This window comes from Thalassophryne amazonica, chromosome 10 (assembly GCF_902500255.1).
Source record: "Thalassophryne amazonica chromosome 10, fThaAma1.1, whole genome shotgun sequence".
Lineage (NCBI taxonomy): Eukaryota > Metazoa > Chordata > Actinopteri > Batrachoidiformes > Batrachoididae > Thalassophryne > Thalassophryne amazonica.
The window spans coordinates 62,229,287-62,351,001 of NC_047112.1; the positions used below are offsets into that span (position 1 = coordinate 62,229,287).

Here is a 121,715-nt window from a genome sequence, read left to right on the forward strand (position 1 = left end):
ATATTCATCAAACTGAACGGATCACCAGAACAAGCAAAAGTCATGGCAATAAGGAACATCGAGGAGCTGGACAAATATGAACAATAGTGTTTCTTAAAGCGAGGATCTGGACAGATATGACCAATAAGGTATGAGGACACAAACACATCACAACACCATGACACAGACCAGAGGAACCTATTCATCTACTACCTATTCATCTACATCTGGAGACAAGAAGGATATAACTCAAAGGATTGCTGATCATGGAAAAGTAGAACTGAGAACATTTAAATACACAGACCACAATGTACTGGACTTGGAGCACGATATAGACCCGGACAATAATTTCTTCTCAAATATCAATGACAGTTGTTGCTATTATACAGATGAACAGTTTAATCGGATCATTAAAACGGATAACAAATTATCAATAATCCATTTCAACAGCAGAAGTCTATATGCAAACTTTAACAACATTAAAGAATATTTAAGTCAGTTTAAAAAAATATTTAACATAATTGCTATATCAGAAACATGGATCAATGAAGATAAAGGAATGGATTTTGAACTGGATGGATATGAATTTAATTGTGTAAACAGAAAAAATAAGAGTGGAGGAGGAGTGGCTGTGTATGTGGATAAGAACATGGATTATAAAATAGTAGACAATATGACAACTGTGATTGATAACTTATTAGAATGTATAACTATTGAAATATGTGAAGAAAAAAGCAAAAATGTATTAGTCAGCTGTATATATAGAGCACCAGGATCTAGTATTGAAACATTCACTGACTGTATGGGAAAAATGTTCTCAAAAACTAATCAAAAAACTGTGTTCATTTGTGGTGACTTAAATATTGATCTGCTCAATCCAAATAAGCATAAAATAACAGATGAATTTATCAGTATAATGTACAGTATGAGTTTATATCCAAAAATCACCAGGCCAAGCAGAATTACATCCCATAGTGCCACCTTAATTGATAATATATTCAGCAATGATATTGAGAATAACACTGAGTGGATTATTAATCAATGACATTAGTGATCATCTACCAGTTTTCATCGTTTATAATAGAAACCATCGGCGGAATCAGCCAGAGGAGAAAATAAAATACAGGCGAGTGCGGACAGAGGAAAACATGAACACACTAAAGAAGGATTTACAGGAGCAAAACTGGGAAAAGGTATACAGTGAAAGTGATGTTGATAGTGCATATGAAACTTTTTTACAAATATTTACATCATTATATGATAAAAATTGTCCAATTAAACAAGACTACAGAAAACAAAAAATCCAAGCTCGACCATGGATGACGAAAGGGTTACGAAATGCATGTAATAAGAAAAATACACTGTATAGAGAATTCATAAAACTAAAGACTAAAGAGGCAGAAAATAGATATAAGAAATACAAAAATAGATTAACTAATATTATACGGGTATGTAGGAAGGAATATTATAGTAACATATTATATAATAACAAAAACAATATTAAAGGAATATGGGATATATTAAATAGCATTATCAAAAATGGTAATAAAAAACAGAGTTACCCTCAGTATTTCATTGATAATAATGTCAAGAAGGAAAATAAGGATGAGGTAGTCAACGGTTTTAATAATTTTTTTGTAAATATTGGACCAAGCTTGGCAGAAAAAATTCCCGATTCCCAACCTGAGGATTGGGATAATAATCTCATAGAAAGAAATCCCTGTTCAATGTTCCTCACAGCAGTGGATGGAAATGAAATTATAGACATTGTGAATAATTGTAAATATAAAACATCTACCGATTTAAATGAAATTGATATGGTGGTGGTAAAACAGGTCATTGAATGGATTGTAGAACCATTAACATACATCTGTAACTTATCATTTCAAACCGGTAAATTTCCCAATCAAATGAAAATAGCTAAGGTTGTGCCGCTGTATAAGACTGGGGATAGACACCACTTCACAAATTATAGACCTGTTTCTTTGCTTCCACAATTTTCCAAATTATTAGAAAAGTTATTCAATAATAGATTAGACAAATTCATAAATAAACATAAATTACTTACTGATAGTCAATATGGATTCAGAGCACATAGTTCAACATCACTTGCATTAATAGAATCAGTTGAGGAGATTACAAACGCCATAGACCACAAATTACATTCAGTTGGAATATTTATAGACCTTAAAAAGGCTTTTGATACAATCAATCATGACATATTAATCAGTAAACTTGAACAGTATGGGATTAGGGGGTTGGTGTTGCACTGGGTGAGAAGCTACTTAAGTAACAGAAAACAGTTTGTGAAGTTGGGGGAATATACATCATCATGCTTGGACAATGCTTGTGGCGTCCCACAGGGGTCAGTATTGGGTCCAAAACTGTTTCTAATTTATATAAATGATATTGTCAATGTTTCCAAAATATTAAAATTAGTATTATTTGCAGATGACACAAGCATTTTTTGTTCAGGGGGGGATTTGCAGGAGTTATTGAGGAGGATCAGTATAGAAATGGGAAAATTGAAAATATGGTTTGACAGAAATAAATTATCATTAAACTTAAGTAAAACAAAATACATGTTATTTGGCTATTGTAATACAGACATACAGGTTCAGTTACAAGTCGAGGGGGTAGATATTGAAAGGGTACATGAAAATAAGTTTCTGGGGGTGATAATAGATGATAAGATAAACTGGAAGACTCATATAAAACATATACAAAGTAAACTGTCAAGAAGCATTTCAGTTCTAAACAAAGCGAAACATATTCTGGACCACAACTCACTCCGCATTCTTTACTGCTCACTGGTTTTACCATATTTACAGTACTGTGCAGAGGTATGGGGTAATACTTATAAAGGTACAACACAATCACTATCAGTAATGCAGAAAAGAGCTATAAGAATTATTCATAATACTGGCTATAGAGATCATACAAATCCACTATTTTTACAATCCAAATTATTAAAATTCACAGACTTGGTTCATTTTCAAACAGTACAAATTGTGTATAAAGCAATAAACAATTTACTTCCAGCAAATATTAAAAATATGTTTTTTAACAGATCAGGGGATTACAGTCTGAGGGGAAAATTTAATTTAAAGCATCAGTGGGCACGAACAACATTAAAAGGTTTCTGTATTTCTGTCTGTGGGGTGAGGATGTGGAACAGATTGGGAGTGGGGCTCAAGCAATGTCCAAGCATGAACCAGTTCAAACAGCGGTACAAAAATATGTTTTTTTCTGGGTATAGGGAGGAGGAAGGGTAATGAGGGTTAGGGTGTTTTTGTTGTTTGCTTCGGCTTGTAAATATATAGTATTTTGTATGTAAGTAGGTATGTGTAGGTGTATATTTATGTTTGTGTATATATACGTGTATATATGTATATGTGTATATATGTGTATGTTGATGTGTATATGTATGTGTGTGTATATATATGTATATATATATATATTGATATCGGTTTAGGTGTGTAGGAATTTATGTGTATATGTGGCAAAGGGTATTACTGGTTGTGGGGAAGAAGGGGTAGGGATAAATAAGCTGATGCTTCACCCTACCCCTTTTCGGACATGTTGGGTACACAGTAGGAACTTTTTTGTTGTTGTCTTTACTGATCTATCTTGTAATTGTTGTTGTATCAAATGTTCGAAATAAACAGTTTTCATTCATTCATTCATTCATTCATTCATTCATTCAAGTTCGTGTTGGACTTTAGCGGCAGTGGAACACCAAAATGTACAACCCCAATTCCAGTGAAGTTGGGACGTTGTGTAAAATGTAAATAAAAACAGAATACAATGATTTGCAAATCCTCTTCAACCTATCTTCAATTAAATACACCACAAAGACAAGATATTTAATGTTCAAACTGATAAACTTTATTGTTTTTGTACAAATATTTGCTCATTTTGAAATGGATGCCTGCAACACGTTTCAAAAAAGCTGGGACAGTGGTATGTTTGTATGTACCTTTGTAGGTGGAATTCTTTCCCATTCTTGCTTGATGTATGACTTCAGTTGTTCAACAGTCCGGGGTCTCTGTTGTCGTATTTTGCGCTTCATAATGCACCACACATTTTCAATGGGCGACAGGTCTGGACTGCAGGCAGGCCAGTCTAGTACCCGCACTCTTTTACTACGAAGCCATGCTGTTGTAACGTGCAGAATGTGGCTAGGCATTGTCTTGCTGAATTAAGCAGGGACATCCCTGAAAAAGACGTTGCTTGGATGGCAGCATGTGTTGCTCCAAAACCTGGATGTACCTTTCAGCATTAATGGTGCCATCACAGAAGTGTAAGCTGCCCATGCCATGGGCACTAACACACCCCCATACCATCACAGATGCTGGCTTTTGAACTTTGCGCTGGTAACAATCCGGATGGTCTTTTTCCTCTTTTGTCCAGAGGACACAACGTCCATCATTTCCAAAAACAATTTGAAATGTGGACTCATCAGACCACAGCACACTTTTCCAGTTTGCATCTGTCCATTTCAAATGAGCTCGGGCCCAGAGAAGGCTGTGGCGTTTCTGGATGATGTTGATGTATGGCTTTCGCTTTGCATAGTAGAGTTTTAACTTGTAGATGTAGTGACGAACTGTGTTAACTGCCCATGGTTTTCTGAAGTCTTCCTGAGCCCACGTGGTAAGATCCTTTGCACAATGATGTCAGTTTTTAATGCAGTGCCACCTGAGGGATCGAAGGTCACGGGCATTCTATGTTCATTTTCGGCCTTGCCCCTTATGTGTAGAAAGTTCTCCAGATTCTCTGAATCTTCTGATTATGGACTGGAGATAATCCCCAAATTCCTTGAAAATGTTGAGAAATATTGTTCTTAAACTGTTAGAATATTTTTTTCATGCAGTTGTTCACAAAGTGGTGATCCTTGCCCCATGTTTGCTTGTGAACGGCTGAGCCTTTTGGGGCTTCTTTTATACCCAATCATGACACTCACCTTTTTCCAATTAACCTGTTCACCTGTGGAATGTTCCAAACAGGTGTTCTTTGAGCATTCATCAACTTTCCCAGTCTTTTGCTGCCCGTCCCAGCTTTTTTGAAATGTGTTGCAGGCACCCATTTCAAATGAGCAAATATTTGCAAAAAAAACAAAAAGTTTATCAGTTTGAACATTAAATATCTTGGATTGTGGTGTATTCAATTGAATATAGGTTGAAGAGGACTTGCAAATCATTGTATTCTGTTTTTATTTACATTTCACACAACGTTCCAACATCTTTGGAATTAGGTTGTATTTCAGAAGATGGTCTTGCAGTTTAAGAGCATGATTTCTTAAACCCACTCATTATCTAAGGCACGATCTCCCAATTTGAGGTCCGGGGGCCGTGTTTGGCCCGCTCTCAATTTGATTTGGCTTGACACATTGCCCAGTATGACATTTACAGGAAAGGAGTTATTATGCCCTAATAGTAGTCTTGTAAGGCTTGCTGCAGTTCTGTATCTGATCACAGTTTAACATGTAGCAATTGTGGGGTGCTGTGAAATTTCTGTGATGGTCAGCCATATTTTTTTGGCGGGGTGGGAGGGTGAACACTGCCATCTAGAGGCCTCAGTGAAAGTTGGGCATGTTTTCCAATCAGTACATGAAGAACATTCTGCAAGGTCTGTCTGGGGGCATTTTGTGATGTGTAAACACAGCATCAGGACTGATTTGTTACAGTTTTCTTTTGTCAGTTAAGTAAAAATTTTCTCTTTTCTTTACAAAGGTGGACAATACAGTTGATTTCTGCATAATTTTCCAAAGCCCTCCGCATGCATGTTCTGTTGGGAAAGTGTCTTTCCTTTGAATTATGTTATGCAAAAAGAAAGATGGATTTAATTTTTATTATCTCTGACTACTGCAAGGGGATTACAGAGAAGTGTTTGTTATATTGGAATTTAATTGTAGATTTCAAGTGTTAATTTTGTACAAAATACATTTTATGTACAAAGCAATACTCTGACTGTTGCCTTCCTACAATTGTGCTTTAATAGTAAAGTGCTGGTTCTTACTCTTCCCGCTCACAAGATTAATTTTGCTTTCTGTTCCATATGCCCATACCGGACTGGGTACGAGGGCTTTTGTCCACTCCACACCTTTCACTTGGAATAAATTGCAAGAGAAGTAGAAATTAACAGTGTTAATGTCACTGAGCGATCTTAAATCCACATTGAGAAGACTTTAGGCCAACTCCATAAAATGCACTTGTTTTTCGATTCTTTACCCAATTTTCCCTGTTGTCTTTATAACTACCCCCACTGAAAGTATGCCTTTTCTGCACTAAAAGGTTGTGAAACCTCCTGATTTGCTGTTCCTTACTTTTTAAATGCTCAGACATTTGAAAAGGATATGCTCGCTAAAGGACTACATTTCTCAGTGACCCCTAAACATATACCGACAGTAGATTACATCACTGCAGTAGAGTCAGCCATTAAACATAACAGTCTGTCAGAGTTAGAAGCTGGGGACCTCCGACTAAGAGTCACAGCAGTGCTGAACAGTGCTAATCCTCCTCCATCCAACATCACAGGAGAAGAACAGAAAGCTTTGTCAGCACTGCAGAAGGACCAAAGCATCCTCATCCTGCCAGCGGATAAAGGCAGATGCACGGTGGTCCTGAACACATCGGACTACGATGCCAAGATCAACAACTTGCTCAGTAACTCCAATACATACGAGCAGCTGAAGAGAGACCCCACAAGCAGCTATAAGAAGAAAATCATCATCTACTTCCAAAACCTGGAGAAAAAGGGACTCATCGACAGGCAGGCGCACTACAGACTGTACACTGGGGACGCCACTCCATGTATGTATGGGCTGCCCAAAATCCACAAATAGGACGTGCCACTCGGGCCTATTGTATGTAGCACAGATTCCATCACTTACAATTTGGCCAAGCACCTCAAGTGGATTCTGGCTCCTCTAGTGGGTAACTCAGACCACCATGTGGAGAACACACAACATTTTGTGAACAAGATCAAGGACCTTCAGCTGGAGACAGATGAAAATATGGTGTCATTTGATGTGACATCGTTGTTCACCTGCATCCCCACTGCTGAGGCCATCTCAGCTGTGAGGCAGAGACTGCTGGAGCATGCGTCTCTACTTGAAAGAACCAAACTTACACCAGCCCACATCTGCCAAATCTTGGAGATCTGTCTTAACACCACGTACTTTCAGTTTAGGGGGAATTACTACAGGTAGATCCATGGTTGTGTGATGGGGTCTCTGGTATCCCCCATTGTGGCCAATATGTACATGGAGCTAGTGAAGAAGAGAGCCTTGGCATCCTTCACGGGCATCTCTCCCAGTCACTGGTTCAGATAGGTCTATGACACATGGGTTAAAATCAAGCAACAGGAAGTGGAGGCCTTTACAGAACACATCAACTCGGTGGACTCCAATATAAAGTTTACACATGAGGATGCCAGAAACAACCATTTAGCCTTCTTGGACTGTGATGTTACAATTGGAGAGAACAGGCAGCTCCAGACAGGGGTTTACAGAAAACCCACTCACACTGACCAATATCTGCTCTTTGGCTCAAACCACCCCCTTGAACACAAGCTCACGGTGATCAGGACTCTTCAACACAGAGCCCCACAGGTGCCCACTGTTGTGTGTCGCCCTGGTATCTGCTCCTCTGCTCGCTCGCTCTCTCTTCCAGGTGGCATTCCTTGTGGAGCTGATGAGCACACCTGCCTACAATCAACCTGCCTCCATAAAAACCCTGGTCCAACAGCTCATCGGCGCCAGAAACTCAGTGTTCATGACCTGGTACCTGGCCTCTATTTCTGAATAGAAGCTTACTGTTTGCGTTCCGTCGCAGTTATTTCTGGACTCTGTTTTGCTATCTGCTGGTCTTTGACACCTATACTATTTTTGGTTCTGAGCAATTGTAAACTGCCACCCTCATACAGTTTCTTCTCCTCTGTAGTGACACCGCTCTCCGTCAGCTCCACTGAGGGCCACCTGGACCACAGACCACGCACAACTCCACACCTTGGAACTCCACCTGCACACCGGATCCACTTGGGCTGCGACCACCGGTTTCCACCGCAACGCGGGCCGGGTCTCCACTCTGCTAACCTCCAAAGCAGTATTCACCATTCACACAGCATTTGTTCTTGTACCATCCTTGTACAATAAATCTGGTTTTCTTTATCCATTCAGCCTCCCTGCATTGAAGTCTAACCCTGGTATTTGGGGATCAAATCCATAACACCCACAGCTACAGACGGAAGGGCTAAAGAACAACAATATGTCCGGAAAGCCCTCACAGTATGTGGGTACCCATGATGGCCCCTGGATAAAGTGCAGAAGTCCCAAAGAACAAAGAGACCAGACAGACAGGAGACAGAGCCAGGAAGAAGTGGAGTGTCTCTCCCTTATTTAGCAGGAGTAGGGGAGAAACTACAGAGGAGCTTCAGACAGCACAAAATCTCAGTTTACTTTAAACCTGTTAACACCTTGAGACAGAAATTAGTTCACCCAAAGGACAGGATCCCAAGTTACAAACAGAGCAATGTAGTGTATTCTATCAGCTGTCAGGAAAACTACATAGGCGAGACTAAGCAGTCGTTACACAAAAGGCTATACCAGCACAGCAGAGAGGGTGTCGGTGGACCTCAGCCTGTAGCTCATCTCCACCTTGAAGACACTAACCACACGTTTGAGGACAAGGGAGTTCAAATCTCAGCCAGAGAAAAGAAATGGTTTGAGACAGGAGTGAAGGAGACATTGTATGTGAAACAGCTGAAACCCAGCCTTAACCGGGGAGGGGGACCGAGACACACATTGTCCCACGTTTACAATGGGGTACTCAGGTCTAAGCAGTTTCGGTCTTTTGTTCAACGTAATGAGTCATTCACTTCATCAGGAGAGCCGTCAGTCCCATTGTTAGGAGGGAGCTAACTAGAGCAAAAAAGGTGCTAATTAGAGCAATTGTTTAGTCACTAGCCAATCGCAGTCTGCCTCTCAGTAGGAGGGGTCTGGTTAGGTTTAAAACTCCAGCTTTTGTTTCTTCTGTTATTCTTCTCTACAAAAGTCAAGACAGAAGTCAGACTACCAGAGCAAGAATTTTTCCTGAGGAAGCTTCTGGGATTTGAAGCAAAACGTCCTCGCGTCAAGGAACCCAGTCCAGTCGAAGATTCAAGCTTCCCTACTACGGAAACCACCCGGACAACTGAGAGCCTTCACAGAAACACTGTTCACCTGTGGAATGTTCCAAACGTGTTCTTTGACCATTCATCAACTTTCCCAGTCTTTTGTTGCCCCTGTCCCAACTTTTCTGAAATGTGTTGCAGGCTTCCATTTCAAAATGAGCAAATATTTGCACAAAAACAAATAAGTCTATCAGTCTGAACATTAAATATCTTGTCTTTGTGGCGTATTCAATTGAATATAGGTTGAAGAGGATTTACAAATCATTGTATTCTGTTTTTATTTACATTTCACACAACGTCCCACCTTCATTGGAATTGGGGTTGTAAGTCCCTTTTCTGTTTATAAATTAATAAAATACCAAATGACAAGGATCTGTTTTTGCCATTATATAAAACAAATAATGAATGCTTTTACATTCTTTCAATGGAAGGAATATTTAATTCAGTGAAAGCTGGAACATACCATTCAACTCGGCTTCGCCTTGTTGAAATATTTGTACCACTGAACTCAAACATTCATTATTTGTATAACATCTCATTTCTGACCAAATGCCAGGTGAAATAAATCAAGTGGAACAGGTTATTCTCATCACAAATAATATTCCAATAGGGAGAAGGATTAAAGGACAAACCAACAAACCAACTTTGTGCTACAATTTTAGCTTCATTTCACTCCCCAGCTGTTCATTTCAAATGTGATTTTTACATTACGGTTGAGTGCCTAAAAAGGATCACAACTGAGTTCAGTTTACACACTTACACAATGTACACAGATGTTCACGCGCTTTGATTTTCTCAATAACCTGACAAAACTGAATTCTCCAGGTTATAAAATATCATTACTCAGGTTCCAACTGGCTACTCTAACATCCATCTTTTTTAAGTGTTTTAAATTGAAGAGAACAAAGTAAATGTTCCTCCTAACCACGTTAAAATGTAGGTAATAAAAAATATGAATTAAAAGACAAAGGAAAGTGTTGCCCTGGGTATACTCTATAACTACAATCTCAAATTTAGCACTCCCAAAACATCTCATTAGCTGAGATGACTGGTTTTCTTGGGCTTCTTAATTGCAAATCAAACCTCCCCCAAAGCAAACTACATCTTAAACAATAGCTCCACGAAGCCCCTCAAACACTCATGCATGCAGAAATGGCATGCTTTTTACTACAGAGATCTTTATGGCTGCATTAGCTTTAAGCAGGAAGCGCCATGAAATGGTTAGCATGGGAATCTTCAGCATTACATTAGACTGTAGTTTATGAAGTCAGCTTTGATTAGTTCATATTCAGTGAACAAAGCAGGATTCAGGTGTCAAGAACTTTATGGTTTTACAGGATTTCGAAATGCTCATGGAAACGTTCCAGATAAAGGATCTACATTTTAACCAAGAATGCACTCAGGTACTGGCCAATGAATAAGCTATTGTAATATGAAATATTGTATCCACTACACTTCAAGTAATAACGTGACGAGGATTAAAAATTAAGACTGAACATTCCTTGGCTGTAAAATGCAGTGAGTCAATAGATAAATTACCCATCTTCTCCAGTCTATTAAAACAATTACTCAAACAATAAATGCAATCATCTAACGAATTTCCAAATGAGCATACAGTCCAAAAAAAGAGCATACAATCCAACTGACTAAATTCAATGCACTGCTTGATCCAAAAACCAGGTTTAGCCAAGGTGTATGTAAAGCCATGTGCTTAACTGTAACTTACACCCCTGTCACACCTTGACACTTTAGCCACCGTATGACGACCATATTCAAAAACACTGACTTACGGTGGCTAATATGTTATGGGTAAGTTTTGTGTATGTTAAGAGCATGTTGAAGCGTGCAGATATACCTTGTAATACAGCGAGCACTTAGAAAAATTTTTGTGCATCCTGAAATTTTTCAACACGTCAGCATATGACTTCTTTAGCCCTTCCGTCTGCCCACAACTGCAGACGGAAGGACTAAAGAACAACAACTTGTCCGGAAAGCCCTCACAGTATGTGGGTACCCACAATGGTCCCTGGACAAAGTGCAGAAGTCCCAGAGAACAAAGAGACCAGATAGACAGGAGACGGAGACAAGAAGAAGAGGAGTGTCTCTCCCTTATTTAGCAGGAGTAGGGGAAAAACTAGAGGATCTTCAGACAGCACAAAATCCCAGTTTACTTTAAACCGGTTAACACTTTGAGACAGAAATTAGTTCACCCTAAGGACAGGATCCCTAGTTACAAACACAGCAATGTAGTGTATTCTATCAGATGTCAGGAAAACTGTAACGAACACTACATAGGTGAGACTAAGCAACCTTTACACAAAAGGCTATACCAGCACCGCAGAGAGGGTGCCAGTGGACCTCAGTCTGCAGTTCATCTCCACCTTAAAGACACTAACCACACATTTGAGGACAAGGAAGTTAAAATCTTAGCCAGAGAGAAGAAATGGTTTGAGAGAGGGGTCAAGGAGGCATTCTATGTGAAACAGTTGAAACCCAGCCTTAACTGCGGAGGGAGTCTGAGACACGCTTTGTCCCCTGTTTACAATGGGGTACTCAGGTCAAAGCAGTTTCAGTCTTTTGTTCATGGTAATGAGTCATTCACGTCATCAGGAGCATCGTCAAGGGAGCCATCAGAAGAGGCGTCCGTCCCATCATATATATATATATATATATATATATATATATATATATATATATATATATATAAAATTGATTAATCAAATACAAACAAAATCCTGAAATATATTTACACATAAAAATAAATAACAGTGGCTTATGTAAATTAAGTACAGTTGTATGCAAAAGTTTGGGTACGCCTGATAATTTTCATGATTTTTCTTCATAAATCATTGGTTGTCTGGATCAGAAATTTCAGTTAAATATATCGTATAGCAGACGAACACACTGATATTTGAGATGTGAAATGAAGTTTCTAGTATTGACAGAAAGTGTGCAATAATTATTTAAACAAAATTGAGCAGGTGCCTTTAATTTGGGCACCCTTGTTATTGATTTGAATACATTTAGCACTAATTATTGGAACACAAAATTGGTTTGGTAAGCTCACTGACCCTTGACCTCCTTACATAGATGAAGCCAATCATAAGAAAGGGTATTTATGGTGGCCATTTACAAATGTTTCCCCTCTTTGCATCTCTTCTAATGAGTGGCAACATGGGAGCCTCTAAACAACTCTCAAATGACCTGAAAACAAAGAATGTTCAACATCATGGTTTAGGGGAAGGATACAAAAAGCTATCTCAGAGATTTCAGCTGTCAGTTTCCACTGTGAGGAACATAGTGAGGAAATGGAAGACCGCAGGCACAGTACTAGATAAGGCCTGAAGTGGCAGGCCAAGAAATATCTCATAAGCTGAAGCAAAGAATGGTGAGAACAGTTAGTCAACCCACAGACCTGTTCCAAAGACCTACACCATAATCTTGCTGCAGACAGTGTGTCTGTGCATCGTTCAACTATACAGCACACTTTGCACAAAGAGATGCTGTATGATGCTGTAACACAGAGGAAGCCTTTTCTGTATACACGCCACAAACAGAGTCATTTGAGGTATGCTAAAGTACATTTGGACAAGCCAGCTTCATTTTCGAATAAGGTGCTGTGGACTGATGAAACTAAAATTGAGTTATTTGGACACAACAAGTGGCGGTATGCATGGCTGAAAAAGAACATAGCATGCCAAGAAAACACTTACTACCTACCTACAGTAAAATTTGGAGGTAGCTCCATCATGCTGTGGGGCTGTGTGGCCAGTGTAGGTACTGGGAATCTTGTTAAAGTTGAAGGTCACATGGATTCCAGTCAATATCAGCAGATTCTTGAGAACAATGTTTATGAATCAATGACAAAGTTGAAGTTGCGCCAGGGCTGGATTTTTCAACAAGACAATGACCCTAAACACTGCTCAAAATCTACTAAGGCATTCATGCAGAGGAACAAGTACAACATTCTGGAATGGCCATCTCAGTCCCGAGACCTGAATATTATTGAAAATCTGTGGTGTAATTTTAAGCGGGCTGTCCATGCTCGGAATCCAGCAAACCTGACTGAACTGGAGATGTTTTGTAAAGACGAATGGTCCAAAATACCTTCAACCAGAATCCAGACTCTCATTGGAAGCTACAAGAAGCATTTAGAGACTGTTATTTCTGCAAAAGGAGGCTCTACTAAATATTGATGTATTTTTTCTGTTGGGGTGCCCAAATTTAGGCACCTGCCTAATTTTGTTTAAAGAATTATTGCACACTTTCTGTAAATCCTATAAACTTCATTTCACTTCTCAAATATCACTGTTTGTGTGCTATATGATAATATTTAACTGAAATTGCTGATCCAAATAACCAATGATTTATAAAGGAAAATCATGGAAATCACCAGGGGTGCCCAAACTTTTACATACAACTGTATATAATAATAATAATAATAATAATAATAATAATAAAAAATATGGAGCAACCAAACAATTACAGCCCTGGGCCCCCACCTGGAGCCAGGCCTGGATGGAAGGCCTGTCAGCGAACACCTGGTGGCTGGGCTTGCCACAGAGCCCGGTTGGGCACAGCCCAAAAAGGCGACATGGACCTTCCATCTCCACCCTGTGGGCTCACCACCTGCAGGGGGAACCACTGGTGTGGGGTGCGCTGTAGGGGGAGGAACAGGAGCTTGTGCAGGAGGTAGAATACCAGTTAGCTCTGGTGAGCCTCGCCTCCATGCACAGCCTGGGCTGTGGAACCACTCTCCTTGATAAAGGTTGGACCTTATTCTTTTGTGGAGTTGCCCAGGGTGTGATGCACCGGGCGGGTGTGGGGATACTCACGAGCCCTCGGCTGAGCCCCGCTACGTTGGAGTTTACCCCGGTAGATGAAAGGGTCCCCTCCCTGCGCCTTGGGGTGGCTGAGGGGAAAACTCTGACTGTTTGTGCATATGCACCGAACAGCAGTTTGGAGTATTCGGCCTTCTTGGAGTCCCTAAATGGAGATCTGTACGGGGCTCCCATGAGCCTCCATTGTTCTGCTGCGGTACTTCAATGCACATGTAGGCAATAACAGACACACCTGAAGAGGCATAATTGGGAGGAATGACCTCCCCGATCTAAACCAGAATGGTTGTTTGTTATTGGACAAATGTGCTAGTCATGGACTGTCCATAACAAACACCATGTTCAAACATAAGGATGCTCATAAGTGTACATGGTACCAGAGATCAGATGATATGTATCATATGATCTGAGGCCGCATGTTCTGGACACTCAGGTGAAGTGAGGAACAGAGCCGACAACTGATCACCATCTAGTGGTGAGTTGCATCAGAGGGTAGGGCATGACTTTGGACAGACAAGGTAAGCCCAAACAGATAGTGCGGGTGAACTGGGAATGTCTGAAGGAGTCCACTGTCTGACAGTTCTTCAACTTACACCTCCGGCGGAGCTTTTCTAACATCCCTGTGGAGATTGGGGGCATTGTACCAGAATGGACAATGATCAAAGCATCCATTGCTGAAGCGGAGAGCTGTGGCCTGAAGGTTGTATGTGCCTCAAGGAGCAGCAACCCCCGAACACCGTGGTGGAAGGGAAACGCAGTCTTCCGACTGAGGAAGGAGTCCTTCCAGGATGTTACCTTTGAGGACTCCCGAGGCAGTTGAAAGGTACTGACAGGCCCGAAGGGCGGCAGCCTCTGCCGTGGGGGAGGCAAAGCAATGGGTGTGGGAGGAGTTCGGAGTAACCATGGAGAAGGACTTTTGGTCAGCACCAAGGTGCTTCAGGTGGGCCGTGAGGCACCTCAGGAGGGGAAAATGGGGAACCATCCAAGCTGTGTACAGTAAGAATGGGACTTTGTTGACCTCAACTGAGGATGTAATCTGGCACTGGAAGGAACACTATGAGGAACTCCTGCATCAGACTGGAGCACCCTCTGTAGTAGGGGCAGAACTGGACACTGATGGGGGATTATTATCAATTTCCATAGTGGAAGTCACTGAGGTAGTCAAACTCTGCAGTGGCAAAGCCCCGGGGGTTGATGAGATCCGTCCAGAAATGCTGAAGGCTCTGGGTGTGGAGGGACTGTCTTGGATGAGACACCTCTAAATCTCTAAATCTGAGGCCATGGTTCTCAGCCAGCAGGAAACCGATGGATTGCCTACTCCGTGCAGGGAATGCAGTCTTTCCCCAAGTAAAGGAGTTCAAGTAGCTCGGGGTTTTGTTCATGAATGAGGGGACAATGGAGTGCGAGATTGGCCGGAAAAATCGGCGCAGCAGGGGTGGTATTGCATTCGCTTTACCGTACCATTGTGACAAAAAGAGAGGTGAGCCAAAAGGTGAAGCTCTCGATCTACTGGTCAGTCTTCATTCCTACTCTCACCTATGGTCATGAGGGGTGGGTCATAACCATAAGAACTAGATTGTGGATACAAGCAGATGAACTGGGCTTCCTTAGAAGGGTTGCTGGTGTCTCCCTTAGAGATAGGCTGAGAAGCTCGGTCATCCGTGGGGAGCTGGGAGTACAGCCGCTACTTCTTTGCATTGAAAGGAGCCGGCTGAGGTGATTCTGGCATCTGGTAAGGATGCCCCTGGGCATGTCCCTAAGGAGGTGTTCCAGGTACTTCCATCTGGGAGGAGACCCCAGGGAAGGATTAGGTGGAGAGATTATATAGCGACACTGGTCTGGGAATGCCTCAGGATCCCCCAGTCAGAGGTGGTCAATGTGGCCTGGGAAGGGAAGTCTAGGGACCCCTGCTGGAGCTGTTGCCCCCACAACCCGATCCCCAATAAGCGGGTGAAGAAGAGATGAACAATTACAGGTCCAATTTTATGATAAAACAAGTTAATCTTGAGACATTATTGGAATCAATCATAGATAGAGCAAACATACCTGGCTGAGGAGCTGAATGGTTGTCGTGTTCTGTCATCACAGCTGAAACTACCAGGTCCTCCACTTTTCCTCACACAGGGGCTCCTCCACAGTAACGGCAGAGCGAACGTTATGGTCTGAGCTCTCACCTATTTCGTTCGGAGACTTTTGTCACTCGGGAATGAGTGAAAAGTTGTGGTACGGCTGTGTTTGTTTGTTGGAATTGCATAGCAGCACAGAGCAATGACACAGTGAAGTCGCTTCAGCCAATGTTGACAACTGACCAGAAGAGAGAATGCACAGCTAACTTTTATTTCCGCCTAAGAAACCCGGAAGCGTGAAAATCCCCAATTACTCAGCTTTGCCTCTGTGTGGAGAGAAGATGCCGCGCGACACCGTGTGCACGCTGGATGACATGCTCGTCAGTACTTAAGTGTTCCACCTGCCAAACAAAAGGGTTCTGCCTGCGGTGGAAATGCAAATCAAGCAAGCCTTAACCGTCCGACACGTACAATACCGCACAGTACCGACCCGAACTACTCAGTGGAAATGGGGCTGTCAGTATACGCTGGTTAAATCATCAAGGTGTGAGACCTGCATTAATTTATTCAACGTATGCCAGTGTTTTTACTACAGTTGGCATACACAGGCTACATCATCAAGGTGTGACAGGGACTTTACAGCTGGATGCCTCCCAGAGGCGCAATGGAAAGATACAAGTGGGTGCAGATTAAAGTTTAAGTGACATTTGATAAACCAAGAAGCTTGGAAGAAGAACTGGTACAGCAGGCAGGAATATGCACATTCCTACTGTTGTTTCAATGTTGAGCTGCTCTCTCGTTCTGTTAAGATACCATAATACAGACTCCGACTTCATGTTCTGTCATCACCTGTAAAACACAGCGACCCAGCAGACACGAATGAAACACCTTCATAGCATGATTACTCAAAAACCACTAAAGCAAGGGGGACTACACTCAGTGCTTATCTAGTTTGATGCTGCTTCTGTGCTGACACAGCATGTAAAAAAAAAAAAAAAAAAAAAAAAAAAAAAAAAAAAAAAGTGTTGTGGGAGGGGGGGTGCAGAAAGTCCAAATCAATTAAGAAGACCATTATTCCTCTGCGGGGTGATCATTTTTATCATGTAGTGTTGGTGTGATTTTATTTATTTTGCATTGTTCTCTGTAGGTAATAGATTTTTGATGGTGTGTTCACACCCAACGTATTTAGAGCAATTTTTTTTTTTAGCCCTGCATCATTACCTCCATTAGTTCAGTTCATATGACATAGTGAGACAAAAATCATTTAAATTGTGATGGTAGCAAATAACAGCAACAAGACTGCTGAAAATGCATGCCTCTTTTCTCTAGCAGGAGAAATACGATCCAGCTCATTAGCTGTGACTTTCTATGGAAGCAACCCCTGAAAGCAAAGAGCAATGTAAGGAGGAAAGCTGAGTGAAAGTTTAACTGAAGGCAAAATCAACTCTGGATGAGGTTAAGTGCATTTTATCCTGTAAAACAGGGTGGGCAATGAATGCAGGACCGACATTTGAAATGAGAAATTGCAATAAAGATCCAGTCATGGCTGGTCAAAGTAAAATGTTACCATCCATCAGTTACAATAAGTGTGTGAAAAAATTTCAACCCACTGAAAGATCAGGCTGCTCCTCACCTTTCAATGCCAAGCTCTTTATTGCAAGTCTGCTGAACTGAAACAACGACCTTCTTCTGAATGCTCTGTCGCAGCTTGAAGTAAAATTTATCTCTGTCTTTAGGGACAGGGCTGTAGAGGGGTAAAAAGAAAGATTTATTAAATTGATGTAAACCTACATATGCAAATAAAAAGCAAAAAAGCACAAAAGAGCGTCAACTCAACCTAGCATATGTGTAGTTCTAATTACATTTTCTATAACCTGCTGTTCATTTTTAAAGCAGACACTTTAATAGGCCATGCTGAAATATATATACAACCCCTGGCAAAAAGTATGGAATCACCGGCCTCGGAGGATGTTCATTCAGTTGTTTAATTTTGTAGAAAAAAAGCAGATCACAGACATGACACAAAACTAAAGTCATTTCAAATGGCAACTTTCTGGCTTTAAGAAACACTATAAGAAATAAAGAAAAACAGATTGTGGCAGTCAGTAACGGTTACTTTTTTAGACCAAGCAGAGGAAAAAAAATATGGAATCACTCAATTCTGAGGAAAAAATTATGGAATCACCCTGTAAATTTTCATCCCCAAAACTAACACCTGCATCATATCAGATCTGCTCATTAGTCTGCATCTAAAAAGGAGTGAACACACCTTGGAGAGCTGTTGCACCAAGTGGACTGACATGAATCATGGCTCCAACACGAGAGATGTCAATTGAAACAAAGGAGAGGATTATCAAACTCTTAAAAGAGAGTAAATCATCACGCAATGTTGCAAAAGATGTTGGTTGTTCACAGTCAGCTGTGTCTAAACTCTGGACCAAATACAAACAACATGGGAAGGTTGTTAAAGGCAAACATACTGGTAGACCAAGGAAGACATCAAAGCATCAAGACAGAAAACTTAAAGCAATATGTCTCAAAAATCGAAAAATGTACAACAAAACAAATGAGGAACAAATGGGAGGAAACTGGAGTCAACGTCTGTGACCGAACTGTAAGAAACCGCCTAAAGGAAATGTGATTTACATACAGAAAAGTTAAACGAAAGGCATCATTAACACCTAAACAGAAAAAAACAAGGTTACAATGGGCTAAGGAAAAGCAATTGTGGACTGTGGATGACTGAATGAAAGTCATATTCAGTGATGAATCTCGAATCTGCATTGGGCAAGGTGATGATGCTGGAACTTTTGTTTGGTGCCTTTCCAATAAGATTTATAAAGATGACTGCCTGAAGAGAACATGTAAATTTCCACAGTCATTGATGATATGGGGCTGCATGTCAGGTAAAGGCACTGGGGAGATGGCTGTCATTACATCATCAATAAATGCACAAGTTTATGTTGATATTTTGGACAATAGAAAGGATGTTTGGGGATGATGAAATCATTTTTCAAGATGATAATGCATCTTGCCATAGAGCAAAAACTGCAAAAACATTCCTTGCAAAAAGACACATAGGGTCAATGTCATGGCATAGGGTCAATGTCAATGAGCAGATCTGATTTGATGCAGGTGTTAATTTGGGGGATGAAAATTTACAGGGTGATTCCATAATTTTTTCCTCAGAATTGAGTGATTCCATATTTTTTTCCTCTGCTTGGTCTAAAAAAGTAACAGTTACTGACTGCCACAATCTTTTTTTCTTGATTTCTTATAGTGTTTCTTAAAGCCAGAAAGTTGCCATTTGAAATGACTTTAGTTTTGTATCATGTCTGTGATCTGCTTTTTTTCTACAAAATTAAACAACTGAATTAACATCCTCCGAGGCCGGTGATTCCATAATTTTTGCCAGGGGTTGTACTTTCCTGTCAAATTTAACTATGTTTATGATACATTTTATTTAAATTGACCACAGTAAATGCATTATAAATTCAACAAATCAAGTTTACCAGTTCACGAGTTAGGTGCTGTACCGTACAAGATGCCATGGGAAGAAAAATGCGGTGAACCACAACACTGTCCTTCATGTTTTCACTTCTTTAGTGATTGGGGATTCATGCTCTCTTACCTTTACTTTGTATAAGATTATGTAGAATTCTGCACTAGTATGCAGAAGCAACCACTGATTTTCTGTATTCTATAGTCTTGCAACCAATCTGCAAAATGTGAAAGGCAGCATAACTACGTCCATTTTGTGGTACCATATCAAAATGGCCGTGCAACATGGTAACCTCCATGAGGGGGCCCACTCCCATGGATATATGAGGGGCTCATTCTAAGCTTATGAAAATACATCAATTCATTGTTGCAAATAATTATAGACTAATGAACAAATGGTTATTAATGGTATATTCCATTTATGCTTATAAATGCCCTATCTACTGCAGCGTTCAGGGTAACAAATACTGCCCGGCTTGAGTACCTGTAGTTGCCCTTGCCATCGTCCTCTTTTATCTCAAGTGTAACAGTGAATGTATAAAGGTCGCTATCAGTAGGACTGGTCTGTGATGAGTCCCTGATGTCTGCCGGGCGTGAAGAACGCCGGAAAGCAGTAGAGAAACTGTACAGAATCCGACTGACCTGGATGAAAAAGTACAAGAAAAAGAAATGACATAACAGTCAATATTTACTGGATGAAGGCAACTATAATAAAACAGAGCTGCATAGCACAAATGAGAAAAGCAGAATAATGAATATATATGTGCTTGGTTTCAGTTCAGAAGGCTCCAGGTTCAAATCCCACCCCTGCCACATTTTTCCATGTAATGTGGAGATGCGTCAGGAAGGGCATCTGGCGTAAGACCTGTGCCTATTCAACATGCAGATCCACCTTGGATTTGCTGTGGCGACCCTGAGTGCAAACAAGGGAGAAACCGAAGGGGCTTACTATATATATATATATATATATATATACATACATATACATATATATATATATATATATATATATACATACATATATATACATATATATACACACACACACACACACACACACACACACACACACACACACAGTGTTCAGAATAATAGTAGTGCTATGTGACTAAAAAGATTAATCCAGGTTTTGAGTATATTTCTTGTTGTTACATGGGAAACAAGGTACCAGTAGATTCAGTAGAGTCTCACAAATCCAACAAGACCAAGCATTCATGATATGCACACTCTTAAGGCTATGAAATTGGGCTATTAGTAAAAAAAGAAAAGGGGGTGTTCACAATAATAGTAGCATCTGCTGCTGATGCTACAAACTCAAAACTATTATGTTCAAACTGCTTTTTTTTTTTTAGCAATCCTGTGAATCACTAAACTAGTATTTAGTTGTATAACTACAGTTTTTCATGATTTCTTCACATCTGCGAGGCATTAATTTTGTTGGTTTGGAACACCCATTTCAAGGGCATGTCCTCTTCAACATAAGGCAACATGACCTCTTCAAGTATTTTAACATATCCAAACTGATCCATGATACCTGGTATGCGATATATAGGCCCAACACCATAGTAGGAGAAACATGCCCATATAATGATGCTTGCACCACCATGCTTCACTGTCTTCACTGAACTGTGGCTTGAATTCAGTTTGGCGTCATCTCACAAACTGTCTGTGGCCCTTGGACCCAAAAAGATCATCATCAGTCCACAAAATATTCCTCCATTTCTCTTTAGGCCAGTTGATGTGTTCTTTGGCAAATTGTAACCTCTTCTGCACGTCTTTTATTTAACAGAGGGACTTTGTGGGGGATTCTTGCAAATAAATTAGCTTCACACAGGCGTCTGTCACAGCACTTACAGGTAACTCCAGACTGTCTTTGAGCATCCTGGAGCTGATCAATGGGTGAGCCTTTGCCATTCTGGTTATTCTTCTATCCATTTTGATGGTTTTCCATTTTCTTCCACGCATCTCTGTTTTTTTTTTGTCCATTTTAAAGCACTGGAGATCATTGTAGATGAACAACCTATAATTTTTTGCACCTGCGTATAAGTTTTCCCCTCTCCAATCAACTTTTTAATCAAACTTCGCTGTTCTTCTGAACAATGTCTTGAACGTCCCATTTTCCTCAGGCTTTCACAGAGAAAAGCATGTTCAACAGGTGCTGGCTTCATCCTTACATAGGGGACACCTGATTCACACCTGTTTGTTCCACAAAACTGATGAGCTCACTGACTGAGTGCCACACTACTATTATTGTGAACACCCCCTTTTCTACTTTTGTTTTTACTAATAGCCCAATTTCATAGCCTTAAGAGTGTGCATATCATGAATGCTTGGTCTATTTGGATTTGTGAGAATCTACTGGTACCTTGTTTCCCATGTAACAATAAGAAATATACTAAAAACCTGGATTAATCTTTTTAGTCACATTGCACTACTATTATTCTGAACACTACTATATATATATATATATATATATATATATATATATATATATATATATATATATATATATATATATATATATATATATATATATATATATATATATATATATATATATATATATATATATATATATGCGCAAACTGATTCTCAATGATCAGAAAGTCAGGATTAATGTAAAAAATACAATACAATTGGGTAAAGAAAATTAACAGAATTAGCAAAATCAGAATTAGTGACAGACTAGAGAGGAGGGGAAAAACATATCATTAAGGTCAAAACAGAACTGCATTACAGAGGCCCTGGATCTTTACCTTTATTAATTAACTTCTCTGAGATAAAGAACATCTTGCCCATTAAATCAATATTTACAAACTCATCTAATACATTTCTATCGTGAAACTCCTTACAAAGCTAACATACAGGAAACTCAAACTGAGCACAATGGTTCCATCTGCTGGCCGAAAAGTGACTGTACTTGTGGAGCTGCAGACTGAGCCACCTTTAACCTGTGGATTTAAACTCATGCCATAAAAAAGGAACTTTTTATTCCTTTCAATACAATTAAAGCATCTTATTTAACTGATTATCTATATGCTTAAAGTTGTGTTGGTCAGTCAAATTAAATGCCAGAATCCATGGAAAAACTGAAAACCTGCTCCCATTACTCCCTTTATGTTTGGGACCTCAAACAGTTGTTTAAAAGTGGGAATAAAGAACACAAATGTTTTGTTGCCTTAAAGCAATCATGTTTGGCTGTAAAGTCAAACTCACAGCCTCTTTGATGTGACAGGAGAAGACATGAATCTGAAAGTCCTCAGAGCTGCGGTAACTCTCAGTGAAGGAGAAACAGTCACTTTCCGCTGAGCCGTCCTTGCCACGAGCACAAAACAGCACCTTGTAGATGGGGAAGGAGGCAATCTCTGTACCTGTGGCCTGGTCCACGATCCTGGACACAGTTCACTTTTATTTATTTTTTTCTCCACAAAAAAAATACAATCTTCCAACATACTTATACAAATATGAACTCTTATTTTAATGATTGATTTTATTATCCAATTCATCAACTTTTTCTCCAGTCAATTTCTGATTGCAATTTTTCATTTCTAACCATGACACTGCTAACATAAAAGATAAAAATGGAAGATCTGCAAGTGTCTGAAACACTATTATACAAATCATCAATGGAATAAACATTCAATATCTAAAACAGACTTCATCATAAGAAAAGAGCAGAAGAAATATTTTCAGATAAAACAGGCAATACTTTAGATCATGAAGACAAAAGACATGTCTGCAAGATTTCTCTTAAAACAAGCAGCTCAGCAGGTGTTTAAAAGCTTAATCAGAACTAACTGGACTCTTTAGACAAGACCACTTACACCATTTTTTTCAGGAAGTGGCATTTTTGAGTAGAAGTTGGTAATAAACTCTCCTGAATCTTGGAAACATGGATACTAAGCTCCAATTTAAAATTTCTCATTGGAAAAACACTTAGAAATGTATCCCTAAATAGGCAAAATTTCATATCTTTGCTGATGATGTTGTCCAGCATGTGCAATGTGACCTTATATTGCTGCCTCAGTTTTGAATATTGTTTAATAATATTTCTACAAACCAAGTTTATTATGTTTAAGAAAAGCAAAAGTCACAAGACCTGATCGATGTTTGAATGATGGTACATAAAATGTGTGTTCTCTCAGCAACAAATATGCATATTGTTATTATGTGGATGTCGAATATTTGTCTTTAATTCTTATTTCAGTCTAATGGTCATTTGTTGGTTATGATTTTAAAAACATAATCTGGACATCAGAATACATGCACCACGTAGAAATGTTGAACGCTTTACTTAAAATTTGTCATTTATCTACCGTGCAGATTTCTTGTCCATTTTGAAGCTAAAAGTAAAAAAATGTTAGCTTGGTATCCTATTTTTCCATGAACTGGACCATTTGAACAAGTCAGAAACAATACTGATATACCTATACTCAAAAATGTCAGTTAACCTTTTATAAAGCCACTTTTCCTGAATTCTGTCTGGAGTACTTCAGGACATTCCAGCATAAGCACTGCCCGAAGATGGGAAGATGAACTCCGTGATCATACCGTTGATGATGCTGTGACTGCCGTAAACAGGCAAAAGTTGCATGCTACACACTGAGGTGACAGGTTGGAAGGAAAGCACTCATACTGTTGGCTCTATTGTCAGGTCGATAGTGTACAGCGACTACAATTTTTTGTACATCACCACAATTAAACAAGATGTGCTTGGAATGTTAGCTTTAATTCAACGGGCTTCACAAAACAACATTTTAACCGTTCAACCAGTCCCTCTGTTTTCAGAACCCATAAGTAGTTGGAAAAACTAGCCACTTTTACAGCCAGTGTCGTCTACTGCATCACTAGTCATACAACGTGATAGTGCAGTAGCACAAAGAAGAAATTTCTTTAAAAACATGAGATTTTCAATACAGTTTGTCAGAGGGCACATGGAAGATTTGAGCGCTGATTTAATCTGTTGCACTAACATGCTTCTTTGTTCCACATGATGATGTGACTGGCGTAAACAGGTAAAAGTTGCATGATGCAGTTTCTCCAGTCACATCCATAGAAGCCTGTAACTCAAGCCCATCTTGTTGAATAAACTGTCAAAGCACAGTTCTGAACAGATTCATTTTTGCTCTCCTACCCCCAAACCAGGTCCCCCCCACACACACACACACACACACACACACACACACACACACACACACACACACACACACACACACACACACACACACACACACACACACACACACACACACACACACACACACACACACACACACACAGAGAGAGAGAGAGTCCTCACCTGACGGAGCCATCTGGTCCACTGGGAACGTGCAGGGTGACGGGAATGGGAATTGCGCTCTCTGCCCGTAAGGTGGTCATGGCCTTCTGTGCCTCTCCCTCATTCCGAGGGGCTTTGACCCAGGTACAGCCCAGGTAAGACAGCTTGTTGAACTGGACACTATCCTCCTCCAGCACAGTGGGGCTGGACACTGCTGGAAACAATACATCTGTGTACAGACAAACAAGCTGTAACATATTCATACGTAGCCTGTATTTCCTAACATGTTAAACTGAAAACTACTAAATGCAATTGCTGGAATTTCTGTCTATATTCTTACATATGTTATGGGCCAGGAGTGGTGGCAAAGTGGTTAGGGCACTTGGCTTCAGTGCAGAAGGTGCCTGGTTCAAACCCCACCCCTGCCACAATCCTCCATGTAATGTGGAGTTGCGTCAGGGAGGGCAGTCGGCATAAAACTTGTGCCAATTCAACATGCAGATCCACCTCGGATTTGCTGTGGTGACCCGAGTGCAAACAAGGGAGCAGCTGAAGGGACTTACCTTTATTCTTACATTAGTGATATCAGACATCTGCAATCATCAGCTGACATTCTGAACATTCAACTTAGTTAAAACCAATCAAGTTGTTTTCTCTCAGAGGTCCACTAACATGTTCAAACATGCCAGGTGTGTGCTTCATCTCATCTGGACTACAATTATCCATAATTTCTGTCTCTTTAAAGCATGATACATATGATCACAAGGTGTAATGTGAGCAAAGTACAAACAAGTGTAGCTAACATCAGAGTGACAAAGAAAGAGAAAACACCAAGCTGCAAAGAAAGAACCAAAAAGAAAAACATAAGACAGAAAGAAACACTGGGTTCTTATCTTTGACCTCAAACTGACACAAACAGGAAGCAGAACAATGACTGCAGCAGCTACAGTTCCACCACTGAACAACTGAATCTACACCATGTGAACCATTTCCACTCACTCAGCATTAGTGCCAGAAAATATACACTACTGATAAGGAAAACGTGACATTAAGTAATTGCATGTCACTAATGTGTAGTATGAATATCTGCAAAACATCTGCATCAGCTGACCCAGCCATGAGATTTATTCTCAAAATTTCAATCTACTTTTTGATCTCCTTTAATTTCAGCAAATCAATGGCATGAAAAATATTTTTTCCAACTTTAACTTTTATTGCAAAACAAAGCTGTTTTTTGTCTCCACACACCAAGAGAACAGCGCATACCAGAACAGCCACACCTGTATTACACTGTACATGTATAAGTAATTATTCAGTGCTGTTGAAAAGCTTGGACACACCTTGATTAAACCTCAAGTGCTGGCCTAGTGAGTAAGAGATAAATGTGTACTGTCTGTGTGCCAGATGACACAGCCAGCTGCTTCTTTTGACAGTCAATAAAACGATTCAATGTAATGATGAAACCCATGCAAAGACTTCCACTATCTCTGCCGGACACAACCTGCCTACAGGTAGATGCTCAAGACGATCAATAAAGATCTGTAGTGCAGCCACAAGTACATGACCCCTCGCGAACTGAGGATGGGCTTCGTATTACAAAAAAATGAAGTTATTCAAATATAAATACCTTTAGGGGTCACTTTTGAAGAGCCTTTACACCCAAGGGCCTCATTTCTTAAATGACACTTAAAAATAGTGTAATCTCAGTGCTGATGCAGGCACACAGCAATAACAGCCTCCTATTACTCAGTGTTACAGTCAGTGGTACAGCAGGATGAGTTTAAAAAACATCTCTAGTTTTGGAGGTATAGGTAAACCTATAACAGAAAAATGAAAGTGACTGAGGCACTTTTGATTGAGATATAATACAAAATGTGCACCAAAGGGGCTTTTCAATATTAAATTCAAATGCCCACAAAATCCACAATCCGGATTACATCCAGATCAAACTTTGTCAGGTGATAGTGAGTGCCAGTCTACACCTGACGTTCAAACAGGAGAGTGATTGACGCACCTTTGATTAATATGTAAAGTAAAATATACATTAAAAGTATAGCATTCCGGAGTATTTCCCTTCCCTGTCGATTTACTGCTTGTGAACTAACAACTTAGGTGCAGCTTTTCCTGCCAACAGATTCTGCTCTTTTTCTCTCTGTCCAAGGCACTGATGATGTTACACAAGGCCACCACAGGGGGCTGGACTGGCTACGAGATGCCACAGCTGAAGCAGCATACTGCAGTATGCTTTTGGAATGTATTCTACCAGGAGGACAGGCCCACTGATGACGTGATGGATGGACGCTGGCCCTGCACCACAGGGGGCTGGATGACACCCTGCCTGTGGTGCAATTGTTTGCATGGTCATCTCAATAGCGCACTTTGTTTTTGATGTTACTCTGGTTATCTGTTTCTTCAGCTTTGTAAAAACCTTGTAACTGTTAGAATGGCCTAAGCAGTAGTCTGCTTGCGGTTTCTGCCTCAAGATCAGAGTTTTTCCTTACCACTGCTGACTGTGTGCTTGCTCTAGGGGTTGGTAAAGTCAGACCTTACTCGTGTGAAGCGATCTGAGGCAGCTTTGTTGTGATTTGGTGCTATATAAATGAAATAAACTGAATGAAATAAAATTAATTAAAAGGGGTCTCAAATATGAAAAAAAATGATCTTTTTTGATAGTTGTGAATTTTTTTTAAACTGAATGTTAAAGGACAGGGATCTTTCCAATTTTCCAAGCTTTTTCCCCGACTTTGACCTTTGATGTTGAAAATTGAAAGTTTTTGCATCCTCTGTAAGAATTTCAAGAGGATATATTAAAATTGTGGGTTACACGCTGTTCACAAACAGATAAACGAACAAACAGGAGTGAAAACATAGCCATTGCCCAACTCTGTTGGCAGGTTCTCCTGTTAGAGACAATAGTACAGATAAACCTCGTTAACTCACCCAAGTTGAGGTTCACAAAATCTGGCAGCAAGATATCTGAAGCCGTGAGTTAATAAGGTTGATCAAAATAAACTTATAATCAGCTTACTTTGCCATATTACAATAGTTTTGACAATTTGACGTGTGATTCCTTCCTGCATTGTGATGGTGACATGTGCCCGTCACGTGTGGCTATAATTTTCACACGTACCAGCAACAAACACGCCCACCACACATGTAAATTCCGGCCCAATCTGAACCAGCAGTAACGATCTGAAGCATCATATCCAAAAACTTTGAATCGTTCAGAATCTTCCGCAGAGAATCGTCCACCCTCATCGCTGACATGCAGCAGCAGGAGGAGGAAGAAGAAATCATCAACCAGAATCATCCCCACTGATGACCCCTCCTCCCAAAAACGGGTAAATCAAAACTGACTTCTAGACAGAAGTCTAAATTTTTGGGGTCCACAAATTGACTGCAATAAAGCCGAAATGTGACTTACGCAAGTTAACGAGGTTTAACTGTATTAATTTACAGAATCCAATAAATATCTGTGGCTTGAAGGTATGGAAAGCAAAAATTCTGAAAATATAACTATGTAATGCTTCAGTGTCCATACACAAATCTTGACTTTATTATGACTTAAAATGAACTGTAGACTGACACTGTTGGTGATGAACGACATTAGAAAATGTAATAATTTAACTTTGACTCAAGCTGTTTTTCTTTAAACCCTTTTCTTCAGCTGAAGTCCCTCACCCTGTTCAAAAGTGTTCAGACATCATAGGAGGAAACAATATACTTCTCCAGAAATGACAATATGATGTGTAATTTACACTTAAATCAATGTTACCATAGGTGGTACAGGGTTTGTGTATTGTGCACCAATTTTGTGGAACAGTGTACAAGCTGAAATTAAGCAGTCACGGTCCATTGTTAAATTCCACCCTCAAGTGCATTCGGTGTTTTGCAGTAGTGAATCTCGTGCCATTTCACGGCCCATGACTCACGCGAGATGTCAGTTTCAGCACAGTTCCAGTTCAGGACACAATGTAAACACACCTCCTGAAGTATAGACAAGAAGACAACATTGGGGCATGGCAGAAGTTCAACACAGGTGCTACACCTCTTTCTAGATAACCCTCTCAACTTGAGAGAACGTGTCATCATAATCGCTCGTGAACTCCCTGAATTGCCGCCATTCACATCCTCGCTTTATCATTGTTTACATGCGCTGTGAGACGCCGGAACTCTGCTGGCGCCGCGGTGCATTCTGGGAAGCACAGGGGGATTATGGGAAATGTTAAAACACCAAATAGTGTTGAAGTCAGTTATCATTAATTCTCCACTGATTTCTGAGAAAAACTATATAAATGTTGCCTGCAAGAGTTGCACTGACCACTTCTTTAATTTTTAGATATTTAAAATAGGGATGTCCCGATCAGGTTTTTTTTGGCCCCGATCTGATTCCGAGTCATCTGATTTTGAATATCTGCCAATACAGAGTCCCGATCCGATACTTTAAAAAACTGAATGAACAATGAACAAATGCTAAATATATAATAATTTCATTTTAATCAGCTTATTTTATTATTTATCACTTAAACAGTGCACTTCTCCTCGAGGTAGCCTGAACAATCAAGTAATAATCTACCAGACTTAAAAAATGTACAAATTTCCATGTTATTTTATTTGTCTAAAAATAAATGTCAAAGGTTCCTTACGTTAAACAAGAAATTATCTAATCTGAAATAAAAGGTGGTTTTAATTTACAGATGAAAGGTTTTTAAAGAACCATTTATTGATTTAGCTATTTTAATTACAAGTGTTCTAAACTTTTTAAAACAGTAATCAGAAATTTTGAGGTAACAAACAACAACAACAAAAAACATTTACAAGGATTTTTCTTCAGACACGTGGTTTCTGCACTGATCTGTGGTTCAAATCCCCACCTGACTGGAAAATCACTAAGGGCCCTTGGGTAAGGTCTTTAATCCTCTATTGCTCCCGGTGTGTAGTGAGCAGTGATGCCGGTAACGCGTTACTTAGTAACGCGTTACTCTAATCTGACCACTTTTTTTTTAGTAACGAGTAATCTAACGCGTTAATCTTTCCAAATCAGTAATCAGATTAAAGTTACTTCTCCAAGTCACTGTGCGTTACTATTATTTTTCATTGTGGGTCGATAGCAGCATTAAACTTGGTCCGTGGGCAGGAGGTCGGGGTTCGACTGAACTGCCCACTTTCAGTGAGCTGTGAGCTTTTCATCCGCGTGTTTTTTTGCAGCTGCTCGACTCGTCATCTCCTCTTAAAGCACGGTGATCAGCACACCTGCACTGAGCTTTACAAAGACATTTTTATACTTTTTTCCTCCTTTATTTAGAGCTGAGCTGAGCCGCTCCATATCTGCACGTTAAAACAGCTGATCCTCCGCGACGCGTCAACAACTAACACTATTTTCCACTCAAATGCACCTAAACTCTCTTTCTGAGGACCACATGATGTGAAAACACAGTAAAACTTTCTTACCTGTAAATCTGGTCACGTTTTCTGCATAAATAAATGTTATCCATTCTTTGTGCTCAAACGCCAAAGTAGGGGCGAATCCAGATGGAATGGGGGCGTGGGGGAGGGATGTGCCCCCCTCAACACCCCTAGATTAAAGGTCCAGTTTTGAAGCCTTTTTTTACTACAACTACTACTACTACTTAAAATAATATTAATTTCAACAAGTAAAATATTTAGAGAGAATTTAAATGTTAGAAAAATGCTAGAATGAATGTAATAGTTACATTTATAAACAATGTAGGTTCAAAATTGCAAGTTTTGCTGTTACAGTGCTGTCAACAGTTAAATATGAGGTCAAGAAAGAGGTCTTTATTTTACTTTTTATAAAACAAGTATTTATTTTCATTGAAGTCAAGAAAGGGTGACTATAAAGTAAGTTTTGGCAAAACAGGTATCACTGTCATGTTGAGGTGGCAGAGGGTTGTTGTCGGCAGCTGGGAAAAGTAACTAAAAAAGTAACTAGTAATCTAACTTAGTTACTTTTACAATTGAGTAATCAGTAAAGTAACTAAGTTACTTTTTCAAGGAGTAATCAGTAATTGGATTACTTTTTCAAAGTAACTGTGGCAACACTGGTAGTGAGTGCCTTGTATGGCAGCACACTGACATCGGGGTGAATGTGAGGCATAATTGTAAAGCACTTTGAGCATCTGATGCAGATAGAAAAGCGCTTTATAAATGCAGTCCATTTACCATTTGTACAGATCAGTGGTTTCTGCCACTAGTCTTCCGTGTTTTGGCTGACACGTCGTTCCTATTGGACAGTACGAAGCTACATCACAGCTCAGAGTGTCGAAAGTTACAAACTTACATTTGCATCTTGACAGTCCTCAGTGTGCCCCTCTGATGCTTGATCAGTGTTTAACAAGTTCAGAGCAGCGCAGTGAACGTGAATGAAGATGGAAGCTCTTTAAGACGCGTTCCTAAATGTGATGAGTGCGCACGTCGCTCATGCGCACACCATCTCTCGCTCCGTTTTGCAGACAAACGATCAGAGGACAATATGTTTTTTTTTCTTTTTGTTAATCAGATGACAGATCGTCATCCTGAGGACTTGGTCAGCACCGCGTGCTGCTGCGCACGGAGGGATGACTGAGCAAGAGTTTCGTTGGGAAAGTGTCCATCATCTTCTTGTCATTCCATCGAGGCGTCAGGCTGAGCGCGTAAACACACAAACAGCAGTTCTGCGAAAGAAACTTTGCACGCGTAACTCCCCCCACCTCTGTCCGGTTGAACTTATGTTTTTTCTTTTGTTCAATAAAAAAAAAAAAAAAAAAAAATTAGGTTGAACTTTGACCGCGTCAGGCTGCCGACAAGCGGCAATGCGCGCTCCCGTCAGAAGCGTCACGTCAAAAGCCGAGCTAAAGCGACGCTTCTGACGCCTCTAAAAAGCAACGCACGTCTCACACCTCTGACACTTCTGAAGCGTGAAAGGCCCATTAATCTACAATAATGAGCCTGAAATAGCGCTGATCAAAATAATGAGGATAAAATCTATATCGGATTCCTGATCGGGATGCAACGTCCGATTTCGATCAAGTCTGAAACCACGTGATCGGGCCCGATTTCCGATCACGTGATCGGATCGCGACATCCCTAGTTTAAAGTCACAATGTGCGGCTCATCCATCTGCTGACTTTTCTCAGTGGATTGTGAGTTAGAAGGGTTAAGGTTAGGGTTTGTTGTTTGCTGCACTGAATCCCACTTAAAGAGAATTTTCAGTTTTGCAAATGCCTTTTTTTTTTAATTAAAAAAAGACATTTACAAATACACATTTATTTGTAAAAACCAACACACACGTTACAGTAATTTGTGCATTGGTTTTTACAAATAAATAAACCAACCAACCAGTGATGAGTGGAGGCTCTTCTTTTTTGTCTTTTGGCTGTTCCCGTTAGGCGTCACCACAGCAGATCAACCGTTTCCATCTCACCCTGTCCTCTGTATCTTCTTCTGTCACACCAACCACCTGCATGTCCTCCCTGAGCACATCCATAAACCTCCTCTTTCTCCTCCTGCCTGGTGGCTCCATCCTCAGTATCCTTGTCCCTATATACCCTGGGTCCCTACTTTGCACATGTCCAAACCATCTCAATCTCACCTCTCTGAGTTTGTCTCTTTCTCTCCGATTGTTCTGTCTGAGTTATTCTCATTAGTTACTTCATCCAAACCATCAACATGTTTATTAGACCCCATTCCTACCAGGCTGCTCAAGGAAGCCCTACCATTATTTAATGCTTCGATCTTAAATATGATCAATCTATCTTTGTTAGTTGGCTATGTACCACAGGCTTTTAAGGTGGCAGTAATTAAACCATTACTTAAAAAGCCATCACTTGACCCAGCTATCTTAGCTAATTATAGGCCAATCTCCAACCTTCCTTTTCTCTCAAAAATTCTTGAAAGGGTAGTTGTAAAACAGCTAACTGATCATCTGCAGAGGAATGGTCTATTTGAAGAGTTTCAGTCAGGTTTTAGAATTCATCATAGTACAGAAACAGCATTAGTGAAGGTTACAAATGATCTTCTTATGGCCTCGGACAGTGGACTCATCTCTGTGCTTGTTCTGTTAGATCTCAGTGCTGCTTTTGATACTGTTGACCATAAAATTTTATTACAGAGATTAGAGCATGCCATAGGTATTAAAGGCACTGCGCTGCGGTGGTTTGAATCATATTTGTCTAATAGATTACAATTTGTTCATGTAAATGGGGAATCTTCTTCACAGACTAAAGTTAATTATGGAGTTCCACAAGCTTCTGTGCTAGGACCAATTTTATTCACTTTATACATGCTTCCCTTAGGCAGTATTATTAGACGGTATTGCTTAAATTTTCATTGTTACGCAGATGATACCCAGCTTTATCTATCCATGAAGCCAGAGGACACACACCAATTAGCTAAACTGCAGGATTGTCTTACAGACATAAAGACATGGATGACCTCTAATTTCCTGCTTTTAAACTCAGATAAAACTGAAGTTATTGTACTTGGCCCCACAAATCTTAGAAACATGGTGTCTAACCAGATCCTTACTCTGGATGGCATTACCCTGACCTCTAGTAATACTGTGAGAAATCTTGGAGTCATTTTTGATCAGGATATGTCATTCAAAGTGCATATTAAACAAATATGTAGGACTGCTTTTTTGCATTTACGCAATATCTCTAAAATCAGAAAGGTCTTGTCTCAGAGTGATGCTGAAAAACTAATTCATGCATTTATTTCCTCTAGGCTGGACTATTGTAATTCATTATTATCAGGTTGTCCTAAAAGTTCCCTAAAAAGCCTTCAGTTAATTCAAAATGCTGCAGCTAGAGTACTGACGGGGACTAGAAGGAGAGAGCATATCTCACCCATATTGGCCTCTCTTCATTGGCTTCCTGTTAATTCTAGAATAGAATTTAAAATTCTTCTTCTTACTTATAAGGTTTTGAATAATCAGGTCCCATCTTATCTTAGGGACCTCGTAGTACCATATTACCCCAATAGAGCGCTTCGCTCTCAGACTGCAGGCTTACTTGTAGTTCCTAGGGTTTGTAAGAGTAGAATGGGAGGCAGAGCCTTCAGCTTTCAGGCTCCTCTCCTGTGGAACCAGCTCCCAATTCAGATCAGGGAGACAGACACCCTCTCTACTTTTAAGATTAGGCTTAAAACTTTCCTTTTTGCTAAAGCTTATAGTTAGGGCTGGATCAGGTGACCCTGAACCATCCCTTAGTTATGCTGCTATAGACGTAGACTGCTGGGGGGTTCCCATGATGCACTGTTTCTTTTCTTTTTGCTCTGTATGCACCACTCTGCATTTAATCATTAGTGATCGATCTCTGCTCCCCTCCACAGCATGTCTTTTTCCTGGTTCTCTCCCTCAGCCCCAACCAGTCCCAGCAGAAGACTGCCCCTCCCTGAGCCTGGTTCTGCTGGAGGGTTTCTTCCTGTTAAAAGGGAGTTTTTCCTTCCCACTGTAGCCAAGTGCTTGCTCACAGGGGGTCGTTTTGACCGTTGGGGTTTTACATAATTATTGTATGGCCTTGCCTTACAATATAAAGCGCCTTGGGGCAACTGTTTGTTGTGATTTGGCGCTATATAAAAAAAATTGATTGATTGATTGAAACCATCCCACCTGAGCTGTCCCTCTGATATGTTCATTCCTAATCTTGTCCAATCTTGTCACTCCCAAAGAGAATCTCAACATCTTCAGCTCTGCCACCTCCAGCTCTGCCTCCTGTCTTTTTGTTAGTGCCACCGTCTCTAAGCCATACAACATAGCTGGTGTCACTACTGTCTTGTAAACTTCTTGTAAACCCCTTCACTCTTGCTGATATTCCTCAGTCACAAATCACTCCTGTCACCTTTCTCCACCCACTCCACCCTGCCTGCACTCTCTTCTTCACCTCTCTACCACACTCTACATTACTTTGAACAGTTGACCCCAAATATTTAAACTCATCTACTTTCACCACTTCTACTCCTTGTAACTGCACTATTCCACTGGGCTCCCTCCCATTCACACACATGTACTCAGTCTTGCTTCTACTGACTTTCATTCCCCTTCTCTCCAAAGCATATCTCCACTCTCCAGACTAGACTCAACTTGCTCTCTACTCTCATTACAGATCACAATGTCATGTGCAAACATCATAGTCCATGGAGACTCCTGTCTGATCTCATCCGTCAACCTGTCCATCACCACTGCAAACAAGAAAGGACTCAGAGCTGATCCTTGGTGTAATCCCACCTCCACCTGAATGGGTCTGTCATTCCGACTGTGCATCTCACCGCTGTCACACTATTCTTGTACATGTCCTGCACTACCCTAACATACTTCTCTCCCACTCCAGACTTCCTCATACAATACCACAGCTCTTCTCTTGGCACCCTATCATAAGCTTTTTCTAAGTCCACAAACACACAATGTAACTCTTTCTGGCCTTCTCTATACTTCAACAGTATTCTCAGAGCAAACATTGCATCGTAGTGCTCTTTCTTGGCATAAAACCATATTGCTGCTCACAGATCTTCACCTGTTTTCTAACCTTAGCTTCTACTACTCTTTCCCATAACTTCATGCTGTGACTGATCAGCTTTATGCCTCTGTAGTTACTTCAGCTCTGCACATCACCCTTGTTCTTGAAAATAGGAACCAGCACACTTCGTCTCCACTCCTCAGGCATCCTCTCACTTTCCTAGACATTTCTATGCCTCCACTGGAATGTCATCTGGACCAACTGCCTTTCCACTCTTCATCCTCTTCATAGCAGCTGTCATTTCTTCCTTACTAATCTGTTGTACTTCCTGATTTATTCTCACCACATCATCCAGCCTTTTCTCTCGCTCATTTTCTTTATTCATCAGCTCTTCAAAATATTCCCTCCACCTTCTCAGCACACACTCCTCACTTGTCAGCACATTACCATGTGCATCTTTTACCACCCTAACCTGCTGCACATCCTTTCCAGCTCTGTCCCTTTGTCTGGCCAATTGGTACAAGTCCTTTTCTCCTTCCTTACTATTCAACTTCTTGTACAGCTCACAATATGCCTTTTCTTTCACTTTTGCCACTTCTCTTTTCGCCTTACACCACATCTCCTTGTACTCCTGTCTACTTTCTTCATCTCTCCGACTATCCCAAAACTTTCGCCAACCTCTTTCTCCTTATGCTTTCCTGGACCTCTTCATTCCATCACCAAGTCTCCTTGTCTTCCTTCCACTGTCCAGTTGTCATACCCAGTACTGTCCTAGCTGTCTCCCTCACCACATCTGCAGTACTTTTCCAGTTGTCCAAAATTGCTTCCCCTCCACCCAGTGCTTCTCTCACCTGCTCACTAAATTTCACACAGCAGTCTTCCTCCTTCAGCTTCCACCATCTGATCCTTTGTTGAGCTCTCACTCTCTTCTTCTTCTTTACCTCTAAAGTCATCCTACAAACAACCATCCTATGCTGTCTAACGACACTCTCTCCTGCCACCACCTTACAGTCTGTGATTTCTTTTAGCTTGCATCTCCTATAAAGAATGGAGTCCACCTGTGTGCACCTTCCTTCACTCTTATGTTACGCTGTGCTCCTCCCTTTTCCAAAGTAGGTATTCACCACAGCCATTTCCATCCATTTTGAAAAATCAACTACCATCTGTCCTTCGCCATTCCTATCCTTGATACCATATCTACCCATTACTTCCTCATCACCTCTGTTCCCTTCACCAACATGCCCACTGACGTCCGCTCCTATCACCACTCTTTCATGCATGGGCACACTCTCCACCACCTCATCTAACACTCCAGAAGTCTTCTTTCTCCTTCATCTCACAACCTACCTGTGGGGCATATGCACTGATAATATTCATCATCACCCCTTCAATTTCCAACTTCACACTCATCACCCTGTCAGACACTCGCTTGACCTCCAACACACATTTAACATACTCTTTCTTTAAAATGAACCCAACACCATTTCTCTTCCTGTCTTCACCATGGTACAACAACTTGTACCCACCGCCAATGCTCCTGCTCTTACTTCCCTTCCACTTGGTCTCTTGCACACACAATGTCTACCTTTCTCCTCTCCATCATATCAGCCAGCTCCCTCCCTTTACCAGTCATACTACCAACATTCAAAGTCCCCACTCTCATTTCCACCCTTCTAGTTTTTCCACCCTTCTAGTTTTCTTCTTCTCCCGCTGTTTGTGTAAACGTTAACAAAAAGTTTTGTTAGCAAAGCTAACAAAAAAGTTAGCTTTGCTAATTAGTGGAACTATGCCCACCACTGGTTTTTTGAGGTAAAATATATTTATCTCAGTATATATGAAGTTGGGCAGCATGGTGGCTTAGTGGTTAGCACTGTTACCTCACAGCAAGAAGGTCATGGGTACGATTCCCACCTGTGGCCTTTCTGCATTCTCCCCATGTTTGCGTGGGTTTTCTCCGGGTGCTCCGGCTTCCTCCCACATCCAAAGACATGCCGGTTAGGTGGACTGGAAACTTTAAATTGTTTGTAGGTGTGCGTGCAGGTGTGACTGTTTGTTTATATGTGGCCCTGAGGCAGACTGGCGTCCTGCCCAGGGTGTACCCTGCCTCACGCTCTATGACTGCTGCGATAGACTCCAGCCACCCACGACCCTTAAGAGGAGACCGTAGTCTTGTTTGAACCCTCAGTGATATTGCGGGATTTGATCACTTATGGGGACCTCCATTTAATATATGCACAACATAACTTCACACGAATAAATGGTGTACGGTTTTGTTTTCGGCTGCAATCACCGAAGCAGTCGCGATAAAGTATTTTTTTCCTCTTTCTGTTCTCTCACCTGCAAAACTGCCTCGACACGTTTGTGCTCTGGATCATAAACAAACCGTAACACATGTCCACTTTCCCACCACATCGTCACTTTTTCTTTGCATTTTCACTTTCTTTCCGTGTAATTTGCCCAAAACCCCATTGAAAATGACATGGTTTGTACCCCGTAAGTAGAGAAATTATGTCATATCCATCATATTTTACCAGTTTAGCACCCGCCCCCAAACATGACTGTGCTGCCCTATTGGACTAAGCGGTTGAAGATGAGTGTATGTGTATATGAATTTCCATTAAGATGAGGTCTGATCTTTGCATTTACTGAAAACACAGCATTTACATTTGCTTAGATCACAGTATATTCTGCCAGGTCTAATTTGTGTGTTTAAATTCCAGTCACAAGAAAGTCTCAGGATGTGTTTTGTAGCCGATATACACATGCTGTTGTGACTATTTAGCTTCTTTATTTTGTTTGGCACTTCACAAAAAAAAGCATCATTGAACATGAATGAGTTTCAAAGAGACAGATTTTATACCTGGATGCTGGGGTTCAAAGACTGGGCTCAGGACCTGACTCCCTGAATCCCTCTCCTTCTCCATTTTCTCCAAACTGCTCTTCTCCTCCTTCACCTCCTCCTCCTCCTCATCATCATCATCCAGGAGCTCCTCCATTGCTTTCTCCAGCTGCTCACTTCCATTCGAAGACATCTGATGTGGCAAAAAAAAAAAAAAGTAAAGAAAAACAATTCCCTTTGCACATTCTTACTTTATTTCTCTTCATTAAGATGTTTTCTTGCATTTCTAAATACATGCAAGTCTGGCTGGATATAACAAACTCGAGTCTTTTAAGTGTCTATATACACACACATACTTACCGAAACAAGCAGCTATATACTTAAAAAAGAAATGGGGAGGTTCTCAAATTAGGAGGCTCGATGCATACCATAATTTCCAGAGTATAAGGACCTACAACGCTAGTAATAATAATAAGAAAAAATATAAAACAATGCTAAAATATCCTCAGCTGTATGAGCACTGTGTTCTTTATAGTTTGCAGTTGTTTAAGTAATTATTATCCTATTGTGTTACGTACAATTTGTACATTTCCATAAAGCCCCTCAATCAATCAATCAAAAACAATATTTACATTTAAAGAGCAGAACTTGTGCAAATCAAGGAATATTTGTAGATTACCCTCTGTGCATTTGCTGGTATTAATGAGACAATTGCAACTCCATAGAACGTTAGCTTTGAGTTAGTGGAAGTTAGCCTGCACACTAACGTCTGCAAAATGTCTTGTAAATGACTCCAGAGGTGTTATCAGTTTACACAAACAGCATTTTCAGTTTTAGAAGTGTTTATTTCTCGCTAGCTTTTACATAATAAATGACAAAGAGGATGTATTTACACACAAACAAAGCAGAGATTTCCAGCTAACTACCAGCCTGTGATGTCACCATGCTAACATCCACAAATATCTTGTAAAATATGTTCAGAGGTGTTATTATTTTCCAAAAACAGTGATTTCAGTTTTAGAAGTGTTTATTTCTCACTAGCTTTTACATAATATATGAGAAGCATATATATAAACACACAAAACAAAGTAATTTTGGAGAGACCAGCCACTGATATCATGGTGCAGCTCTACTCTGATTGGCTGTCACACCCACCACTCAAAAACAAAACTGAACAGACTGAAATAAAATGTGACTTTTTAACCTCTTAAAATAGGTCAAGGTTAGCCAACTCCGAACATGTCCAAGGTCTGTGTTCCAAGAATGCCCCCTGTAAATTTGAAGACTCTGGCAGTAATAGGACTGGACTTATGCTGAGCACAGACAGACTGACGCAAAGCCTCCGCAATACCCGATGGCCATGGGTAAAAATGACTTGCACTATGGAAACTACGGTATACAAGGGGACCAAGTAGTGGCTCAGAGAAAGCAACTAAAAAACACAAAAACCTGGCCATTGCCAAACCTGAATGAGTAATCAACAATGGGATCACTTGACAAAGGTGAGGCTTGTTCACAGAGACATCGGCCTACTCTAAATTATAGACTAAGGATGCCAGGAATTCACAAGGACCTCAATAAACCAATGATTATGAGCCAGTTTAAGATTTCATGGTTCTGCCTTATTGTGGAATTTATTTGGAACTCTGCATGTACAATCTGTAGCAGACAAGAAGACCTAGTGTAAGGAATGAGGCAGCTCCAGCAGGTGCTATGCTGGAGAAAATTCATAGGGGGAAAAGCTCCTCATGACTGGTCTACTCAACCTTATTCTTCTGTCATCCTGGTCAGTGGAGATGGATCAAAAGTACACATAGTAGAGTGTTTGGTAAATACGAGGGCTGTCCATAAAGTATAGGTCCTTTTTATTTTTTTCAAAAACTATATGGATTTCATTCATATGTTTTTACGTCAGACATGCTTGAACCCTCGTGCGCATGCGTGAGTTTTCCACGCCTGTCGGTGACGTCATTCGCCTGTGAGCACTCCTTGTGGGAGGAGTCGTCCAGCCCCTCGTCGGAATTCCTTTGTCTGAGAAGTTGCTGAGAGACTGGCGCTTTGTTTGATCAAAATTTTTTCTAAACCTGTGAGACACATCGAAGTGGACACGGTTCGAAAAATTAAGCTGGTTTTCGGTAAAAATTTTAACAGCTGATGAGAGATTTTGAGGTGATACTGTCACTTTAAGGACTTCCCACTGTGCGAGACGTCGCGCAACGCTCTCAGGCGCCGTCGTCAGCCTGTTTCAAGCTGAAAACCTCCACATTTCAGGCTCTATTGATCCAGGACGTCGTGAGAGAACAGAGAAGTTTCAGAAGAAGTCGGTTTCAGCATTTTATCCGGATATTCCACTGTTAAGGAGATTTTTTTAATGAAAGACGTGCGGGTGGATTGCAGTGTCGGCTCGCAGCCGCCGCGACGCTCCGCCACAGGAAAAACACCTCCGTTGGAAGCCTTAAGGACAAGTTGGAACATGTCCAGCTGTTAAACAATTTCTCATATACTCACTCCACTGAAAGCCATCAAAAGCCGCCTGGATTTTACAAATGGTTATCAACACGGAGGAGTTTTTCCTGTGCCGCCGCACCGCGCCGGCTGCGTCCTGACGCGCGGACCCGTCCGCACGTCTTTCATTGAAAAAATCTTTAACAGTGGAATATCCGGATAAAATGCTGAAACCGACTTCTTCTGAAACTTCTCTGTTCTCTCACGACGTCCTGGATCAATAGAGCCTGAAATGTGGAGGTTTTCAGCTTGAAACAGGCTGACGACGGCGCCTGAGAGCGTTGAGCGACGTCTCGCACCGTGGGAAGTCCTTAAAGCGACAGTATCACCTCAAAATCTCTCATCAGCTGTTAAAATTTTTACCGAAACCAGCTTAATTTTTCGAACCGTGTCCACTTCGATGTGTCTCACAGGTTTAGAAAAAACTTTGATCAAACAAAGCGCCAGTCTCTCAGCAACTTCTCAGACAAAGGAATTCCGACGAGGGGCTGGACGACTCCTCCCACAAGGAGTGCTCACAGGTGAATGACGTCACCGACAGGCGTGGAAAAACTCACGCATGCGCACGAGGGTTCAAGCATGTCTGACGTAAAAACAAATGAATGAAATCCATATAGTTTTTGAAAAAAATAAAAAGGACCTATACTTTATGGACAGACCTCGTATACTGCTCAAAATAAATAAGAACAACACTGTGTTTCACCTAATTATTTTTAGCAGTGTATACAGATATGATAGTAAATATTAACCCATTCACCTCAGGTGTCAGTCTGCTGCTGTGTTGTTCTAACCTTGAGTCTTGGCTTGCCCTCTGATCCTGATGGTGATGCTGCAGCACTGCACTGCACCAGAACAAACTCCTCACTGGTGATTGTGGCCACAGACTCAGTGGAACTACTGACTTTGCCCAGTGAAGAGCCGTCATCCATGACTGGCTGGTTTAGTCAGGGTCTGCCGGGGGAGACCAGGACAAAAGTACTCCCCTCCCTCAACTGTCCACTCAGGTCAGTTTGAAGGTAGCCTGCATGCACAACAGGAAGGACAGGTCTTTTTTCTGCTATCTGTGGTGTATATTTATCTGTAATAGACACTGTAGTCTTTGAAATATTATAGCATTCAGTTCCTTATACACAGAACCCATTTGTATTTAGATTGTTGCAAGTCCAAGCCAGCACACCACATAAAGACAACCAGTCACATTAAAAAAGATTAAGTATAATATACTGTGGTGAACCAGAAGTCTGTGTGCTGCATAACAACTGCCACATTTTTAAGTGATACGTCTGCACCAAAAATTATTCCAAACAACCCAACCCCTTTGGTAATCAGCCACAACATGACTAATAAATGTTTCATAGAGCACTTACAGTATGCGTTACATCATCACAACTATGACTGGATAAAGATGCAACTCAATTGTGGTCAGGTGGTTCCCTTAACCAATGTTCCACATGGTTCCATTTTCAAAATAATAGGGAAATTAATGCTAGTAAATAGGGCATCGCCCATGTGGATCCACAGGCTGTAGATTGGGTACTGTTTATAAAATAGAGAGATGAAATTTTTCAAGGGTCAGAATAAATTATGCAAAGTTTCAATAATGATTTGGAATGGCGTGCAAGTCCAGAATGTAATTATCAACATCCACTGTTCACTGTTGTTACTTAATATCCACAGCATCTCCAAAAATATTATTCTTGTCAATGTTCTGTTTTGCTGGCATTCATCCTTGACCCAAAATACATAAGCATACCAAATGGCAAATGTCAGCTCTCCCCAGTTTGTCCGTGATCAAAGTTATTAAGTTATTACACACATGCCACTTGGCTTATATATGATTTACTGCCTCCTGCTGGAATGTCGTGTGAGACCAGAATTTAGTTATCAACGTCCATTATTCACGGTTGTTACCTAATATCCGTAAATTCTACAAAAATATTAGTCCCATCAACTTTCTGTTTTGGCAGTGTTCATTCTTGACCCATAAATACATAAACATACCAAACAGCAAATATCAGGTCTCCCCAGTTTCTTCGTGATTGAAGCCATACACATGCATGCACACACACAGAGGCCACTTGGTTTTTTATATACAGTTGCATACAAAAGCCTGGGCACCCCTGATAATTTTCATGATTTTCCTTTATAAGACCTTGGTTGTCTGGATCATAAATTTCAGTTAAATATAATCATATAGCAGATGAACACACTGATATTTGAGAAGTGAAATGAATTTTCTAGTATTTACAGAAAGTGTGCAATAATTATTTAAACAAAATTGGGCAGGTGCATAAATTTGGGCACCGCTGTCATTTTATTGATTTTGATACATTTAGCACTATTATTGGAACACAAAATTGGTTTGGTAAGCTCATTTACCCTTGACCTCCTTACACAGGTGAATCCAATCATGAGAAAGTGTATTTAAGGTGGCCATTTGCAAATGTTTCCCCTCTTTGCATCTCTTCTGAGTGTCAACATGGGAGCCTCTAAACAACACTCAAATGACCTGAAAACAAAGATTGTTCAACATCATGGTTTAGGGGAAGGATACAAAAAGCTATCTCAGAAATAGCCGCAGACACAGTACTAGTTAAGGCCAGAAGTGGCAGGCCAAGAAAAATCTCAGATAAGCTGAAGCAATGGATGGTGAGAACAGTCATAGTCAACCCACAGACCTGCTCCAAAGACCTACAACATGATCTCGCTGCAGATAGTGTCTCTGTGCATCGTTCAACAATACAGCGCATTTTGTACAAAGAAATGCTGTATGATGCTGTAATGCAGAGGAAGCCTTTTCTGCATACACAACACAAACGGAGTCACTTGAGGTATGCTAAAGTACATTTGGGCAAGCCAGCTTCATTTTGGATAAGGTGCTGTGGACTGATGAAACTAAAATGGAGTTATCTGGACATAACAAGGGGCAGTATAAAGGCTGAAAAAAACACAGCATTTCAAGAAAAACGCTTGCTACCTACAGTAAAATTAGGAGGTGGTTCCATCATGCTGTGTGGCCAGTGCAGGTACTGGGAATCTTGTTAAAGTGGAGGGTCACATGGATTCCAGTCAATATCAGCAGATTCTTGAGAACAATGATGAATCAATGACAAAGCTGAAGTGGCACCAGGGCTGGCTCTTTCAACAAGACAACAACGCTAAACATTGTTCAAAATCTACTAAGGCATTCAGGTCCAAAATACCTTAACCAGAATCCAGACTCTCATTGGAAGCTGTAGGAAAGCGTTTCAAGGCTGTTATGTCTGCAAAAGGAGGCTCTACTAAATATTGATGCATTTTTTTCTGATGGGGTGCCCAGTTTATGCATCTGCCTAATTTTGTGAATTATTGCACACTTTCTGTAAATCCTATAAACTTCATTTCACTTCTCAAATATCACTGTGTTGTCTGCTATATGATGTATTTAACTGAAATTGTTGATCCAATCAATGATTTTTAAAAGGAAAATTATGGTAATCCTCAGGGGGCCCAAACTTTTACATACAATTGTATAGATGGGTGATTCAGTCTCATAAAATCCCAAATATGATATGTACTGTACATACGAGGTCTGTCCATAAAGTATCGTACCTTTTTTTTTTTTTAAACTATATGGATATTGATTCATATTTTTTCACGTCAGACCAAGCTTGCACCCTCGGGCGCATGTGTGAGTTTTCCACGCCTGTCGTGACGTCATTCGCCCTGTGAGCACACCTTGTGGAAGGAGTGGTCCCGCCCCGTTGTCAGATTTTCATTGTCTGGAAATGGCGGAATGATTTGGGGTTTTTTCCAGTCAGAATTTTTCAGAAGCTGTTAGAGACTGGCACCTGGAAACCATTCGAAAAATTTATCTGGCTTTCGGTGAAAATTTTACGGTCTTCACAGAGAATAAGGTCTGTTAGTACAGCTTTAAGGACCCTTTAAGGACGCTCGGCGCAACCGCGCTCCGAGCTGCGACAACGCGGCACAAGCCACCGGACCATTTCTAAACGGATGGCTCTGTGGATACGAGACCGTCGTGTGCTCTTTCTCTGGTTATCACAAGAGCTGGACATCAGCCATTTTCCGGCAGATTTCACTTTTAACAAGAGATTTTGTCATGGAAAGCCGCGCGGGAGGCTTCGCGTGTCACGACCGATTCGCTTTGGAAGCGAGACAAAGGAACACCTCTGTTCGGCGTGTCAGAGGACAAGTTTGGACATGTCTATCTCGGCTTTCAATGCTTACCAGTCCAGTAAGTATCAGTGAAAATGTGGAGAGCTGACATGTCCAAACTTGTCCTCTGACACGCCAAAACGGAGGTGTTCCTTTGTCTTGCTTCCAAAGCGAATCGGTCTTTATGCGGCGAAGCCTCCGGCGCGGCTTTTCATGACAAAATCCTTGTTAAAAAAGTGAAATCTGCCGGAAAATGGCTGATGTCCAGCTCTTGTGATAACCAGAGAAAGAGCACACGACGGTCTCCTATCCACAGAGCCATCTGTTTAGAAATGGTCCGGTGGCTTGTGCTGCATCGTCGCAGCTCAGAGCGCGGCGCGCTGAGTGTCCTTAAAGCTGTACTAACAGACCTTATTCTTTGTGAAGCCCATAAATTTTCACCGAAAGCCAGATAAATTTTTCGAATGGTTGCCAGGTGCCAGTCTCTAACAGCTTCTGAAAAATTCTGATGGAAAAAAAAAACCCCAAATCATTCCGCCATTTTACAGACAATGAAAATCCGATGACGGGGCTGGACCACTCCTTCCACAAGGCGTGCTCACAGGCGAATGACGTCACCGACAGGCGTGGAAAAAACTCACGCATATAGTTTAAAAAAAAATAAAAATGGTACAATACTTTATGGACAGACCTCGTAGTATGACTTCTCTACTTCACACAGAGTGAAGCAATAAAACACTGATGCCTGTGGATCCACTGGCATTTCTTGTGAATTTTGTAGACCAAGCAGCTCAGTGATGAAGAGTTGACCTGCCACTAAAAAAGAATAATAGCAAGTTCTACATAGGTCCTGAAGGTCACAAGTATGTTGCATATTGCCAGATTCCATCCAAGGAGACTGGAGTTTCAAGTCCCACAGAGGCGATCTGTTTGTGTCCTTTGTTGTTCTTATCCACCCAGCTCTAAATAGATCCTGGCCTCAGCAGGGGAAGTAATCAGTCTTGGACTGGTGTCCTTATTCATTGGAAAATGCTTCACTCTATGGTATTCGTGGATAAGTACCAGTCCGATGTGCTTCAAGGCCTGTGGAATAGGACTTATTTCTTCAATACAAATATTTAAAAATGGGCAAAATCTTGTAACAAATCACAAGGACCAGATACAGCAGGACAGACTCTCCAAGGAACAAGACAAACTGGATATCTAAGGAGGAAACGCAAATAATAATAGAAAGAAAGGAATAAAAGCAGCATCAATGCAACACAGTATTAAAACAGCTTATAAAGGAATATTATGTTACACATTTGTAGGTGGGGCACTTTAGGCCTTGGCAGTGCCCTTGCATTTCGACACTACATGAAATCGTGTTCAGCCAACAGACAGAAACAGACAAAAGTATAAGGTTCTTGATAAAAGTTAATAACTTAGTTGCTTAGTTAAAGAAGAACAGCAACTATGAAGCAATATACATGTGCTGTATATCATGGGCATTTCTGACAAGTAAAAATTCATTAAAAAGGCATTTATTCACACAAAATACAGTCATACCGCACTTACCAGAGTCATATTACGCTGATGTGCACACACAGATCCAGCACTAAAGCAAAAGAGTCTTGTGCTTCAATACACTTATTCAATTACACAACACAGCAGAACGACAAACATCCCCACAGACTCTCTGAAGGCAACAAGAAATAACTCAGATTACAAACAGAGAAAAGTTGTTTTTTGGGGAGGGGGTGCACACCGAGCAAGCCAAGAAATAATGTCTCTTTTTGGTATAAATTATTTGGATTTGTTCTGTTGGTTCATGGGTTTCTTCATCTGAAGTGATAACGGAATTCGCATGCAGGAAACAACTATCCAGGGATAATGGCATTTACTTTGTGTAGTCCATGTTAGTGCCTATAAGTCTATGCTCACAGGTTTTTATTCAATTCGGACACTATGTCAAATTAACAATCTCAAACATCTATAATCTAGCTGTACTCATGAGTATATCAAATAGTCTCGCTACCTGATGCCTAATTTAAAAAACAAAACATATTTCTCAAAAATAAAGCAATCAACAAAGCCCTTGGAGGCTTTATTTTTAGCAATATTTTATAATTAAGGTTTTATATATTATATATTACAATAGCCAAGTGGCTTCTGTGAATTTGTAAATCATATGTTAAAAGCGTGCGTGCATGAGTTTATTTACTTAGTTCAATGCAAGTACATAATTGTAAATACATAAAAAATATAATAATAATACATGGATGACACAAGAAAGGGAAAACACTTCTTTCCATTGTGATCCATTTAAAAATCAAATAAAATAGAAGAAAAAATAATAATAGTGTGTATTATCAGTGGTGGGCACAGCTAACCAAAAATTTAGCTTTGCTAACCGCTAATCAGCTAACTGAAAAGTTATCTTTTACAACCTCAATTCTAATGAAGTTGGGACGTTATGTAAAATGTAAATAAAAAGAGAATACAATGATCATAACATCCGATCGGTTTGCTGCTTTTTTTCCAGAAGCGGCAAGTTTGCTTCTTAACCCCTCTCAAAGCCATTTAAAGATGTCAATCATGAGTCACTTTTGTGCTAATCAAAGTCACTAACCGGGACTCGTCTTGTTGCAGGTAAGAAACGAGAGAGAATCGTCCTCTGTTCCGTTTGCACAGCTCCAAACGCTGCGCCACTCTCTGCTGAGTCAAGTTAGAGTTCGGCCGGAATTAATAACATCAAAGTGAATCATCGTTTTAAATAAAATGACACCTCTTTCCAAACATTGAAATACAAACAATAAACTACAATCGACCAAAATGTTTTTCCTCTCAAAATGAGACGTCCTGTGTCTTTATGAATTACATTCTGACTTGCAGAGCAGCTGGCTGAGCTCAGCTCAGAGGTTATGTATGGTGATACATTTGTGCCATTAATATCTAAAAGAAAATGCTTTTGACAAAAACTACAGATTTTTTTCTATTTATGTCCAGAGATCAAGGATCCACCATGTAGTTTATTTATGTCCAGAGATCAAGGATCCAGTGGCCACTTTCATATTTATCTAGTTTAAGACTCAATAAAATGTTGTTGACATAGAAAACCTGTAAAGCCTACTTTTAGTACACAGAAAATTCACAAGAGGTATTGATCAGGAATCGGATCGATAATGACATCGACAGATAAAATCTTATCAATACCTATCTGCACTCGCGACTCAAACCAACTCCATCTGCACTGAGACCTTGCTGAAACTGCTGCAAACAGAGAAGCCCATCCAGCCTGTTGACAGGAACCTTCCTGCCTCACACTTGCATAATCACAGAGGGACACAAGCATCCAGTCAGACCTCATGTATTACATGTTAATTACAGGACTCTGCCAGCTTACATGCTGAATATTACACATCTCATAGCACTTTCTAAAAACACTTGGCTACCACCCTGCCACTACATGCTCCTTATTATAGTTGCACTGCTACATTATGTATGTCTTTAAGGATGAGAGATGAAGCGAGGGTGGTAGCCAAGTGGTTAGTGTACTTTGTTTCAATGCAGAAGGTCTCTGGTTCAAAACCCTCCCCGCCACATTTCTCCATGTAATGTGGAGTTGCGTCAGGAAGGGCATCCAGCGTAAAACTTGTGCCAAATCAACATACAGATCCACCTTGAATCTGCTGTGGCAACCGCAAATGAAAACAAGGGAACAGCTGAAGGGACTTACTTACTTTTAAGGATTCCTTCCTGTAGCATCGTTTTTGCCATGTCTTGAACTTTTCATTGTGTAATAAGAAAGCAGCAGACATTCTTGTGATGTTCGTCTGTATTCCTGAGTTAGATTTGCCCGTTAAGTCTGTCAACTTGTTGAAACTACTAAAGAGGCAGTGACACTGTCCAGGTTTAAAAAAAAAAAATAAAAAAATAAATAAAAATCTGGTTTTACCTTGCCAACAAACATTCAAATAACTTGCACTAAAACAATCAGTTAGGGAGCCACTAGAGTCACTTCTTGAGGGTCCGGATTGACTCTTCTCAGACTCTTCTATTGTGCAGGCAACATGTCTGTTTGTGACTCAATCAAATCCCATTTTAGCAAACCAACTTCAGCTTGACCCACTTAAGACAACAGCACTTTCTAAAAATTTATTTCCCTACAGCAGTGCTGTGAAATGAAAATTGTAAAATCTGAGGAAAATTTGCAAGGGGCCCGGGTAGCACAGCCCCCCAGGAGCCGGGGGTCTAGGGCCTGCGGGGTCCCAGAAACCAAATTAACTTTGTATCTAATGATACAATGATAATGTTGAAATAACAGAATATGATATGGAAGTAGGACCTGGAATGATTTTCCTTTTTGTAATCCAAATTATGCACCAACTCAGAACAATTTAACTACATGCTATTCATGAAGACTGAAAAAACTGTTGAAGCATTTCAAAAAACAACAGCTAAAGCTTGTAGAATATTTTGAAAATCATGGTAAAATATCAACATACCTTATAGTAATAGAGTCACTTATATCTTGTGTAAATCCCTTAAAAGCTACAATGTCTTTTTCCAATGAAAGTAAGTCTGCATTAATAAAAAAAGAGTCACAAATGTGTCTGAAATCCTGTTTGAACAGCACAATGTTTTATTTTCCAGGGAGAGAAAAATTCTTACCATGTTTCTTTATTTTTCAGATGGTTCATGAAGAAGATGACTTTAAGGTCAAGCCAGCACCAATTCCACAGATTCTTGGTTCCTTAAACTTTTTCACATCGTCTTTCTCGCCATCTTCCCTCTGTCCAACGTCGCTCCGTGACACAGACATACTGCAAAATTCTTCTTTTAAAAACTAGATAGCTCTAAAAGTATGCAACGTCCATATGCTAGTTTTAGATTAAGAACATCTTGCTGCAGGCACTCAGCGTCGTAGCAACCAACCAGTCCCGCTTGATGCATTTTACACCGCGGAGTTCAGCAGATCCGCAGACACTGATTTGTATCTGTTATCCAGATCAGGGTCCGCGGACTTATAAAACTTAGACGATGTCATAAAAAAGAATGCTTTGCAATAGGCATTTTATAAACTTGGTGACGATCATGATAATAACACCAACACCCCTCATGTCACCACTGAATGTCTCCAGCTTTCAAATTTGATCTCCGACTTTAAATATATTTCTGTTAAGCCCACTGGACAAAAGCGTCCATCACACACATGCTCACAAATGGCATATGTGAACTGTAAATCCAGAGGCCACTGCACACAGTTCATCCCAAATAATCAGGTTTGGAAGCGGCACATGTTCTGACACCAGCAAATTAATATTTTCTCATTAGTTGTAATGTTATTTCCAAACTCAAAACAATCCATCATATTTTACTCTGCGTATGCAGATCTGTCAGGTACATTTAAGACAGAATAGATGGAATCATGACTTAAATACAGAGCTAAAAACACTAACACGCCAGGGTTCTAGATAGCGCAAACTTGCGTTACGGCCCGTTACGCTATCATTTTGGACCGTTACGATTTTCAATACAGTGTCTAATCAACCGTTTCTCCAGCGCAACTCCAGTTTGAAGCGTGAATCACTGAAGCAATGCTTCGATTCAATGGCTCGTGGCTCTTTGATTCGCTGCTCTTCAGAAGCGTTAAATCCACTTCCAAACCCCTCTGAAAGCCATTAAAATATCATGAGTCAGTTTTGTGTTGATTAAAGTCACTAACTGGGACTCTTGTCTTGTTGCGGTCAAGAAATGAGAATCGTCCTCCGTTCCGTGCTTCAAACGCTACGCGGCTCTCTGCTGAGACAGAGTCCACTCGGAATTAATAACTTAAAAACGAATCGCCGCTTTAAATAAAATGACACCTCTTACAAACGCTGCAATACAGACAAACTACAATCGACTAAAACGTTTTTTCCTCCAAAAATGAGACGTGCTGCATTCTTTATAAACCTGACCTGCAGCACAGAGCTCAGCTCATAGGTATGGAAAGACATTCATGCCAAATAATGTCTGAAAGGAAATGCTTTTGACAAAAACTAAGATTTTATTTCTGTTTATGTCCAGAGATCAAGATCCACCATGTAGAGTTTATTATGTCCAGAGTTTAAGGATCCAGTAACCAATTTCATATTTATTTACTTTAAGACTCAATAAAATGTTGTTCAATTTCAATTTAATCAGCTTATAAAGCACCAAATTACAACAAAAGCCATCTCAAGGTGCCTCACACAGAACAGTTCAACATAAAAAAATTAAAAAATAAAAAAATAAAAAAATTCAAATACCTAATTAAAAACAGAAGTAAAAGAATAAAATATAAAATAAAACTACTCATAAGAAAGAGAATAAAAATAGGTTTTAAGTCTTGACTTAATGTCCACGGACTCCGACTGCCTCACTGAGGGCCATGTACTGGCTAACCCAGAATGAGAATGCCCACTCAACAAACTTCCCCAGCCTTCTGGACATGATGAAGGGACTTGGGCTGTCGTACCTGGCTTTTCCCCTTTGGGTACCCCTAGAATGGCCAATTTTTAGCATGAATTTTCAAAAGCTTCCCCTTCCGCACCATCCCCACCTCGGTCGCTTCGCTCCCTTGACATTACCACTACGCTAAAATTTTATCCTAGCTAGAACCCTGCACGCTATTGCGGCACTTTACAAAGCCATGACAGAAAATAGCACCCAACAACACACACAATACAAAATCACGTTTCTGTGCAGTTTACACCTGTTCTTGACTTCCCAGTTTGTTTTCTAGTGGCCCATTGAACTGATTAGTGATGGAAAAAAAAAAGGAACTCATGCCTAGGACCAATTTGGAAGAGCCCAAATGCATTTTGTTTACCTCTGAAGAACCGTCAAAAACCCCCCAAAAAATTTTGGCGATGTACAAAAGGTTCAAGGGCACCCCAGAATACTCAGTCATCAAAAGATAGTTTTTTAAAACAATGCAGCTATTGATGTGGTCGTGAATTCAATTTTCCTATGGCATCCAATAACAAATCATTGTGATCATATGTCATCCAATAAGAAACTTCCAAGATTATCTCAAGATAAAGGACTTCATGGTGTTGAAGCTATACAGGAAGCAACTGATGAATTTTAAGTTCAAAACATAAGGTTATGGACAGGGCTAGAAACCATAACGCTGGGTAGTTTAAACCACTTCTGGGAAAGTCTTTAGAGTGCATCGTTACAGGAGGAAGAGATACAAGAACTCATTTGTGCCACACTCCATCGCACTTTTAAATCAGAGGGAGACCAAATGAACACGTTGTTGCAGACCACACACTAGTTTTAAAATTATTTTATGCTGAGTGTTTTATGATGAATGTTTGATGTTTCACGTCTTGGGGCTTCAGCAGTTTATGTAAGTCGATTTCCGTTTTACGGACAATAAAGTTTTATCTTATCTTATCATAACAACAAAATAGTTATACTTCTTGGTGCATGACAAAATGTTGGAGATGATCACTCAACAACAAAATTAATGTAAATAAAAGTGAAATGTGTCTGTAGTTTTATAAAGTGGCAAATTATTGTAATACTTCCACAATCAGGTTACACACACATACATACACATACACACACACAAAAATAAATAAATTAGCCAGCTTTTTTTCCCCCTAAATTAGCCCAAAGTTTTAATATTGGACAGTATTTGATACACTAGCTTATACATGAAACTTTTGTTCCTAAAAACTATGTGGTGATCTTTTATCTAATCAAATTCATTAAATTTTCTGTCTCTATTTTAAGGTGAAAACGGCAAACGTTTTGGTGCAAGAGAAAAACGTTATATATCTATCTATCAGGGACTTTGAATTTTTCAGAAATATTATTACTCATTTCCTTTTAATATTGACAAAGGATGCCATCCTAAATAATTTCGGAAGAATTCCAGTGAGCCAAATCCTTCATGTTTTTAATATGTGACTGAATGGAGATGTATTCTTTACAACCAACTTCCTCTTTGTCTTTTATATAATACATTTTCATTACATTTCATCATAATAGAACACTATTGATCAGAATTTGAAGCGGTTTATGGTTATTTGGCTATTTATCAATGATATTTTGAGGAACAAAGGTTGAAAGCTATGATTTTCTGATTTACAACATCAAGAAATGACACCCAAATTCTCTGTAGTGTCTGTAGACAATGCTTTCTGAGTTTTATAGAAGTATTTCTGAAAGTGGATGTTTTCTATTCTAATAGGCCTGGGTGGTCCCTCTCAGAATATAGAGAGGGCATTTTGATTTTGAACACAATCTTGTTGACAAGTATGTGGCCTCTGTACAGTATAGCATTTGTTCATGATGAGGATATAGCATTACATCTATGTGCCTATTATTTTGTTCAAAGTTATTTTATTACTTCTGAGAATTAATTTGGTAGAAAATATTGATGAACATGTGAACATTAAACTTCATGGATAAATATTAGCAGCAATCACAACGTTAAGTTCAAAATACCCTGGTTGGAAATATTTTATATATTAGTGGTTTTTTATCGATACTAGTCGAGTTACCCATTTTACACACAGGTAATAAAGAATTTTAGCCATGTCATTGTATATTTCATGTCACTTTAGTTAAGGTGCAATAAGTTGCATTGCATTGTGTGTATGTTTTCATCATTAATTTTCATAGAGCAATTTGTGACATTCATGAGACTCAAGTGAACGATGATAAAAAGGTGACAGCATGTCATATCACTGCAATGCTGTGGGATATATAATGTTAGTGTCTCTACACGTTTCCCCAGCTCTATTACATTTCATCCATTTAGCACTTGGGGTTTACAACCCAACGCCCCATGCTTCTTGGGAGGCATATCGACAGTCTATCAGTCTGCATGCTGTACACAGCAGGTATATTTTAAGTAAAAAATGCATGCCTTAACTCGCACATGGCGCACACTGACCCATTCGGATTCTAAATAAAGTGCACCCTAGCCAGCTGCTACTATGTAGTAAGTAAAGTGTGTTGCTTGCTACCTGACCTGAGTACTACGTAAACTGTGAAATAAGGGCTCCATTGAGTGAGTGTGTTATGATTCTAATATATAAGGCTGATCGTGTGTGTGTGTTCACGAACATGCACTTTCAAGTAAGGGCCCCAGTGACCTCCCTTTTGGTGCCCCCAGTCACCATACCAAGTTTGGTGTGGATTGCTTAATTACTGTGGGTGTTCATAGCAAACACACATGCACGGTCAGCTTCATGTATCAGAGAAGAAAATGGATGTTTGGAATAGGTACATGTGATTATATTACTGAAATTAATTCTGATATATACACCACCACCACTGGGCACATTCTTCTTCAGTCGTTTTGAAGAAAACAACACCACCACTCCAACAAAAGCCCCTCACTGCTTGGACAATGCAACACTTCAACTGGACCCAGCTGATGTGCGGACGACCCTTGAAAAGCTTAACCCCAGGAAGGCTGGCGGCCCTGACAATATACCTGGGTGTGTGCTTAGAGACTGTGCTGACTCACTCACAGATGTTCTCACAGATATCTTCAACATCTCTCTGAGCCAAGCCATCATACCAGAATGCTTCAAAGCCAGCACCATCATACCGCTACTCAAGAAATCTCCAGTAACAACCCTGAATGACTACCGGCCCATTGCACTCACTCCCATTGTGATGAAGTGCTTTGAAAGGCTGGTCAAGGCTCACATAACATCCAGCCTACCTGCCACTCTTGACCCATTGCAGTTTGCGTACCGTCCCAAGCGCTCCACTGATGATGCCATAGCAGCAGCACTTCACCTCAGCCTGGCTCATCTGGAGAACAAAGACAGCTGCGTGCGGATGCTGTTCATTGACTTCAGCTCTGCCTTCAACACAGTCATCCCACAACACCTGGTGAACAAACTGAGTACTATAGGCATCAGCACCCCACTCTGCAACTGGCTACTGGACTTTCTCACCAACAGACCACAGACAGTAAGAGTTGACAAAAATTCCTCACAGACCACCATCATGAACACAGGGGTCCTGCAGGGATGTGTGCTGAGCCCTCTGCTGTTCACCCTGATGACCCATGACTGTTGTGCCAGACACAACTCAAACCACATCATCAAGTTTGCAGATGACACAACAGTAGTGGGCCTCAGTACCGATGATGACTCAGCCTACAGAGAGGAGGTACACCATCTCATCAACTGGTGTGACATCAACAACCTGCACCTCAATGTCAACAAAACAAAGGAAATAATGGCGAACTTCAGGAAGAATCACAAGCCTCACACACTTCTCACCATCAATAGCAGTGCTGTGGAATCAGTGAAAAGCACCAAGTTCCTGGGGGTGCACATCACTGATGACCTGACATGGACAACCAACACCACCTCCCTTGTCAAGAAAGCACAGCAACGTCTCTACTTCCTACGCAGGATGAGGAGAAACAGTCTCCCCCCTTCAGCACTCACCATCTTCTACAGGGGTGCCATTGAGAGAGCATCCTCACCAGCAGTCTCTCAGTCTGGTATGGCAGCTGCCATGTTGCTGACCAGAAAGCGCTACAGAGAGTGGTGAGAACAGCAAGATCACAAGGTCAGCCCAACCATCCATACAGGATCTGTACCCATCCCGCTGCCACAGAAGAGCCATCAACATCATCAAAGACCCTACCCACCCCTCAAACAAACTGTTTACCCTCCTAACATCTGGCAAGCGCTACAGCAGTACGCGCTGCAGGACCACCAGACTCAGCAACAGCTTTTTCCCCACAGGCCATCAGACTGCTAAACTCACTCCCAAAAGCAAGAGCATAACCCCCCCAACCACACAACACACTACAACCCCTGGCAAAAATTATGGAATCACCGGCCTCGGAGGATGTTCATTCAGTTGTTTAATTTTGTAGAAAAAAAGCAGATCACAGTCATGACACAAAACTAAAGTCATTTCAAATGGCAACTTTCTGGCTTTAAGAAACACTATAAGAAATCAGGAAAAAAAATTGTGGCAGTCAGTAACGGTTACTTTTTTAGACCAAGCAGAGGGAAAAAAATATGGAATCACTCAATTCTGAGGAAAAATTATGGAATCATAAACAAAAGAACGCTCCAACACATCACTAGTATTTTGTTGCACCACCTCTGGCTTTTATAACAGCTTGCAGTCTCTGAGGCATGGACTTAATGAGTGACAAACAGTACTCTTCATCAATCTGGCTCCAACTTTCTCTGATATCTGTTGCCAGATCAGCTTTGCAGGTTGGAGCCTTGTCATGGACCATTTTCTTCAACTTCCAAAGATTTTCAATTGGATTAAGATAAATCTCATTGGAACGGCACCAAACAAAGTTCCAGCATCATCACCTTGCCCAATGCAGATTCGAGATTCATCACTGAATATGACTTTCATCCAGTCATCCACAGTCCATGATTGCTTTTCTTTAGCCCATTGTAACCTTGTTTTTTTCTGTTTAGGTGTTAATGGCTTTCATTTAGCTTTTCTGTATGTAAATCCCATTTCCTTTAGGCGGTTTCTTACAGTTCAGCCACAGACGTTGACTCCAGTTTCCTCCCATTCGTTCCTCATTTGTTTTGTTGTGCATTTTCCAATTTTTGAGACATATTGACACATTTTCAATTTTTGAGACATATTGCTTTTTCTGTCTTGATGCTTTGATGTCTTCCTTGGTCTCATGAACTGGTCCTCATGAACTCCTCATAACTCAGTCACCTTAACCTTAACTCTGTCACTTTATCATGGGTCACTTTAGACAATGTACTTTGGTTTTAATTGCACTCCTCCCACTGCACTGTTTTTCTTCTATTTCTCTTTCTTTCTGTTTTTCTGTTGCACACAGCCTTTCATATGTCATTTTTTAACTTATATTTTGTCTTATTTTGGCACATATTGTATATTTTATCTTAGTATTTTATATTGCTCTCTGTTTAATGTTGCACCATTATATCGAAGCAAATTCATAGTCTGTGAATCCTGTTCATTGGCAATGGCAATAAACTTCTTCTGATTCTGGTCTACCAGTATGTTTGCCTTTAACAACCTTCCCATGTTGTTTGTATTTGGTCCAGAGTTTAGACACAGATGACTGTGAACAACCAACATCTTTTGCAACATTGCATGATGATTTACCCTCTTAAGAGTTTGATAATCCTCTCCTTTGTTTCAATTGACATCTCTCGTGTTGGAGCCATGATTCATGTCAGTCCACTTGGTGCAACAGCTCTTCAAGGTGTGATCACTCCTTTTAGATGCAGACTAACAAACAGATCTGATTTGATGCAGGTGTTAGTTTTGGGGATGAAAATTTACAGGGTGATTCCATAATTTATTCCTCAGAATTGAGTGAGTCCATATTTTTTTTCCCTCTGCTTGGTCTAAAAAAGTAACTGTTACTGACTGCCACAATTTTTTTTTCTTGATTTCTTATAGTGTTTCTTAAAGCCAGAAAGTTGCCATTTGAAATTACTTTAGTTTTGTGTCATGTCTGTGATCTGCTTTTTTTCTACAAAATTAAACAACTGAATGAACATCCTCCGAGGCCGGTGATTCCATAATTATTGCCAGGGGTTGTATTTTTATGCACATTCCTTTGCACAAAAAACAAAAAGTTTACAAACTTATTCACCTCCATGCTGCTACTCTGCACTTTTGCCACACTGCACCTATATTGTTGTACTCAGGACTATTGCACTCCAATAACATACCTCAACTGACTACATTCTGTAACACTCTGACAGCCTTGGAAATGTATGCTCACTTGTCTATATGTCGTGTTGATTGTTGTTCTGTTACTGATATTATTTGCATTTTATGTCCCAGTGATGTCTCATGTCCAGTTTATATTTAGTTGTATGTCTAATTTAGCCTCTGTTACTGCACTTTTGGAGTTTGGGGAAACACAATTTCCTTCTGTGTAATGTACTGTTGCATGGCTTGACTGACAATAAAGTTCACTTTGACTGTGACTTTTCCATAGCAAAAAATATGAATAAATAAAAATCCATTTGCTCCAACACTTTAAGATTAGTAACTGGACTTACAGAACAGCGAAAATATGATACTGACATGGATATATTTCATTCTAAAAATGGCCTCTGAGCAACAGAATTGTAAAACTGAACTAGGAACTGAAAACTTGAGAGTTTTTGACTACAATAAATTAAGACTGAATTTAATAAAATTCATAATATCTGAAAATTTTTTTAAAAAAACACCAAAAGGAAACTCCTGATTAATAACTGTGGTAATTCAGTGTATGAAGAAAAATTTCTCTGCATGTAAATTATTGCAGTAGCTTTAACGTCCGTGGTAGTTAAATGTTTAATATATTATTTCCATATTGAAAGCTGATGTCAGCTCTGAACTGGACCTACAACAGTTTGCTTACAGACATGGGAGAGGAACAGATGATGCAATTAATAGTATTACCCATCTGACCCTAAAGCACCCTGAGGACCCTAAGGCTTATGCACATCTTTTATTTGTTGATTTTAGTTCTGTTTTTAATACTTTGAGACCTCATCTGTTGATAAGCAAATTGTCTTAGATGACTGTAGACCCACTTATTGTGAAAAGATTTTATTCTTTTTTAACTAACAAAACTAAGAACGTTAAAGTAAATGATACAGTCTCAGACTCCAGACCTCAGGGTTGTGCGAGTTCCCCTGTCTTGTTTACTTTATATACAAAATGAATGCAGCAGTAGCCTCCCGGGTAACCTAATTTTTAGGTTTTCTGATGACACTGCATTCATCAGTCTTTTGCACAAGGACAAAGATCCCTCATCTTATTTCTTTGAGGTTGAGACTTTTGTTCAATGGTGCAACGCCAACCACCTGGTTATAAATGTAAAAAAATGCAGGAGATGGTTCTAGATCCTCAGTCTGTTGGAGACCATACTTATTTGACATGCTGACGAAACTCGTAACGTCTACAAGAAGCACAACCTGCTTATTTCATCCTATACCAACAAAACTGTTTAAGGATCTGTGGGCCACTCTTGGGCTGACTGTGCTGGAAATTATTAACCTCTCATTAACCCCTGGATCTGTTCCTAAATGTTTCAAATTTGCAGTGATTAAACAATTACTTAAGAAATCTAATTTTGACCCAAGTATATTGAAAAACTATAGGCCAATATCAAATTTATAATTTTGCTCTAAAATTCTGGAATAAGTGGTTTCATGGCAGCTTGTGGACCATCTTACTGAGAGTAATCTCTTTGAGCCACTGCAGTCTGCTTTTAGAAAATATCATTCCACAGAGACGGTTCTCACTAAAGTGGTGAATGATCTTCTGCTTACAATGGATTCGGACACCACTACGGTTCTGGTGCTGTTAGATCTCAGTGCTGCATTTGATATCGTGGATTATCATATTCTACTCGATAGGCTGGAGAATCATGTTGGGATTACTGGGAATGCCCTTGCATGGTTGATGTCATACCTGACCAGTCATCTCACTGTGTTTTGTACAATAACACTACCTCTAACCTTAGTGACATGAAATTTGGGGTTCCACAAGGGTCCATCTTAGGCCCCCTGCTTTTCTCCCTTTATGTACCACCCCTTGGGTACATATTAAGTGTTTGGGATTACTTTTCACTGCGATGCTGATGATACTCAGTTATACATACCGATTACTGCTGGTAATCTCATCCACATGAAATCAAAGTAAAAGATTGCCTTCCATCAATGAGAAGCTGGATGTCTAGCAACTTCCTACTTTTCAACTTTGATAAGACTGAAATGATGGCTCTTGGTACAGTGAAACATCGGCATCAATTTGACCAGCTAACACTGAGCCTAGGCTAAGAGTGATGAATGTGGCGAACAAGATTGCAGTGTTCTGTTCGAGCCAGGAGGACACATTTATTCTGTTCGCAGCTGGAGGAGAGGCACATCTGCTGCACACAGGTGTTAGGTGGCTCAGCAGAGGTAAATTTCTGGAATGGTCTTCTGCTTGAAATGCAAGAATTTCTGAAACGTTCAAACCATGCTGAATATGCACAGCTTTTGGATTTGAAAGAAAGTTTAAAAGCATATTACATGTGCTATCAAGAAGGTTGCAACAGTGTGACCTGCAGAACTTTCCACACATGGACACAGAACTTAAGCACCAGGACACCGACTGGGCGGAGCCTGAGAGTGCACATTATGATGATCACGTGCCGAGCATCTTGTCAGAATTTCACAGCCGCTTCACTGACTTTGCATCCAAAGAGCCTGTTGTCAGTTTTCTCTGTTTTCCATTTGAGGAAGTTATAGATGTGGACTGTATCAACCTGGATCCTCAGACTGAAAAATGACTGAGCTCAAATCCAGAGCAACACCTGACATGAATGTCCAAATCTGGAATATAATGCAGACAGAGGCTGCCTGAGTACCTGCTTACAGCTGCACTGTCCGAACTATGAGAGACCAGCTTCCTCCTCTCAGGGTCAGAAGTCCCACTAAGGTAGGGAACAACTTTTCCAACTTGAGGCCAGTCCTAGGCCTACTTGTGCTTATTCTTTTCCACCATGCATATTTACTTCAATGATGCATTATCATTGTTAAAACCTGCCAGAAAATTCTGTTATTATATTGGTGCACATTATATTGCGGCTACGCTGTGGTGTTCGATATGGCCTGGTAGATCTTGATACACTGTCAACTTTAGAAGTAGATCTCAGTTCAAAAAAAGGTTGGGCACCCCTGCTTTACTATGTTTAAGGAATAACCCTGTCGTATCTGATGATCTGCAGAGGTTCATGCTGGATTTTATGGTTGCAAATTGAGTGTTAAAAGGAGTTTTACTGGCGACGGGTTAGCGGAGCCGGTAAAATGGATATTTGCAACTGTAATCCAGCATGAATGTCCGCAAATCATCAGACACAACAGGGTTATTCCCATTCTAATCCAATTCCATTCTTTGCATGGCTAATTTTTCTGTAAGTAATTTGGTCAGTGAATCGTGAATGGGTGTGCTTAGCTCGTCAAAGCTTACTGTCACAACGGCATCATCAGGCCAAACTGGAAATTCTGTGAGCAGACCCACAGATTTCTCCATCTTGTCAGCTGCACTGAGTTAAATCCATGGTAAATCCAATCAATCAATCCAGTTAAATCCATTAAATCCACATATTTTCGGGATTGTTGTTGCTGCACTTGTTTCTGTCAGTCTCAGATAACAACGTCACTGTTGACACCTGCGCAGCAACGTGGTCAGGGGTGGAGTAACACATCAAATGTGAAACGATTTTAATAGTTTACCACTGTCTACGTGATATTTATAGTCTGAAATCTCACATGATTAACCAATCACATTCATGGAAAAAAATGTAATTGGATTAGAATCTGTGTTTGCTTGTTTGTGACATGACTAGATTGAGTTTGTGTTCAAAGTGAAAAAGAACTGAAGCAGAAAACATTTTGGTTTTTCATTTACTTTTTAAATAGAGAGTGGCTATACGCCCAACCGTTGGGTCAATAAAGTAAATTCACGAGCATATACGCCCAACCACAACCGACCAATGAGCGCGCTTGTAAGCTCACTTCCAGTTTCAACGCAGGAGGGAAAAAGGCGGATATTTTTTCGCTGGCTGTGGGAGGGTTCGCAGCCCGCAGAGGGACTGTGATCTAAAGCGGTTCTGTTTGGCTCATCACACCCAGGGAACAGTGTCAAACTAACACCATCTTACAGCCAACAAGCAGCATTTTGTTCAAAAACTGTTTCGTCGTCATTAACAGGCTTCCATTCAAAATGTTTATGAAGTTTGTCTGTTTTGATCCATTGCGGTGTTTTCACAGTTATTAAAGACAGCGCCGTTAAATGTGTCAAACATACGCCACAACAGAGCCTTAAAAAGTGGTGTAAAAATGTAGTTTAGATGCACAAAACATGTCAAATACACGATCACAGTTGGGCGAATAGATAAGACATTATATTTCTGCCCAACTGTTGTGCATGTAACGTTCAATGTATGACTTATCTGCCCAACGGTTGGACAAATAAGGTAGGACATTATATTTATCTGCCCAATGGTTGGGCGTATAGCCTTTGCCTTTTAAATAAGGGTAGGACTCTATAAGTTTACACTTCAATCCTACTTCTTACAGACTTGAAGTAAACAAAAGTTATGTCATTACAATATTCAATTATTCTTGTCTGTTTAACATGTCCGAATAAAGTTCTGAAAGAGCAGTAGTTTGTTACACATTTGTGCGTGATATGTAATTGACTTCAAAGAGACAACTATTAAAATAATTTATTCCCTGCACTAAAATAAATAATGAAATATTAGTATCAACAAATCAGCCACAAAAAGTGCCTTCTCAAGCCATTAATTCAGGTGGTGATGCTTTGTTTTCGAGTTTAGGAAGTACGTAGCTGTTAATTTCTGGACAACCTCACTGAAGATGTTGTCTCCTGTGGGGACTTTTCCCCAATAAATCCATTTAATGTTAAGAGTCTTGTGATGCTTACAGGCCTGAATCAGCTCACAGTCCCATCTCACAGCATCAGCAGATAGATGTGACAACCTGTCACTTTAAACATGTTGTTGGTTGTACTGGGATTTAGCAGCATTTAAACACTTCAAGGAGTGCCGCTGCCTTTACATTAGTAATGCAGCAGACTTACAGCTTCCTCTAACAACACATTAGCTAACATGCTAACTTGCCTTGTGTGTTCTTCGCCTCACCACAGTTAATATCGGTCCTGAATGTAAAACAGACACGCATGGTTGTCAAACTCCTGAATGCAACATAAAAAGAATGTGTGCCACTCCAGACCAGCCCTGTCAGCTAAGCTAAGTTTGGCTAAAGCTAAGCTGCAGTTAGCAGTCCAAAACAATCAGCAGCACCCCACCTACCACCACAAACAAATCACAAAAGGGAAACAGACGGCTGAAAATAAGATGTGAAAGTAACATAATACATATGCTGACAAAAAACAGCTGTCAACTCACTTATATAAAACGGACAGGAACTCCTTGCTGGCTGCTGTCAGAAGAGTTGAAGTAAAGATCGTATATCTCTAACAAGATGAATCACTCCGAAGTTAAAACTTCCAAGAAGTGACACGTTTTACACCGGTGCTCTGACGAGATATCGTTCCTGTCGAGAGGCCAGCCCTCCGCACAGCTGCGCATGCACACGCATGCACAGTTCTCTCTACCCGCACTTTCACTCCCCCCCCCCCCCCCCAACCCCCCCCGCCTAACCCCCCCCGCCTTTCACCTCAGGATTGACGCGCCTCTCTTTACCCCGTTGAACTCCTCGACCGAGCGACCAGGGAATAAAAATACAACAGCAATAAGTGTCTTTTAAAATTTGCATGTGCACACTGTATTTAGAGTACAATATTGTCGGGACACTCAACTCGACAGAATATTCACACGTGGACTTGAGAAGAAGTGCAGATAAGTTTTGTTTTTACATGAAAATACAATAGCAAAAAGTGTCTTTTAAATTTTAAAAATTTAAAAATTTGCATGTGCACGCTGTATTTACAGTACAATATTGTCGGGACGCAGAACTGTCGATTATGCAACGAGACACACAATTCAACAAGACCACACATCTCGACAGAACACCGGTAGTTAAATCATGCATGTGCATTCAAAGTTTTTGTGTGTTGTTAGAAGTGGAGGGGAAAAATGCTGGAAATATTATGTGTTGTAAGCATAAACTGGAGAGCTGGTGTGATGTCACCCATTGGATCGAAAGCCTTGTCTTTCTTTGCGGCGACGCATTACTCCTTCAATTATAGAACTCGAAGCCAGACTGCCTGAAATTTGGCCTCGGGGTTAGAGAATATTCAGGCAGTGGATAGTCTTGCGGATGGCTTGAACTCAGCGCTCAAGGCCACACTGGACAAGGTTGCGCCTCCTCTCTTAAGGACACGCCTTCCCAAGGCATACTCACCTTGGTTTAATGGTTACCTGCGTGACCTTAGGCAGAAGGCTCGAGGTTTTGAACGGAAATGGCGTAGTTCTAAGTTAGAGGTGTTCCATCTTGCATGGCGAGATGCTGTCTTGGATTATAAGCAGGCACTACTGGCTACAAAGCGTGCCTATTATTCTGATTCATAAAAATAAGCATAATTCCAAGTTTTTGTTTGAAACTGTAGCACTTCTTATTCATGGACAGCCACCTGTTATTCACTCTCCTTTCTCAGCACAGGACTTCTTGGATTACTTCGAGAAGAAAATTGAGGATATTAGGTTGAGTATATCTCAGCAGGCTTTGGCCCAACCACTGCATACTGCTGTGGAGGTGGATGCGCCCACTGAGGTGGTATCCAGATTTACAGATTTTGATGGTATCTCGCTAGGCACTGACGAAGCTCGTGACGTCTACTAAAAGCACAACCTGTTTAATTGATCCTATACCAACAAAACTGTTTAAGGACCTGTGGCCCATTCTTGGACCAACTGTGCTGGAAATTATAAATCTCTCATTAACTTCTGGATCTGTTCCTAAGTGTTTTAAGTCCGCAGTGATCAAACCATTACTTAAAAAAATCTAATCTCGACCCTAGTGTATTGAAGAATTATAGACCGATATCAAATCTGTCATTTTGTTCTAAAATCCTGGAAAAAGTGGTCTCGCGACAGCTCGTGGACTACCTCACTGAGAATAATCTTTTTGAGCCACTGCAGTCTACTTTTAGAAAATTTCACTCCACAGAGACAGCACTTACTAAAGTAGTGAATGACCTTTTTCGAGCAATGGACTCGAATATCACTACGGTCCTGGTGCTGCTGGATCTTAGTGCTGCATTTGATACTGTGGATTACCATATTCTACTCAATAGGCTGGAGAATCACTTTGGGATTACTGGAACTGCTCTTGCATGGTTGACGTCGTACCTGTCCAGTCGTTCCTACTGTGTATTGTGTAATGGAACCTCCTCCGATCGTAGAGACATGAAGTTTGGGGTTCCTCAGGGATCCGTTTTGGGCCCCTTGCTTTTTCTCTTTATGTAGCACCCCTCGGGAATATATTGCGGCGTTTTGGGATTCCCTTTCATTGCTATGCTGATGACACTCAATTGTATATGCCAATAACTGCTGGTAATCTTACTCACATAAAATCCTTGGAAGATTGTCTTGCATCAATAAGAAGTTGGATGTCTAGTAACTTCCTACTTTTAAATTCTGATAAGACTGAAGTTATGGTTTTTGGTCCAGTGAGATATCGGCATCAATTTGATCAGCTAGCATTTAGCTTAGGTCCGTGTGTATACATCATACGGATAAAGTGAGGAACCTTGGAGTAATTTTTGATCCTGCGTTGTCCTTTGATCTCCACATTAGAGACATTACAAGGACTGCCTTCTTCCATTTGCGAAATATAGCGAGGATTCGTCCTATTCTGTCTATGGCTGATGCTGAGACTTTGATTCATGCATTTGTCTCTTCTAGATTGGACTATTGTAATGCTCTATTCTCTGGCTTACCGCAGTCCAGGATCAGGGGTCTTCAATTGGTTCAGAATGCTGCTGCCAGACTTTTGACACGGAGCAGAAAGTTTGACCACATTACGGCAATCTTGGCGTCCCTGCACTGGCTTCCTGTTTCTGCAAGATCGGATTTTAAAGTACTGATTTTAGTTTATAAAATTGTTCATGGACTTGCACCTCCCTATCTGGCTGACTTGATAAGCCCCTATGTGCCAGCTCTGGCCCTGCGTTCTCAGGGTGCAGGACTTTTGTGTGTTCCCAGGGTGAATAAAAAGTCTGCCGGTCACAGAGCTTTTCCTATCGTGCCCCAGCTCTGTGGAACGATCTGCCGGCACACATTCGGCAGACACTGTGGAGACCTTTAATCATGTTTAAAGACTCATTTATTTTCCCTGTTTTATCATTAGTGTTATGATGTGTTTTTAATCTTGTATTCTTTTACTGCTGTTTTTCTTTTATGGTTGTTTTTATTGTGTTTTAAATTTTTAATTGTTTTTTATGTTGTGAAGCACCTTGAGACGATTTTGTCGTGAATTGGCGCTATATAAATTAATAAATTTGAATTTGAAATTCCATTCAGTAAGCTCACTGACAGTATCTCTCGACTGGAGCAATTGTAAGCTGAAAGTATGAAAATGTTTAACCTAGGAAATGATTACTAAGGGATTAATTTTATTCAGTAAGACTTAGAACATACAATCAGCCCATGGAGTTGTGCACAACACAGCCCTTTTCTTACTGTATATTAACAGAAATCATATTTACCTCATGGCCTATGCAGCACAATTTCCCTACTGTTTCCATGTTATTCATATGACCATCTATATTTAAGGACATAATACATTAGGGAATTAGGAGTTGGAGCACCTGTGTGTGTGTGTGTGTGTGTGTGTGGTGTGTGGTGTGTGTGTGGTGTGTGTGTGGTGTGTGTGTGTGTGGTGTGTGTGTGTGTGTGTGTGCCTTAGCTTTGGTGTCAAATAATGCTCTGATTAGATTTGGTGTCCAACTTACAGTGTGTTGTATTAGTGAAATATTGCTTTGCTTTAATCCTCGTAATGTGTTTGGGTCTGTGGGACCCGTTTTCAGTTTTTGCTTAAGGAAAATGGTATATATATATATATATATATATATATATATATATATATATATATATCACATTGAGATTCACTGGCCAGGGCTCATATCAGGGCTCATAATCAGGAAAAAAAAAGTTAGTGACCTTATCCTCCTCTCTCTCTATCTCTCACCCTCAAAAACATACATACACAGAACTTCAAAGGCGACATGGACCTTCCATCTCCACCCTGTGGGCTCACCACCTGCAGGGGGAACCACTGGTGTGGGGTGCGCTGTAGGGGGAGGAACAGGAGCTTGTGCAGGAGGTAGAATACCAGTTAGCTCTGGTGAGCCTCGCCTCCATGCACAGCCTGGGCTGTGGAACCACTCTCCTTGATAAAGGTTGGACCTTATTCTTTTGTGGAGTTGCCCAGGGTGTGATGCACCGGGCGGGTGTGGGGATACTCACGAGCCCTCGGCTGAGCCCCGCTACGTTGGAGTTTACCCCGGTAGATGAAAGGGTCCCCTCCCTGCGCCTTGGGGTGGCTGAGGGGAAAACTCTGACTGTTTGTGCATATGCACCGAACAGCAGTTTGGAGTATTCGGCCTTCTTGGAGTCCCTAAATGGAGATCTGTACGGGGCTCCCATGAGCCTCCATTGTTCTGCTGCGGTACTTCAATGCACATGTAGGCAATAACAGACACACCTGAAGAGGCATAATTGGGAGGAATGACCTCCCCGATCTAAACCAGAATGGTTGTTTGTTATTGGACAAATGTGCTAGTCATGGACTGTCCATAACAAACACCATGTTCAAACATAAGGATGCTCATAAGTGTACATGGTACCAGAGATCAGATGATATGTCATATGATCTGAGGCCGCATGTTCTGGACACTCAGGTGAAGTGAGGAACAGAGCCGACAACTGATCACCATCTAGTGGTGAGTTGCATCAGAGGGTAGGGCATGACTTTGGACAGACAAGGTAAGCCCAAACAGATAGTGCGGGTGAACTGGGAATGTCTGAAGGAGTCCACTGTCTGACAGTTCTTCAACTTACACCTCCGGCGGAGCTTTTCTAACATCCCTGTGGAGATTGGGGGCATTGTACCAGAATGGACAATGATCAAAGCATCCATTGCTGAAGCGGAGAGCTGTGGCCTGAAGGTTGTATGTGCCTCAAGGAGCAGCAACCCCCGAACACCGTGGTGGAAGGGAAACGCAGTCTTCCGACTGAGGAAGGAGTCCTTCCAGGATGTTACCTTTGAGGACTCCCGAGGCAGTTGAAAGGTACTGACAGGCCGAAGGGCGGCAGCCTCTGCCGTGGGGGAGGCAAAGCAATGGGTGTGGGAGGAGTTCGGAGTAACCATGGAGAAGGACTTTTGGTCAGCACCAAGGTGCTTCAGGTGGGCCGTGAGGCACCTCAGGAGGGGAAAATGGGGAACCATCCAAGCTGTGTACAGTAAGAATGGGACTTTGTTGACCTCAACTGAGGATGTAATCTGGCACTGGAAGGAACACTATGAGGAACTCCTGCATCAGACTGGAGCACCCTCTGTAGTAGGGGCAGAACTGGACACTGATGGGGGTATTATCAATTTCCATAGTGGAAGTCACTGAGGTAGTCAAACTCTGCAGTGGCAAAGCCCCGGGGGTTGATGAGATCCGTCCAGAAATGCTGAAGGCTCTGGGTGTGGAGGGACTGTCTTGGATGAGACACCTCTAAATCTCTAAATCTGAGGCCATGGTTCTCAGCCAGCAGGAAACCGATGGATTGCCTACTCCGTGCAGGGAATGCAGTCTTTCCCCAAGTAAAGGAGTTCAAGTAGCTCGGGGTTTTGTTCATGAATGAGGGGACAATGGAGTGCGAGATTGGCCGGAAAAATCGGCGCAGCAGGGGTGGTATTGCATTCGCTTTACCGTACCATTGTGACAAAAAGAGAGGTGAGCCAAAAGGTGAAGCTCTCGATCTACTGGTCAGTCATTCCTACTCTCACCTATGGTCATGAGGGGTGGGTCATAACCATAAGAACTAGATTGTGGATACAAGCAGATGAACTGGGCTTCCTTAGAAGGGTTGCTGGTGTCTCCCTTAGAGATAGGCTGAGAAGCTCGGTCATCCGTGGGGAGCTGGGAGTACAGCCGCTACTTCTTTGCATTGAAAGGAGCCGGCTGAGGTGATTCTGGCATCTGGTAAGGATGCCCCTGGGCATGTCCCTAAGGAGGTGTTCCAGGTACTTCCATCTGGGAGGAGACCCCAGGGAAGGATTAGGTGGAGAGATTATATAGCGACACTGGTCTGGGAATGCCTCAGGATCCCCCAGTCAGAGGTGGTCAATGTGGCCTGGGAAGGGAAGTCTAGGGACCCCTGCTGGAGCTGTTGCCCCCACAACCCGATCCCCAATAAGCGGGTGAAGAAGAGATGAACAATTACAGGTCCAATTTTATGATAAAACAAGTTAATCTTGAGACATTATTGGAATCAATCATAGATAGAGCAAACATACCTGGCTGAGGAGCTGAATGGTTGTCGTGTTCTGTCATCACAGCTGAAACTACCAGGTCCTCCACTTTTCCTCACACAGGGGCTCCTCCACAGTAACGGCAGAGCGAACGTTATGGTCTGAGCTCTCACCTATTTCGTTCGGAGACTTTTGTCACTCGGGAATGAGTGAAAAGTTGTGGTACGGCTGTGTTTGTTTGTTGGAATTGCATAGCAGCACAGAGCAATGACACAGTGAAGTCGCTTCAGCCAATGTTGACAACTGACCAGAAGAGAGAATGCACAGCTAACTTTTATTTCCGCCTAAGAAACCCGGAAGCGTGAAAATCCCCAATTACTCAGCTTTGCCTCTGTGTGGAGAGAAGATGCCGCGCGACACCGTGTGCACGCTGGATGACATGCTCGTCAGTACTTAAGTGTTCCACCTGCCAAACAAAAGGGTTCTGCCTGCGGTGGAAATGCAAATCAAGCAAGCCTTAACCGTCCGACACGTACAATACCGCACAGTACCGACCCGAACTACTCAGTGGAAATGGGGCTGTCAGTATACGCTGGTTAAATCATCAAGGTGTGAGACCTGCATTAATTTATTCAACGTATGCCAGTGTTTTTACTACAGTTGGCATACACAGGCTACATCATCAAGGTGTGACAGGGACTTTACAGCTGGATGCCTCCCAGAGGCGCAATGGAAAGATACAAGTGGGTGCAGATTAAAGTTTAAGTGACATTTGATAAACCAAGAAGCTTGGAAGAAGAACTGGTACAGCAGGCAGGAATATGCACATTCCTACTGTTGTTTCAATGTTGAGCTGCTCTCTCGTTCTGTTAAGATACCATAATACAGACTCCGACTTCATGTTCTGTCATCACCTGTAAAACACAGCGACCCAGCAGACACGAATGAAACACCTTCATAGCATGATTACTCAAAAACCACTAAAGCAAGGGGGACTACACTCAGTGCTTATCTAGTTTGATGCTGCTTCTGTGCTGACACAGCATGTAAAAAAAAAAAAAAAAAAAAAAAAAAAAAAAAAAAAAAAGTGTTGTGGGAGGGGGGTGCAGAAAGTCCAAATCAATTAAGAAGACCATTATTCCTCTGCGGGGTGATCATTTTTATCATGTAGTGTTGGTGTGATTTTATTTATTTTGCATTGTTCTCTGTAGGTAATAGATTTTTGATGGTGTGTTCACACCCAACGTATTTAGAGCAATTTTTTTTTTTAGCCCTGCATCATTACCTCCATTAGTTCAGTTCATATGACATAGTGAGACAAAAATCATTTAAATTGTGATGGTAGCAAATAACAGCAACAAGACTGCTGAAAATGCATGCCTCTTTTCTCTAGCAGGAGAAATACGATCCAGCTCATTAGCTGTGACTTTCTATGGAAGCAACCCCTGAAAGCAAAGAGCAATGTAAGGAGGAAAGCTGAGTGAAAGTTTAACTGAAGGCAAAATCAACTCTGGATGAGGTTAAGTGCATTTTATCCTGTAAAACAGGGTGGGCAATGAATGCAGGACCGACATTTGAAATGAGAAATTGCAATAAAGATCCAGTCATGGCTGGTCAAAGTAAAATGTTACCATCCATCAGTTACAATAAGTGTGTGAAAAAATTTCAACCCACTGAAAGATCAGGCTGCTCCTCACCTTTCAATGCCAAGCTCTTTATTGCAAGTCTGCTGAACTGAAACAACGACCTTCTTCTGAATGCTCTGTCGCAGCTTGAAGTAAAATTTATCTCTGTCTTTAGGGACAGGGCTGTAGAGGGGTAAAAGAAAGATTTATTAAATTGATGTAAACCTACATATGCAAATAAAAAGCAAAAAAGCACAAAAGAGCGTCAACTCAACCTAGCATATGTGTAGTTCTAATTACATTTTCTATAACCTGCTGTTCATTTTTAAAGCAGACACTTTAATAGGCCATGCTGAAATATATACAACCCCTGGCAAAAAGTATGGAATCACCGGCCTCGGAGGATGTTCATTCAGTTGTTTAATTTTGTAGAAAAAAGCAGATCACAGACATGACACAAAACTAAAGTAATTTCAAATGGCAACTTTCTGGCTTTAAGAAACACTATAAGAAATAAAGAAAAACAGATTGTGGCAGTCAGTAACGGTTACTTTTTTAGACCAAGCAGAGGAAAAAAAATATGGAATCACTCAATTCTGAGGAAAAAATTATGGAATCACCCTGTAAATTTTCATCCCCAAAACTAACACCTGCATCATATCAGATCTGCTCATTAGTCTGCATCTAAAAAGGAGTGAACACACCTTGGAGAGCTGTTGCACCAAGTGGACTGACATGAATCATGGCTCCAACACGAGAGATGTCAATTGAAACAAAGGAGAGGATTATCAAACTCTTAAAAGAGAGTAAATCATCACGCAATGTTGCAAAAGATGTTGGTTGTTCACAGTCAGCTGTGTCTAAACTCTGGACCAAATACAAACAACATGGGAAGGTTGTTAAAGGCAAACATACTGGTAGACCAAGGAAGACATCAAAGCATCAAGACAGAAAACTTAAAGCAATATGTCTCAAAAATCGAAAAATGTACAACAAAACAAATGAGGAACAAATGGGAGGAAACTGGAGTCAACGTCTGTGACCGAACTGTAAGAAACCGCCTAAAGGAAATGTGATTTACATACAGAAAAGTTAAACGAAAGGCATCATTAACACCTAAACAGAAAAAAACAAGGTTACAATGGGCTAAGGAAAAGCAATTGTGGACTGTGGATGACTGAATGAAAGTCATATTCAGTGATGAATCTCGAATCTGCATTGGGCAAGGTGATGATGCTGGAACTTTTGTTTGGTGCCTTTCCAATAAGATTTATAAAGATGACTGCCTGAAGAGAACATGTAAATTTCCACAGTCATTGATGATATGGGGCTGCATGTCAGGTAAAGGCACTGGGGATGGCTGTCATTACATCATCAATAAATGCACAAGTTTATGTTGATATTTTGGACAATAGAAAGGATGTTTGGGGATGATGAAATCATTTTTCAAGATGATAATGCATCTTGCCATAGAGCAAAAACTGCAAAACATTCCTTGCAAAAAGACACATAGGGTCAATGTCATGGCATAGGGTCAATGTCAATGAGCAGATCTGATTTGATGCAGGTGTTAATTTGGGGGATGAAAATTTACAGGGTGATTCCATAATTTTTTCCTCAGAATTGAGTGATTCCATATTTTTTCCTCTGCTTGGTCTAAAAAAGTAACAGTTACTGACTGCCACAATCTTTTTTTCTTGATTTCTTATAGTGTTTCTTAAAGCCAGAAAGTTGCCATTTGAAATGACTTTAGTTTTGTATCATGTCTGTGATCTGCTTTTTTTCTACAAAATTAAACAACTGAATTAACATCCTCCGAGGCCGGTGATTCCATAATTTTTGCCAGGGGTTGTACTTTCCTGTCAAATTTAACTATGTTTATGATACATTTTATTTAAATTGACCACAGTAAATGCATTATAAATTCAACAAATCAAGTTTACCAGTTCACGAGTTAGGTGCTGTACCGTACAAGATGCCATGGGAAGAAAAATGCGGTGAACCACAACACTGTCCTTCATGTTTTCACTTCTTTAGTGATTGGGGATTCATGCTCTCTTACCTTTACTTTGTATAAGATTATGTAGAATTCTGCACTAGTATGCAGAAGCAACCACTGATTTTCTGTATTCTATAGTCTTGCAACCAATCTGCAAAATGTGAAAGGCAGCATAACTACGTCCATTTTGTGGTACCATATCAAAATGGCCGTGCAACATGGTAACCTCCATGAGGGGGCCCACTCCCATGGATATATGAGGGCTCATTCTAAGCTTATGAAAATACATCAATTCATTGTTGCAAATAATTATAGACTAATGAACAAATGGTTATTAATGGTATATTCCATTTATGCTTATAAATGCCCTATCTACTGCAGCGTTCAGGGTAACAAATACTGCCCGGTGAGTACCTGTAGTTGCCCTTGCCATCGTCCTCTTTTATCTCAAGTGTAACAGTGAATGTATAAAGGTCGCTATCAGTAGGACTGGTCTGTGATGAGTCCCTGATGTCTGCCGGGCGTGAAGAACGCCGGAAAGCAGTAGAGAAACTGTACAGAATCCGACTGACCTGGATGAAAAAGTACAAGAAAAAGAAATGACATAACAGTCAATATTTACTGGATGAAGGCAACTATAATAAAACAGAGCTGCATAGCACAAATGAGAAAAGCAGAATAATGAATATATGTGCTTGGTTTCAGTTCAGAAGGCTCCAGGTTCAAATCCCACCCCTGCCACATTTTTCCATGTAATGTGGAGATGCGTCAGGAAGGGCATCTGGCGTAAGACCTGTGCCTATTCAACATGCAGATCCACCTTGGATTTGCTGTGGCGACCCTGAGTGCAAACAAGGGAGAAACCGAAGGGGCTTACATATATATATATATATATATACATACATATACATATATATATATATATATATATATACATACATATATATACATATACACACACACACACACACACACACACACACACAGTGTTCAGAATAATAGTAGTGCTATGTGACTAAAAAGAATCCAGGTTTTGAGTATATTTCTTGTTGTACATGGGAAACAAGGTACCAGTAGATTCAGTAGAGTCTCACAAATCCAACAAGACCAAGCATTCATGATATGCACACTCTTAAGGCTATGAAATTGGGCTATTAGTAAAAAAAGAAAAGGGGTGTTCACAATAATAGTAGCATCTGCTGCTGATGCTACAAACTCAAAACTATTATGTTCAACTGCTTTTTTTTTTTAGCAATCCTGTGAATCACTAAACTAGTATTTAGTTGTATAACTACAGTTTTTCATGATTTCTTCACATCTGCGAGGCATTAATTTTGTTGGTTTGGAACACCCATTTCAAGGGCATGTCCTCTTCAACATAAGGCAACATGACCTCTTCAAGTATTTTAACATATCCAAACTGATCCATGATACCTGGTATGCGATATATAGGCCCAACACCATAGTAGGAGAAACATGCCCATATAATGATGCTTGCACCACCATGCTTCACTGTCTTCACTGAACTGTGGCTTGAATTCAGTTTGGCGTCATCTCACAAACTGTCTGTGGCCCTTGGACCCAAAAAGATCATCATCAGTCCACAAAATATTCCTCCATTTCTCTTTAGGCCAGTTGATGTGTTCTTTGGCAAATTGTAACCTCTTCTGCACGTCTTTTATTTAACAGAGGGACTTTGTGGGGGATTCTTGCAAATAAATTAGCTTCACACAGGCGTCTGTCACAGCACTTACAGGTAACTCCAGACTGTCTTTGAGCATCCTGGAGCTGATCAATGGGTGAGCCTTTGCCATTCTGGTTATTCTTCTATCCATTTTGATGGTTTTCCATTTTCTTCCACGCATCTCTGTTTTTTTTTTTGTCCATTTTAAAGCACTGGAGATCATTGTAGATGAACAACCTATAATTTTTTGCACCTGCGTATAAGTTTTCCCCTCTCCAATCAACTTTTTAATCAAACTTCGCTGTTCTTCTGAACAATGTCTTGAACGTCCCATTTTCCTCAGGCTTTCACAGAGAAAAGCATGTTCAACAGGTGCTGGCTTCATCCTTACATAGGGGACACCTGATTCACACCTGTTTGTTCCACAAAACTGATGAGCTCACTGACTGAGTGCCACACTACTATTATTGTGAACACCCCCTTTTCTACTTTTGTTTTTACTAATAGCCCAATTTCATAGCCTTAAGAGTGTGCATATCATGAATGCTTGGTCTATTTGGATTTGTGAGAATCTACTGGTACCTTGTTTCCCATGTAACAATAAGAAATATACTAAAAACCTGGATTAATCTTTTTAGTCACATTGCACTACTATTATTCTGAACACTACTATATATATATATATATATATTATATATATTATATATTATATATATATATATATATATATATATATATATATATATATATAATATATATATATATGCGCAAACTGATTCTCAATGATCAGAAAGTCAGGATTAATGTAAAAAATACAATACAATTGGGTAAAGAAAATTAACAGAATTAGCAAAATCAAATTAGTGACAGACTAGAGAGGAGGGGAAAAACATATCATTAAGGTCAAAACAGAACTGCATTACAGAGGCCCTGGATCTTTACCTTTATTAATTAACTTCTCTGAGATAAAGAACATCTTGCCCATTAAATCAATATTTACAAACTCATCTAATACATTTCTATCGTGAAACTCCTTACAAAGCTAACATACGGAAACTCAACTGAGCACAATGGTTCCATCTGCTGGCCGAAAAGTGACTGTACTTGTGGAGCTGCAGACTGAGCCACCTTTAACCTGTGGATTTAAACTCATGCCATAAAAAAGGAACTTTTTTATTCCTTTCAATACAATTAAAGCATCTTTTAACTGATTATCTATATGCTTAAAGTTGTGTTGGTCAGTCAAATTAAATGCCAGAATCCAGGAAAAACTGAAAACCTGCTCCCATTACTCCCTTATGTTTGGGACCTCAAACAGTTGTTTAAAAGTGGGAATAAAGAACACAAATGTTTTGTTGCCTTAAAGCAATCATGTTTGGCTGTAAAGTCAAACTCACAGCCTCTTTGATGTGACAGGAGAAGACATGAATCTGAAAGTCCTCAGAGCTGCGGTAACTCTCAGTGAAGGAGAAAACAGTCACTTTCCGCTGAGCCGTCCTTGCCACGAGCACAAAACAGCACCTTGTAGATGGGGAAGGAGGCAATCTCTGTACCTGTGGCCTGGTCCACGATCCTGGACACAGTTCACTTTTATTTATTTTTTTCTCCACAAAAAAAATACAATCTTCCAACATACTTATACAAATATGAACTCTTATTTTAATGATTGATTTTATTATCCAATTCATCAACTTTTTCTCCAGTCAATTTCTGATTGCAATTTTTCATTTCTAACCATGACACTGCTAACATAAAAGATAAAAATGGAAGATCTGCAAGTGTCTGAAACACTATTATACAATCATCAATGGAATAAACATTCAATATCTAAAACAGACTTCATCATAAGAAAAGAGCAGAAGAAATATTTCAGATAAAACAGGCAATACTTTAGATCATGAAGACAAAGACATGTCTGCAAGATTTCTCTTAAAACAAGCAGCTCAGCAGGTGTTTAAAAGCTTAATCAGAACTAACTGGACTCTTTAGACAAGACCACTTACACCATTTTTTTCAGGAAGTGGCATTTTGAGTAGAAGTTGGTAATAAACTCTCCTGAATCTTGGAAACATGGATACTAAGCTCCAATTTAAAATTTCTCATTGGAAAACACTTAGAAATGTATCCCTAAATAGGCAAAATTTCATATCTTTGCTGATGATGTTGTCCAGCATGTGCAATGTGACCTTATATTGCTGCCTCAGTTTTGAATATTGTTTAATAATATTTCTACAAACCAAGTTTATTATGTTTAAGAAAAGCAAAAGTCACAAGACCTGATCGATGTTTGAATGATGGTACAAAATGTGTGTTCTCTCAGCAACAAATATGCATATTGTTATTATGTGGATGTCGAATATTGTCTTTAATTTTATTCAGTCTAATGGTCATTTGTTGGTTATGATTTTAAAACATAATCTGGACATCAGAATATGCCCACGTAGAAATGTTGAACGCTTTACTTAAAATTTGTCATTTATCTACCGTGCAGATTTCTTGTCCATTTTGAAGCTAAAAGTAAAAAAATGTTAGCTTGGTATCCTATTTTTCCATGAACTGGCCATTTGAACAAGTCAGAAACAATACTGAATACCTATACTCAAAAATGTCAGTTAACCTTTTATAAAGCCACTTTTCCTGAATTCTGTCTGGAGTACTTCAGGACATTCCAGCATAAGCACTGCCCGAAGATGGAAGATGAACTCCGTGATCATACCGTTGATGATGCTGTGACTGCCGTAAACAGGCAAAAGTTGCATGCTACACACTGAGGTGACAGGTTGGAAGGAAAGCACTCATACTGTTGGCTCTATTGTCAGGTCGATAGTGTACAGCGACTACAATTTTTTGTACATCACCACAATTAAACAAGATGTGCTTGGAATGTTAGCTTAATTCAACGGGCTTCACAAAACACATTTAAACCGTTCAACCAGTCCCTCTGTTTTCAGAACCCTAAGTAGTTGGAAAACTAGCCACTTTTACAGCCAGTGTCGTCTACTGCATCACTAGTCATACAACGTGATAGTGCAGTAGCACAAAGAAGAAATTTCTTTAAAAACATGAGATTTCAATACAGTTTGTCAGAGGGCACATGGAAGATTGAGCGCTGATTTAATCTGTTGCACTAACATGCTTCTTTGTTCCACATGATGATGTGACTGGCGTAAACAGGTAAAAGTTGCATGATGCAGTTTCTCCAGTCACATCCATAGAAGCCTGTAACTCAAGCCCATCTTGTTGAATAAACTGTCAAAGCACAGTTCTGAACAGATTCATTTTTGCTCTCCTACCCCCAAACCAGGTCCCCCCCACACACACACACACACACACACACACACACACACACACACAACACCACACACACACAAACACACAGAGAGAGAGAGAGTCCTCACCTGACGGAGCCATCTGGTCCACTGGAACGTGCAGGGTGACGGGAATGGGAATTGCGCTCTCTGCCCGTAAGGTGGTCATGGCCTTCTGCCTCTCCCTCATTCCGAGGGGCTTTGACCCAGGTACAGCCCAGGTAGACAGCTTGTTGAACTGGACACTATCTCCTCCAGCACAGTGGGGCTGGACACTGCTGGAAACAATACATCTGTGTACAGACAAACAAGCTGTAACATATCATACGTAGCCTGTATTTCCTAACATGTTAAACTGAAAACTACTAAATGCAATGCTGGAATTTCTGTCTATATCTTACATATGTTATGGGCCAGGAGTGGGGCAAAGTGGGTTAGGGCACTTGGCTTCAGTGCAGAAGGTGCCTGGTTCAAACCCCACCCTGCCACAATCTCCCATGTAATGTGGAGTTGCGTCAGGGAGGGCAGTCGCATAAAACTTGTGCCAATCAACATGCAGATCCACCTCGGATTTGCTGTGGTGACCGAGTGCAAACAAGGAGCAGCTGAAGGGACTTACCTTATTCTTACATTAGTGATATCAGACATCTGCAATCATCAGCTGACATTCTGAACATTAACTAAGTTGAAACCAATCAAGTTGTTTTCTCTCAGAGGTCCACTAACATGTTCAAACATGCCAGGTGTGTGCTTCATCTCATCTGGACTACAATTATCCATAATTTCTGTCTCTTTAAAGCATGATACATATGATCACAAGGTGTAATGTGAGCAAAGTACAAACAAGTGTAGCTAACATCAGAGTGACAAAGAAAGAGAAAACACCAAGCTGCAAAGAAAGAACCAAAAGAAAAACATAAGACAAAGAAACACTGGGTTTATCTTTGACCCAAACTGACACAAACAGGAAGCAGAACAATGACTGCAGCAGCTACAGTTCCACCACTGAACAACTGAATCTACACCATGTGAACATTTCCACTCACTCAGCATTAGTGCCAGAAAATATACACTACTGATAAGGAAAACGTGACATTAAGTAATTGCATGTCACTAATGTGTAGTATGAATATCTGCAAAACATCTGCATCAGCTGACCCAGCCATGAGATTTATTCTCAAATTTCAATCTACTTTTTGATCTCCTTTAATTTCAGCAAATCAATGGCATGAAAAATATTTTTTCCAACTTTAACTTTTATTGCAAAACAAAGCTGTTTTTTGTCTCCACACACCAAGAGAAACAGCGCATACCAGAACAGCCACACCTGTATTACTGTACATGTATAAGTAATTATTCAGTGCTGTTGAAAAGCTTGGACACACCTTGATTAAACCTCAAGTGCTGGCCTAGTGAGTAAGAGATAATGTGTACTGTCTGTGTGCCAGATGACACAGCCAGCTGCTTCTTTTGACAGTCAAAAAACGATTCAATGTAATGATGAAACCCATGCAAAGACTTCCACTATCTCTGCGGACACAACCTGCCTACAGGTAGATGCTCAAGACGATCAATAAGATCTGTAGTGCAGCCACAAGTACATGACCCCTCGCGAACTGAGGATGGGCTTCGTATTACAAAAAAATGAAGTTATTCAAATATAAATACCTTTAGGGGTCACTTTTGAAGATCCTTTACACCCAGGGCCTCATTTCTTAAAAATAGTGTAATCTCAGTGCTGATGCAGGCACACAGCAATAACAGCCTCCTATTACTCAGTGTTCAGTCAGTGGTACAGGATGAGTTTAAAAAACATCTCTAGTTTTGGAGGTATAGGTAAACCTATAACAGAAAATGAAAGTGACTGAGGCACTTTTGATTGAGATATAATACAAAATGTGCACCAAAGGGGCTTTTCAATATTAAATTCAAATGCCCACAAAATCCACAATCCGGATTACATCCAGATCAAACTTGTCAGGTGATAGTGAGTGCCAGTCTACACCTGACGTTCAAACAGGAGAAGTGATTGACGCACCTTTGATTAATATGTAAAGTAAATATACATTAAAAGTATAGCATTCCGGAGTATTTCCTCCCTGTCGATTTACTGCTTGTGAATAACAACTTAGGTGCAGCTTTTCTGCCAACAGATTCTGCTCTTTTTCTCTCTGTCCAAGGCACTGATATGTTACACAAGGCCACACGGGGGCTGGACTGGCTACGAGATGCCACAGCTGAAGCAGCATACGCAGTATGCTTTTGGAATGTATTCTACCAGGAGGACAGGCCCACTGATGACGTGATGGATGGACGCTGGCCTGCACCACAGGGGGCTGGATGACACCCTGCCTGTGGTGCATGTTTGCATGGTCATCTCAATAGCGCACTTTGTTTTGATGTTACTCTGGTTATCTGTTTCTTCAGCTTTGTAAAACCTTGTACTGTTAGAATGGCCTAAGCAGTAGTCTGCTTGCGGTTTCTGCCTCAGATCAGAGTTTTTCCTTACCACTGCTGACTGTGTGCTTGCTCTAGGGGTGGTAAAGTCAGACCTTATCGTGTGAAGCGATCTGAGGCAGCTTTGTTGTGATTTGGTGCTATATAAATGAAATAAACTGAATGAAATAAAATTAATTAAAAGGGGTCTCAAATATGAAAAAAATGATCTTTTTGATAGTTGTGAATTTTTTTTAACTGAATGTTAAAGGACAGGGATCTTTCCAATTTTCCAAGCTTTTCCCCGACTTGACCTTTGATGTTGAAAATTGAAAGTTTTTGCATCCTCTGTAAGAATTTCAAGAGGATATATTAAAATTGTGGGTTACACGCTGTTCACAACAGATAAACGAACAAACAGGAGTGAAAACATAGCCATTGCCCAACTCTGTTGGCAGGTTCTGTTAGAGACAATAGTACAGATAAACCTCGTTAACTCACCCAAGTTGAGGTTCACAAAATCTGGCAGCAAGATATCTGAAGCCGTGAGTTAATAAGGTTGATCAAAATAAACTTATAATCAGCTTACTTTGCCATATTACAATAGTTTTGACAATTTGACGTGTGATTCCTTCCTGCATTGTGATGGTGACATGTGCCGTCACGTGTGGCTATAATTTTCACACGTACCAGCAACAAACACGCCCACCACACATGTAAATTCCGGCCCAATCTGAACCAGCAGTAACGATCTGAAGCATCATATCCAAAAACTTTGAATCGTTCAGAATCTTCCGCAGAGAATCGTCCACCCTCATCGGACATGCAGCAGCAGGAGGAGGAAGAAGAAATCATCAACCAGAATCATCCCCACTGATGACCCTCCTCCCAAAAACGGGTAAATCAAAATGACTTCTAGACAGAAGTCTAAATTTTTGGGGTCCACAAATTGACTGCAATAAAGCCGAATGTGACTTACGCAAGTTAACGAGGTTTAACTGTATTAATTTACAGAATCCATAAATATCTGTGGCTTGAAGGTATGGAAAGCAAAAATTCTGAAAATATAACTATGTAATGCTTCAGTGTCCATACACAAATCTTGACTTTATTATGACTTAAAATGAACTGTAGACTGACATGTTGGTGAGAACGACATTAGAAAATGTAATAAATTTAACTTTGACTCAAGTGTTTTTCTTTAAACCCTTTTCTCAGCTGAAGTCCCTACCCTGTTCAAAAGTGTTCAGACATCATAGGAGGAAACATATACTTCTCCAGAAATGACATATGATGTGTAATTTACACTTAAATCATGTTACCATAGGTGGTACAGGGTTTGTGTATGTGCACCAATTTTGTGGAACAGTGTACAAGCTGAAATTAAGCAGTCACGTCCATTGTTAAATTCCACCTCAAGTGCATTCGGTGTTTTGCAGTAGTGAATCTCCGTGCCATTTCACGGCCCATGACTCAGCGAGATGTCAGTTTCAGCACGTTCCAGTTCAGGACACAATGTAACACACCTCCTGAAGTATAGACAAGAAACAACATTGGGGCATGGCAGAAGTTCACACAGGTGCTACACCTCTTTCTAGATAACCCTCTCAACTTGAGAGAACGTGTCATCATAATTCGCTCGTGAACTCCCTGATTGCCGCCATTCACATCCTCGCTTTATCATTGTTACATGCGCTGTGAGACGCGAACTCTGCTGGCGCCGCGGTGCATTCTGGAAGCACAGGGGGATTATGGGAATGTTAAAACACCAAATAGTGTTGAACGTCAGTTATCATTAATTCTCCACTGATTTCTGAGAAAAACTATATAATGTTGCCTGCAAGAGTTGCACTGACCACTTCTTTAATTTTAGATATTTAAAATAGGGATGTCCCGATCAGGTTTTTTTTGGCCCCGATCTGATTCCGAGTCATCTGATTTTGAATATCTGCAATACAGAGTCCCGATCCGATACTTTAAAAAACTGAATGACAATGAACAAATGCTAATATATATAATTTCATTTTAATCAGCTTATTTTATTATTTATCACTTAAACAGTGCACTTTCCTCGAGGTAGCCTGAACAATCAAGTAATCTACCAGACTTAAAAATGTACAAATTTCCATGTTATTTTATTGTCTAAAAATAAATGTCAAAGGTCCTTACGTTAACAAGAAATTTCTAATCTGAAATAAAAGGTGGTTTTAATTTAGAGAAAGGTTTTTAAAGAACCATTTATTGATTTAGCTATTTTAATTACAAGTGTTCTAAACTTTTTAAACAGTAATCAGAAATTTTGAGGTAACAACACAACAACAAAAACATTTCAAGGATTTTTCTTCAGACACGTGGTTTCTGCACTGATCTTGGTTCAATCCCCACCTGACTGGAAAATCACTAAGGGCCCTTGGGTAAGGTCTTTAATCCTCTATTGCTCCCGGTGTGTAGTGAGCAGTGATGCCGGTAACGCGTTACTTAGTAAAGCCGTTACTCTAATTGACCACTTTTTTTTAGTAACGAGTAATCTAACGCGTAATCTTTCCAAATCAGTAATCAGATTAAAGTTACTTCTCCAAGTCACTGTGCGTTACTATTATTTTTCATTGTGGGTCGATAGCAGCATTAAACTTGGTCCGTGGGCAGGAGGTCGGGGTTCGACTGAACTGCCCACTTTCAGTGAGCTGTGAGCTTTTCATCCGCGTGTTTTTTGCAGCTGCTCGAGTCATCTCCTCTTAAAGCACGGTGATCAGCACACCTGCACTGAGCTTTACAAAGACATTTTTATACTTTTTTCCTCCTTTATTTAGAGCTGAGCTGAGCCGCTATATCTGCACGTTAAAACAGCTGATCCTCCGCGACGCGTCAACAACTAACACTATTTTCCACTCAAATGCACCTAAACTCTCTTCTGAGGACCACATGATGTGAAAACACAGTAAAACTTTCTTACCTGTAAATCTGGTCACGTTTTCTGCATAAATAAATGATCCATTCTTTGTGCTCAAACGCCAAAGTAGGGGCGAATCCAGATGGAATGGGGGCGTGGGGAGGGATGTGCCCCCCTCAACACCCCTAGATTAAAGGTCCAGTTTTGAAGCCTTTTTTTACTACAACTACTACTACTACTTAAAATAATATTAATTTCAACAAGTAAAATATTTAGAGAGAATTTAAATGTTAGAAAATGCTAGAATGAATGTAATAGTTACATTTATAAACAATGTAGGTTCAAAATTGCAAGTTTTGCTGTTACAGTGCTGTCAACAGTTAAATATGAGGTCAAGAAAGAGTCTTTATTTTTTTTATAAAAACAAGTATTTATTTTCATTGAAGTCAAGAAAGGGTGACTATAAAGTAAGTTTTGGCAAAACAGGTATCACTGTCATGTTGAGGTGGCAGAGGTTGTTGTCGGCAGCTGGGAAAGTAACTAAAAAAGTAACTAGTAATCTAACTTAGTTACTTTTACAATTGAGTAATCAGTAAGTACTAAGTTACTTTTTCAAGGAGTAATCAGTAATTGGATTACTTTTTCAAAGTAACTGTGGCAACACTGGTAGTGAGTGCCTTGTATGGCAGCACACTGACATCGGGGTGAATGTGAGGCATAATGTAAAGCACTTTGAGCATCTGATGCAGATAGAAAAGCGCTTTATAAATGCAGTCCATTTACCATTTGTACAGATCAGTGGTTTCTGCCACTAGTCTTCCGTGTTTTGGCTGACACGTCGTTCCTATTGGACAGTACGAAGCTACATCACAGCTCAGAGTGTCGAAAGTTACAAACTTACATTTGCATCTTGACAGTCCTCAGTGTGCCCCTCTGATGCTTGATCAGTGTTTAACAAGTTCAGAGCAGCGCAGGAACGTGAATGAAGATGGAAGCTCTTTAAGACGCGTTCCTAAATGTGATGAGTGCGCACGTCGCTCATGCGCACACCATCTCTCGCTCCGTTTTGCAGACAAACGATCAGAGGACAATATGTTTTTTTTCTTTTTGTTAATCAGATGACAGATCGTCATCCTGAGGACTTGGTCAGCACCGCGTGCTGCTGCGCACGGAGGGATGACTGAGCAAGAGTTTCGTTGGAAAGTGTCCATCATCTTCTTGTCATTCCATCGAGGCGTCAGGCTGAGCGCGTAAACACACAAACAGCAGTTCTGCGAAGAAACTTTGCACGCGTAACTCCCCCACCTCTGTCCGGTTGAACTTATGTTTTTCTTTTGTTCAATAAAAAAAAAAAAAAAAAAAATTAGGTTGAACTTTGACCGCGTCAGGCTGCCGACAAGCGGCAATGCGCGCTCCCGTCAGAAGCGTCACGTCAAAAGCCGAGCTAAAGCGACGCTTCTGACGCCTCTAAAAAGCAACGCACGTCTCACACCTCTGACACTTCTGAAGCGTGAAAGGCCCATTAATCTACAATAATGAGCCTGAAATAGCGCTGATCAAAATAATGAGGATAAAATCTATATCGGATTCCTGATCGGGATGCAACGTCCGATTTCGATCAAGTCTGAAACCACGTGATCGGGCCCGATTTCCGATCACGTGATCGGATCGCGACATCCCTAGTTTAAAGTCACAATGTGCGGCTCATCCATCTGCTGACTTTCTCAGTGGATTGTGAGTTAGAAGGTTAAGGTTAGGGTGTTGTTTGCTGCACTGAATCCCACTTAAAGAGAATTTTCAGTTTTGCAAATGCCTTTTTTTTAATTAAAAAAGACATTTACAAATACACATTTATTTGTAAAAACCAACACACACGTTACAGTAATTTGTGCATTGGTTTTTACAAATAAATAAACCAACCAACCAGTGAGAGTGGAGGCTCTTCTTTTTGTCTTTTGGCTGTTCCCGTTAGGCGTCACCACAGCAGATCAACCGTTTCCATCTCACCCTGTCCTCTGTACTTCTTCTGTCACACCAACCACCTGCATGTCCTCCCTGAGCACATCCATAAACCTCTCTTCTCCTCCTGCCTGGTGGCTCCATCCTCAGTATCCTTGTCCCTATATACCCTGGGTCCCTACTTTGCACATGTCCAAACCATCTCAATCTCACCTCTCTGAGTTTGTCTCTTTCTCTCCGATTGTTCTGTCTGAGTTATTCTCATTAGTTACTTCATCCAAACCATCAACATGTTTATTAGACCCCATTCCTACCAGGCTGCTCAAGGAAGCCCTACCATTATTTAATGCTTCGATCTTAAATATGATCAATCTATCTTTGTTAGTTGGCTATGTACCACAGGCTTTAAGGTGGCAGTAATTAAACCATTACTTAAAAGCCATCACTTGACCCAGCTATCTTAGCTAATTATAGGCCAATCCCAACCTTCCTTTTCTCTCAAAATTCTTGAAAGGGTAGTTGTAAAACAGCTAACTGATCATCTGCAGAGGAATGGTCTATTTGAAGAGTTTCAGTCAGGTTTTAGAATTCATAGTACAGAAACAGCATTAGTGAAGGTTACAAATGATCTTCTTATGGCCTCGGACAGTGGACTCATCTCTGTGCTTGTTCTGTTAGATCTCAGTGCTGCTTTTGATACTGTTGACCATAAAATTTTATTACAGAGATTAGAGCATGCCATAGGTATTAAAGGCACTGCGCTGCGGTGGTTTGAATCATATTTGTCTAATAGATTACAATTTGTTCATGTAAATGGGGAATCTCTTCACAGACTAAAGTTAATTATGGAGTTCCACAAGGTTCTGTGCTAGGACCAATTTTATTCACTTTATACATGCTTCCCTTAGGCAGTATTATTAGACGGTATTGCTTAAATTTTCATTGTTACGCAGATGATACCCAGCTTTATCTATCCATGAAGCCAGAGGACACACACCATTAGCTAAACTGCAGGATTGTCTTACAGACATAAAGACATGGATGACCTCTAATTTCCTGCTTTTAAACTCAGATAAAACTGAAGTTATTGTACTTGGCCCACAAATCTTAGAAACATGGTGTCTAACCAGATCCTTACTCTGGATGGCATTACCCTGACCTCTAGTAATACTGTGAGAAATCTTGGAGTCATTTTTGATCAGGATATGTCATTCAAAGTGCATATTAACAAATATGTAGGACTGCTTTTTTGCATTTACGCAATATCTCTAAAATCAGAAAGGTCTTGTCTCAGAGTGATGCTGAAAACTATTCATGCATTTATTTCCTCTAGGCTGGACTATTGTAATTCATTATTATCAGGTTGTCCTAAAAGTTCCCTAAAAAGCCTTCAGTTAATTCAAAATGCTGCAGCTAGAGTACTGACGGGACTAGAAGGAGAGAGCATATCTCACCCATATTGGCCTCTCTTCATGGCTTCCTGTTAATTCTAGAATAGAATTTAAAATTCTTCTTCTTACTTATAAGGTTTTGAATAATCAGGTCCCATCTTATCTTAGGGACCTCGTAGTACCATATTACCCCAATAGAGCGCTTCGCTCTCAGACTGCAGGCTTACTTGTAGTTCCTAGGGTTTGTAAGAGTAGAATGGGAGGCAGAGCCTTCAGCTTTCAGGCTCCTCTCCTGTGGAACCAGCTCCCAATTCAGATCAGGGAGACAGACACCCTCTCTACTTTTAAGATTAGGCTTAAAACTTTCCTTTTTGCTAAAGCTTATAGTTAGGGCTGGATCAGGTGACCCTGAACCATCCCTTAGTTATGCTGCTATAGACGTAGACTGCTGGGGGGTTCCCATGATGCACTGTTTCTTTTTCTTTTTGCTCTGTATGCACCACTCTGCATTTAATCATTAGTGATCGATCTCTGCTCCCCTCCACAGCATGTCTTTTTCCTGGTTCTCTCCCTCAGCCCCAACCAGTCCCAGCAGAAGACTGCCCCTCCCTGAGCCTGGTTCTGCTGGAGGTTTCTTCCTGTTAAAGGGAGTTTTCCTTCCCACTGTAGCCAAGTGCTTGCTCACAGGGGTCGTTTTGACCGTTGGGGTTTTACATAATTATTGTATGGCCTTGCCTTACAATATAAGCGCCTTGGGGCAACTGTTTGTTGTGATTTGGCGCTATATAAAAAAATTGATTGATTGATTGAAACCATCCCACCTGAGCTGTCCCTCTGATATGTTCATTCCTAATCTTGTCCAATCTTGTCACTCCCAAAGAGAATCTCAACATCTTCAGCTCTGCCACCTCCAGCTCTGCCTCCTGTCTTTTGTTAGTGCCACCGTCTCTAAGCCATACAACATAGCTGGTGTCACTACTGTCTTGTAAACTTCTTGTAAACCCCTTCACTCTTGCTGATATTCCTCAGTCACAAATCACTCCTGTCACCTTTCTCCACCCACTCCACCCTGCCTGCACTCTCTTCACCTCTCTACCACACTCTACATTACTTGAACAGTTGACCCCAATATTTAAACTCATCTACTTTCACCACTTCTACTCCTTGTAACTGCACTATTCCACTGGGCTCCCTCCATTCACACACATGTACTCAGTTTGCTTCTACTGACTTTCATTCCCCTTCTCTCCAAAGCATATCTCCACTCTCCAGACTAGACTCAACTTGCTCTCTACTCTCATTACAGATCACAATGTCATGTGCAAACATCATAGTCCATGGAGACTCCTGTCTGATCTCATCCGTCAACCTGTCCATCACCACTGCAAACAAGAAAGGACTCAGAGCTGATCCTGGTGTAATCCCACCTCCACCTGAATGGGTCTGTCATTCCGACTGGCATCTCACCGCTGTCACACTATTCTTGTACATGTCCTGCACTCACCCTAACATACTTCTCTCCCACTCCAGACTTCCTCATACAATACCACAGCTCTTCTCTTGGCACCCTATCATAAGCTTTTTCTAAGTCCACAAACACACAATGTAAACTCTTTCTGGCCTTCTCTATACTTCAACAGTATTCTCAGAGCAAACATTGCATCGTAGTGCTCTTTCTTGGCATAAAACCATATTGCTGCTCACAGATCTTCACCTGTTTTCTAACCTTAGCTTCTACTACTCTTTCCCATAACTTCATGCTGTGACTGATCAGCTTTATGCCTCTGTAGTTACTTCAGCTCTGCACATCACCCTTGTTCTTGAAAATAGGAACCAGCACACTTCGTCTCCACTCCTCAGGCATCCTCTCACTTTCCTAGACATTTCTATGCCTCCACTGGAATGTCATCTGGACCAACTGCCTTTCCACTCTTCATCCTCTTCATAGCAGCTGTCATTTCTTCCTTACTAATCTGTTGTACTTCCTGATTTATTCTCACCACATCATCCAGCCTTTTCTCTCGCTCATTTTCTTTATTCATCAGCTCTTTCAAAATATTCCCTCCACCTTCTCAGCACACACTCCTCACTGTCAGCACATTACCATGTGCATCTTTTACACCCTAACCTGCTGCACATCCTTTCCAGCTCTGTCCCTTTGTCTGGCCAATTGGTACAAGTCCTTTTCTCCTTCCTTACTATTCAACTTCTTGTACAGCTCACAATATGCCTTTTCTTTCACTTTTGCCACTTCTCTTTTCGCCTTACACCACATCTCCTTGTACTCCTGTCTACTTTCTTCATCTCTCCGACTATCCCCAAAACTTTCGCCAACCTCTTCTCCTTATGCTTTCCTGGACCTCTTCATTCCATCACCAAGTCTCCTTGTCTTCCTTCCACTGTCCAGTTGTCATACCCAGTACTGTCCTAGCTGTCTCCCTCACCACATCTGCAGTACTTTTCCAGTTGTTCCAAAATTGCTTCCCCTCCACCCAGTGCTTCTCTCACCTGCTCACTAAATTTCACACAGCAGTCTTCCTCCTTCAGCTTCCACCATCTGATCCTTTGTTGAGCTCTCACTCTCTTCTTCTTCTTTACCTCTAAAGTCATCCTACAAACAACATCCTATGCTGTCTAACGACACTCTCTCCTGCCACCACCTTACAGTCTGTGATTTCTTTTAGCTTGCATCTCCTATAAAGAATGGAGTCCACCTGTGTGCACCTTCCTTCACTCTTATGTTACGCTGTGCTCCTCCCTTTTCCAAAGTAGGTATTCACCACAGCCATTTCCATCCATTTTGAAAATCAACTACCATCTGTCCTTCGCCATTCCTATCCTTGATACCATATCTACCCATTACTTCCTCATCACCTCTGTTCCCTTCACCAACATGCCCACTGACGTCCGCTCCTATCACCACTCTTTCATGCATGGGCACACTCTCCACCACCTCATCTAACACTCCAGAAGTCTTCTTTCTCCTTCATCTCACAACCTACCTGTGGGGCATATGCACTGATAATATTCATCATCACCCCTTCAATTTCCAACTTCACACTCATCACCCTGTCAGACACTCGCTTGACCTCCAACACACATTTAACATACTCTTTCTTTAAAATGAACCCAACACCATTTCTCTTCCTGTCTTCACCATGGTACAACAACTTGTACCCCACCGCCAATGCTCCTGCTCTTACTTCCCTTCCACTTGGTCTCTTGCACACACAATGTCTACCTTTCTCCTCTCCATCATATCAGCCAGCTCCCTCCCTTTACCAGTCATACTACCAACATTCAAGTCCCCACTCTCATTTCCACCCTTCTAGTTTTTTCCACCCTTCTAGTTTTCTTCTTCTCCCGCTGTTTGTGTAAACGTTAACAAAAAGTTTTGTTAGCAAAGCTAACAAAAAGTTAGCTTTGCTAATTAGTGGAACTATGCCCACCACTGGTTTTTTGAGGTAAAATATATTTATCTCAGTATATGAAGTTGGGCAGCATGGTGGCTTAGTGGTTAGCACTGTTACCTCACAGCAAGAAGGTCATGGGTACGATTCCCACCTGTGGCCTTTCTGCATTCTCCCCATGTTTGCGTGGGTTTTCTCCGGGTGCTCCGGCTTCCTCCCACATCCAAAGACATGCCGGTTAGGTGGACTGGAAACTTTAAATTGTTTGTAGGTGTGCGTGCAGGTGTGACTGTTTGTTTATATGTGCCCTGAGGCAGACTGGCGTCCTGCCCAGGGTGTACCCTGCCTCACGCTCTATGACTGCTGCGATAGACTCCAGCCACCCACGACCCTTAAGAGGAGACCGTAGTCTTGTTTGAACCCTCAGTGATATTGCGGGATTTGATCACTTATGGGGACCTCCATTTAATATATGCACAACATAACTTCACACGAATAAATGGTGTACGGTTTTGTTTTCGGCTGCAATCACCGAAGCAGTCGCGATAAAGTATTTTTTTTCCTCTTTCTGTTCTCTCACCTGCAAAACTGCCTCGACACGTTTGTGCTCTGGATCATAAACAAACCGTAACACATGTCCACTTTCCCACCACATCGTCACTTTTTCTTTGCATTTTCACTTTCTTTCCGTGTAATTTGCCCAAAACCCCATTGAAAATGACATGGTTTGTACCCCGTAAGTAGAGAAATTATGTCATATCCATCATATTTTACCAGTTTAGCACCCGCCCCCAAACATGACTGTGCTGCCCTATTGGACTAAGCGGTTGAAGATGAGTGTATGTGTATATGAATTTCCATTAAGATGAGGTCTGATCTTTGCATTTACTGAAAACACAGCATTTACATTTGCTTAGATCACAGTATATTCTGCCAGGTCTAATTTGTGTGTTTAAATTCCAGTCACAAGAAAGTCTCAGGATGTGTTTTGTAGCCGATATACACATGCTGTTGTGACTATTTAGCTTCTTTATTTTGTTTGGCACTTCACAAAAAAAAGCATCATTGAACATGAATGAGTTTCAAAGAGACAGATTTTATACCTGGATGCTGGGGTTCAAAGACTGGGCTCAGGACCTGACTCCCTGAATCCCTCTCCTTCTCCATTTTCTCCAAACTGCTCTTCTCCTCCTTCACCTCCTCCTCCTCCTCATCATCATCATCCAGGAGCTCCTCCATTGCTTTCTCCAGCTGCTCACTTCCATTCGAAGACATCTGATGTGGCAAAAAAAAAAAAAGTAAAGAAAAACAATTCCCTTTGCACATTCTTACTTTATTTCTCTTCATTAAGATGTTTTCTTGCATTTCTAAATACATGCAAGTCTGGCTGGATATAACAAACTCGAGTCTTTTAAGTGTCTATATACACACACATACTTACCGAAACAAGCAGCTATATACTTAAAAAAGAAATGGGGAGGTTCTCAAATTAGGAGGCTCGATGCATACCATAATTTCCAGAGTATAAGGACCTACAACGCTAGTAATAATAATAAGAAAAATATAAAACAATGCTAAAATATCCTCAGCTGTATGAGCACTGTGTTCTTTATAGTTTGCAGTTGTTTAAGTAATTATTATCCTATTGTGTTACGTACAATTTGTACATTTCCATAAAGCCCCTCAATCAATCAATCAAAAACAATATTTACATTTAAAGAGCAGAACTTGTGCAAATCAAGGAATATTTGTAGATTACCCTCTGTGCATTTGCTGGTATTAATGAGACAATTGCAACTCCATAGAACGTTAGCTTTGAGTTAGTGGAAGTTAGCCTGCACACTAACGTCTGCAAAATGTCTTGTAAATGACTCCAGAGGTGTTATCAGTTTACACAAACAGCATTTTCAGTTTTAGAAGTGTTTATTTCTCGCTAGCTTTTACATAATAAATGACAAAGAGGATGTATTTACACACAAACAAAGCAGAGATTTCCAGCTAACTACCAGCCTGTGATGTCACCATGCTAACATCCACAAAATATCTTGTAAAATATGTTCAGAGGTGTTATTATTTTCCAAAAACAGTGATTTCAGTTTTAGAAGTGTTTATTTCTCACTAGCTTTTACATAATATATGAGAAGCATATATATAAACACACAAAACAAAGTAATTTTGGAGAGACCAGCCACTGATATCATGGTGCAGCTCTACTCTGATTGGCTGTCACACCCACCACTCAAAAACAAAACTGAACAGACTGAAATAAAATGTGACTTTTTAACCTCTTAAAATAGGTCAAGGTTAGCCAACTCCGAACATGTCCAAGGTCTGTGTTCCAAGAATGCCCCCTGTAAATTTGAAGACTCTGGCAGTAATAGGACTGGACTTATGCTGAGCACAGACAGACTGACGCAAAGCCTCCGCAATACCCGATGGCCATGGGTAAAAATGACTTGCACTATGGAAACTACGGTATACAAGGGGACCAAGTAGTGGCTCAGAGAAAGCAACTAAAAAACACAAAAACCTGGCCATTGCCAAACCTGAATGAGTAATCAACAATGGGATCACTTGACAAAGGTGAGGCTTGTTCACAGAGACATCGGCCTACTCTAATTATAGACTAAGGATGCCAGGAATTCACAAGGACCTCAATAAACCAATGATTATGAGCCAGTTTAAGATTTCATGGTTCTGCCTTATTGTGGAATTTATTTGGAACTCTGCATGTACAATCTGTAGCAGACAAGAAGACCTAGTGTAAGGAATGAGGCAGCTCCAGCAGGTGCTATGCTGGAGAAAATTCATAGGGGGAAAAGCTCCTCATGACTGGTCTACTCAACCTTATTCTTCTGTCATCCTGGTCAGTGGAGATGGATCAAAAGTACACATAGTAGAGTGTTTGGTAAATACGAGGGCTGTCCATAAAGTATAGGTCCTTTTTATTTTTTTCAAAAACTATATGGATTTCATTCATATGTTTTTACGTCAGACATGCTTGAACCCTCGTGCGCATGCGTGAGTTTTTCCACGCCTGTCGGTGACGTCATTCGCCTGTGAGCACTCCTTGTGGGAGGAGTCGTCCAGCCCCTCGTCGGAATTCCTTTGTCTGAGAAGTTGCTGAGAGACTGGCGCTTTGTTTGATCAAAATTTTTTCTAAACCTGTGAGACACATCGAAGTGGACACGGTTCGAAAAATTAAGCTGGTTTTCGGTAAAAATTTTAACAGCTGATGAGAGATTTTGAGGTGATACTGTCACTTTAAGGACTTCCCACTGTGCGAGACGTCGCGCAACGCTCTCAGGCGCCGTCGTCAGCCTGTTTCAAGCTGAAAACCTCCACATTTCAGGCTCTATTGATCCAGGACGTCGTGAGAGAACAGAGAAGTTTCAGAAGAAGTCGGTTTCAGCATTTTATCCGGATATTCCACTGTTAAAGGAGATTTTTTTAATGAAAGACGTGCGGGTGGATTGCAGTGTCGGCTCGCAGCCGCCGCGACGCTCCGCCACAGGAAAAACACCTCCGTTGGAAGCCTTAAGGACAAGTTGGAACATGTCCAGCTGTTAAACAATTTCTCATATACTCACTCCACTGAAAGCCATCAAAAGCCGCCTGGATTTTACAAATGGTTATCAACACGGAGGAGTTTTTCCTGTGCCGCCGCACCGCGCCGGCTGCGTCCTGACGCGCGGACCCGTCCGCACGTCTTTCATTGAAAAAATCTTTAACAGTGGAATATCCGGATAAAATGCTGAAACCGACTTCTTCTGAAACTTCTCTGTTCTCTCACGACGTCCTGGATCAATAGAGCCTGAAATGTGGAGGTTTTCAGCTTGAAACAGGCTGACGACGGCGCCTGAGAGCGTTGAGCGACGTCTCGCACCGTGGGAAGTCCTTAAAGCGACAGTATCACCTCAAAATCTCTCATCAGCTGTTAAAATTTTTACCGAAAACCAGCTTAATTTTTCGAACCGTGTCCACTTCGATGTGTCTCACAGGTTTAGAAAAAACTTTGATCAAACAAAGCGCCAGTCTCTCAGCAACTTCTCAGACAAAGGAATTCCGACGAGGGGCTGGACGACTCCTCCCACAAGGAGTGCTCACAGGTGAATGACGTCACCGACAGGCGTGGAAAAACTCACGCATGCGCACGAGGGTTCAAGCATGTCTGACGTAAAAACAAATGAATGAAATCCATATAGTTTTTGAAAAAAATAAAAAGGACCTATACTTTATGGACAGACCTCGTATACTGCTCAAAATAAATAAGAACAACACTGTGTTTCACCTAATTATTTTTAGCAGTGTATACAGATATGATAGTAAATATTAACCCATTCACCTCAGGTGTCAGTCTGCTGCTGTGTTGTTCTAACCTTGAGTCTTGGCTTGCCCTCTGATCCTGATGGTGATGCTGCAGCACTGCACTGCACCAGAACAAACTCCTCACTGGTGATTGTGGCCACAGACTCAGTGGAACTACTGACTTTGCCCAGTGAAGAGCCGTCATCCATGACTGGCTGGTTTAGTCAGGGTCTGCCGGGGGAGACCAGGACAAAAGTACTCCCCCTCCCTCAACTGTCCACTCAGGTCAGTTTGAAGGTAGCCTGCATGCACAACAGGAAGGACAGGTCTTTTTTCTGCTATCTGTGGTGTATATTTATCTGTAATAGACACTGTAGTCTTTGAAAATATTATAGCATTCAGTTCCTTATACACAGAACCCATTTGGTATTTAGATTGTTGCAAGTCCAAGCCAGCACACCACATAAAGACAACCAGTCACATTAAAAAAGATTAAGTATAATATACTGTGGTGAACCAGAAGTCTGTGTGCTGCATAACAACTGCCACATTTTTAAGTGATACGTCTGCACCAAAAATTATTCCAAACAACCCAACCCCTTTGGTAATCAGCCACAACATGACTAATAAATGTTTCATAGAGCACTTACAGTATGCGTTACATCATCACAACTATGACTGGATAAAGATGCAACTCAATTGTGGTCAGGTGGTTCCCTTAACCAATGTTCCACATGGTTCCATTTTCAAAATAATAGGGAAATTAATGCTAGTAAATAGGGCATCGCCCATGTGGATCCACAGGCTGTAGATTGGGTACTGTTTATAAAATAGAGAGATGAAATTTTTCAAGGGTCAGAATAAATTATGCAAAGTTTCAATAATGATTTGGAATGGCGTGCAAGTCCAGAATGTAATTATCAACATCCACTGTTCACTGTTGTTACTTAATATCCACAGCATCTCCAAAAATATTATTCTTGTCAATGTTCTGTTTTGCTGGCATTCATCCTTGACCCAAAATACATAAGCATACCAAATGGCAAATGTCAGCTCTCCCCAGTTTGTCCGTGATCAAAGTTATTAAGTTATTACACACATGCCACTTGGCTTATATATGATTTACTGCCTCCTGCTGGAATGTCGTGTGAGACCAGAATTTAGTTATCAACGTCCATTATTCACGGTTGTTACCTAATATCCGTAAATTCTACAAAAATATTAGTCCCATCAACTTTCTGTTTTGGCAGTGTTCATTCTTGACCCATAAATACATAAACATACCAAACAGCAAATATCAGGTCTCCCCAGTTTCTTCGTGATTGAAGCCATACACATGCATGCACACACACAGAGGCCACTTGGTTTTTTATATACAGTTGCATACAAAAGCCTGGGCACCCCTGATAATTTTCATGATTTTCCTTTATAAGACCTTGGTTGTCTGGATCATAAATTTCAGTTAAATATAATCATATAGCAGATGAACACACTGATATTTGAGAAGTGAAATGAATTTTCTAGTATTTACAGAAAGTGTGCAATAATTATTTAAACAAAATTGGGCAGGTGCATAAATTTGGGCACCGCTGTCATTTTATTGATTTTGATACATTTAGCACTAATTATTGGAACACAAAATTGGTTTGGTAAGCTCATTTACCCTTGACCTCCTTACACAGGTGAATCCAATCATGAGAAAGTGTATTTAAGGTGGCCATTTGCAAATGTTTCCCCTCTTTGCATCTCTTCTGAGTGTCAACATGGGAGCCTCTAAACAACACTCAAATGACCTGAAAACAAAGATTGTTCAACATCATGGTTTAGGGGAAGGATACAAAAAGCTATCTCAGAAATAGCCGCAGACACAGTACTAGTTAAGGCCAGAAGTGGCAGGCCAAGAAAAATCTCAGATAAGCTGAAGCAATGGATGGTGAGAACAGTCATAGTCAACCCACAGACCTGCTCCAAAGACCTACAACATGATCTCGCTGCAGATAGTGTCTCTGTGCATCGTTCAACAATACAGCGCATTTTGTACAAAGAAATGCTGTATGATGCTGTAATGCAGAGGAAGCCTTTTCTGCATACACAACACAAACGGAGTCACTTGAGGTATGCTAAAGTACATTTGGGCAAGCCAGCTTCATTTTGGAATAAGGTGCTGTGGACTGATGAAACTAAAATGGAGTTATCTGGACATAACAAGGGGCAGTATAAATGGCTGAAAAAAACACAGCATTTCAAGAAAAACGCTTGCTACCTACAGTAAAATTAGGAGGTGGTTCCATCATGCTGTGTGGCCAGTGCAGGTACTGGGAATCTTGTTAAAGTGGAGGGTCACATGGATTCCAGTCAATATCAGCAGATTCTTGAGAACAATGATGAATCAATGACAAAGCTGAAGTGGCACCAGGGCTGGCTCTTTCAACAAGACAACAACGCTAAACATTGTTCAAAATCTACTAAGGCATTCAGGTCCAAAATACCTTTAACCAGAATCCAGACTCTCATTGGAAGCTGTAGGAAGCGTTTCAAGGCTGTTATTTCTGCAAAAGGAGGCTCTACTAAATATTGATGCATTTTTTTCTGATGGGGTGCCCAAGTTTATGCATCTGCCTAATTTTGTGAATTATTGCACACTTTCTGTAAATCCTATAAACTTCATTTCACTTCTCAAATATCACTGTGTTTGTCTGCTATATGATGTATTTAACTGAAATTGTTGATCCAATCAATGATTTTTAAAAGGAAAATTATGGTAATCCTCAGGGGTGCCCAAACTTTTACATACAATTGTATAGATGGGTGATTCAGTCTCATAAAATCCCAAAATATGATATGTACTGTACATACGAGGTCTGTCCATAAAGTATCGTACCTTTTTTTTTTTTTTAAACTATATGGATTTGATTCATATGTTTTCACGTCAGACAAGCTTGCACCCTCGTGCGCATGTGTGAGTTTTTCCACGCCTGTCGGTGACGTCATTCGCCTGTGAGCACACCTTGTGGAAGGAGTGGTCCCGCCCCGTTGTCAGATTTTCATTGTCTGGAAATGGCGGAATGATTTGGGGTTTTTTCCAGTCAGAATTTTTTCAGAAGCTGTTAGAGACTGGCACCTGGAAACCATTCGAAAAATTTATCTGGCTTTCGGTGAAAATTTTACGGTCTTCACAGAGAATAAGGTCTGTTAGTACAGCTTTAAGGACCCCTTTAAGGACGCTCGGCGCACCGCGCTCCGAGCTGCGACAACGCGGCACAAGCCACCGGACCATTTCTAAACGGATGGCTCTGTGGATACGAGACCGTCGTGTGCTCTTTCTCTGGTTATCACAAGAGCTGGACATCAGCCATTTTCCGGCAGATTTCACTTTTAACAAGAGATTTTGTCATGGAAAGCCGCGCGGAGGCTTCGCGTGTCACGACCGATTCGCTTTGGAAGCGAGACAAAGGAACACCTCTGTTTCGGCGTGTCAGAGGACAAGTTTGGACATGTCTATCTCGGCTTTCAATGCTTACCAGTCCAGTAAGTATCAGTGAAAATGTGGAGAGCTGGACATGTCCAAACTTGTCCTCTGACACGCCAAAACGGAGGTGTTCCTTTGTCTTGCTTCCAAAGCGAATCGGTCTTTATGCGCGAAGCCTCCGCGCGGCTTTTCATGACAAAATCTCTTGTTAAAAAAGTGAAATCTGCCGGAAAATGGCTGATGTCCAGCTCTTGTGATAACCAGAGAAAGAGCACACGACGGTCTCCTATCCACAGAGCCATCTGTTTAGAAATGGTCCGGTGGCTTGTGCTGCATCGTCGCAGCTCAGAGCGCGGCGCGCTGAGTGTCCTTAAAGCTGTACTAACAGACCTTATTCTTTGTGAAGCCCATAAAATTTTCACCGAAAGCCAGATAAATTTTTCGAATGGTTTCCAGGTGCCAGTCTCTAACAGCTTCTGAAAAAATTCTGATGGAAAAAAAACCCCAAATCATTCCGCCATTTACAGACAATGAAAATCCGATGACGGGGCGGGACCACTCCTTCCACAAGGCGTGCTCACAGGCGAATGACGTCACCGACAGGCGTGGAAAAACTCACGCATATAGTTTAAAAAAAATAAAAATGGTACAATACTTTATGGACAGACCTCGTAGTATGACTTCTCTACTTCACACAGAGTGAAGCAATAAAACACTGATGCCTGTGGATCCACTGCATTTCTTGTGAATTTTGTAGACCAAGCAGCTCAGTGATGAAGAGTTGACCTGCCACTAAAAAGAATAATAGCAAGTTCTACATAGGTCCTGAAGGTCACAAGTATGTTGCATATTGCCAGATTCCATCCAAGAGACTGGAGTTTCAAGTCCCACAGAGGCGATCTGTTTGTGTCCTTTTGTTGTTCTTATCCACCCAGCTCTAAATAGATCCTGGCCTCAGCAGGGGAAGTAATCAGTCTTGGACTGGTGTCTTATTCATTGGAAAATGCTTCACTCTATGGTATTCGTGGATAAGTACCAGTCCGATGTGCTTCAAGGCCTGTGGAATAGGACTTATTTCTTCAATAACAAATATTTAAAAATGGGCAAAATCTTGTAACAAATCACAAGGACCAGATACAGCAGGACAGACTCTCCAAGGAACAAGACAAACTGGATATCTAAGGAGGAAACGCAAATAAATAATAGAAAGAAAGGAATAAAAGCAGCATCAATGCAACACAGTATTAAAACAGCTTATAAAGGAATATTATGTTACACATTTGTAGGTGGGGCACTTTAGGCCTTGGCAGTGCCCTTGCATTTCGACACTACATGAAATCGTGTTCAGCCAACAGACAGAAACAGACAAAAGTATAAGGTTCTTGATAAAAGTTAATAACTTAGTTGCTTAGTTAAAAGAAGAACAGCAACTATGAAGCAATATACATGTGCTGTATATCATGGGCATTTCTGACAAGTAAAAATTCATTAAAAAGGCATTTATTCACACAAAATACAGTCATACCGCACTTACCAGAGTCATATTACGCTGATGTGCACACACAGATCCAGCACTAAAGCAAAAGAGTCTTGTGCTTCAATACACTTATTCAATTACACAACACAGCAGAACGACAAACATCCCCACAGACTCTCTGAAGGCAACAAGAAATAACTCAGATTACAAACAGAGAAAAGTTGTTTTTTTGGGGAGGGGGTGCACACCGAGCAAGCCAAGAAATAATGTCTCTTTTTGGTATAAATTATTTGGATTTGTTCTGTTGGTTCATGGGTTTCTTCATCTGAAGTGATAACGGAATTCGCATGCAGGAAACAAACTATCCAGGGATAATGGCATTTACTTTGTGTAGTCCATGTTAGTGCCTATAAAGTCTATGCTCACAGGTTTTTATTCAATTCGGACACTATGTCAAATTAACAATCTCAAACATCTATAATCTAGCTGTACTCATGAGTATATCAAATAGTCTCGCTACCTGATGCCTAATTTAAAAAACAAAACATATTTCTCAAAAATAAAGCAATCAACAAAGCCCTTGGAGGCTTTATTTTTAGCAATATTTTATAATTAAGGTTTTATATATTATATATTACAATAGCCAAGTGGCTTCTGTGAATTTGTAAATCATATGTTAAAAGCGTGCGTGCATGAGTTTATTTACTTAGTTCAATGCAAGTACATAATTGTAAATACATAAAAAATAATAATAATAATACATGGATGACACAAGAAAGGGAAAACACTTCTTTCCATTGTGATCCATTTAAAAATCAAATAAAATAGAAGAAAAAATAATAATAGTGTGTATTATCAGTGGTGGGCACAGCTAACCAAAAATTTAGCTTTGCTAACCGCTAATCAGCTAACTGAAAAGTTATCTTTTACAACCTCAATTCTAATGAAGTTGGGACGTTATGTAAAATGTAAATAAAAAGAGAATACAATGATCATAACATCCGATCGGTTTGCTGCTTTTTTTCCAGAAGCGGCAAGTTTGCTTCTTAACCCCTCTCAAAGCCATTTAAAGATGTCAATCATGAGTCACTTTTGTGCTAATCAAAGTCACTAACCGGGACTCGTCTTGTTGCAGGTAAGAAACGAGAGAGAATCGTCCTCTGTTCCGTTTGCACAGCTCCAAACGCTGCGCCACTCTCTGCTGAGTCAAGTTAGAGTTCGGCCGGAATTAATAACATCAAAGTGAATCATCGTTTTAAATAAAATGACACCTCTTTCCAAACATTGAAATACAAACAATAAACTACAATCGACCAAAATGTTTTTCCTCTCAAAATGAGACGTCCTGTGTTCTTTATGAATTACATTCTGACTTGCAGAGCAGCTGGCTGAGCTCAGCTCAGAGGTTATGTATGGTGATACATTTGTGCCATTAATATCTAAAAGAAAATGCTTTTGACAAAAACTACAGATTTTATTTCTATTTATGTCCAGAGATCAAGGATCCACCATGTAGTTTATTTATGTCCAGAGATCAAGGATCCAGTGGCCACTTTCATATTTATCTAGTTTAAGACTCAATAAAATGTTGTTGACATAGAAAACCTGTAAAGCCTACTTTTAGTACACAGAAAATTCACAAGAGGTATTGATCAGGAATCGGATCGATAATGACATCGACAGATAAAATCTTATCAATACCTATCTGCACTCGCGACTCAAACCAACTCCATCTGCACTGAGACCTTGCTGAAACTGCTGCAAACAGAGGAAGCCCATCCAGCCTGTTGACAGGAACCTTCCTGCCTCACACTTGCATAATCACAGAGGGACACAAGCATCCAGTCAGACCTCATGTATTACATGTTAATTACAGGACTCTGCCAGCTTACATGCTGAATATTACACATCTCATAGCACTTTCTAAAAACACTTGGCCACCACCCCTGCCACTACATGCTCCTTATTATAGTTGCACTGCTACATTATGTATGTCTTTAAGGATGAGAAGATGAAGCGAGGGTGGTAGCCAAGTGGTTAGTGTACTTTGTTTCAATGCAGAAGGTCTCTGGTTCAAAACCCTCCCCGCCACATTTCTCCATGTAATGTGGAGTTGCGTCAGGAAGGGCATCCAGCGTAAAACTTGTGCCAAATCAACATACAGATCCACCTTGAATCTGCTGTGGCAACCGCAAATGAAAACAAGGGAACAGCTGAAGGGACTTACTTACTTTTAAGGATTCCTTCCTGTAGCATCGTTTTTGCCATGTCTTGAACTTTTCATTGTGTAATAAGAAAGCAGCAGACATTCTTGTGATGTTCGTCTGTATTCCTGAGTTAGATTTGCCCGTTAAGTCTGTCAACTTGTTGAAACTACTAAAGAGGCAGTGACACTGTCCAGGTTTAAAAAAAAAAAATAAAAAAAATAAATAAAAATCTGGTTTTACCTTGCCAACAAACATTCAAATAACTTGCACTAAAACAATCAGTTAGGGAGCCACTAGAGTCACTTCTTGAGGGTCCGGATTGACTCTTCTCAGACTCTTCTATTGTGCAGGCAACATGTCTGTTTGTGACTCAATCAAATCCCATTTTAGCAAACCAACTTCAGCTTGACCCACTTAAGACAACAGCACTTTCTAAAAATTTATTTCCCTACAGCAGTGCTGTGAAATGAAAATTGTAAAATCTGAGGAAAATTTGCAAGGGGCCCGGGTAGCACAGCCCCCCAGGAGCCGGGGGTCTAGGGCCTGCGGGGTCCCAGAAACCAAATTAACTTTGTATCTAATGATACAATGATAATGTTGAAATAACAGAATATGATATGGAAGTAGGACCTGGAATGATTTTCCTTTTTGTAATCCAAATTATGCACCAACTCAGAACAATTTAACTACATGCTATTCATGAAGACTGAAAAAACTGTTGAAGCATTTCAAAAAACAACAGCTAAAGCTTGTAGAATATTTTGAAAATCATGGTAAAATATCAACATACCTTATAGTAATAGAGTCACTTATATTCTTGTGTAAATCCCTTAAAAGCTACAATGTCTTTTTTCCAATGAAAGTAAGTCTGCATTAATAAAAAAAGAGTCACAAATGTGTCTGAAATCCTGTTTGAACAGCACAATGTTTTATTTTCCAGGGAGAGAAAAATTCTTACCATGTTTCTTTTATTTTTCAGATGTGTTCATGAAGAAGATGACTTTAAGGTCAAGCCAGCACCAATTCCACAGATTCTTGGTTCCTTAAACTTTTTCACATCGTCTTTCTCGCCATCTTCCCTCTGTCCAACGTCGCTCCGTGACACAGACATACTGCAAAATTCTTCTTTTAAAAACTAGATAGCTCTAAAAGTATGCAACGTCCATATGCTAGTTTTAGATTAAGAACATCTTGCTGCAGGCACTCAGCGTCGTAGCAACCAACCAGTCCCGCTTGATGCATTTTACACCGCGGAGTTCAGCAGATCCGCAGACACTGATTTGTATCTGTTATCCAGATCAGGGTCCGCGGACTTATAAAACTTAGACGATGTCATAAAAAAGAATGCTTTGCAATAGGCATTTTATAAACTTGGTGACGATCATGATAATAACACCAACACCCCCTCATGTCACCACTGAATGTCTCCAGCTTTCAAATTTGATCTCCGACTTTAAATATATTTCTGTTAAGCCCACTGGACAAAAGCGTCCATCACACACATGCTCACAAATGGCATATGTGAACTGTAAATCCAGAGGCCACTGCACACAGTTCATCCCAAATAATCAGGTTTGGAAGCGGCACATGTTCTGACACCAGCAAATTAATATTTTCTCATTAGTTGTAATGTTATTTCCAAACTCAAAACAATCCATCATATTTTACTCTGCGTATGCAGATCTGTCAGGTACATTTAAGACAGAATAGATGGAATCATGACTTAAATACAGAGCTAAAAACACTAACACGCCAGGGTTCTAGATAGCGCAAACTTGCGTTACGGCCCGTTACGCTATCATTTTGGACCGTTACGATTTTCAATACAGTGTCTAATCAACCGTTTCTCCAGCGCAACTCCAGTTTGAAGCGTGAATCACTGAAGCAATGCTTCGATTCAATGGCTCGTGGCTCTTTGATTCGCTGCTCTTCAGAAGCGTTAAATCCACTTCCAAACCCCTCTGAAAGCCATTAAAATATCATGAGTCAGTTTTGTGTTGATTAAAGTCACTAACTGGGACTCTTGTCTTGTTGCGGTCAAGAAATGAGAATCGTCCTCCGTTCCGTGCTTCAAACGCTACGCGGCTCTCTGCTGAGACAGAGTCCACTCGGAATTAATAACTTAAAAACGAATCGCCGCTTTAAATAAAATGACACCTCTTACAAACGCTGCAATACAGACAAACTACAATCGACTAAAACGTTTTTTCCTCCAAAAATGAGACGTGCTGCATTCTTTATAAACCTGACCTGCAGCACAGAGCTCAGCTCATAGGTATGGAAAGACATTCATGCCAATAATAATGTCTGAAAGGAAATGCTTTTGACAAAAACTAAGATTTTATTTCTGTTTATGTCCAGAGATCAAAGATCCACCATGTAGAGTTTATTATGTCCAGAGTTTAAGGATCCAGTAACCAATTTCATATTTATTTACTTTAAGACTCAATAAAATGTTGTTCAATTTCAATTTAATCAGCTTATAAAGCACCAAATTACAACAAAAGCCATCTCAAGGTGCCTCACACAGAACAGTTCAACATAAAAAAATTAAAATGAATAAATAAAAATAAAAAAATTCAAATACCTAATTAAAAACAGAAGTAAAAGAATAAAATATAAATAAAAACTACTCATAAGAAAGAGAATAAAAATAGGTTTTAAGTCTTGACTTAATGTCCACGGACTCCGACTGCCTCACTGAGGGCCATGTACTGGCTAACCCAGAATGAGAATGCCCACTCAACAAACTTCCCCAGCCTTCTGGACATGATGAAGGGACTTGGGCTGTCGTACCTGGCTTTTCCCCTTTGGGTACCCCTAGAATGGCCAATTTTTAGCATGAATTTTCAAAAGCTTCCCCTTCCGCACCATCCCCACCTCGGTCGCTTCGCTCCCTTGACATTACCACTACGCTAAAATTTTATCCTAGCTAGAACCCTGCACGCTATTGCGGCACTTTACAAAGCCATGACAGAAAATAGCACCCAACAACACACACAATACAAAATCACGTTTCTGTGCAGTTTACACCTGTTCTTGACTTCCCAGTTTGTTTTCTAGTGGCCCATTGAACTGATTAGTGATGGAAAAATAAAAAAGGAACTCATGCCTAGGACCAATTTGGAAGAGCCCAAATGCATTTTGTTTACCTCTGAAGAACCGTCAAAAACCCCCCAAAAAATTTTGGCGATGTACAAAAGGTTCAAGGGCACCCCAGAATACTCAGTCATCAAAAGATAGTTTTTTAAAACAATGCAGCTATTGATGTGGTCGTGAATTCAATTTTCCTATGGCATCCAATAACAAATCATTGTGATCATATGTCATCCAATAAGAAACTTCCAAGATTATCTCAAGATAAAGGACTTCATGGTGTTGAAGCTATACAGGAAGCAACTGATGAATTTTAAGTTCAAAACATAAGGTTATGGACAGGGCTAGAAACCATAACGCTGGGTAGTTTAAACCACTTCTGGGAAAGTCTTTAGAGTGCATCGTTACAGGAGGAAGAGATACAAGAACTCATTTGTGCCACACTCCATCGCACTTTTAAATCAGAGGGAGACCAAATGAACACGTTGTTGCAGACCACACACTAGTTTTAAAATTATTTTATGCTGAGTGTTTTATGATGAATGTTTGATGTTTCACGTCTTGGGGCTTCAGCAGTTTATGTAAGTCGATTTCCGTTTTACGGACAATAAAGTTTTATCTTATCTTATCATAACAACAAAATAGTTATACTTCTTGGTGCATGACAAAATGTTGGAGATGATCACTCAACAACAAAATTAATGTAAATAAAAGTGAAATGTGTCTGTAGTTTTATAAAGTGGCAAATTATTGTAATACTTCCACAATCAGGTTACACACACATACATACACATACACACACACAAAAATAAATAAATTAGCCAGCTTTTTTTCCCCCTAAATTAGCCCAAAGTTTTAATATTGGACAGTATTTGATACACTAGCTTATACATGAAACTTTTTGTTCCTAAAAACTATGTGGTGATCTTTTATCTAATCAAATTCATTAAATTTTCTGTCTCTATTTTAAGGTGAAAACGGCAAACGTTTTGGTGCAAGAGAAAAACGTTATATATCTATCTATCAGGGACTTTGAATTTTTCAGAAATATTATTACTCATTTCCTTTTAATATTGACAAAGGATGCCATCCTAAATATAATTTCGGAAGAATTCCAGTGAGCCAAATCCTTCATGTTTTTAATATGTGACTGAATGGAGATGTATTCTTTACAACCAACTTCCTCTTTGTCTTTTATATAATACATTTTCATTACATTTCATCATAATAGAACACTATTGATCAGAATTTGAAGCGGTTTATGGTTATTTGGCTATTTATCAATGATATTTTGAGGAACAAAGGTTGAAAGCTATGATTTTCTGATTTACAACATCAAGAAATGACACCCAAATTCTCTGTAGTGTCTGTAGACAATGCTTTCTGAGTTTTATAGAAGTATTTCTGAAAGTGGATGTTTTCTATTCTAATAGGCCTGGGTGGTCCCTCTCAGAATATAGAGAGGGCATTTTGATTTTGAACACAATCTTGTTGACAAGTATGTGGCCTCTGTACAGTATAGCATTTGTTCATGATGAGGATATAGCATTACATCTATGTGCCTATTATTTTGTTCAAAGTTATTTTATTACTTCTGAGAATTAATTTGGTAGAAAATATTGATGAACATGTGAACATTAAACTTCATGGATAAATATTAGCAGCAATCACAACGTTAAGTTCAAAATACCCTGGTTGGAAATATTTTATATATTAGTGGTTTTTTATCGATACTAGTCGAGTTACCCATTTTACACACAGGTAATAAAGAATTTTAGCCATGTCATTGTATATTTCATGTCACTTTAGTTAAGGTGCAATAAGTTGCATTGCATTGTGTGTATGTTTTCATCATTAATTTTCATAGAGCAATTTGTGACATTCATGAGACTCAAGTGAACGATGATAAAAAGGTGACAGCATGTCATATCACTGCAATGCTGTGGGATATATAATGTTAGTGTCTCTACACGTTTCCCCAGCTCTATTACATTTCATCCATTTAGCACTTGGGGTTTACAACCCAACGCCCCATGCTTCTTGGGAGGCATATCGACAGTCTATCAGTCTGCATGCTGTACACAGCAGGTATATTTTAAGTAAAAAATGCATGCCTTAACTCGCACATGGCGCACACTGACCCATTCGGATTCTAAATAAAGTGCACCCTAGCCAGCTGCTACTATGTAGTAAGTAAAGTGTGTTGCTTGCTACCTGACCTGAGTACTACGTAAACTGTGAAAATAAGGGCTCCATTGAGTGAGTGTGTTATGATTCTAATATATAAGGCTGATCGTGTGTGTGTGTTCACGAACATGCACTTTCAAGTAAGGGCCCCAGTGACCTCCCTTTTGGTGCCCCCAGTCACCATACCAAGTTTGGTGTGGATTGCTTAATTACTGTGGGTGTTCATAGCAAACACACATGCACGGTCAGCTTCATGTATCAGAGAAGAAAATGGATGTTTGGAATAGGTACATGTGATTATATTACTGAAATTAATTCTGATATATACACCACCACCACTGGGCACATTCTTCTTCAGTCGTTTGAAGAAAACAACACCACCACTCCAACAAAAGCCCCTCACTGCTTGGACAATGCAACACTTCAACTGGACCCAGCTGATGTGCGGACGACCCTTGAAAAGCTTAACCCCAGGAAGGCTGGCGGCCCTGACAATATACCTGGGTGTGTGCTTAGAGACTGTGCTGACTCACTCACAGATGTTCTCACAGATATCTTCAACATCTCTCTGAGCCAAGCCATCATACCAGAATGCTTCAAAGCCAGCACCATCATACCGCTACTCAAGAAATCTCCAGTAACAACCCTGAATGACTACCGGCCCATTGCACTCACTCCCATTGTGATGAAGTGCTTTGAAAGGCTGGTCAAGGCTCACATAACATCCAGCCTACCTGCCACTCTTGACCCATTGCAGTTTGCGTACCGTCCCAAGCGCTCCACTGATGATGCCATAGCAGCAGCACTTCACCTCAGCCTGGCTCATCTGGAGAACAAAGACAGCTGCGTGCGGATGCTGTTCATTGACTTCAGCTCTGCCTTCAACACAGTCATCCCACAACACCTGGTGAACAAACTGAGTACTATAGGCATCAGCACCCCACTCTGCAACTGGCTACTGGACTTTCTCACCAACAGACCACAGACAGTAAGAGTTGACAAAAATTCCTCACAGACCACCATCATGAACACAGGGGTCCTGCAGGGATGTGTGCTGAGCCCTCTGCTGTTCACCCTGATGACCCATGACTGTTGTGCCAGACACAACTCAAACCACATCATCAAGTTTGCAGATGACACAACAGTAGTGGGCCTCAGTACCGATGATGACTCAGCCTACAGAGAGGAGGTACACCATCTCATCAACTGGTGTGACATCAACAACCTGCACCTCAATGTCAACAAAACAAAGGAAATAATGGCGAACTTCAGGAAGAATCACAAGCCTCACACACTTCTCACCATCAATAGCAGTGCTGTGGAATCAGTGAAAAGCACCAAGTTCCTGGGGGTGCACATCACTGATGACCTGACATGGACAACCAACACCACCTCCCTTGTCAAGAAAGCACAGCAACGTCTCTACTTCCTACGCAGGATGAGGAGAAACAGTCTCCCCCCTTCAGCACTCACCATCTTCTACAGGGGTGCCATTGAGAGAGCATCCTCACCAGCAGTCTCTCAGTCTGGTATGGCAGCTGCCATGTTGCTGACCAGAAAGCGCTACAGAGAGTGGTGAGAACAGCAGAGAAGATCACAAGGTCAGCCCAACCATCCATACAGGATCTGTACCCATCCCGCTGCCACAGAAGAGCCATCAACATCATCAAAGACCCTACCCACCCCTCAAACAAACTGTTTACCCTCCTAACATCTGGCAAGCGCTACAGCAGTACGCGCTGCAGGACCACCAGACTCAGCAACAGCTTTTTCCCCACAGGCCATCAGACTGCTAAACTCACTCCCAAAAGCAAGAGCATAACCCCCCCAACCACACAAACACACTACAACCCCTGGCAAAAATTATGGAATCACCGGCCTCGGAGGATGTTCATTCAGTTGTTTAATTTTGTAGAAAAAAAGCAGATCACAGTCATGACACAAAACTAAAGTCATTTCAAATGGCAACTTTCTGGCTTTAAGAAACACTATAAGAAATCAGGAAAAAAAATTGTGGCAGTCAGTAACGGTTACTTTTTTAGACCAAGCAGAGGGAAAAAAATATGGAATCACTCAATTCTGAGGAAAAAATTATGGAATCATAAACAAAAGAACGCTCCAACACATCACTAGTATTTTGTTGCACCACCTCTGGCTTTTATAACAGCTTGCAGTCTCTGAGGCATGGACTTAATGAGTGACAAACAGTACTCTTCATCAATCTGGCTCCAACTTTCTCTGATTGCTGTTGCCAGATCAGCTTTGCAGGTTGGAGCCTTGTCATGGACCATTTTCTTCAACTTCCAAAGATTTTCAATTGGATTAAGATATAAATCTCATTGGAACGGCACCAAACAAAGTTCCAGCATCATCACCTTGCCCAATGCAGATTCGAGATTCATCACTGAATATGACTTTCATCCAGTCATCCACAGTCCATGATTGCTTTTCTTTAGCCCATTGTAACCTTGTTTTTTTCTGTTTAGGTGTTAATGGCTTTCATTTAGCTTTTCTGTATGTAAATCCCATTTCCTTTAGGCGGTTTCTTACAGTTCAGCCACAGACGTTGACTCCAGTTTCCTCCCATTCGTTCCTCATTTGTTTTGTTGTGCATTTTCCAATTTTTGAGACATATTGACACATTTTCAATTTTTGAGACATATTGCTTTTTCTGTCTTGATGCTTTGATGTCTTCCTTGGTCTCATGAACTGGTCCTCATGAACTCCTCATAACTCAGTCACCTTAACCTTAACTCTGTCACTTTATCATGGGTCACTTTAGACAATGTACTTTGGTTTAATTGCACTCCTCCCACTGCACTGTTTTTCTTCTATTTCTCTTTCTTTCTGTTTTTCTGTTGCACACAGCCTTTCATATGTCATTTTTTAACTTATATTTTGTCTTATTTTGGCACATATTGTATATTTTATCTTAGTATTTTATATTGCTCTCTGTTTAATGTTGCACCATTATATCGAAGCAAATTCATAGTCTGTGAATCCTGTTCATTGGCAATGGCAATAAACTTCTTCTGATTCTGGTCTACCAGTATGTTTGCCTTTAACAACCTTCCCATGTTGTTTGTATTTGGTCCAGAGTTTAGACACAGATGACTGTGAACAACCAACATCTTTTGCAACATTGCATGATGATTTACCCTCTTAAGAGTTTGATAATCCTCTCCTTTGTTTCAATTGACATCTCTCGTGTTGGAGCCATGATTCATGTCAGTCCACTTGGTGCAACAGCTCTTCAAGGTGTGATCACTCCTTTTTAGATGCAGACTAACAAACAGATCTGATTTGATGCAGGTGTTAGTTTTGGGGATGAAAATTTACAGGGTGATTCCATAATTTATTCCTCAGAATTGAGTGAGTCCATATTTTTTTTTCCCTCTGCTTGGTCTAAAAAAGTAACTGTTACTGACTGCCACAATTTTTTTTTCTTGATTTCTTATAGTGTTTCTTAAAGCCAGAAAGTTGCCATTTGAAATTACTTTAGTTTTGTGTCATGTCTGTGATCTGCTTTTTTTCTACAAAATTAAACAACTGAATGAACATCCTCCGAGGCCGGTGATTCCATAATTATTGCCAGGGGTTGTATTTTTATGCACATTCCTTTGCACAAAAAACAAAAAGTTTACAAACTTATTCACCTCCATGCTGCTACTCTGCACTTTTGCCACACTGCACCTATATTGTTGTACTCAGGACTATTGCACTCCAATAACATACCTCAACTGACTACATTCTGTAACACTCTGACAGCCTTGGAAATGTATGCTCACTTGTCTATATGTCGTGTTGATTGTTGTTCTGTTACTGATATTATTTGCATTTTATGTCCCAGTGATGTCTCATGTCCAGTTTATATTTAGTTGTATGTCTAATTTAGCCTCTGTTACTGCACTTTTGGAGTTTGGGGAAACACAATTTCCTTCTGTGTAATGTACTGTTGCATGGCTTGACTGACAATAAAGTTCACTTTGACTGTGACTTTTCCATAGCAAAAAATAAATGAATAAATAAAAATCCATTTGCTCCAACACTTTAAGATTAGTAACTGGACTTACAGAACAGCAAGAAAATATGATACTGACATGGATATATTTCATTCTAAAAATGGCCTCTGAGCAACAGAATTGTAAAACTGAACTAGGAACTGAAAACTTGAGAGTTAGTTTGACTACAATAAATTAAGACTGAATTTAATAAAATTCATAATATCTGAAAATTGTTTTTAAAAAAAACACCAAAAGGAAACTCCTGATTAATAACTGTGGTAATTCAGTGTATGAAGAAAAATTTCTCTGCATGTAAATTATATGCAGTAGCTTTAACGTCCGTGGTAGTTAAATGTTTAATATATTATTTCCATATTGAAAGCTGATGTCAGCTCTGAACTGGACCTACAACAGTTTGCTTACAGACATGGGAGAGGAACAGATGATGCAATTAATAGTATTACCCATCTGACCCTAAAGCACCCTGAGGACCCTAAGGCTTATGCACATCTTTTATTTGTTGATTTTAGTTCTGTTTTTAATACTTTGAGACCTCATCTGTTGATAAGCAAATTGTCTTAGATGACTGTAGACCCACTTATTGTGAAAAGATTTTATTCTTTTTTAACTAACAAAACTAAGAACGTTAAAGTAAATGATACAGTCTCAGACTCCAGACCTCAGGGTTGTGCGAGTTCCCCTGTCTTGTTTACTTTATATACAAAATGAATGCAGCAGTAGCCTCCCGGGTAACCTAATTTTTAGGTTTTCTGATGACACTGCATTCATCAGTCTTTTGCACAAGGACAAAGATCCCTCATCTTATTTCTTTGAGGTTGAGACTTTTGTTCAATGGTGCAACGCCAACCACCTGGTTATAAATGTAAATAAAATGCAGGAGATGGTTCTAGATCCTCAGTCTGTTGGAGACCATACTTATTTGACATGCTGACGAAACTCGTAACGTCTACAAGAAGCACAACCTGCTTATTTCATCCTATACCAACAAAACTGTTTAAGGATCTGTGGGCCACTCTTGGGCTGACTGTGCTGGAAATTATTAACCTCTCATTAACCCCTGGATCTGTTCCTAAATGTTTCAAATTTGCAGTGATTAAACAATTACTTAAGAAATCTAATTTTGACCCAAGTATATTGAAAAACTATAGGCCAATATCAAATTTATAATTTTGCTCTAAAATTCTGGAATAAGTGGTTTCATGGCAGCTTGTGGACCATCTTACTGAGAGTAATCTCTTTGAGCCACTGCAGTCTGCTTTTAGAAAATATCATTCCACAGAGACGGTTCTCACTAAAGTGGTGAATGATCTTCTGCTTACAATGGATTCGGACACCACTACGGTTCTGGTGCTGTTAGATCTCAGTGCTGCATTTGATATCGTGGATTATCATATTCTACTCGATAGGCTGGAGAATCATGTTGGGATTACTGGGAATGCCCTTGCATGGTTGATGTCATACCTGACCAGTCATCTCACTGTGTTTTGTACAATAACACTACCTCTAACCTTAGTGACATGAAATTTGGGGTTCCACAAGGGTCCATCTTAGGCCCCCTGCTTTTCTCCCTTTATGTACCACCCCTTGGGTACATATTAAGTGTTTTGGGATTACTTTTCACTGCGATGCTGATGATACTCAGTTATACATACCGATTACTGCTGGTAATCTCATCCACATGAAATCAAAGTAAAAGATTGCCTTCCATCAATGAGAAGCTGGATGTCTAGCAACTTCCTACTTTTCAACTTTGATAAGACTGAAATGATGGCTCTTGGTACAGTGAAACATCGGCATCAATTTGACCAGCTAACACTGAGCCTAGGCTAAGAGTGATGAATGTGGCGAACAAGATTGCAGTGTTCTGTTCGAGCCAGGAGGACACATTTATTCTGTTCGCAGCTGGAGGAGAGGCACATCTGCTGCACACAGGTGTTAGGTGGCTCAGCAGAGGTAAATTTCTGGAATGGTCTTCTGCTTGAAATGCAAGAATTTCTGAAACGTTCAAACCATGCTGAATATGCACAGCTTTTGGATTTGAAAGAAAGTTTAAAAGCATATTACATGTGCTATCAAGAAGGTTGCAACAGTGTGACCTGCAGAACTTTCCACACATGGACACAGAACTTAAGCACCAGGACACCGACTGGGCGGAGCCTGAGAGTGCACATTATGATGATCACGTGCCGAGCATCTTGTCAGAATTTCACAGCCGCTTCACTGACTTTGCATCCAAAGAGCCTGTTGTCAGTTTTCTCTGTTTTCCATTTGAGGAAGTTATAGATGTGGACTGTATCAACCTGGATCCTCAGACTGAAAAATGACTGAGCTCAAATCCAGAGCAACACCTGACATGAATGTCCAAATCTGGAATATAATGCAGACAGAGGCTGCCTGAGTACCTGCTTACAGCTGCACTGTCCGAACTATGAGAGAGACCAGCTTCCTCCTCTCAGGGTCAGAAGTCCCACTAAGGTAGGGAACAACTTTTCCAACTTGAGGCCAGTCCTAGGCCTACTTGTGCTTATTCTTTTCCACCATGCATATTTACTTCAATGATGCATTATCATTGTTAAAACCTGCCAGAAAATTCTGTTATTATATTGGTGCACATTATATTGCGGCTACGCTGTGGTGTTCGATATGGCCTGGTAGATCTTGATACACTGTCAACTTTAGAAGTAGATCTCAGTTCAAAAAAAGGTTGGGCACCCCTGCTTTACTATGTTTAAGGAATAACCCTGTCGTATCTGATGATCTGCAGAGGTTCATGCTGGATTTTATGGTTGCAAATTGAGTGTTAAAAGGAGTTTTACTGGCGACGGGTTAGCGGAGCCGGTAAAATGGATATTTGCAACTGTAATCCAGCATGAATGTCCGCAAATCATCAGACACAACAGGGTTATTCCCATTCTAATCCAATTCCATTCTTTGCATGGCTAATTTTTCTGTAAGTAATTTGGTCAGTGAATCGTGAATGGGTGTGCTTAGCTCGTCAAAGCTTACTGTCACAACGGCATCATCAGGCCAAACTGGAAATTCTGTGAGCAGACCCACAGATTTCTCCATCTTGTCAGCTGCACTGAGTTAAATCCATGGTAAATCCAATCAATCAATCCAGTTAAATCCATTAAATCCACATATTTTCGGGATTGTTGTTGCTGCACTTGTTTCTGTCAGTCTCAGATAACAACGTCACTGTTGACACCTGCGCAGCAACGTGGTCAGGGGGTGGAGTAACACATCAAATGTGAAACGATTTTAATAGTTTACCACTGTCTACGTGATATTTTATAGTCTGAAATCTCACATGATTAACCAATCACATTCATGGAAAAAAATGTAATTGGATTAGAATCTGTGTTTGCTTGTTTGTGACATGACTAGATTGAGTTTGTGTTCAAAGTGAAAAAGAACTGAAGCAGAAAACATTTTGGTTTTTCATTTACTTTTTAAATAGAGAGTGGCTATACGCCCAACCGTTGGGTCAATAAAGTAAATTCACGAGCATATACGCCCAACCACAACCGACCAATGAGCGCGCTTGTAAGCTCACTTCCAGTTTCAACGCAGGAGGGAAAAAAGGCGGATATTTTTTCGCTGGCTGTGGGAGGGTTCGCAGCCCGCAGAGGGACTGTGATCTAAAGCGGTTCTGTTTGGCTCATCACACCCAGGGAACAGTGTCAAACTAACACCATCTTACAGCCAACAAGCAGCATTTTGTTCAAAAACTGTTTCGTCGTCATTAACAGGCTTCCATTCAAAATGTTTATGAAGTTTGTCTGTTTTGATCCATTGCGGTGTTTTCACAGTTATTAAAGACAGCGCCGTTAAATGTGTCAAACATACGCCACAACAGAGCCTTAAAAAGTGGTGTAAAAATGTAGTTTAGATGCACAAAACATGTCAAATACACGATCACAGTTGGGCGAATAAGATAAGACATTATATTTATCTGCCCAACGGTTGTGCATGTAACGTTCAATGTATGACTTATCTGCCCAACGGTTGGACAAATAAGGTAGGACATTATATTTATCTGCCCAATGGTTGGGCGTATAGCCTTTGCCTTTTAAATAAGGGTAGGACTCTATAAGTTTACACTTCAATCCTACTTCTTACAGACTTGAAGTAAACAAAAGTTATGTCATTACAATATTATCAATTATTCTTGTCTGTTTAACATGTCCGAATAAAGTTCTGAAAGAGCAGTAGTTTGTTACACATTTGTGCGTGATATGTAATTGACTTCAAAGAGACAACTATTAAAATAATTTATTCCCTGCACTAAAATAAATAATGAAATATTAGTATCAACAAATCAGCCACAAAAAGTGCCTTCTCAAGCCATTAATTCAGGTGGTGATGCTTTGTTTTCGAGTTTAGGAAGTACGTAGCTGTTAATTTCTGGACAACCTCACTGAAGATGTTGTCTCCTGTGGGGACTTTTCCCCAATAAATCCATTTAATGTTAAGAGTCTTGTGATGCTTACAGGCCTGAATCAGCTCACAGTCCCATCTCACAGCATCAGCAGATAGATGTGACAACCTGTCACTTTAAACATGTTGTTGGTTGTACTGGGATTTAGCAGCATTTAAACACTTCAAGGAGTGCCGCTGCCTTTACATTAGTAATGCAGCAGACTTACAGCTTCCTCTAACAACACATTAGCTAACATGCTAACTTGCCTTGTGTGTTCTTCGCCTCACCACAGTTAATATCGGTCCTGAATGTAAAACAGACACGCATGGTTGTCAAACTCCTGAATGCAACATAAAAAGAAATGTGTGCCACTCCAGACCAGCCCTGTCAGCTAAGCTAAGTTTGGCTAAAGCTAAGCTGCAGTTAGCAGTCCAAAACAATCAGCAGCACCCCACCTACCACCACAACAAATCACAAAAGGGAAACAGACGGCTGAAAATAAGATGTGAAAGTAACATAATAACATATGCTGACAAAAAACAGCTGTCAACTCACTTATATAAAACGGACAGGAACTCCTTGCTGGCTGCTGTCAGAAGAGTTGAAGTAAAGATCGTATATCTCTAACAAGATGAATCACTCCGAAGTTAAAACTTCCAAGAAGTGACACGTTTTACACCGGTGCTCTGACGAGATATCGTTCCTGTCGAGAGGCCAGCCCTCCGCACAGCTGCGCATGCACACGCATGCACAGTTCTCTCTACCCGCACTTTCACTCCCCCCCCCCCCCCAACCCCCCCCGCCTAACCCCCCCCGCCTTTCACCATCGGATTGACGCGCCTCTCTTTACCCCGTTGAACTCCTCGACCGAGCGACCAGGGAATAAAAATACAACAGCAATAAGTGTCTTTTAAAATTTGCATGTGCACACTGTATTTAGAGTACAATATTGTCGGGACACTCAACTCGACAGAATATTCACACGTGGACTTGAGAAGAAGTGCAGATAAGTTTTGTTTTTACATGAAAATACAATAGCAAAAAGTGTCTTTTAAATTTTAAAAATTTAAAAATTTGCATGTGCACGCTGTATTTACAGTACAATATTGTCGGGACGCAGAACTGTCGATTTATGCAACGAGACACACAATTCAACAAGACCACACATCTCGACAGAACACCGGTAGTTAAATCATGCATGTGCATTCAAAGTTTTTGTGTGTTGTTAGAAGTGGAGGGGAAAAATGCTGGAAATATTATGTGTTGTAAGCATAAACTGGAGAGCTGGTGTGATGTCACCCATTGGATCGAAAGCCTTGTCTTTCTTTGCGGCGACGCATTACTCCTTCAATTATGATAGAACTCGAAGCCAGACTGCCTGAAATTTTGGCCTCGGGGTTAGAGAATATTCAGTCAGTGGATAGTCTTGCGGATGGCTTGAACTCAGCGCTCAAGGCCACACTGGACAAGGTTGCGCCTCCTCTCTTAAGGACACGCCTTCCCAAGGCATACTCACCTTGGTTTAATGGTTACCTGCGTGACCTTAGGCAGAAGGCTCGAGGTTTTGAACGGAAATGGCGTAGTTCTAAGTTAGAGGTGTTCCATCTTGCATGGCGAGATGCTGTCTTGGATTATAAGCAGGCACTACTGGCTACAAAGCGTGCCTATTATTCTGATTCATAAAAATAAGCATAATTCCAAGTTTTTGTTTGAAACTGTAGCACTTCTTATTCATGGACAGCCACCTGTTATTCACTCTCCTTTCTCAGCACAGGACTTCTTGGATTACTTCGAGAAGAAAATTGAGGATATTAGGTTGAGTATATCTCAGCAGGCTTTGGCCCAACCACTGCATACTGCTGTGGAGGTGGATGCGCCCACTGAGGTGGTATCCAGATTTACAGATTTTGATGGTATCTCGCTAGGCACACTGACGAAGCTCGTGACGTCTACTAAAAGCACAACCTGTTTAATTGATCCTATACCAACAAAACTGTTTAAGGACCTGTGGCCCATTCTTGGACCAACTGTGCTGGAAATTATAAATCTCTCATTAACTTCTGGATCTGTTCCTAAGTGTTTTAAGTCCGCAGTGATCAAACCATTACTTAAAAAAATCTAATCTCGACCCTAGTGTATTGAAGAATTATAGACCGATATCAAATCTGTCATTTTGTTCTAAAATCCTGGAAAAAGTGGTCTCGCGACAGCTCGTGGACTACCTCACTGAGAATAATCTTTTTGAGCCACTGCAGTCTACTTTTAGAAAATTTCACTCCACAGAGACAGCACTTACTAAAGTAGTGAATGACCTTTTTCGAGCAATGGACTCGAATATCACTACGGTCCTGGTGCTGCTGGATCTTAGTGCTGCATTTGATACTGTGGATTACCATATTCTACTCAATAGGCTGGAGAATCACTTTGGGATTACTGGAACTGCTCTTGCATGGTTGACGTCGTACCTGTCCAGTCGTTCCTACTGTGTATTGTGTAATGGAACCTCCTCCGATCGTAGAGACATGAAGTTTGGGGTTCCTCAGGGATCCGTTTTGGGCCCCTTGCTTTTTTCTCTTTATGTAGCACCCCTCGGGAATATATTGCGGCGTTTTGGGATTCCCTTTCATTGCTATGCTGATGACACTCAATTGTATATGCCAATAACTGCTGGTAATCTTACTCACATAAAATCCTTGGAAGATTGTCTTGCATCAATAAGAAGTTGGATGTCTAGTAACTTCCTACTTTTAAATTCTGATAAGACTGAAGTTATGGTTTTTGGTCCAGTGAGATATCGGCATCAATTTGATCAGCTAGCATTTAGCTTAGGTCCGTGTGTTATACATCATACGGATAAAGTGAGGAACCTTGGAGTAATTTTTGATCCTGCGTTGTCCTTTGATCTCCACATTAGAGACATTACAAGGACTGCCTTCTTCCATTTGCGAAATATAGCGAGGATTCGTCCTATTCTGTCTATGGCTGATGCTGAGACTTTGATTCATGCATTTGTCTCTTCTAGATTGGACTATTGTAATGCTCTATTCTCTGGCTTACCGCAGTCCAGGATCAGGGGTCTTCAATTGGTTCAGAATGCTGCTGCCAGACTTTTGACACGGAGCAGAAAGTTTGACCACATTACGGCAATCTTGGCGTCCCTGCACTGGCTTCCTGTTTCTGCAAGATCGGATTTTAAAGTACTGATTTTAGTTTATAAAATTGTTCATGGACTTGCACCTCCCTATCTGGCTGACTTGATAAGCCCCTATGTGCCAGCTCTGGCCCTGCGTTCTCAGGGTGCAGGACTTTTGTGTGTTCCCAGGGTGAATAAAAAGTCTGCCGGTCACAGAGCTTTTTCCTATCGTGCCCCAGCTCTGTGGAACGATCTGCCGGCACACATTCGGCAGTCAGACACTGTGGAGACCTTTAAATCATGTTTAAAGACTCATTTATTTTCCCTGTTTTATCATTAGTGTTATGATGTGTTTTTAATCTTGTATTCTTTTACTGCTGTTTTTCTTTTATGGTTGTTTTTATTGTGTTTTAAATTTTTAATTGTTTTTTATGTTGTGAAGCACCTTGAGACGATTTTGTCGTGAATTGGCGCTATATAAATTAATAAATTTGAATTTGAAATTCCATTCAGTAAGCTCACTGACAGTATCTCTCGACTGGAGCAATTGTAAGCTGAAAGTATGAAAATGTTTAACCTAGGAAATGATTACTAAGGGATTAATTTTATTCAGTAAGACTTAGAACATACAATAGCAGCCCAGATGGAGTTGTGCACAACACAGCCCTTTTCTTACTGTATATTAACAGAAATCATATTTACCTCATGGCCTATGCAGCACAATTTCCCTACTGTTTCCATGTTATTCATATGACCATCTATATTTAAGGACATAATACATTAGGGAATTAGGAGTTGGAGCACCTGTGTGTGTGTGTGTGTGTGTGTGTGTGTGTGTGTGTGTGTGTGTGTGTGTGTGTGTGTGTGTGTGTGTGTGTGTGTGTGTGTGTGTGTGTGTGTGTGTGTGTGTGTGTGTGTGTGTGTGGTGCCTTAGCTTTGGTGTCAAATAATGCTCTGATTAGATTTGGTGTCCAACTTACAGTGTTGTGTGTATTAGTGAAATATTGCTTTGCTTTAATCCTCGTAATGTGTTTGGGTCTGTGGGACCCGTTTTCAGTTTTTGCTTAAGGAAAATGGTATATATATATATATATATATATATATATATATATATCACATTGAGATTCACTGGCCAGGGCTCATATCAGGGCTCATAATCAGGAAAAAAAAAGTTAGTGACCTTATCCTCCTCTCTCTCTATCTCTCACCCTCAAAAACATACATACACAGAACTTCACATACATTCTTCTTTAGCATATGCTTCCAGACATCATATATAGGCCTATATACAGTGGTGGGCACAGATAACCAAAAATATTAACTTTGATAACAGATAATAAGATAACTGAAAAGTTATCTTTGATAAAGATAAACCGATAAACCACCCAAAAATGTATCGGAAGTTACTGATAATTGATAACCGATAAATTCCGGTGTTGTCTATGGGACATTTACAGTTACTAAAGAGCTGAAATTGATTTTTAACACGATCGCTTTTAAAAGCATCAAAAGCGGTAAAAGACCTAAAGAATAAGCAAGAATGTTTGACAATGCTACCCCCTGCAGGAAACAGCACCCACAAAATCAACTCTTTATTAATCATAATTATTTTTCTTTCAACATTCTGCCCCTGCTGGAAGCTCTTGTTTACAACAGCGCTGTCACCACAGACGTACACCAAGAGCAGCCATAACGCCAGCTCCCTATCAATTTCAACACTCCGGTCGGGCGGAGGTCTTGAAAAATAAAGTCATACTAACTTATGGTTTTTTGAAAATACTGATAGAATAACTCCATTAATGTCAATTCTGTCATTTGTAGTTAAAATATAACATATATCTTTTAATGTTGAATAAGGCACTAATTCTGAGGTTTTGTAACAAACACAGACCGCAAAGCATTCTGGGTAAAAGTGCTAAACAGTGATTGGTTCAGTAATCCATTATGTAAACCAACACGTTAATGTGACGTGTGTCATGTGTGGGTTTTAAGATAAATGTGCTTTTGTAAAATATTCCATTTTTATTTGTAAAAACAGGCATTTTTACGGAGCCCTGGAAGTGTCATCGCAATTGCATGTTTTAAAACTTTTATGATGTTGTAAAACGTGCACTCAATATTAGTAAGTAAGTAAATTTATTTATATAGTGCCTTTCACAGACATAAGGCCATGTACACACGTTGTCGGGTATTTGTAAAACAGAATATCTTACCCTTTCAGTTTGGGGAAAAAACTTCATCCACACTACGTTGTTTAAAAAAAAAAATACATCCACATCGAACCGTATAAATGTGTTGTAATTAGTCTGCCAAACCTTTGGGTGGCGGTACTGATTAAAGTTATATCCAATCAGCAGCCTTATTCTCTTGTCGTCACTTCCACAAAAACTAAAAACATGGCCCCAACCTTGTTCGTGTGGACCGATAAGGAGTCAGAATTACTTCTAACCATAGTTTTGGAATACAAAGTTAACATATATGCACACAAAAAGCGCCTGGACAATGGACAATACCAACACTTTGAGAGCAGCCATGTACCCAGACGTTTAATACTGCCATGAACACTCCTGGCCAGTAGATGGCAGTAGCAGCCTTGAAAAAATGTCAAACAAAATTCGATAATCTGTGTCTGCTACATTTAAGATGCGTGGAATTTAACAAACTCAAATACACTAACGTCTGTAAACCAGAGAATATATTCACGAGAGTTTTAGGCACTAGAGTTTAATGCTGTTATCTGTGGACCCTGAACAGCGTGTCTGAAATGCATTTGTCCTGTCGTGAACGTCTGAGATTACCTTATGCTATCCATAATGCATTGCTGCCTGGCACAACATGTGCTCACAAAACCTTAAAAATTAGCACATTACTTTAAAACAAAAACATATATCTGATATTTTCACTTTAGAAACTTCAGACATGACAATAATTTTAAATAACTTGTCTAAAATGATTGGTTAAAATTTGAACCATAAGTTAAATATGTATGCCTCTGGATGACTTGGTGACATTGCGATTATATTATGGTGTTAAAGGAAATTATTTTTTTTTGGTCACTAGTTCTCCTTTGCTTACAGACGATCGAGTGGTTTATGATTGCAGAGGATAGAACAACATGCTTATTAGGAAACTTTTAACAGGTAGGCTTTAACAGTTTTAAAAATGTTTTTCGCTGTTCAGCTTAGTTTAGTACGTTATCGGTCTAAAAGTTATCAGACGGTAATTCATCGGAAGATAATTAGTCCGATGAATCCGATAATGAAAACATTATCTTCGATAATTATCTGTTATCGGATTATTGGAAGTGTATATATATAGCCTATATACTCGTATATATCGTATATATAACGGCGCTGGGCCCTCAGGTAATCAAAAAGTGCCCGGGCCCTTTTCAGATGCCAGTCCAGCCCTGCTGTCAGGTTGGATGGTCAGGAATTGCAGAACACAAATGCACAGATCAAACAAACAGCTCTGATTTTTAGAGGGCTTTACTGATGTGGTTAGCAGTTTGGGTTAGGGTTAGGGACAAGGCACAACATACTGTTAAGGGACAAACGCGCAGTGAGCTATATAACCCCAGGTGACAATCAGCAAATCAGAAACAGGTGTGCATGGAAAGCACCAGAACAAGGGCGTGGCCAGAGAGAGGGAAACACCCATCACCAAAAACAAAGAGACAGACAAGAGAAGCAGAGACAGACAGACCCGAGCAGAAAAACCCAGCAAGAGAATAAACAAACCAAAACCAATGAAATGCAAAAATAATCAGCAGATCAAAAGAACAAAATAAAACAGAAAAACAAACAAAAACTCAAATACCGACAAAGGCAATCTTTGTGTGTATGTACGAGGTCGGTTAGAAAAGTAACAGACCTTTTTATTTGCAAAAACTATATAGATTTTAATCATGTGTGATTGCATCAGCCAAGCTTGAATCTTCGTGCG

General features: G+C 40.4%; 2 protein-coding genes and 1 pseudogene across 2 annotated transcripts in view; all 3 read right to left on the minus strand.

The window, feature by feature from the left end:
- Positions 1-41,608, minus strand: part of rabgap1l (RAB GTPase activating protein 1-like) — a 422,326-nt gene extending 380,718 nt beyond the window's left edge. The window contains 6 exon segments of the mRNA XM_034180104.1: positions 17,688-17,798; positions 20,040-20,197; positions 22,772-22,946; positions 24,855-25,062; positions 38,148-38,319; positions 41,423-41,608. Coding sequence (XP_034035995.1) covers positions 17,688-17,798; positions 20,040-20,197; positions 22,772-22,946; positions 24,855-25,062; positions 38,148-38,319; positions 41,423-41,560 — 962 coding nt within the window. The 5' untranslated portion in view covers positions 41,561-41,608.
- A 12,966-nt stretch (positions 41,609-54,574) lies between these two features.
- Positions 54,575-77,549, minus strand: LOC117518117 (annotated as a pseudogene).
- On the minus strand, positions 77,546-115,360 carry LOC117518118 (rab GTPase-activating protein 1-like). The gene is made up of 4 exons (XM_034179180.1): positions 115,193-115,360; positions 93,825-94,055; positions 90,549-90,720; positions 77,546-77,652 (listed from the first exon to the last, which is right to left on the minus strand). Exons 2-4 carry the CDS (start codon positions 93,960-93,962, stop codon positions 77,546-77,548), a joined length of 417 nt encoding a protein of 138 aa, XP_034035071.1. The 5' UTR covers positions 93,963-94,055; positions 115,193-115,360.
- Between the last annotated feature and the right edge of the window lie 6,355 nt (positions 115,361-121,715).

Excerpts from the sequence above, each read along its gene's own strand:
- LOC117518118 (XM_034179180.1), bottom strand. The coding sequence starts at position 93,962 with ATGGATGACGGCTCTTCACTGGGCAAAGTCAGTAGTTCCACTGAGTCT. Across the intron at positions 90,721-93,824 it reads AGGGCAAGCCAAGACTCAAG|ATGTCTTCGAATGGAAGTGA; the intron begins GTTAGAACAACA and ends TTGCCACATCAG. Across the intron at positions 77,653-90,548 it reads CTTTGAACCCCAGCATCCAG|ATGTATTGTTTCCAGCAGTG; the intron begins GTATAAAATCTG and ends GTCTGTACACAG.